General features: G+C 46.1%; 1 protein-coding gene across 3 annotated transcripts; it reads right to left on the bottom strand.

Annotated features, from left to right (window-relative positions):
• Positions 1-32808: 32808 nt before the first annotated feature.
• Positions 32809-114797, bottom strand: LOC103641538 (uncharacterized). Of its 3 annotated transcripts, none has more exons than XM_008664877.3 (27): positions 114563-114797; positions 114359-114474; positions 114111-114249; positions 110695-110793; positions 110558-110626; positions 110312-110446; positions 110145-110213; positions 99913-99968; positions 94189-94348; positions 93131-93295; positions 85714-85798; positions 85316-85519; positions 85103-85194; positions 84975-85017; positions 75380-75537; positions 55213-55323; positions 42911-42979; positions 42668-42811; positions 42465-42539; positions 40210-40386; positions 40028-40113; positions 35806-35860; positions 34919-35044; positions 34708-34821; positions 33576-33695; positions 33331-33396; positions 32809-33147 (listed from the first exon to the last, which is right to left on the bottom strand). In XM_008664877.3, exons 1-26 carry the CDS (start codon positions 114701-114703, stop codon positions 33331-33333), a joined length of 2874 nt encoding a protein of 957 aa, XP_008663099.1. In that variant the 5' UTR covers positions 114704-114797; the 3' UTR covers positions 32809-33147. The 3 variants fall into 3 exon arrangements, with proteins under 3 accessions (XP_008663099.1, XP_008663100.1, XP_008663101.1); XM_008664878.4 differs by having other exon boundaries at positions 32809-33135; XM_008664879.4 differs by lacking the exon at positions 55213-55323.
• Positions 114798-144179: the final 29382 nt, after the last annotated feature.

Genomic DNA, 144179 nt, shown 5'->3' with positions numbered 1-144179 from the left:
AGCCTGGCCCCGAGATTGGTCTCGCTCATCGGCGACCTGGTCGAACTCCGACTACCGTCGTTGCACCTCGGCGCGTGCCGCTGCCGCCTCTGGCAGGGAAAGCGAGCGACGCTTCGCCTTCGCCATAATGACCGCGTCAAAAAAGGTACGCCTCAGAGCGCGTGGGCTCCACACCCACTACTGGTCAGAGGTTCGAAGGCCGGCCCCTCGGAAGGGTTAAACGGCTGCCTCAGGCCACTCGGGCTCCGCGCCCACTACTGATCAGGGGTTCGTAGGCTGGCCCTCGAAGGGTTCACAGCCGCCTCAGACACAGAGCGAGGGATGACCATGGGTACGTTCGATACATAACCAAGGCTCGGGCTACGCTCCCGAGGTACCCTAGGACATTTCCGAGTCCAGCGGGAACGATCCTGTAACGGAATCCCATTAGAGGGAGGCATCGAGCCCTCGGACCCCGTCGATAGGGGACCGGGTCCGGCAGATCACCCGCAGGTACTTTTGAGCGCGCCTCCGGGCCTCTAGCCGACCCCTAACAAATGGGGCAAGGGCGTCCACTCGGATTACCCACCAGCAGCTCACCGGAGACACCATGTTCGGCGCCCTCCGAGGGCAACATGGTGCTTTCCCCCCTCCTCCTTGCGGAAAGGCGACGCAAGGGCGTATGTAAAAAAGTCGAGTGTGTCCCTGACCGTCCTCTCGCCCTGTGCAGAGGCTCGGGGGCTGCTCTCGCAAACCCGGCTCCGGCCAAACCGTTGACAGCGTCAACATACCAGCCCGAGAACTTGGGACCCGACCGTGCACCCGGGCTACGGCCAGCTCGCATGAGGGAACAACCAGACCAGCCGAAGCATTGCGTGAGGCATTAAGACCTCGGAGGAGTCAAACCACTCCTCCGAGGCCTCGGGGGCTACACCCGGCGGGTGCGCTCGCGCGCACCCACCAGAACAAAACGCAACCGAGAAAGGCTGGTCCCCTTGCAAAAAAGTGCGACAAAAGCCTCCAAGCGAGTGTTAACACTCCCTTCGAGGCTCGGGGGCTACTGTCGGGGACCATAATTAGGGGTACCCTCAAGGCTCCTAATTCTCAGCTGGTAACCCCCATCAGCACAAAGCTGCAAAGGCCTGATGGGTGCGACTAAGCCAGGGATTGGTCCATTCGAGGGACTCGATCACGCCTCGCCCGAGCCCAGCCTCGGGCAAGGGCAGCCGACCCCGGAGGATCTCCGTCTCGCCCGAGGCCCCCCTCCAGCGACGAACAAACTCCCGGCTCGCCCGAGGCCCAGTCTTCACCAAGAAGCAACCCTGGCCAAATCGCCACGCCAACCGACCAAATCGCAGAGGCATTTAATGCAAAGGCGGCCTGACACCTTTAACCTGACGCACGTCCTCCAGTCGACAGAGCCGAAGTGACCGCAGTCACTTCGTCGCTCCACTGATCGGCCTGACAGAAGGACAGCGCCGCCTGTGCCGCTCCGACTGCTGTGCCACTCAACAGAGTGAGGCTGACAGGCAGTCAGGCCCGACCTCAGGCACCATAGGAAACTCCGCTCCGCCCGACCCAGGGCTCGGACTTGGGCTCAGCCCCGGAAGACAGCGAACTCCGCTCCGCCCGACCCAGGGCTCGGACTTGGGCTCAGCCCCGGAAGACGGCGAACTCCGCTCCGCCCAACCCAGGGCTCGGACTTGGGCTCAGCCCCGGAAGACGGCGAACTCCGCTCCGCCCGACCCAGGGCTCAGACTTGGGCTCAGCCCCGGAAGATGGCGAACTCCGATCCGCCCGACCCCAGGGCTCGGACTCAGCCCTGGCTTCAGCCGACGGTCTCCGCCTCGCCCGACCCTAGGGCTCGGACTCAGCCCTAGCTTCAGCCGACGGTCTCCGCCTCGCCCGACCCAGGGGCTCGGACTCGACCTCGGCCACGGAAGACAGACTCGACCTCAACCTCGGAGGAGCCTCCACATCGCCCAACCTAGGGCGCGGACCGACCACGTCAACAGGAGGCGCCATCATTACCCTACCCCAAGCTGACTCAGGCTACGGGGAACAAGACCGGCGTCCCATCTGGCTCGCTCCGCCAGACAAGTAAAGATGGCACCCTGCATGCTCTATGACGACGGCGGCTCTCAGCCCCCTTACGGAAGCAAGAGGACGTCAGCAAGGACACAACAGCCCCGACAGCTGTCCTTCCGCCAGGCTCCAGCGCTCCTCCGACGGCCACGACACCACATGAACTGGGTGCCAAAACCTCTCCGGCTGCCACGATGGCATGTACTTAGGGCGCTAGCTCTCCTCCGCTAGACATGTTAGCACTCTGCTACACCCCCATTGTACACCTGGATCCTCTCCTTGCGCCTATAAAAGGAAGGACCAGGGCCCTCTTACAGAGGGTTGGCCGCGGGGGGAAGGGGACTGGACAGGCGCTCGCGTGAGGTCGCTCGCTCCCCCTCCCGCGTGGACGCTTGTAACCCCCTACTGCAAGCGCACCCGACCTGGGCGCGGGACAAACACGAAGGCCGCGGGATTTCCACCTCTCTCTCTCTCGCTCCGGCTGCCTTCTTTCCCCCCTTCGCGCTCCGTCTCGCGCCGACCCATCTGGGCTGGGGCACGCGGCGACATTTCACTCGTCGGCACAGGGACCCCGGTCTCGAAACGCCGACAGTACTGTTCATGCAGTCTTGTAATCGCTTGCACGCGACACCTGGATTATTGCCTTCTGTTAAGACGAAGGTATAAATGTGATTGAATGTTATGTTTTGATATTTGAATTTATATAATGAAATATATGAATAAGTTTATGTGTTTTGATATATTATTCCTTCATGTCTTATATTTTATATTTCATCTTTCATTATTTCACAATTCTAGTTACGAAGGTATGACCTTCGTGATTTTTCCTCATGACCTTCGCCCAAAGTTCATTATATCCTTGGGGAGATAATGTTTCAATGGACGAAGGTCATTAACATTTAACATTTTATGTTTCCTTGTTCTCAAGACGACGCATTTGAGAACAAGTCCCCAATAGATCATATGGTGGTGGTTATCTATCATTCTGAAAGCGCCAAGCCTATCACGCGGGAGAGACCATTAACCTACCACCAACTTACTTTCCAACCAAGTCCTTCGGTCTCGCACTGCTGCTGGACGTCTTGGTTTTTTTGTAGATTAACGTTGAACCAGAGATATGGTCGACGAAGCGAAAACATGGAGACGAAGCTCTCGCCAAGCCGGTCACGACGACGTTTTAGGTTGCCTGGGAGGATGAACGAAAAGAGATAAATTCCCTGCCGGATGTGTCGACAAAGTCAGGGAGAAAGTCGAACTTCGATGAGATGGTCATGGCAGCTTATGGCTGTGAGCCTAGCTGGCGGTGGGCTGTTGTGGTTTGTATGGCGGCGGCGCTACTGTAGAGGAGATGAGTCTATGGTTGATGGCTTGAGGTGTTAGGATGACACGTATTTATATAGACAGAGAGGTGGGCTGTTACATGATAGATCTAATATGATACTTATCTATTAGAATAATATCCTATCTATTTAGAACTCTAACTTGTCTCTCTTTTTCCAATAATATTGTTGTTAATTTGTTAATCATATTAGACCATCGATTTAAATAAATTTTAGATTATATGTTTATTTAAATTTTAAATTAATTTATTGGGTGTTACACGCGAGTCGAAAAAAGTATTTACTTAAATATCTTATTGTGATATCCTAATTTATATCGACTTTATCTAAATGACGTCGTGTACAAATAAAGCAACCAAACATACATCAATACATTATATTAACTTATATTTTACTTCTAATTTCTGCTTTCTATTATAAATTTAAAATTCAAGTCTAATTTATAACTAAGTTAAATTTTCTATTTCAAACATAAATTGCAACAAACAAAAATTCAACACGAATGCAAAGCGTTTTTTATTAATTAATTTAGCCATTTAAGCAAATGTTTCAAACAATACATATAACTCAGTAGGAATAATTGATGTAAGATGTTTTACCATAATAATTATTTAAGAAAATAATTTAAACACATAGCCAAATTTTTATATTTAACATTTATTTATTTATTAGGAAAATTGTTTTAACTTATAACTTTCTTATAAAGACTCTAAATTTTAAATCTTTAGAGATTTTTTCTAAATCCTAAAAATAGAATTTTGGTGTGTTACAACATCAACTTAGACTCAGACTTAACTTCGACCTCAAGTCAGACTTGAACTCTGACTCCAACCCCTACTCGAACTCAGACTTGTACGATCTACTTGAAGATTGCTTCGTGTTCATGGCTGACTCAACAGATGGACATCAAGAAGATCACCGTTCTAACTTAGAACATAACAATGCAGCAAGGAATAGAAGGATCCTTAAATAACTAAGAGAGTGATGCAGATCCGTTCACAACCAAATAAAAATGGTGGACTTCCATGGACAACTAGTTTACACTACACCAACCCAGAACATCATGTCAATAATGCTACTGTTTGATCGGATCACACCATTGCTACCCAAGGACAATGTGCAATCCCACAAGGACTTGAATCAAATCAACAATATGCTAGTCTAGATGGTCATGTGCACCAAGGCTCTAGCAGCACCAACGTCAAGTCATACCAAACCCAAGCTCTCGGCTGAACCAACTTGGAATGAGCCAGAGCACTCATAGGAAAGCTGCATTCATTCTCAAACTAATTCTCCAATTCCTCCCACACGTAATCATCATGATGCGACTCGACAAGGGGCTCAACCTCCCTAGGACCAAACTTATAATCCAACACGATATGAAAAACATCATGCCAACTGACATCATTGATAGCAAGGTGAGTCCATGCCAGACTTTAGGACTAGGAAGACGATAGATATGAAGGTGAGAGCACCTAGAGGGAGGGTAAATAGGTGATCCTGCAAATTTGACACTAAAAACACAAACTTGGTCTAAAAGAGAGAGTTAGTGCAAAACTAAACCAAGTTTAAGCAGAGAGAAGAGAGAAAGGTTCTCTTCACTTGATTGCTATTTCAAGATGTAAATTAAACCAAGAGCAATATCGCAAGTGAAAAGAGACAACTTATAAAGAGAGAAAATCACAAGAAAGTAAATGAACACAAGACACATGTGATTTTTCTGCTTCGATCAACCCTAAAATGCTTGCCTACTCCATGTTGTGGTGTCCCAATGGACAAGGGTTGCTTTCGACCCCTCTCAAGTGACCACTTAGATCGAACTTGAGTGCCACGGTCTTCCTTATCAATATGAATCCCTTTCGCAAGGAATCTCCAAAGTTTGGAGTGTCTTGCAGCCTTAGACAAAATCGAAGTTACAACTCAAATAGCATAAGGGAGATGTAGAACACACACAAGAGCAGCAACACAACACTAGAAAGAAGATCACAAAAGCACAACAACAAGAATCACAAGAACAGTTTCGAAACGACGCTTAGATCTTGTTAGAATCACTGAATGGCGTTGTGGCAGAGTTCTGGAGAGTTGAGTAGCTCTTGAAGTGCTTGGGTACTGAAGGAAGTTTCCATGAGTGTCCTTTTATAGCCCCAAAAGGCACCATAGTCGTTGCTCCTACCTTACGAAAACATGTCAAAAATTGGCTGACTGCAGACGCACTGGACCAGTCCAGTGCACCACCGAACCGGGTCCATGTTCATGCTACATCAACTTAAGCAAATCATTAGTCTCAAAGGGTCAAATTGTAGCATAGCCTCCCCCTAAACATATGCATCAATGCACTCTGGGATTGACATTCTACAACTTGAGCAACAAAATAAATAATAAAGCATAAATACCATGATCAAAGGCATATGAAAGAATGTATGCTATAAATCAATCCAATTTCTACGAATCTAAGACATTTAGCTCACTACACAACTCACAAAAACTCCTCTCATCTAAAGGCTTGGTAAACATATCAGCTAGCTGGTGATCGGTGCTAACATATTTAATATTGATATCTCCCATTTGTTGGCGATCTCTCAGGAAGTGATACTGGATGTCTATGTGCTTAGTGTGGCTGTGTTCAATAGAATTATCTGCTAAGCGGATTGCACTCTCATTATAACACAGGAGGGAAACTTTGCTTAGATTGTATCCATAGTCTCTTAGAGTTTTGCCTCGTCCAAAGCAATTGCGCACAACAATGGCCTGCGATAATGTACTTTGCCTCGGCGGTGGCTAGGTGTGACGGGATTGCCCAATCTATAAAAGCACAAGTACCAAAAACGTATGCTTCAATAGTTGTTTTAGCATACTTGAACATATATAGATCTGGTAGACCGCCGAGTATCCTGAAGGACCTTGGTAAATCAACTCACAACCAAGATCGCAGATTAAGTAAATACATATTAACATACTGGAGTTTTTGTAGCGAAAATAATATTACACCAAGTTTACAAATAAGAAAATAGGAGCAAGTACAAAATATGATTTGAAACAAATACAATTTTGAACAATATAGATATAACCATAGTTTTGAAATACATTGCTAGCTCAGTGACAGTCCTCCAAAAAAGCAGAGATGAGATAAATATATAGAAGGTTGAGCCCACCGACACTTATCCGCAGCAGTCCTACATCTTCACCTGCAACATGGTGGGATAAACCCTGAGTACTCGAATGTACTCAACTAGACTTAACCGTCCAAAACCAGAAAATAAGAAAGTAAAAGACACCAATGATCATGCAAGGCTTTTGGTTCTTTATTTTGGAAGAGTACAAGAATAAATGTAGTTATTATAAACTTAAGGGGCATCATGATAATTAATCATCCTTTAGCAGTTTAGTATTATTGCCTATTCTGCGACAAAGCTAGCTTAGCACCTAATTAGCTAGATGATGTTTGCCAATTCACTATAAGTCTAGTTATAACTTTAGTGATGAATCTAGTTGATCAATTTTCTTAATTGCTAGACAAGAAAGAGTAAACCAAACCCTTGATTAAAATTAATCATGTCATCATCTTTAATCAATATCATCATCCTCAGGATTATCATTGTTCTTACTACGATGAGATAGCTAGAATCAAGTGCTCACTATCCAGGAGCGACGATAATTCAAATCGATTAATAACCAGTTGGTGGGGTAACCTTCTCTACCGGAGCTTCGTCTAAAGAGAAGGATTTTTTAGATGGTGACTTGGTGGGCTTAATACGGTGGGTGCTTAGTGAAACTCGTGCCTATAAAAGCATTCTCTCAGCACGAGAGGACTATTGTCAGGTACCCAAGAACGGGGTACCTAAGGCAAGGCCCACAAACCCTCTCTGACCCATTTACGAAGTCCCTGCCGAGCAAGTCTTCGGGGCAAACGACCAAGTATCCACTGAGTGTCTGTACCATAATTTAGGGTACCTAGATCACAACCCTAAAGTGTATAGCCACTTGGGTAAGAAGGGTTCATAAGCAAACACGCTCCCAACCTTACCAAGGCACGAGGGGCCTAAGTCACGACTCTCCCGAAGCCAACTCTAGGCAGGAGACGTAGTAACGACTCGCCCAAGGCCAACCTCGGGTGGGAGACGCAGTCACCACTCACCTGAGGCCAACCTCGGACGGGAGATGCAGTCACACCTCGCTCAAGGCCAACCTCGTGCAGGAGACACAGTCACGGCTCACCCGAAACCAACCCCGGGCGGGAGATGCAGTCACGACTCGCCCGAGGCCACCCACGGGCAGGAGACACAGTCACGGCTCGCCCGAGGCCAACCCCGAATGAGCAGCACATTTCTGACTTGCCCAAGGGCATCTCGGTTGATGCTCCAGAAGGTACTCAACTCCACCGACCAACTCTGCGAGGCAGATCGGCCGACCAACTCTTTGATGACCAAATTCATCGACCAATTCAACGAGGAGGACCAGCCGACCAACTCACTATCGAGCAACCCGATGAGGCAAAGATCTGAATCTAGTGCTACTGATCCACATCAGCTACGACATGATGCATCACCATCAAGCCACATCTGGACATACACACATCACGATGAATGGGCACCAGGGTCTCTACAATGACCCATACATCGGAAGGACAGGACAACGTGCCATACCGAGTGTACGCCTACGCACACTGACATGTGACGAAGGGATCATGATGACAATAGAAGCCACATCACGTACGACTGCACCATAAAACTGATCCGTGGGACCCACCGCACACCACTACAAAGGCGTCAGCAATGGACTCGCTACAGGAGCTAGAGTAACAGATGACGCAATACCGGGAGTATGGCTACACACGACCCTACGAAGGACCCACCATGCCAAATCGGGGAGCAGATCTCTCTCTCCCTTTCTCTCTCTTTCTCTATCAAGTAGAATACAAGTCCCACTGTAAGGTCCTACCCTTGAGATATAAAAGGCCAGGGCCCCCTCCTCCTTCAAGGGAGGCACATGACCACACAAGCACACTAGCTGTAACGTGCTCTACTACAATACTACAATCAACACTACACTAGACTAGGGCTCCAGCCTGAACGAGTATAACCCACTGTCTCAAATCCAGTGCTTGAGTCCCAGTGTCTCAGTTCTTTGCTCGGATCTCCGTGATCCACCATTCAGAGTGAGTCCACGCTTGCATCCCCACCAAACACAAATATATTGTCCCCTTGTTTCCGAAACCACAAAAGTTGGCGCACTAGGTAGGGGCCCGCAAGTGTGCCGAGCAACATTTTTCACTCTGATGGCCAGTTCATCCGCTTTTGCTGAGGGCGAAACCTTAGCCCCTAGGAGCAGCATCAAGTTTGGCTCTCTCGAGTTCCTCGCCACGGTCACCGACAAACCTCGCATCGTCCACTCCAACAGCATCTGTGGCGGCTCACCGACATCGAGCGCGCCAGGGGTTGTAAGGGCAGCGCCACGATCTGCATGGTCCACCATGATGATCATCAACTGAACCTCATGGCATACGAGGTTGCCATCGTCGGCCACTAGCCAAACTCCGCCCTCGACACTAACGAGGACAGCCCAAGTCGCCGCCTAACTGAAGAAGTCTGACGCCCATCGTCGCTTGGGGCAGTTGGTGGGGCACCTACACCATTCGTCCAAAAAGTATCATGACAATGAACTCTTCCTTTGTAATAGGATAGCATTTACATGTGACCCAACTTATGAGGTCCACCCTCATAAACCCGATCTCTGGAATCCATCACACAGTTCTTTTGCACCCGTGAGGTCCGCCCTCATAAACCCAGTCTCGGGCATCCGTCGCCTAGCTCTTATGTATCTAGTTATAAAGGAAGAATTTGCTCTTAGTTCAATCCTTTTCCTGCTTTAATTTACATATATTGTTTTCTCTAACCCCCACGTGGTTTCAAACTTCTGTTGTGATCATGTAACTAGCTTGTCGCTTAGTTTGGGGCCCCCTTTGGCGCTGAACAAGGATGAACTGCTAGGGACCTCCAGCCAAGAGAAAGGACCACATTCTTGGGGGTGGTATGGAGCTAGGTAGCCACTTAGCTTGGTTTCGTACCGTAAGCCTACACCATCCACCACCCTAGCACAACTGTCCTAGTATCTTGGGCTTGGTCCCTAAAGGTCCGAACCTCGACCAAACTTAAGGGTTGGTTCCCAAAACTTTGCTTGGCAAGCTCCAGTTACATGATTCGAAAGATTGAGCACAACAAAGTAGGAGCCTCGAGGGTATAGTACTAAGCATTGATCATGAGTTGTGTTCACGATCGATTTCTGGTATTATCACGGCTTCAGAAGTGCATCACTGCAGGGGGTACACCACTAACAAGCAAGGCAGCTAACCACCCATCATGCCACCTGCACATGATACAGTGAATAAGTTGTTTCATGTCCCATCAAGCCACCCGCGCCGAACAACGTCATGATGGACACCTCATTTACCACGCGCCACAATAACTACCTCATATCGACCAGATCAAAAACCGAAACTCACCCCAACTTCTCACGTAGAGCGAGGGGTGGACCGAGTAAGCTCCCAGTGAGCCGCAAGCTAGGTCACCAGCCCATCGGTCATTTGCTTGTGCCCACGTCCAAGGTCGTACCTCACATTCTCCTATGGTAACCCGTCGGACGGGGTGGCCATGGGGCCCCTCTTTGGTCGGCCATACCGAACAAAGGGCCGATACAGGATCGAATAAGGAAGGACTCAATGAGATTCCTCCAATGGGTCGAGCCCCCAGTGGGACCACTCACCGAGACCTAACCCTACCGAAGGGTGGTCGGATCTCACTTGGATAATGTAACACCCTAAAAATTCTAACTTCGGATATTGGAGAATTCTTCAAAGTTTTTGATTTAAAATATGACTTGTAATTAAAAAAGTAAATAAAAATATTTATATATGAATTAAGCTAATCCTGGCTGACTTTTACATCTGTAAGTATTCTATGAGTATTTAAGATAAGTCATCTCTTAATCAAGGATTATACACTAGGAATTATTATTATTGTTAATTCAGATGACTATACTTCTAACCTTTTCTTAAAAAGGGTAATTAAAACATTTCGAGTAAAGTAATTAATATAAAAATATATTGCATACATGATGGGTCTTTTCTTGTGCATTTAGTGAAAATCTTGAGATTCAAAACTTAGTTTTAAATTTTGATTTGAAAACTACCAAAATTGAAATAGGAAATTCAGAAAAGAAAATGAAAAAGGAGGAAATAGAAAAAAGAAAAGAGCCACCATACCCCCAAGTCCCTCTCGCTCTAGTAAGGAAACCCATGGCTCGGCCCAACTTTTCCTGGCACGGACAGGTGGGCCCCCCCTTATTTGTGGCCGCCACGCACTCAGCCACGCGCGTCCACGTGCCAGCCGCCCCTCTCTCCGATGTGTGGGCCCCCACCGGATCCTGGGAGCCCGATCACTATCGCGTGGGTCCTCTGTGTCAGCCGCTCCCCTCTATTTTTCAGCACGAAGAGCCACTCACTGACGCGCGGGCCCCAGTCGTCGGACTCGTCCCCTTTCTCAACTAAACGCGTGCATGGCGCCGCGTTGCGTGGGACCCGATCAACCTCCTCCGGGTTCTCTGCCCCTTAGACCCAACCCTTGTGTATATAAGTGTCCCTTCCTGAAGTCGTGTTGAGAACCGAGGGCGCCTTATCAGAGCCAACATGAGAGAGGAGAGGGTGAGGTCCGCCATGGTGGTAGCTTAGGTTCGATCACCGCCGGGACCTCCAAGCTTGACTAGGGTGTTTGCCGTACCCCGGGGGTTGTGCTCAAGGGTGTGATTGAGCGTGGAAGGCCTCAACAGCGCCTTAATTGCTCATCATCGTTCGTCGCTGCCGCCAAGCTGCCCTTCACCATGGTTTGTGAGCTCTACTGCTCGAACTGAGGTAAGGATCTGCCTATTATCTTCTCCATCCGTTCTCGTCGTGATAGCTCCGTCCAATTTGGCTTTGGTGTTCTAGGGTGGCCGATCGGTGTCTCGTCGGCATGCTCCACCGTCTGGGCAGGGCGGCGCTGCCGCCGGGTTCGGTCGTCGAGTTAGGGGGTGGTGTAGATAAGCGGTCTGGATTGTATGGGCAGCGGATTGATCTGGGCGGTTAGATCCTTATTAGACGGGAGAGACTAGCCTAGGTCATTTTAAAATCTAGAGCGTTAACCCTGATCCTAGGGGCGACGATGAGCGTATGATTCATTGAGTCGCGATCTGATATCTTCCGTTGTAACCTGATCGAGCAGCCCAAAATCAAGGGTACCCCTTCAGCCATGCTCAAATTGCTAGAGTCCCAGTACTATGTAGTAATCAACCCGCCATCCACCCCCGGATAAGATCATTACCTCCTGGTCTAGTTTTATTTGGATTAGTCTCTGGACTCTTTAGAATTAGTAACCACAGTCCATAGCCCTAGTTTTAAGTAAATAAAAATCTAGAAATAATTTATAATATAGAAATAAATCAAATAATCTTAGAAAATCCATAACTTGCATGTTTTAACTCCAAATTGGCCCATTCAAGTTGTATTAGCTTCATAATAAAAATGCTTACGCAATAAACAACATTGTTTTATCATATCACATGTTCTAAAAAAAGTAGATAAATACATGTTTAACTTATGATTAAACTTGCTAATTGAAGTTAAAATATTATTTCAAATTATCTACAAGTATGCTTTGAATAAAATATGATCTCCAATTAACTTATAACTTAGATTAAAATAGAATTAGTTACTTCTCTAATATTTTTCTCATGTGATTTACAAAGAGTTATTTTACTATTTAATCACCTAAAACTTTAGAAAAGCATAACTTTTAATGGTAACTTCGAATTTAGTAATTCTCGAACCCACGATCTCATGGTAACATGTAGAATATTCTTACGCTGTTTGTTCTCATGTTTGGTGTACTGTTATTTTTTAGTACTTCTTGTCTATTTATATGTATTGCTACGAGTAGCAGCGAGGTTACGAGTCACCCGAAGACCAATTTGGTGGAGTACCTAGGATCTCAAGTCACAGGCAAGTTGTGCCCTTGATCACTCTTCTTTACCTAATAATGTTCTTGTTAATCACTATGATATGCTCAGGTTAATTTGATGGGATCCAATAGGTTTGCCTAGTTTTGTTTACCCCACACCTTGCAGACAAGTGAACTATTGGGTAGACTTGCTATTGCTCTATCTAGTTTTGGAAAATTAATGTTATATATGATCATGTTCCAATTTTGTTGTTGATTTAATTATTGTTCATGACAAGATTATTATATTAATTTGAACATGAAGAACCACCTGGTAAAACAGTGCTACCACAAGGGTGGTATGGGACACCCTTGGCTGACTAATTAGGAAAGCTAGTGGAGGACTACCTTACCCGAAAGGGGCAAGGGCAGTGAGGAGCTATCGGTATAGGGAGGTTCCCGGATCGATCATGCTGCGATGGCTTTTCGGATGAGGGATTCCTATATCGCCCTTCTCAAAAACCGTAGCGGGTTTTCTGAAGCTAGTGAAACTTTGTAAAGGCCTCGTAGTGCTACCTTGCCTCGTCTCCTCGGTAGAGATGTATGTGATTCATGACCCCGTGGCAAATGGGTAACACGACTTGTGGGTAAAGATGCGCAACCTTTGGAGAGTGTAAAACAGGTATATCAGCCATGCTCACTGTCATGAGCGGCTCGGACACTCACATGAGTAATTTAGGAAGTAAACTTAATTTATCATTTGCATCGCATTGTGGGTTTTATTATTAATTGAGATCTCTTATTTGATTGGGTTGGTATCTACTTATACCTAGTAACTGAAAGGAAAATAGGGTTTAACCTTTTCCTATAAATAATTTTGGTGGTTGAATGCCCAACACAAATATTGGACTAACTAGTTTGCTCTAGATTATATATTCTACAGGTGCATAAAGGTTCAACACAAACCAATAAAAGATTGAAGTTAGGGTTCAAAAAGAAAGGAGCAAAGAAACCGAGTGTGCCCTGGTCTGGCGCACCGGACTGTCCGGTGTGCCAGGACCATACAGTCTCAAACTTGCCACTCTCGGGTTTCTCAGGGCGCGCTCCGCTATAATTCACCGAATTGTCTGGTGCACCAACGGAGTAACGGCTATCCAGCGCAACGGTCGGCTACAAAAGCGTGGACGTAGAGCTACAGTGCGCGTAGAAGTCAGAGCAGTCGTCAAAGGCGCACCGGACAGTGAACAGTGCCTGTCTGGTGCGGCATCGGACTGTTTGGTGCGGCACCGGACTGTCCGGTGCCACTAGAGGACAAAGCCTCCAACGGTCAGAAGCTCCCGAACCCTAACAGTTGGGTGACGTGGCTAGCGCACCAGACTGTCCAGTGCGCCCATCGACAGCAGCCTGCCCCAACGGTAAATTGGTGGTTGAGGGCTATAAATACCCCCCAACCACCACCACTCCAAGCATCCAAGTTTCCAGCACTTCACATTCAATACAAGAGCTAGTGCATTCACTCCTAGACACAACTCAATAGAATCACAGTCTCTCCAAGTCCCAAATCCACTCCAAACATCTAGTGACTTGAGAGAGTGTTTTGTTTGTGTTCTTTGCGCTCTTGTTGCTTGGATCGCTTTCTTCCTTCCTCATTCTTGTTTCAAAGTGACTTGTAATCAAAGCAAGAGACACCAAGTGTGTGGTGGTCGTTGTGGGGTCTAAGTGACCCGTTTGATTAAGGAGAAAGCTCACTCGGTCTAAGTGGCCGTTTGAGAGAGGGAAAGAGTTGAAAGAGACCCGATCTTTGTGACCACCTCAACGGGGACTAGGTTCTTTAGAACCGAACCTCGGTAAAACAAATCACCGTGTTCATTCGCTTTATTTCTTGGTTGATTTGTTTTCCCCTCTCTCCCGGACTTGATATTTGTTCTAACGCTAACCCCGGCTTGTAGTGTGTATTTAAAGTTGTAAATTTCAGATTCCGCCTATTCACCCCCCTCTAAGTGACTTTCAATTGGTATCGGAGCCTGATGCTTCATTTTGAGTCTAACCACTCGAAGTGATGTCGGGAGGATCCGCCAAGAGGGAAATGGAAACCGACTAGAAGGCCACAAGCCACGGGAAGGCTCCATCAAGGGAGTCCGGCGCCAAAGGCAAGGAGGAACCCCCTCGTCACATCAAGTCGCATTGGAGTGGCGACAAGAAGAAACAGATGAAGAAAAATGTCTACTACGAGACCGATTCTTCGTCGCCCTCCACATCCGGCTCCGACGTCGCGTCCGTCACTTCTAAGCGCCATGAGCGTAAGAAGTATAGTAAGATGTCCCTACGCTATCCCCGCATTTCTAAGCGCGCTCCTTTACTTTCCGTTCCATTAGGCAAACCACCATATTTTGATGGTGAGGATTATTGTATGTGGAGTGATAAAATGAGGCATCACTTAACCTCACTCCACACAAGCATATGGGACATTGTTGAATTTGGAGCACAGGTACCTACCGTGGGGGACGAGGGCTACGACTCAGACGAGGTCGCCCAAATACGGTACTTTAACTCCCAAGCCACTACTATACTCCTCGCCTCTCTATATCGAGAGGAGTATAATAAGGTGCAAGGGTTAAAGAGCGCCAAGGAGATTTGGGACGTCCTAAAGACCGCACACGAAGGAGATGAGGTGACCAAGATCACCAAGCAGGAGACGATCGCGGGGGAGCTCGGTTGATTCGTCCTCCACCAAGGAGAGGAGCCACAAGCAATGTACAACCAGCTCAAAACCTTGGTGAATCATGTGCGCAACCTCGGGAGCACAAAATGGGATGACCATGAGATGGTTAAGGTTATTCTAAGATCCCTTGTTTTTCGCAATCCTACTCAAGTACAATTAATTTGTGGGGATCCTAGATACAAATTAATGTCTCCCGAGGAAGTAATAGGAAAGTTTGTGAGCTTTGAACTAATGATCAAAGGCTCCAAACACATCGTCGACTTGGAGCAAGACGGCACCTCCACACCCGAGGTGCAACCCCTCGCATTCAAAGCGACGGAAGAAAAGAAAGAAGAGTCTACATCAAGTAGGCTCCCCATCGACGCCTTCAAGCTCGACAATGAGGAGATGGCGCTCATCATCAAGAGCTTCCAACAAATCCTCAAGCAAAGGAGGGGGAATGACTACAAACCCCGCTCCAAGAGGGTGTGCTACAAGTGTGGTAAGTCCGGTCATTTTATCGCTAAATGCCCAATGTCTAGTGATAGTGATAGGGACAACGACAAGAGGGGAAAGAAGGAGAAGAAAAGATACTACAAGAAGAAGGGTGGCGATGCCCACATGTGTCGGGATGGGACTCCGATGAGAGCTCCACCGACTCCTCCTCTGACGAGGATGCCGCCAACATCGACGTTAATAAAGGCCTTCTCTTCCCCAACATCGGCCACAAGTGCTTCATGGCAAAGGACGGCAAAAAGAAGAAGGTACAATCTAGAACCAACCCCAAGTATACAACATCTAGTGATGAGGGTAGTTCTAGTGAAGATGAAGATGATTTGCTCACTCTTTTTGCTAACCTTAACATGCAACAAAAAGAAAAATTGAATGAATTGATAGGAGCCATTCATGAGAAGGATGAACTCTTGGATAGCCAAGAGGAATTCCTTATTAAAGAAAACAAGAAGCATGTTAAAGTAAAAAATGCTTATGCTCAGGAAGTAGAGAAAAATGAAAACTTGACTAAGGAACTTAGCATTTGCCATGACACTATTTCAAACCTTAGAACTGAGAATGCTAGTTTAATTGCTAAGGTTGAAAAATTAAATGCTTGTAATGATTCAATTGCTAGTCTTAGAACTGAAAATGACAATTTAGTTTCTAAGATTAAAGAGCTAAATGTTTGCAATGATTCTATTTCCTGTCTTAGAAATGAGAATGTTATTTTACATGCTAAGATAGATGAATTAAGTGTTTGCAAACCCTCTACATCTACTGTTGATCATGTTACTATTTGTACTAGATGTAGAGATGTTAATATTGATGCTATAGATGATCACCTTGCTTTAATTAAACAACAACATGATCATATAGCTCAATTAACTGCCAAAATTAATGAGCATGAAATTGAAAATGAAAAGTTTAAATTTGCTAGAAGCATGCTCTATAATGGGAGATGCCCTGGCATTAAGGATGTGATTGGTTTCCAACAAGGAAGCAATGTCAAGCTTAATGCCCCTAAAAAATTGTCTAACTTTGTTAAGGGCAAAGCTCCCATGGTTCAGGATAATGAGGGCTATATTTTATATCCTGCTAATTATCCTGAGCACAAAATTAGGAGAATTCATGCTAAGAAATCTCGTTCTGTTTCTCATCATGCTTTTATGTATAAGAATGAGGCTTCTAGCTCTAGGCAATCAACCCATGTTAAATTGCCTAAAAAGAAAACTCCTACTACATCAAATGAGCCTAATATTTCATTTAAGACTTTTGATGCATCATATGTTTTAACTAACAAATCAGGCAAAGCAGTTGCCAAATATGTTGGGGGCAAACACAAGGGATCAAAGACCTGTGTTTGGGTACCCAAGGTGCTTGTTTCTAATGTGAAAGGACCCAAGACTGTTTGGGTACCTAAGAACAAAGCCTAAATTGTTTTGTAGGTTTATGCATCCGGGGGCTCAAGCTGGATAATTGATAGCGGAAGCACAAACCCATATGACAGGGGAGAAAAGAATGTTCTCCTCCTACGAGAAAACGAAGATCCCCAAAGAGCTATCACATTCGGGGATGGAAATCAAGGTTTGGTCAAAGAACTTGGTAAAATTGCTATATCACCTGACCATTCTATTTCCAATGTTTTTCTTGTAGATGCTTTAGATTACAATTTGCTTTCTGTTTCTCAATTATGTAAAATGGGCTACAACTGTCTTTTTATGGATTTAGGTGTTACTGTCTTTAGAAGAAGTGATGATTCAATAGCATTTAAGGGAGTGTTAGAGGGTCAGCTATATTTAGTTGATTTTAATGAAAACACAACTGAACTCAACACTTGTTTAATTGCTAAGACTAATATGGTTTGGCTCTGGCATCGTCGACTAGCCCATGTTGGAATGAAGAATCTCCACAAACTTCTAAACGGAGAACACAATTTGGGAATAACAAATGTTCATTTTGAGAAAGACAGGGTTTCTAGTGCATGTCAAGCAGGAAAGCAAGTTGGCGCCCACCATCCACACAAGAACGTAATGACAATGGATAGGCCATTAGAGCTACTCCACATGGATCTATTTGGCCCGATAGCTTACATAAGGATCGGTGGGAGTAAGTACTGTCTAGTAATTATGGATGATTATTCTCACTTCACTTGGGTATTCTTTTTGCAGGAAAAATCTCAAACCCAAGATACACTCAAAGGATTCTTGAGACGGGCTCAAAATGAGTTCGGATTGAGAATCAAAAAGATAAGAAACGACAATGGAATGTAGTTCAAGAACTCACAAATCAAAGGCTTTCTTGAGGATGAGGGCATCAAGCATGAGTTCTCTTCTCCCTACACACCTCAACAAAATGGTGTAGTGGAGAGGAAGAATAGAACTCTACTAGACATGGCGAGTACCATGCTTTATGAGTACAAGACTCTGGACCAGTTTTGGGCGGAAGCAATCAACACTGCTTGCTACTCCATCAACCGGTTATATCTTCATCGAATCCTCAAGAAAACATCATACGAACTCCTCATTGGTAAAAAGCCCAATGTTTCATATTTTAGAGTCTTTGGTAGCAAATGCTTTATTCTTATTAAAATAGGTAGAAAATCTAAATTTGCTCCTAAGGCTGTAGAAGGCTTTTTACTTGGTTATGACTCAAACACAAGGGCATAAAGAGTCTTCAACAAATTCACTGGATTAGTTGAAGTTTCTTGTGACATTGTGTTTGATGAGACTAATGGCTCCCAAGTGGAGCAAGTTGATCTTGATGAGCTAGATGATGAAGAGGCTTCATGCATCGCGCTAAGGAACATGTCCATTGGGGATGTGTCTCCTAAGGAATCCAAAGAGCCCACACAAGCACAAGATCACCGTCATCTTCCATGCATGTATCTCCACCAACTCAAGATGAGAATCAGGCTCAAGATGATGAAGATCAAGAGGATGAGCCACCTCTAGAGGAGGACAATGATCAAGGGGGAGATCAAGTCAATAAGGACAAGGAAGATGATCAGAAATACAGGGTAAAAAACCGCCACACCCAAGAGTCCATCAAGCGATTCAAAGAGATCACCCCGTCAACTCCATTCTTGGTGATATTCATAAGGGGGTAACTACTCAATCTCGAGTTGCTCATTTTTGTGAACATTACCCTTCTGTGTCCTCTATTGAGCCATACAGGGTAGAGGATGCACTAAGAGATTCGGATTGGGTGCTGGCAATGCAAGAGGAGCTCAACAACTTCACGAGGAATGAGGTATGGCATTTAGTTCCACGTCCTAACCAAAATGTTGTAGGTACCAAGTGGGTATTTCGCAACAAGCAAGACGAGCATGGTGTGGTGACAAGGAACAAAGCCCGACTTGTGGCCAAGGGTTATTCACAAGTCGAAGGTTTGGATTTTGATGAAACTTATGCACCCGTAGCTAGGCTTGAGTCAATTCGTATATTACTTGCCTATGCTACTTACCATGGCTTTAAGCTTTATCAAATGGACGTGAAAAGTGCCTTCCTCAATAGACCAATCAAGAAAGAGGTCTATGTTGAGCAACCTCCCAGCTTTGAAGATAGTGAGTATCCTAACCATGTTTACAAACTCTCAAAGGCGCTTTATGGGCTCAAGCAAGCCCCAAGAGCATGGTATGAATGCCTGCGAGATTTTCTTATCACTAATGGCTTCAAAGTCGGTAAAGCCGATCCTACACTCTTTACTAAAACTATTGCAAAAGACTTGTTTGTATGCCAAATTTATGTTGATGATATCATATTTGGGTCTACTAACAAATCTACTTGTGAAGAGTTTAGTAGGATCATGATTCAAAAATTCGAGATGTCTATGATGGGGGAGTTGAAGTATTTCCTAGGATTTCAAGTCAAGCAACTCTAAGACGACACCTTCATCAGCCAAACAAAGTACATTCAAGACATACTTAACAAGTTTGGAATGAAGGATGCCAAGCCCATCAAGACACCCATGGGAACAAATGGGCATCTCGACCTTGACACAGGAGGTAAATCCGTATATCAAAAGGTATACCGGTCGATGATAGGATATTTACTCTATTTATGTGCATCTTGACCGGATATTATGCTTTCCGTATGCATGTATGCAAGGTTCCAAGCCGATCCTAAGGAAGTTCACCTTAGGGCCGTGAAAAGAATCATGAGATATTTAGTTTACACTCCTAAGTTTGGTCTTTAGTACCCCAAGGGATCCACTTTTGATTTAATAGGTTATTCCGATGCCGATTGGGCAGGGTGTAAAATTGATAGGAAGAGCACATCAGGGACTTGTCAGTTTCTGGGGAGATCCCTGGTGTCTTGGGCTTCAAAGAAACAAAACTCAATTGCTCTTTCTACCGCCGAAGCCGAGTATATTGTCGCAGGTCATTATTGTGCGCAATTATTTTGGATGAGGCAAACCCTCAGGGACTATGGCTCCAAATTGAGCAAAGTCCCTCTCCTATGTGACAATGAGAGTGCAATCCGCATGGCGGATAATCCCGTTGAACACAGCCGCACTAAGCACATAGACATTCAGTATCACTTTTTGAGGGATCATCAACAACGGGGGGATATCGAGATAGCTTATGTTAGCACCAAAGAACAATTAGCCGATATCTTTACCAAGCCATTAGATGAGAAAACTTTTAGCAAACTTAGGAATGAGCTAAATATTCTTGATTCTCGGAATTTTGATTGAAACAGTGCACACATAGCTCATTTATATACCTTTGATCATATCTCTTTCATAACTATGACTAATGTGTTTTCAAGTGTATTTCTATGATAAGTCATAGATTGAAAGGGAAATGGAGTCTTCGGCGAAGACAAGGCTTCCACTCTAACGATATCATTTACCATTCGCCGTCACTCCACATCACTCTCAAATTGGTATAATCTTTCTTTCATATTTACTTGTACCAATGGGGGAGAAAATAAACAGGGCTCTCCAAGTCTCCATTTTTGGCAATTAATGCCAAAGGGGGAGAAACTATTAGCCCAAAGCAAAAGGACCGCACCACCAACTTCAAACCAACTTCAAAAATTTGATTTATTTACACAAGTTTGTTTTCCAATTGGTATCTTGTGATAAGCAATTTCTTCAATTGGTATGATGTTTTCAACAAGTATATTTAAAGATAGATAGATTTTCAAAATTGGCATCTAAATTACATACTTCCAATTGGTATATATTAAAACCCTCTTAAAAACTAAGAGGAGAATTTTATTCAGGGGGAGTTTTGTTTAGTCAAAGGAAAAGCATTTGAAACAGGGGGAGAAATTTCAAATCTTGAAAATGCTTCTTGCAATCTTATTCATATACCTTTGACTATTTACAAAAGACCTTGAAAAGAATTTCCAAAAAAATTTGCAAAAACAAAACAAGTGGTGCAAATGTGGTCCGAAATGTTAAATAAAAGAAAGCAATCCATGCATATCTAGTGAAACTATAAAATTGGTTTAATTCCAAGTAACCTATACACTTACATTAAGCAAACTAGTTCAATTCTGCACTTATATATTTGCTTTGGTTTGTGTTGGCATCAATCACCAAAAAGGGAGATTGAAAGGGAAATAGGGTTTAACCTTTTCCTATAAATAATTTTGGTGGTTGAATGCCCAACACAAATATTGGACTAACTAGTTTGCTCTAGATTATATATTCTACAGGTGCATAAAGGTTCAACACAAACCAATAAAAGATTGAAGTTAGGGTTCAAAAAGAAAGGAGCAACGAAACCGAGTGTGCCCTGGTCCGGCGCACCGAACAGTGTCCGGTGCACCAGGACCATACAGTCTCAAACTCGCCACTCTCAGGTTTCTTAGGGCGCGCTCCGCTATAATTCACCGGACTGTCCGGTGTGCCACCGGACTGTCCGGTGCACCAGCGGAGTAACGGCTATCTAGCGCAATGGTCGACTGCAAAAGCATGGATGCAGAGCTACAGTGCGCGACACAGTGCGCGCAGAAGTCAGAGCAGTCGTTAGTGGCGCACCAGACAGTGAACAGTGCCTGTTCGGTGCGGCATCGGACTGTCCGGTGCCACTAGAGGACAAAGCCTCCAACGGTCAGAAGCTCCCAAACCCTAACGGTTGTGTGACGTGGCTGGCGCACCGGACTGTCCGGTGCGCCCATCAACAGCAGCCTGCCCCAACGGTCAATTGGTGGTTGAGGGCTATAAATACCCCCCAACTACCACCACTCCAAGCATCCAAGTTTCCAGCACTTCGCATTCAATACAAGAGCTAGTGCATTCACTCCTAGACACAATTCAATAGAATCAAAGTCTCTCCAAGTCCCAAATCCACTCCAAACACCTAGTGACTTGAGAGAGTGTTTTGTTGGTGTTCTTTGCGCTCTTGTTGCTTGGATCCCTTTCTTCCTTCCTCATTCTTGTTTCAAAGTGACTTGTAATCAAAGCAAGAGACACCAAGTGTGTGGTGGTCCTTGTGGGGTCTAAGTGACCCGTTTGATTAAGGAGAAAGCTCACTCGGTCTAAGTGACCGTTTGAGAGAGGGAAAGGGTTGAAAGAGGCCCGATCTTTGTGACCACCTCAACGGGGACTAGGTTCTTTAGAACCGAACCTCGGTAAAACAAATCACCGTGTTCATCCGCTTTATTTCTTGGTTGATTTGTTTTCCCCTCTCTCCTGGACTTGATATTTGTTCTAACGCTAACCCCGACTTGTAGCGTGTATTTAAAGTTATAAATTTTAGATTCCGCCTATTCACCCCCCTCTAGGCGACTTTCAGTAACTGCTAATAAAGCTTTGAGCAACTTTAAAAGCAATGCTCAACTTTAACCATCTGCTTTGGTAAGCCTTACACTTCACATGAGCCCCATTATACGTGAGCTCATACACATTATTCCCCCCAACTTGTTGAGCGATGAACGTATGTGAGATCACCCTTGTTGTACTCACATCGCCCAGGTCAAGGACAGGTACCACAAGATAAGGAGCATGATGGATGTCGCGATGAGTTTGTGAGAGATCTAGACCGTCTAACCCAGTCAACTATGGTTGCTAGATCGTTGTCTTCGTATGATGTAATTATTTAGTTATTTTGTACATAACTCCTATTATATAGTAAAGATGTGACATTGTTTATGTACCATGAGTCATCATATGTGTGAGACTTGATCCTAGCACACATTTGATTCACGCCTAGATTTTCCCTTAAATCCGGGTGTGACAGATAATCCGTTCATAGCTCAACGACCCCTTCCCTCGCCGACTAGGTCAGGGAAGATGGCCCTCTCCTCAAAAGGGACCAAAAGTCGTCCTGGGAGAGATTCGTGCAAAGAAAAGGATCGATAGGCGCCAACGACCAACTCGGAAGGCCGGATTAGGAAAGATTAACAGGAGGAAAGTCTGAATCATCACCTAGGAAAAATTAACCCCCAAGCGACCCATGCAGATTACTCAGGGGCTCGGGGGCTACATCATACTGATGCGCTTGCGCACATTCAGGCCACGCTCTGGCAGGCATCACCTCCGGGCAACTCCATACGAGTCCGAACCTAGAGGCTACCCCCGTTCTAGCAACCAACCCAAAAGGCTGGGTCAAGAGCCACGACATCAAATAGTACATCCGACACATCCAGGAGGTCGAAAGAGGTTGGCAAAAAGCGGGCCTATGGTTTCACCAGAAACCAAATAAATGCCAAGAAATCCTCAACGAATTACTCAGGGGCTACATCATACTGATGTGCTTGCGCGCACTCGAGGCTTCTGGCCCCTGCCAAGGAAGTCTCCGACTAACTCTAAGGAGTCACATACTCACATGAAGGCTTGGGGCTACTGTCAGGTACCGAGGAATGAGGTACCTAAGGTAAGGCCCATAAACCTCTCTCTAGCCCATTTACCAAGTCCCGCCTGAGCAAGTCTGTGATGCGGGGCAAACGACTATGTCCCCGCCGAGTGTCGGGTACCATAATTAGGGGTTACCTAGATCACAACCCTAAAGTGCCTAGACGCTTGGGTAAGAAGTGGTCATACACAAACATGCTCCCAAGCTTACCAAGTCACGAGGGTCCTAAGTCACGACTCACCTGAGGCCAACCCCAAGCGTGAGACACAATCATGACTCGCCCGAGGCCAACCTCGAGCGGGGGACGTTGTCACGGCTCACCCGGGGCCAACCTTGGGCGAGAGACGCAGTAACGGCTCGCCTGAGGCCAACCCCTAGCGAGAGATGCAGTCACAACTCGCCCGAGGCCAACCTCAGGCGGGATACGCAGTCACGGCTCACCTGAGGCCAACCCCGGGTAGGAGACACAGTCACGACTCGCCCGAGGCTAGCCTCTAGCGGGCGACGTAGTCATGGCTCGCCCAAGGCCAACCCCGGACGAGCAGCGCATTTCCATCTCACCTGAGGGCGTCTCGAGCGATGCTCCAGAAGGTGCCCAACTCCACCGACCAACTCTGCAAGGTGGACCGGGCGACCAACTCTTAGATGACCAACTCCACCGACCAACCTGCGAGGCGGATCGACCAACCAACTCTATTGACAAACTCTCCGCCAATCAACTCCAACCGACCAACTCACTGTCGAGCAACCCAGCGAAGCAAATATCTGAGTCCAGCGCTACTGATCCACGTCAGCTACTACGGGACGTGTCACCATCAAGACACATCCGGACATACGCACAACATGCTGAATGGGCACCAGGGTGTCTATAGTAACCCATACATCGGAAGGATGGGATAGCGTGCCATACCGAGTGTACTCCTAAGCATGCTGACAGGTGACAAAGGGCTCATGACGACAGGAGAAGCCACGTCATGTACGACCGCACCATGAGACTAATCCGTGGGACCCGCCGCGCACCACTACAAAGACGTCATTAATGGACTCGCTATAGGAGCTAGAGTAACAAACGACGCCATATCGGGAGTAGGGCTACACACGACCCTACGAAGGACTCACCACGCCAACCTTGGGAGTAGATCTCTCTCTCTCTCTCTCTTTCTCTATCTAGTAGAATACAAGTCCCACTATAAGGGCCTATCCTTGAGATATAAAAGGGTAGGCCCCCTCCTCCTTCAAGGGAGGCACATGACAACACAAGCACACTAGCTGTAACATGCTCTACTACAATACTAGGATCAATACTACACTAGACTAGGGTTGTGGCCTGAACCAGTACAACCCATTGTCTCAAATCCATCGCTTGAGTCCCAGTGTATTAGTTCTTTGCTCAGATCTCCGTGATCCATCATTCGGAGTGAGTTCGCACTTGCATCCCCACCGAACACAAATCTATCGTCCTCTAGTTTTCGAAACCACGATAACTATTACGCATGAATAGGTGCCCAAAGCACTGCCTCGATTTTGCTGAAGGTTAGGTGTAATCATCTAAAGATTTGCACTGACCCTAACTTTAGAGTTTCTGCTTACCACATCTGAAGATCAACTATCGAAGCTTGAAAGTGTCTAAGAAATTCTTATCTCATATATGGAAGAAGGACGGGAAGGAAATTAGTATCGAAGAATATATATATAAAGAACAGGGAGAATGTTTGTACTTTGTTACCTTCATCTTACCTATGTGGGGCTTACACACACTGTGACTTTCAAACTTTTTTGCAGGTTTGACAGGCTGCTGAAAAAGCTCTAGATATTAGACGAAAACTGCAAGGCAAAAAAAGCCAAAGGTACTTACCCTTTTTCTCGCTTCTGCTAAATTTTCATTGCATTCATGTTTTGAAAATAGTTTTCTAACTTTTGTTAAGAAGTCTCTACTTTGCAGATGATCTTTGAAGTAAAGCATATCAAAGTCGTAGCAGTAGCTGTCAGGGCTGCAAAGAAAGCTGCAGATGATGTTGTTCTCAATCTATGAACAAATCTATGACGAAGTGATGCAAAGCAACAAAGGGAATTGATGAAATGATGTGAAAAATAATGATCTTTTTGTTCTAATATTTTTGTTGGTCTGAAATGTTTGAATACTTCAAAACTTTTCAAGTGACTTGTAATATATTCGTAATTCCTGCTTCATTTTTGCTTCTCTACTTCCTTTTGTGATGTGTGAAATTTTATTTAACACACGTTTTTGAGCCGATGGCGAAAAACACCTTCCCTTCTTTTCACACATTACAAAGGAATGCTTCTTTATAAAGATAGTTTCGACATAAACTAAATTTATGTTGGTGTTTGATTAGGTGATTGAATCGTAGCTCTGCATTCCTCTTGGGAACGACTTCGGAGCTTTTCCACCGTTACTTAGGTGAATGAATTGTAGCTCTACATTCCCTTCGGAATGACTTCGGAGCTTTTTCCACTGTTACTTAGGTGAACAAAATATAGCTCTGCATTCCCTTAGAAACGACTTCGGAGCTTTTTCACTGTTACTTTGGTGAACAAAACGTAGCTCTACATCCCCTTAGGAACGACTTCAGAGCTTTTTTCAATGTTACTTCTGTTGAACAAAACGTAGCTCTGCATTCCCTTTGGAACGACTTCGGAGCTTTTTTCACCATTACTTTGGTGGACAAAACGTAGCTCCGCATTCCCTTAGGAACGACTTTGGAGCTTTTTTCATTGTTACTTTGGCGAACAAAATGTAGCTCTGTATTCCCTTATGAACAACTTTGGAGCTTTTTTCATCATTACTTTGGTGAACAAGACGTAGCTCTGCATTCCCTCAGGAATGACTTCAAAGCTTTTTTCACGCTTTCTTACCCGAAGCTTAGGATGCAACATTTTTGTCGTTGCACTCAAAGGTGCCAGGTCATTATTACATTAATTTGCATGATACAGAAAATTAAAAGTTTGTGAAAGTAAACATAGACAGATAGTAATGTCTCCTCGATAGTTTTGGGCTTACCTACCTAGCCCCTTGGGGTGTTTAGTATATATGCTTCGTCTCCAGGGCCATATTGCTGTTTGTACAGGTTTTGAATCCCTCACTTCTGTCCCTTTTCTACAAATCTTGTATTGGGAACTTGGGATGACCAGCAGGCGCTTGGTCATAGGGAGGTGGTCCTAGGACAAAGGAAGCAGATGGTAACCATGCACTCATTACTAGATTGCTTGAGGCATTTGAGGCCGAGAGTAAACTTATCCTTGGCTCCTGTAACTGAGGCTGGACATACTGTGGGATATAAGGTGAAGAGTACGATGATGTGCTTAACACCTCTTTTGACTGGGAGGATTAAGTGGCTGACGAAGCAAGTTCCTTCTGCTTGTTGATAGCATGATGGCTTGTTCTTGTGGTGTGGCATTTGTCCTCAACAAAAAAAGCATAATGGTTTCCTCGGAGGTGCATTGAACCTACCACCAAAACTTTGGCCTCCCCTTCTATCTCTCGGAGTAGGTGGACGAAATGTATTGTACGAAGGTTGCTGTTGAGGTGCATTGTACCTAGCATTCTAGCTCAGCTCTTTATGGCTCGTTAATGTAACGAGCCAGCTCGGCTCGGCTCGTTATACTAACGAGCTAAACATCTGGCTCGATTCGTTAGGGAGCTCGAGTCAGCTCGTTAGGCTCACAAGCCACAAAACTAAACACAAAGATCTATGTACATAAATATATATAACCGAAAAAAGAATCATATTTTAAGTGTTTGACACTACAAACCCAAAACCTTTATAATATTATTATCATATTATCGTCCTAGCTTCTAACTTTCAATATTAAATTGAATAATCAGATATATATTAACTTATAGATTTACAAACCCTTATTATAATATGATAGCAACAAGCATCATTATAAAGCAATTCATCATCCATTCCACAAATTTGTAACATTTCGTTGCTCAACACTAACATCATATGCTGCTAGAAAACAAAGTTCACAAAACCATAACTAATAATCAAATATTAAATATGCAATGTAGGTATGTAGCCATGCAATAATGCAAATATTTAAGCACAAGGCACATCCACACATGTCCATATCAGAGATCATAACTATGAGAAGACAAGACTATGAGAGATGAGACGACACCAACGACTAGACAAACTTGTGTTGTGGCTTGGCTCGTTTGGCTCGCGAGCTAGCTCACGAGCTAACCCAAGCTGGCTCATTAGAGAACCGAGCTAGAATGCTAGCTTGGCTCGCTACAAAATTAAAATGAGCCGAGTCGAGCCAAGCTACTAACGAGATGAGTCGAGCGAGTTAGCGAGCCACGAGTATTTGATCCAGCCCTACCTAGGGGTGGAACCTTCCCTCAAAGCCCCTAGATGCTTCAGTGTATCTGTGTAGATCCTCCCTTCTCTGGCAGAAATCAATGTTAGCCCTTATGTATTCGTCCATCTTCTACAACATTTCTCAAGAGAGTGTGGAGGTTTTCTTACAAAATATTGGGTTGTTGGCCCTGGTTTAAGACCTTTGACCATGGCCTCGATGACAACGTCGTCCTGGACTGCTAGTGTCTAGGCTCAAAGGCGAAGAAATCTTCGGATGAACGACTAGAGGTACTCATCTAGGTCCTGGGTACATTGAAACAAAACTTGTGCAGTAACTGGCTTTGACTGGAAGCCTTGGAAGCTGGTGAGGAGCATCTTCTTCAACTTTTGTCATGAAGTTATTGTTCTTGGTCGAAGCGACGAATACCAGGTTTGGGCCACATTCCTAACTGCCATGACTAAGGACTTCGCCATGACTGCAGAATTACCACCATACAAAGATATGGTAGCTTCGTAACTCATAAGGATTGTTTTGAATCAGTTAGATCGTCATACATTGGCAATGTGGGTGGCCTGTATAGTGGTGGCCAAGGTGTCGCCTGCAGCTCTGGTGTCAGTGGGGAAGCTTCATCATAGACGAAGATTGTCTTTGTTGAAGCCCTCATAATTTTGGTCCCTATAGTTGTTTGGGTCTTGCGCTTCAATGTTACGCATTTCTTCAGTTACTTCGTCAATCTTTTTATGAAGTTCAGAAAGACAAAGCACCTTCTCCCTGCGCTTCTCCAATTGTTGGTGAATTGCTACGAGATTGTTATTCTCTTGATCAAGCTCTTGATCTTGTGGTTCTAGGCTGATAGCCTTCCTCTTTTGGTTTCTTGCCTCCCTAAGGAGAGCTTCATCCCCTTGGTTGGTGTCCAAGGTCCTGAGGACGGAGTCGGTTGTTGTTGCCTGTTGCATGGTGCGAGTTGTGGTCATGAGATCACCGAAGGTGGGTGCCAATGTTGGTACTTGATTTCAATTCCTCTGAAGGTATCGAAGATCAAGGGAACACAAGTTAGATGTAAAGGCCTTCGTCCTTTGATGTAACACTTCCTCGAAGTGTTAGAACAAAGGACAGAGGTTTTTAAGCAGAAACATAGTGAGGTAATATGAAAAAGACAATGTCAAAATCTATATAAAACTCATCTCTTATGCCTTAGCATTTTATTCCATCTCTTCTGATATCATACAAATTTACCAACATACCTTCGGCTCCTAGACATAGGATGACGCAAACTAGACAAACCTTAGGCCCTCTTCCAAATCCATGCAGATACTACAATCCTTAGGCTTTAGAAAACTGAACTAGACAAACCTTAGGCTCTTTTCCAAATCCATGCAGATACTACAATCCTAAATATTCTCTTAGCCATGGCCACTGAGTTAGGCGATGGTAATTCAACGTTTTTTTTGGAAAGATAGGTGGTTGCTGGGAAAATGATTACAAGTTTTGGCACCTCATCTTCTTAGCTTGATTCTCAAGAGATTTGCCAAAACAAGAATTGTGGTCGAGGCCTTGGTAGATTGTAGATGGATGAGGGACATCTATGGAAACCTCACTTGGTACCTTTAGGAGTTCTTGCTTATCTAGGAGGCTTTAGATGGGATCATCCTGTAACAAGAGGTTCCTGATAGGCGTTTGTGGAGGCTTTCTAGTTTAGGGCAATACACAGCCAAATCGACTTATGATGATCTTGTTTCAAGGCTCAACCATCTTTGAGGTTGCTGAACTAGTTTGGAAAGTCTATACTCCCCCTAAATGTTCCTTCTTCACATGGTTTGTAGCCCATAACCGTTGCTGGACAATAGATCGACTGGCTAAAAGGAACATTTCCCACCTTTCGCTTTGTGTTCTATGTGATCTGGAAAAGGAGACTATTAAGCACTTTCTTGATGGTTGTGTATTTGCTAGACAGTTCTAGTTCTACCTTCTTCGGAGGTTGGGTCTCTTTTCACTCACCCCTCTGCCTACAGTTTCGTCCTTCATGAATTATTGGCTACAGGCTATGACTGATGTCGATAATGCTATGAAAAAGGATTTAAACTCTATCATAATTTTGGGTGCCTAAACCTTATGGAAACATATGAATGACATCGTCTTCAATAGAGCGACCCATCATCTTTCAACTGCTTTATCGAATGTAGGAGAGGAGGCCCAGTGATATAAGGAAAATGGATATCGACTCATTTGTTTATTAGTTTTTGGTGTTTGATGATCAACGTAACCATTTGGATTAATATGTTTGCTAGGACTTATGTTTATAGTTCAAAGGATGCAACGCAGACTTGGACTAAGGCAACGAGGAGAGCAACACTTCAAAGAAGACATTAGAAGACTTATCAACATCATGAAGAGTCCAAGACACAAAACAAGAAAAGCCCAAGAAAAGGAACTCTAAGAAACAAAGAAATTTAGGCTGTAAAGACTGCATCGGACGTGTGTGCTTGCTAAAAACAAGACATGGTAAAAGACCTGTGTGCATCAGATCTACCCATTGGTGCACCAGACGTGTTGCCAGACATGGCATGCAGAGAGGGTGCAAAATACACTCAGGGGCATGTGTCACACTAGACCTGTCCGACGGGACAACATATGCACAATGCTCTAATGGCTAGCTAATGTGGATTGCATCGAACATATCCGATGTATTTAGGGAATCTGCCAGACTCCAACGACTAGTTTGATGTGGCATTGATATGGAAGGCACCATACATGTTTGATGCAACGCGGAAAAGGCTGCTTCCTTCTAATGACTCTTATAGGTTTGGGACTATATATACCCACCCACCCGAGCATTTGCATGTGTGGAAAGCTGAGAAACATAGTGTGTGGTTGAGACACCAATCTGATAGCTCAATACATCTAAGTGCAAATAGATTCAGTCGATGATTAGCATAGGTGCATAGGTTAGTTAGAACGAGCAATAGATGAATAATTGCAAATTTTTGTGTGTACGAGATTAGAATAACTTAAAAATAACTGACACAATTTTTTTATTTTTCCTGATCAAAAAATACATGAAAAAGAAAGGAGGTAGAAAATTTTATTGATTTATGATTAAAGAAGAAAAACAAGAAAACATGGGTTCTATTGAATTTCAAGTATTCAGTTTCACCAATAAGATACTGAGACTTGCTTCACATTTAGAATTACACAAAAAAGATTTTTCATCGGAAAGAGGTCTACAAAGACTTTTGGGAAAACATCAACGTTTGCTAGCTTATTTGGCATAGAAAAATAGAGTACGTTATAAGAAATTAATAAGTCAGTTGTTTCCAATTGGACATAAACAAAAGCAACCAATAATATATATATATATAAATATAAATATATATATATATATATATATATATATATATATATACACTTCCACAATATTTTATCTATGGTGAAGTAATTTCATCGATAACTACTTCATTACACTTGCTCTATGTTATGCCCAAGTGATTAGAGGGTAGACAACTAGACACCCTCAACCCCTCGAAGCTTGTGCACATCGTTGTAATTGTAAAGTGAACCAAGTTTGTGGTGTGGCCACCACTGAGTACTGGAGGAAACAAGGCTCACAGTTTTTAGCCAAAAACTCGACAACGAAGAAAGCGTGGAGCATCCTAGAGAGGTCGAAAGCGAGCACCACTTGCGCATGGAGAAGGCTCGCGACTATCTATAGAGTTACTTGTGCGAGTGTTTGGCCCTTGTGTGTGCTTCACTCTGCGTATGGGCACCATAGAGAATTAGTAAGGACCTTGCACAGTTCTAATACAATAAAAATACCAATGCATCAAACGAGAGTTTACATCTCTATCTCATTTAATCTTCCGCATTTATATTGCTTTCTTTGGTTGTACTTTACCTTTCCTAGCTTAGATTATAATCTACATGGTAGCACTGAAACGTAGGTTGCATAACTCACTTTTGCTATAGAGATAGCAAGACTTAGATAAAACTATACTTGCATTAGCTTGTTTGGTTATGTGCAGATGTTTTATTTAAGAGATAAAATTAGAGACCTGATTTAGAAGAGAAAATAGAAGTCATAATTTAACCACCCCTCTCACATCCACATTCCTTTCAGTTGCTAAAGGCCTTTAGCACCATTAGCATAAAAGATGAGGAAGATCATTAGCCACGACGCTTATAGGTCGTTTGTAGGTAGTCCTTAACCGACGCTTATGTAAATCCAACCTTGTGTGTGTGGGTGTGAGTGCCTAAACATTTGGCTAAGCGGCTGTATCATTAACCTCCTTTTAATGAAATGATAATTTTAGCTGACAGGAGCAAACAAGTTATGCAACTATTCCAATAACTAAATCCATCCTAATCCATACTATAACAAAAACAAAAGTAAATTCAAAAGTATACATATATCAAGTATATGCAAACTATCCAAATAAAATATTACATGAGCCTTAATATCACTATTAAAAATGTGTTCGCTACACCCAACCAAGATAGCATGTGAGAAAAGAATCATGAATTGTTATCACTACACTGAAAAACAAAAAAAAAACAAGTCAATATAATTGAATAAGTCGAATATCCTTCCATACCAGCAACATCTTTACACACCTCCTTAAGTTCATTGTTGACCAACCGCGGCAACAAGAACATCTCCACACTATCCACACCGTGGGCAACAAGAAAAACAATGACACCATCTTAAATGCCGACAACCCTAGGATTTCAGATGGCGGCGATGACTTGGTTGAGTTTTCAAGCATATCAACCCCCTCATATGTATAAACTCTCGAATAGCCTTTAACCCTAAATGCCTATTAATGTTCTTATGGATCATGATTATCTCTTGACCTTATAAAGACGAGAAGATTATCACTCTATTAAGGCTTTGTTTGGATATTTAGTGCTTTGTTTGGATACTTAGTATTCATCTCAATCCACGTGGCTAAAGTGAATTAGAGTATAAATTAAACAATCCACGTGAAGAATACTTGGACACCTCAATCCACGTGTATTGTCATGGATTGAGATGTAATTTAATTTAAGTTACATTCCAATCCACCTCAATACACATGGATCGAGACAAATACGAGTGTCTAACAAGGCCTAATGGAGATGAGAATACTTAAGTGGTGATGACAATACATAAACGCCCATGGACCATATGAGAAGATTATCAACGTTAGTGCTTCATACACATTAACTGCACAAATTTTTTTGATGGATCTCATACGAGAAGATTATTACAGACATTGAGTGATCAAACAAATAAGACTGCCATCAGGGATGGCATGAGCGCAGGCCATCTCTCACGTCTTAGATCTTGTATCTACATGCTGCTTTTCATTTTCTCTAGCACTTACAACTTTGTGCCTGAAGCGTGCAAGTCAGTTCTGCAGACGCCATGAATGAGGTATGCGTCCTACCCTATCAGTAAAACTGCCAGAGAACCTGTATCATCAGCACTTTAACATCACCACAGCATTTCGAAGAAAAATACTTAACATTTGTAGAAAGTATCCAATTATTCTACTTCCTGAAAGAGCAATTGCGGACCTAGTGTCCTTTTTCAAACTTTTGGATCACTGCTCAAAGAAAAATCAGTTATTCTTTACTCAAGGATCAACAAATCACCTAGTGACGTTTTTTCTGGTATAGGGAATATCCAACAAGAGCAGACAATAATATAGTCCACAAAACCTGCATATGAAACCAAGTGGGTCAACAGTTGAGCAATGACTTTGCATAATGTTAAATTTATTTAGGATATAATATATATAATTACACCAACAAAGTTATATTTATATGTACCAAAACATTCAAATCCGCATCAGCTAAATTTTAATAAACAAAACATAACACAGAATTTAAAAGATGACCATGTTTATCGTATTCCATCTCTCAAGCTTCCTTATCCTGGACTGCATATCATCAATCACACTATCTGTAGAGGAAGTTTCTCGTATTGGTGACGATAAATCTGAATTAAAGCTCCCTCCCTGCAATTCCAGTATATGAGAATAACTTGGAAAGAACAGTAACCATAAAATATTAGCAGAAAGATAGTTGTTGAAGAACTAAGTAGCCTTGTACATTTTAGAAGCCTAGCTGTTGGATAGACTGAAACCCTAACGCTAATCCAGAGTTGGGAATATATTATATAGAGGAGTTAAGTGGGCCAAGCCCATTACAACAGGGCTAATTAGGTAAATACAGAAAAACTCTAATCTAACCCTAAACAGGAGTCAAACACCCCTCGCAGTATCAACTCTATCCTGTACAGATGTTGAGACTGGATCGGAACTCAGTGAATACACTCGACGCCTCAGCACCGGAGTGGGAGACAACGGGTTGCCGCTTCGAGTCCCAGGAGACGAGGTTGGCGTCCTGGAACACGGCATAGCTGGATGTAAACTGGAGCGTGTCGGGGCAGCTAGCCGAGTCAATGTCGGTGTAGACTGTGGGAAACCCTAACTCAGGGTTTAGGGTCACGGTGAAGGTGGAGCCGCTATGGAGGACGAGCGGCGGGGTGAGGCCGAGGGGGGGGGGGGGGGGGGGGCGAAAGAGAGGAAGGCAGCAGGAAAGGCGGCGACTAGCCCTAGAGAGCGGAAGTGAGATAATCTCGTGATACCATGTAGGAAAGTATATGCCGCCAATAGTAGGTTGATTATAGAGGTAGAAGGGGTGTACAATATATAGACAAGGATCGTCTAAGGTTGATAGAAAGCACTCAATCAGTGGAGATCCTTGCCTAGCCTCTGATCAACTACCATAAACACCAAGGCACATATGCGGGCAGGGCTGATCAACACATATGGCAAGCCTGATCATCCTAATTACATAGTCGAACATGTTAATTGAAACAATGGTTAACAATATGGTACCTGAATTCAGACAAGCATTCTAAGTTGTAGTAAACGTTGCATTGATACTTCCCTCACAAATAGCTTATCAAGGCAGCTTCCTAGTATGGTGTACAAATATTTTACATACGAATCTACAGCAATATACCTGTGACTGGATGAACTCAACCAGTTCCTGCAGCCTTGCAGCTTGTTGATTGTGAATACCAATAGATACATTACCATCAGCTGGTAAGCTCTCCAAAATAATTTGAAGATAACTCTGGATAGCACAAAGGAACCATGAAACTGGAAATTAGAAATAAGCTATATATATGACTATGCTTCACAGTGATTGATTTCAGGACTCCTGACCGAACCTTTGTTGTGTATGAACCATCCAAGCAGAGTGCAGAACCAGCAGAGGTAACAATTTCTTTATTTGTCCCTTTAATTTGAAGATATGGAGTCGACACTCCTTGTAGATGGTCAACTTCTATTAAAATCTTCAATGGATTTCAAAAGGCATCAGAACATACTTGTAATTAACAGCTACACTACTGATTCCATCATAACATTACAAAATAATGCTATATAAAATAACAGATGAGAACATCTTGCTTTAGGTATGCAAAGTTACTAATGGAGCAGTTTTCGACCACAAAATGAGAGACAAATGTGTTAAATTCGTATGTACAGCCATACTGATAGTGAGTAATAGGCAGTAGGACTGTGCCCCGTTACAAGATTGTTCATCAGTATGCATGCATTCAGTTCATTTTCATCACTATAGTATTTATTCTGTACAGCTAGATAAATATTACACGTCCATCCAAAAACCACTAATAAAATTACTAACAACCAATTTTTATGCCTGGCAAGAGATTGTAGTTTTCATTTTCAAAATAATCAATGTCTCCAGAACTTAAAATTTCTAAATCTACAGGATAAAAACGTAATGATGCTTTGATAAAACATTAAAACCTTCCTCTTAATAAAGGATTAAAGGCATTCAAATAATAAACCAAACCTGGAAATGTGCCAGCAAAATTCACAATTCCTAAGTTATTTAAGCCTTAATCATGCATACTCAGCAATAATACTAAAGGATAAATCTTTGTACAAGCAAGCAATAATGGCATAATAGCACAGGAGTAGGGAGACTTTTACAAAAATAAAAAAGACTTTGTCCATTTAGTGGTAGGCAAGTATGCATCCTTTTCTCTAAATAAAAAAAAGAGCTACACTGGTTAAGGAACATAATAACCTTTCCATCTTGGTAAATCACCGCAGAAGCTTCAATATATGCAACAGCTTGGTAACTAGAAAACAGGAATGGAAAATAAATTAATATATCATAGTCGTCAAGAGAACTTTAGGCTCATATAGTTTAAGAAATATCTGGATGGATTTTAGCATATCAATCAAAACAATACCAAAATGAAATCCCAACATTTTGTGCTAGATAGCTCTTCTTATTAAGAGTTGCATACACCGACCAAAATTCGAACTCGTAACCTCTGGCTCTGATACCATATTAAGTTGCATTTACCAACCAGTTAGACCCAAAAGCTTAAACTGATAGAAAGAGGTGGTCAATTCACTTATATTATAATCCAACACTTCTTAGGGCTAGTTTGGAAACTCTATTTCCCAAGGAATTCCCATTTCCAAAGGAAAATGAACTAATTTCCCAGAGGACATAAGTTCCACTGCACCATTAATTGAACCTTTATAATATTATCTCTTATATTTCAAGGAGCATATAGAAGTTGTTGACTTAGTTGTGGTAAGCTGATGCCTAGTGATGGCCAAAACAGGTAGCCACTTGGCAATGGCATTTTTAGAGTATTTTGGCCCTAAACCATGTATTCCCATATAATCTGCCCAAGAGGCTCAGCAATACAACCAACAATTCCACCAATTCAATTCTGGCCATGGGAGAGGATATGGAAGAGCTGGACACTAGGGAAATGTAAATTTTTCATGTGGTTGGTCGCACATAATAGGTACCGGACTGCAGACTGCAGACTGCTTGCAAAAAGAGTGCCCCACACTCCGCAACCAAACTATAGTTTCATGTGTTTTTCCCACCAATTGTGGTTCAGGATGCTACAGAGGTTGGCCTGCAAAACCTCTCCCCACCAGACTGAGGACCTCATTGGGCAGGTTAAAAAGGGGCAGAATTCTATTATCATTTTGGGAGCATGGTCCATTTGGAACCACCGCAATCAGTTCGTTTTTGATAAAATTCAGCCTAATCTTGATAAAGTCTTTGTAGCAGTATGGGATGAACTGCACATTGGAGTTTGGCCGAAGTTAAGAGTACGTTCGCTCGTTCTAACGCCAACCACTGAGTGTCACCCCTCCATAGTTGTGTATGTTGGAGACAGAAAATGGAAACCATAACCCTAACTAGGGTTGCGATGTTTTTTTTTTGGAAAACGCAGGAGAACTGCGCCTTAATATATTAAGAAGAAGAGATAAGTCCAGATCAAAGAGACCTGGACAGATTACAAGGCCTCCTCAGGGAGGCCAGAAACACAGGAAACTGAAAAAATCCATCAAACTCAACCTACAACTCCCTAGTCTCCAGGAATTAGGGCAGCAAGGTATGAAAGACCCTTAGCCCCGGCCATCTCCCAAGATTGCCTCTCCTCCCTAGCTAACTTAACTGACAAATCTAAACTAGGAGTACAACCATCAAAAACACAACTATTACGAAGCTTCCACGTTATCCATGCTCCTAAGGCCACAAGAGAATTAAGACCTTTACCAGGAAGACCAGTAGCCAACCCGGGTTGCGATGTTGTATTAGTAGATAGAAACGTATATGTGGTGGGCTTAAGCCCATTAAAATGGTAACACACACATGTCTAAAACCCCTAGGTATTACAGATGTTGAGACTAGAACGAAACTCTAAGAACACCGTGCATGGAAGTCCGTTGCTGAAGATGTCGGCGAATTGCAAAGTGGTCGGTGGTATGCGGAAAACGCGAACATCGCCGACGGTGCACGCTCACGGACGAAGTGAAGGTTGATCTCTACGTGCTTCGTGTGTTGATGCTGTACAGAGTTGGTGGACAGATAGACCGCGCTGACATCGTCTAATAGACGTGTGTGGCGCAAGCGAGGGGGCTATCGAGCTCCTGGAGCAACTAACGGAGCCAGGATGCCTCGGCCATGCCGTTCGCCACAACGTGATACTCAGCCTCATCGTTGGAGCGGGAGACAACAACGCTAGACCGGCACATGTCGGGGCAACCGGCACAATCAGCGTCGGTGTAAACGACCAACTCTAAAGTTAGATATACGAAGAAGGTTGTAGTCGAGTGCACACCGGAGGTAGCAAAGAATCCATTTGCCAGCGGTGAGGTGGGGCTCCCGCAGGGTGTGCATGTGAAGGCACACATGCTGGACGCATAGGCGATGTCGGGCCGAGTGAAGTTGAGGTACTGTAGAGCCTCGACGAGGCTCCGGTAGGCCATCACGTCGCTAACCAGGGCACCATCATCGTCGGAGACGTTCTCCTGATTGTCAATAGGCATAGAGCAGGGCTTGCAGCCGGACATGCCAGCCGCTCTAAAATATCGATGGCATACTGGCGCTACAAGGAAGAGGCCCTGGAGGCGACGGTCACCTCGTGGAAGTGGTGGAGAGGGCCTAGGTCCTTCATCACAAACTCGCGCTACAGGGCAACACTCATACGATGGAGAAGGGTGGCACTAGACGCCCTGAGCACGATGTCGATGTATAGAAGGAGGTAGACAATATCGTCGCCGCTCTAAAGGATGAACATGGACGTGTCCGACTTGGCCTCAACAAAGGATGAACATGGACGTGTCGTGAAGGAGGGCGTTCTTGATGTCCAGTGGTGGACCACCTGGTCTCGAGAGAGGATAGTCCAAACGGCGGCGGGCTTGACGACAGGGCGTAAGGTCTCGTGTAGTCCACTCTGGATCGCTGAGTGAAGTCCTGAAGGATCCAATAGGCCTTGTACCAATCGAGAGTACAATTGGCCTTGAGCTTGTGACAGAAAATCCACTTTTCTGTATCTAGCATGCATATGGAAATTTTAGTGTTTGCATCACCTTCCTTTATCCATGTGATTCTTGAACGTAATCTTGCCATTGTTCTTTTGAAGGAGGCCAAAAGTAAGGACTGTTTCTTGAGTTTGTTTTTTAGCTAGTTCTCAGCAGGACTAAGAGGTCTGTGATCCTGGGCTATTTCAAATATGTGAAGCGGCTCCTTTGCCAAGGAAAGCTGAGGGACTATATGCCCCACCTGTTTTCACTCCATATTCGCAATCTTCTGGTTGTCTCCTTAAGTTTCTTATCCAGATTTAGGAAGGGACAGCTGGTAAGGCACTATAGAGTTCCAAGCATCCAACACCACCTCCTGAAAACCTTCCATTCTTGTCTAGAATGATTCAAAATGGAACTTTTTCTTGCCAATGGGCATACTACTAACCTCTATGGATCAAAGTGATAAAGGTATGTTTCAAGTACTTAGTCAATTGATTTAAGTGCTAATCAGGTTTGTCTAAGTGCTAGGGGGCATATGAAGTCGAGCCAAAATGAGCAAAAGAAAATTGGCACGAAAAGGAAGAGGCTAGGCTGGCAGCACCGGACAGTCCGATACCACCCACCGGACAGTCTGGTGTCTGTCCGACCGTACTGGCCATGCCAGGGCGGCGACGCGACCAGGGGAGGCGTGGAACGACGGAGGAGCACCGACAGCTGGAGATCTGGCGACGGGAGGGTCACCAGAGGAGGGAAGAAGCCGACGGTGGCTAGGGACGACGGACGGAGGGGGAAATCCGGCGACAGTAGATGGTAGACGCCGGCGACTGGGTGTGGGGTGGTGGGGAAGAGAGAGAGAAACTGGCTCCGGTACCAAGTTGGAATGGGAAATCCTAACCCTAACACAAGGTTGGGTGATGTATTAATAGACCAATGGTTGGGTCTGGCCCATTACACAGGGGTGAGACTGTAATTACAAGGGGCCAACACCAAAACCCTAAACGGGTACTCTAACAGTAACACTAGGACGTCACTTATCAAACACACACTTATTCCTATGCTTCCAAATGATCCAAGCACAAAGGGCTATTGCCTTGCATGAGCTGCTCGTGCTCGATTTTCTTCTAGTGTTAGAAAATATAATGGCTAGGATATAGTTATTTGGGATTATGATCATGTGTCCTAATTTCACACCAAGTCATGTAAATTCTATACATACCACACGAGAGGCTCAATGTAAATCATCTTATTCCACAAATTATATTCCTCTTACACATCCCATCACTGAGCCCTCGCAAGCATATTGTACTAAAATGGAAATTAAATCCAACAAGCGACACATTAACCAACAACTCAAGATTATGAAGTTTACACTTAGTGTGCCAATACTAAGATAAAGGATGCCCAGTGCGTTTTTCCCAGTAATATGTAAAGACATGGATAAAATCAAACAATGCACCACTTACCCAAGCTTAAGAAGCCCTGCAACAGTACTGGCACTAATATCAAAATCAACCTTTGGCTGGATAATAAAATTTCCTTCCCTTATAGGCTAGCAAAATATTGAAGGGAAGAGAAAGGGCAATGTGTTATAGATTCATGTCAAAGAATGAAAGAAGCATAATGAAAACAAAATAAGCGTGCATACCTCTCGTATCAACAATGCAAATCTTCCTTCACAAATTCTGACCCGGATACACTCACCTTCGGTCAGCTGGGCATTTGATGGTATGCCAGGAAGCCGTAAGTACACATCAGTAAAGTTCTGGACAGAACTGCAGACTTTACTAGCATCTAGTACCTTCAGTATATCTTGGCAGGATACCTAACAATAGAGCAAAAAACTCATCACCACCCAAAATGTGATGTGCATTGTTTCCCTAGACCAGCTTACTGGATGCTCAAAGAAAAAACCCCAGAAGTAGGTTTATGTAGCCTAGGCAACTATCTAAGCTCCAGTGACACCTAGGGTGGTAATGGATGGTGATTTAAATGTTTCTTCACAATAAGTTAGGACCCTTAATTTATTTTAGTTCAAAGATGAATAGGAATAGACTCTGTTTTCAAGTCATCCGACTAATTGCGATTAGTCGGGCTGGTTTGTTTAGGGTGCTTGATTAGCACATCCGAACCGATTAGAGCACCTGATCACCTTGGTCGTCCAACTAGTCGACGACTAGGGGCGATTAGTCGCTCGATCAGGCGAGTCTGCGCGACTAGGGTTTAGGATCCTGAAATTTTGATTTCGTGGGCTTTTTTTGGAGGGCGGCCTGGCTACAGGGAGATGAAACGCTAGCGCCGTCTCTATAAACCATTACTCAACGGTTCCACATCTCCTAATTTCCTGGCATCACGATTTCTTTCCTTGTGCCTCTCTTCTCTATTTTCCTAGCGGCTCGTTCTCGACTTCTCGTTCCAGACTTCACCGATGACGCGCAGCCCCAGATCTTCGATGCGCGGCGACCCCAGTTCACAGACGCGTGCAGCCCTAGATCATCGGCGCACGGTTCCAGGAATCCAGATCATCGCCGGCATGAGTTCATCTTCCTTCTAATTGGTTATGTCTGTTAATGTGCTTTCTACTGATCTAAGTATCTAACAATCTAAATTTATATGACAGTCTTATGGTGGGGTGCCTATGGAGGATTGGCATATGAACTCCAAAGCCTTGCAAAAAGAATTATAAGCTTATGTTGCTCAGCATCTGGTTGTGAAAGAAAATGGAGTGATTTTGCATTAGTAAGTACTCTTTTTTTTGTTCATACTTCATACTTCAGAGTTCAGATTGAGTAATAATGTATGTCACTATGTCCATGTGCAGATCCATACAAAAAAAAAGGAACAGACTGGAGACCAGAGACTAAATAAATTGGCCTATGTAAGCTACAACAGGAAGATGGATAATAGGTTCACAAATATAAGATAGCTATGTTCCAAGGGAAAGAGAAGCAATCCACTGTTGCTTGAATAGTTTATGTGGCGAAATGAATGGGTTGAAGAAGAATCTGATGGTGATAACTAATAACATTTGGGGTGCTGTGGATGAAGCTCTAGGTGCAACTCAAGGTCTCCGGGCCGAAATTTGCCTAGGACTGCTGCTGCTGCAGGTGCTGGTTCCTCCTCTGACTCAGACACAAACCTATGTTAGAACCAGAAAACGTTCCAGAAATGCAGCAGCTACAGCTCAGGACATACATGAAGAACATGACAATTCTCCTGCTGAAGATGAACAAGAACAACAAGAACAAGAGACAGTAAGACAAATGAATGATGATGAAGATGAAGGCGAACAAGAATCAGGTGGAAGGGGAGCTGCAGGTGATGAATTTCAGTTGGATGAAGATCTTTAGGTAACTGGATGGTAATGTGTGTTGTGTGGTATCTGGGACTGGTAGTAACTAGTAAGTGTTTCTTTGCTGTTTTCAGTTGGATACTTGGATTGGATGAACAAATATCTTCTCTCAATTTCTTAAATCAGTAATCAGTATTGCAGAATTCATGGCATGTTTACCCTATCCTTCATATATAGTTATATAATTATATACTATAAAGTATATACATAGGTCCTGGATGAACAGGACGACTAGTAAACGACCAGGTCGACCAGAGGTCGACCTAGTCGGTGACTAATCGAGATTCGTCGCCTCGTCGTTCCCCCAGTTCGACTAGCTGGTCGAGCGACCAGAAACATAGGGAATAGAACCCGATCCTAATCCGATTTGATCCTTAAATTTTATAGTGTAAAATCTAGGGCTCATTACCACCCCTGACACCATCCCCCTAGGGCAGTCAGCTAAGCATACCAATCACCTATTAAGTACAAAGCAATGATCTGCCTCCCAACTATCACCTAGTGCCAAGTGTGAACATAAAAAATGTGGGAATTGAAAGTTGTGTGTTTACCTGTTTTTTACTTTTTAACACAAAAAGTGAGCTTTCAGGAGAGAGCACAGGATCAAAATCGTTTTGAATCTTAAGCTGCCAAGCAAGTGAAAAATAGCAATGCATAAGTACACAAACTTAATGGATGTGTAATAACAGCAGAATGTTGAACAGTTTATGTAAGGTGAAAAAAATAGGTCAACAATTATGTTTCTTGTACCAACATGAGCATGGACAAGATGTGGTTCAATGTATTGCTGAAACAGTGGAAACACAGTGGTCATGATTTCAGTCTGAGAAATAGAAAAGCCAGCACGATTCTTGTCTCTCTGTATTCTTGCAATAAGGTGTGAATGAACTCCACCAACCTAATGCCAGGGAATATATTAATATCAAAAAAAAAATTACAATAATATAACAAGATGGAGCCAGACTAGAATTTTTTGAAGGTTTGAGAAGGGTCTTACAACTGCAATCCACAAATCCAGAAATTTCCTTATAGCAGGATGTAAAGTGTACACACCTTCAAAGATGACCTGGTATCCAAATGTAAATTATTAAAGGATCACTCATCCATCAGATCAGATCTAAGCATTGCAGATTGTAATACACCATACATTCCAAATCATAGCTCACTTTGGTTTTTTTTTGAACAAACGCAGGAGAGCTGTGTGTCATTATATTAAGAAGAAAAAAAACATAGGAGAGACAAGACTTGTCAACCCTTAATACAAAGGCCCCTAGGCCGAGACCCCCCTGAAATTAACACAACGCGCCACGCACACAGAGCAATAACCCGACCAAAACGACCACCAGCAGGCAAACTGCTAGGGTCCCCTAAGGAGCTCACTTTGGTTTTGTCCTAAAATCAAACTTCTCTAAGTTTCACTGAGCTTTTCAAAAAAAAGGACACAAGTGAGCTGCGTGTCATAAAAAAAATAATACATACAAGCTTAAATAGATGTACTATTGAAACACATTTCATGGAAAATCCATGGGTCTTGTTCAGACCGCCTGGGATTCTGTTAATGGGGAGATGTTTCCTTTCTAATCCTTTTTTCTGAAGTTAAAGAAGACAGCTAAAAGTCTTATTTCCTGGAGTAATAATCAGGTGGGACACATCAGGTTCCAATTAGCCATGGCTAAGGAAATCCTTCATAGGTTGGAGATTGCTCAGGATGACAGGATCCTTTCCATGAATGAACTATGGCTAAAGAATAAGTTAAAAAAGCATACCCTGCTGCTTTCTTCCTTGAGAAGGACCATGGCCAGACTGCGATCAAGAATTTCGTGGCTCAAGGATGGATAGGGCTGGGCATTCGGTAGAAACCGATGATTTGGTTCGGTGTTTCAGTATATAGAAACTTCGGTGTTCAGATAAATCAAAATTGATCGGTGAAGAAAAAAAAATTCAAAAACCAATAACTTTGGTATCATCTTAATCGATTTGGTGTTCGGTTTTCACTGAGGTTCATGCTTGGAAGCTCCAGGCACTCGTCGCGCTGCCGCTCTAGGCGCTCGCCGCTTTGCCACGCCGCTGCTCCAGGCACTCGCCGCGCCGCCATGCCGGACACTCACCACACCTCCGCCCCCATGCATGGCCATCAGGCCATGCCCTCGCCCAGTGCTCCAGATGCTCGCCGCTTCGCTCGCTCGCCGCGCGCTGGGATAGTGGATGCTTGGGAATCAACGAATCGTGAATGGCGGTTGGCGTGGGATGGTGGGAGTAGGGAGGAGACTGACCGATTAGTTAGGTTAAGGGGTGGGCTGCCGGCTGTGTGCGCTACTGCGGTAGGATGGCCCATGGGTCGTGGCGGCTGACTTGTGGCGCAGGCTTGGATGGATGGATTTGCTGGTTTGGCTGCATTTTGCAGATTCGGTTAGATTCGATTTGGTTGTTGGACAGAACCAACACCGAAACCGTAAACCGTTATTCCCAAAAAACAAAAACCAATACTGAAACCAAAAAAAACCGATGGTTCGGTTTCAGTGCGGTTCGGTTTTCGGTTCAGTTCGGTTCTCGGTATGATTGTGCCCAGTCCTAAGGATGGAGATGCAAACTCTAAGCTATTCCATTTGTATGCCAGACACCGTAAAAGGAAGAACATTGTAACCTCTCAGAGGGAAGGGGATGTCACCTTAACTAGGCATGATGAGAAGGCTGCAGCAGTGGATCATTTCTTCTTCAACCTGATTGGTACAAATGTGGGCAGAGATAGAATCATTGATTTAGATGCTCTTGATATTCCCAGTCATGATCTCTCTGAGTTGGATGCACCTTTTTCTGAAAAAGAGGTATGGGACACTATTGTAAGTCTGCCCCCTGAAAAGGCACCTGGACCTGATGGTTTTACTGGACGATTCTACAGAGTCTGTTGGCACATAATCAAACATGATTTCATGAAAGTGGTGTCAGCAGTTTGGGGCAGAAAATTCAACAACTTTGGCAAACTCAATTCAGCATACATCACTCTGATCCCTAAAAAGGAGGGTGCTGCCCAGGTTAAGGATTTTAGGCCTATAAGTTTGGTTCATAGTGTTGCTAAGCTCATCACTAAAATCCTTGCCAATCGATTGGCTGCAAGGCTTCATGAGATGGTCTGTGCCAATCAAAGTGCTTTCATAAAGGGGTGATTTATTCAGGATAACTTCATGTTGGTACATCAGACCTCGCGACTACTTCATCATCAGAAAAAGGTCAGTCTTCTTAAGTTGGATATCACTAAAGCTTTCGATTCGGTCTCTTGGCCTTATTGATGTCATGAAATACCTCGGTTTTGGTCAAATTTGGAGGGATATTATCTGTGGGCTGCTCTCCTCTTCTTCCACTCAAGTGCTTCTTAACGGTTTTCTCGGAAAGTGCATTATCCATCGGAGGGGTCTTAGGCAAGGAGATCCACTTTCTCCCATGCTTTTGATTCTTGCCATGGACATTTTGGGTTTGTTATTTGCTAGAGCAGAAGATGCAGGAATTTTACAACCTTTGTCACCATCACAAAGATTGCACCGGGTCTCTATGTATGCTGACGATGTGGCATTATTCCTGCACCCGGTAGCGGATGATATACTAGCCGCTTTGGAGATTTTGCATTTGTTTGGTGCCTCCTCGGGCCTTCAGAATAATGAAAGCAAGTCTAATGTCTATCCTATCCAATGCTATGTGGAGGATATTACGGTTACTCAAAACCTGTTGCCTTGTGCGCTGTCAGTGTTTCCTTGTCGGTGTCTTGGTCTTCCTTTCTCTCTAGTCAAGCTTACTAAAGACCAAGTACAACCTTTTGTGGATAAAATTGCAAGGCAGCTCCCTAACTGGAAGGCTAGTCTATTGACAAGAGCGGGTAGAAGGATTCAGGCTCCGCATGTTTTGACTGGAATTATTGGAGTGAATATTCAATCCATTAGGGCTAACCCAACAGGTTAGCTATATAGTGTTTACATGGGCCACATGGGCCAAGCTTTAACAGGCCTAACACTCTAACACCCCCCCGCAGTCTGGACGTCCGACGCAGCGGAGTACACAGACTGGACTCAAAAAGAAGTACATCACACAATAGGATCCCCCCACAGACTCAACTAGCCACTACCGATGTTGAGGCTGGAGCGAAACTCGGCGAAGGTCGAGGACGGAAGACCCTTGGTGAAGATGTCGGCAAACTGGGAGGTGGTCGGGACGTGGAGGACCCGAACAGTACCGACGGCGACATAATCACGGACGAAGTGTAGATCGATCTCGACATGCTTGGTCCGCTGGTGCTGCACTGGGTTGGTGGAGAGGTAGACCGCGCTGACGTTGTCGCAGTAGACCACCGAGCTCCTGGAGAGGGGACTGTGAAGCTCGGTAAGGAGCTGCCGGAGCCAGGCAGCCTCCGCCACGCCGTTGGCCACGGCACGGTACTCCGCCTCTGCACTTGAGCGGGAAACGACCGGCTGGCGCTTCGACGACCAGGACACAAGGTTGCCGCCTAAGAAGACAGCGTAGCCGGAGGTGGAGCGCCGAGTGTCTGGGCACCCGGCCCAGTCAGCATCAGTGTAGACGACCAGCTCGGAGGAGGTAGACCGGTGAAGAAGCAGTCCGTAGTCGACGGTGCCCCGGAGGTAACGGAGGAGGCGCTTGAGCGCCGCAAGGTGGGGCTCCCGAGGGTCGTGCATATGGAGGCAGACCTGCTGCACGGCGTAGGAGATGTCCGGCCTGGTGAAGGTGAGGTACTGAAGGGCACCGGCAAGACTCCTGTAGCCGGTGGGGTCCGCGACTGGGTCACCCGTGGCCTCAGAGAGCTTGGCCTGTGTGTCGACAGGGGTGGAGCAGGGCTTGCAGTCACTCATCTGGGCCCGCTCCAGAATGTCAAGTGTATACTGTCGCTGGTGAAGGAGGAGTCCTGAGGGGCGAGGCTCAGTAGTGACCCCCAGGAAATGGTGAAGCACGCCCAGATCTTTGACCGGAAACTCCCGCTGAAGCGCGTCGACGAAGTGGCGAAGAAGAGACGGACTGGAGGCGGTGAGGACAATGTCATCCACGTAGAGTAGCAAGTAGGCAGTCTATGCGCCATGATGGTGGACGAACAAAGACGTGTCGGACTTGGCCTCCACGAAGCCCAGTGTCACCAGGAAGGTAGCCAGTCTGGAATGCCACGCCCGGGGGGCCTGCTTGAGGCCATAGAGGGACCTGTTGAGCCGGCAGACCATGTCAGGGCGAGAGGAGTCCACGAACCCCGCAGGCTGACAGCAGTAGATGGTCTCGGTGAGGGCGCCGTGCAGGAAGGCGTTCTTGACGTCGAGCTGGTGAACTGGCCAGGAGCGAGCGAGGGCGAGCGAGGGCCAGCGAGAGCACCGTGCGGACGGTGGCCGGCTTCACAACCGGGCTGAAGGTCTCATCGTAGTCGACTCCGGGGCGCTGAGTGAAGCCCCGAAGAACCCAGCGAGCCTTGTACCGGTCCAGGGTACCATCGGCCCGTCGCTTGTGTGTCCAGATCCACTTGCCGGTGACGACGTTGGTGCCGGGCGGACGGGGCACCAGATCCCACGTCTGGTTGGCGACGAGCGCCGCGTACTCCTCCTCCATCGCCTGACGCCAGTGGGGGTCCAGCAGGGCGGTGCGGACGGAGGAGGGTACCGGAGAAACCTGCGAGTCTGCGGTCGTGGCCGCCAAGACACGGGGCGGCAGGGTACCGGCCGCGTGCCGCGTCACCATCGGGTGGACATGCCGCGGGTCGCGATGAAGGAGCGGTGGATGGTACACCGGCGTCTCGACACGGGCCGCGGGTGGCCGCGGCGGAGGTGTAGGTGTCCCTGGCGGGGACTGGGCCACCGGCGGTGACAGCGGCAGGGGCGGCGACGGTGGAGGTGCGAACCCCGGCGGCGGCAGCCGGCGCTGGTAGACCCGCACCGGCTGGGCGAAGCGGGCCGGAGGGGTCATAACCGACGGCCCCGGAGGCGGTGCAGTCCCACCACCCTCGCTCGGCCCGGGGGCGATCGGAGACGAGGCTCCGCGAAGACGCGACACCACCGAACCCGAGCAAGGTACCGGGCCGGGAGTAGGACCGACAGGTGGTGAGCGAGTACCTGCAGAGAGAGGAAGGAGAGGTGGCTCGACCACCGCGTCAGTCTGAAAGAGAGTGAAGAGGTCAAGGTCAGGGTCGGAGGAGGGTGGTGTGGTGGTGGAGGAGTAGGGAAATACGGACTCATCAAACACCACATGGCGAGAGATGAGGACCCGGCGAGAGCAGAGGTCAAAGCAACGGTAGCCTTTGTGGTCCGGGGAGTACCCGAGAAACACACAGAGGGTGGAACGGGGTGCTAGTTTGTGAGGAGCAGTGGCAGCGGTGTTCGGGTAGCAAGCACACCCGAAGACACGGAGGTGGTCATAGCGCGGAGGGGTACCGAAGAGTGCCTGGTGAGGAGTGGGGGCCGGGCACGCAGTGGAAGGGAGACGGTTGAGGAGGTAGGTAGAGGTGTGGAGGGCCTCGACCCAGAAACAAGCCGGAAGGTGCGCCTGGAGAAGAAGAGTGCGGATGGTGTCGTTGGTCGTGCGAATCATGCGCTCAGCCTTGCCGTTCTGGGAGGAGGTATACGGGCAAGACATCCGCAATTGCATCCCGTGGGAGAGAAAGAAGTCGTGGGAGGTGGAGTTATCGAACTCCCGACCATTGTCACACTGAACGGCCTTAATGGTGAGACCGAACTGAGTGGACACCCAGGCGAAGAAGTGGCGGAGGGCGGGGAAAGTCTCAGACTTGGCACGCAAAGGAAAAGTCCACACATAATGAGAAAAATCATCAAGCACCACAAGATAGTATTTGTAGCCTGACATACTGGTAATAGGTGAAGTCCACAAATCGCAGTGTACAAGATCAAATGCATGAGTAGCATGTGAGGAAGAAGAAGAAAAAGGAAGACGAACATGACGGCCTAACTGGCACGCATGACAAAGATGCTCATCATGGGATCTAGTACATGGGATAGTGGCACTACGAGTAAGCTGCATCAAGGCGTCGCGTCCGGGGTGACCAAGGCGACGATGCCAGGTGGTAGAAGACGTGGCGGCAGCAAAAACAGCAGCTGTGTCAGGTGACGAAGACGAAGAAGATGTGGCGTACGGAAGCCGAAGGGTGTAGAGGGGGCCGGTGCTGTCACATCTGAGGAGGGGGCGTCGAGTTGCCGAGTCCTTCACAGTAAGACCAAAAGAGTCAAACTCGACAGAACAAGAATTATCAGCAGTAAACCGACGAATAGAAAGAAGATTGTGGACCAAAGAAGGAGCGACAAGAACATCGGGAACGCGAAAAGAGCCGGGAGGGCCGGCGGCACCCACAGATGTGACAGGAAGACACGAGCCATTCGCCACCATGATGGACGAGGGGAGAGAGGAAGAAGGAGGGCGAACAGAGGTGAGTATACCAGGCTCGGGGTGGTGTGGTAGGTAGCACCGGTGTCCGAGATCCACTCGAGACCCATCGGCGGAGTCAGAGTAGGAGTCTGGAAGGCAGCCAGGGCGGCCGCGTCCCAACCAACCAACCCGGACGGTGGAGAAACCGGAGGCGTGGGCCACGACGAAACGGCAGGTGTCGAGGTCCAGGGCGACGGAGAGGCGAAAGCGAACCCTGGCTGCGCACCAGCGAACATGGCCGCCGGAGGCCGAGCCTCAGAGCCAGGCCCCTGGAACGGCCACATGGAGATGCGCCCTGACCACGGGTGGTGGAAAGTGGGCCAAGGTGCACTCTGCTGGGGTCCCGGCGTCGATGCGTGGCCACGGACACCACCACCGGAACCACCACCACCACCACCACCACGGCGGCGACGTCCACCACCGCCCCCGCCTCCGCCACCTCGACCCCCGCCGCCCATGCTCGGTCCGGGAGGGCGAGGGCCAAGGGCAGACTGTGACGGAGTGGGCGGACGGGTCGGGGTGAAAGCCGCTAGTGCTGTCGAAGAGGACGAGGACCCCGGGCCGGAGATCGATGCAGCCTGAGCCCCCAGAGTGATCTCCTCCAGGACGAGGTCGTCGCGAACCTGGAGGAAGGTAGGAAAGGGGCGCTGGCGCATGAGCAATGACCGGAGGTGGGTGTAGCGATCGCCGAGGCCGCGGAGGACGTTGAGTACTAGGATGCGGTCCTCCACGGGGCAGCCCAGATCGCCAAGTGAATCCGCCATGGTCTTCATCTGGCGGCAGTAGGCACTGACACTGAGGTCCCCCTGGACGAAGGTGCGAAAAGCGGCGTCGAGGCGGAGAGCCCGGGCCTCGGCGTTGCCCATGAACTGGCTCTCGATGGCAAGCCAAACAGCACGAGCATGAGGAAGGTTCCGGAGGAGGCTGTGGAGGTCGACGGAGATCGTCCCCACGATCCAGGTGAGCACGATGCTGTCGAGGCGCACCCACGCAGCAGTCGGCGCCACACCGATGGGGTCGCAGAGGACGTGGTCATCCAGGGCGTAGCGACGAAGAGTGAGAAGAAGCAAGTCCCGCCAACGCGTGTAGGATGGCGACTCTGACTCCAGGACGACCGGAACCATCAGGCGAATGTTCTGGACACTCCCAGCCTGTAGGTGGAGCTGAGCCACGAGCGGGTCAGCCGGGTCATGCCAGAGCACCTCGGGGATGGTCCGGGGCCCGGTCCCAACTGTCGGTACGGTCGGGACGCCGTACACGCCGCCCATGGTGTTAGCGGAGGTGGCCCCGCCGTCGTGGGCCGCAGGCGAAGCGAGGTGCTGTTCCGCCGCGGCAATTTGAGCAGCGATAGCATCGGCGGCCGCGCGCGCGATCCCACGCGAGGGCCGCTTCCCGCAAGCGGGCCTGTCGAGCAGCGTGCTCCGCACGAGCAGCGGTGAGGGCGGCGACAGTGTCTTCCTGGTGGGTGAGCGGTGGAGGAGGCGGCGGATCGACAACCATCGACGGGGGGATTGGCGGTGGCGGGTTGGAGTCCTCCAGATCGGCAGTTCCCGCCGGAACCACAGCCGCCACGGCCGCAAGAGCAGAGGCGGCGCCGGCAGCAGTGGGGTCCCCACTGGTGGCGCTAGGCGCAGCCCCCCACGCGGGCCCAAGTGCGGGGGAGACGGGAACCGACCCCCACGCTCCTGCTACCAGGGCGGGCGCGCCAGCAGGGGAGGTAGGGTCGGCGGCGGCTGGCAGGGGGTGGGGCACGGCGGCGCGTCGGCCAGGGGATGCAGCGCGCACCCAGGAGGAGAGGGGAGGGAAGGAGGAGTTGGAGAGAGAGGGGCGCTGCTGACCAGCCATGGGCGCGCCGGGAAAGATGAGGCGGCGGCGGAGGCGCCCTGGGCGGCGCGGCCGGTCCTTGCGCGGCTGAGGGCGCGCGCGGTGGCGGCGGGGCCGCGGCTGGACGCGGCCAGACGCTGCGCAGCAGGGACGCGGCCAGGCGCGGTGAAGCAGGGGCGCGGTGCCAGGCAGACGGCGGCGGAAGCCCTGGGCGGGAGTCTGGCGGCGGCGGCTGAAACCCTAGGATAGGGTGGCGGCGCCAGAAACCCTAGGGCAAGGGTGGCGGCGGCTCTAGGGAGGGTGGCGGCGCCAGAAACCCTAGGGCTAGGGCAGCGGCGGCTGTAGGGATGGAAACCAGTCTGATACCATATTGGAGTGAATATTCAATCCATTAGGGCTAACCCAACAGGTTAGCTATATAGTGTTTACATGGGCCACATGGGCCAAGCCTTAACAGGCCTAACACTCTAACAGGAATGATGCTTTATTTAGCAATGGCATTCGATTTCCCTTCCTGGGCCTAGGAAGCCATTGACAAAATCAGAAAAGGCTTTCTTTGGAGAGGCCGCAAAGAGGCCAAGGGTGGTCATTGTCTTGTGTCCTGGGGGAGAGTTTGTCGTCCTCTCAGGCTTGGTGGCCTGGGCATCTCCAGCCTGCCCGAGATGTGTTGGGCCCTTCATATGAGATGGCTGTGGTTGCACAAAACTGATCCATCTCGTCCCTAGGCGCATCTCCCTTTTCATGTGCCGAATAAGATTCGGGCTTTCTTCTCCACTGTTCTAGTTTCAGAAGTTGGCAATGGTGCCAACACCCTTTTCTGGACTGATAAATGGATCTCAGGGTAGAGAATTTGTGATATCGCTCCAAGGATTTTTCAGTGTATTCCCAAGAGGAACACAAAAAGAACTGTGCAAGAGGCTCTCCTAAATAGAAGATGGATCTCAGATATTAAGGGGGCCCTCTCGGTGGGAGTTTTGGTGGATTACCTTCAGATTTGGAACCTTATGTCTGAGATAGTGCTGCAGCCTACTATTGAAGACAAACATGTTTTCAGTATTGCCCCAGACGGTATCTATTCAGCAAAAGTGGCTTACGAAGGATTCTTCATGGGATCTACCTTTTCCGCCATTATTCCAGGGTGTGGAGGACTTGGGCCCCGCCTAAATGTAGATTTTTTCTTTGGCTTGTTGCGCACAACAGGTGCTGGACCGCTGACAGATTAGCTAGAAGAGGGCTGGATCACCCTCCGATATGCCCTCTGTGTGATCAAGAGGAGGACTTGGGCCCCGCCTAAAGGGCTTTCCTATCTGTCTCCCCCCTTCTTGAGGTTTAGCCTCGAAGGACGTTTTTTCTTCAGTAGTTTGTTGCTGTCCCAGATGGACTATTTTGGTTTTTTAGTTTTTCGACCTCCGTAAGGAAGTCGGTCGTATTGTATCCGGTCTGCTTAGACCTTGTTTTTTCTTCTTAATATAATGAGGCGCAGTTCTCCTGCGTTTTTCAAAAAAAAGTGTAACGTAGGGGAATCAAAGGAGGCAACACACACCTCGTCCAGAGATTGCGTGCGGAAGCAGAGGCAAACGACCGTGCGTGAATCAAAACAAGAGCTCTAGGGCAATGGAGTTCCACGCATGAAGACGACCGGTGTCGCACGGAAGTAGAGGTAGACGCCCGCGCGCGAATCGAAACATAAGTGTTGGGCCGATGGAGTTCCCACGCAAAGGCTGACGGCAGGTGTCGTGCGAAGGGAGACAGTCACGAGGCCCATTGAGGTCAGGAGGCCTTAGCAATAGGATGGTCCTAATGGGCCTTAACAATGTCTACACTATGCAGTGCTCGAGGAGGAATTATCGGTGATCAAAAATCTTCTGCCATGTGAGGTGTCAACCTTCCAGCCAATTGTGGACAGAATTGCAAACCACCTCCCAAGCTAGAAAGTTGACTTAATGACAAGGGCAGGCAGAAGAATTCAAGTGTAGCACATCCTTACAGGCATGATTATCTACTTGGCAATGACTATTCACATCCCTCCATAGGCCCTACAAGCTATTGATAAGATATGAAAGGGATTTCTTTGGTATGGTTGTAAAGAAGTCTGGGGAAGGCATTGCATTGTAGTATGGGGCAGGGTGTGTCAGCCTCTTCAGTTAGGAGGGCTAGGTATTTCTAGCCTACCGGAGCTCTATTGAGCACTTCGCATGAGATGGCTTCGGCTGCACAAGACTGATTTAGGGCATCCTTGGGCAAACCTCCCCATCCAAGTTCCAAGCAAGGCTTCAACATTCTTTTCTACAGTTCTAGTTTCAGAGGTAGGGTATGGGTCTCTTACCTTGTTTTCGACAGATAAGTGGCTCCTTGGACAAAGGATTATTAAGATTGCTCCTAGATTATTTGAAATCATCCTGAAACGGATTGCAAACAAAAGGATTGTTCAGGAGGCAAATAGAAGATGGATCTCAAACATTAAGGGAGCTCTCTCGGTTGGAGTTCTAGTGCATTATCTTCAGTTATGGGATTTACTCCCAAACTTTGAGCTACGCCCTAACATAGAGGACAGAAACATTTTCAGCATAGCGGCAAGGAAACTATTCGACAAAATCTGCCAGAGGAGCTTTTCTCATGTTCGACTTTTTTGGTCATTATACTAGGGTGTGGAAAACTTGGGCTCCACCAAACTGTCGTTTAGGGTTCGACTTTTCTACATTTGAAGGAGCTTCTCTAGATGTTCAATGGTTTTACAAACCAAAGGGGATGAGTGCTCTTTGGTGCATGGCAGGTTCTTCCAAGCTCATTGACCCACTAGCTAGGTCACTGACCCCAGGGGCTAGGGGGTAGCCATTGGTGTGGTACGATACTACGATCGTCATGTTTTCTTTTTTGTCACAACCAATGATTTCAAGTCGTCCGACTAATCGCGATTAGTCGAGCTAGTCGGTTTTAGTGGAGTGACCAGGGTATCCGACCGGATTAGATCGACTAATCGGACGTTCAATTAGTCGTCCAGTTAATGTGTGGACGATTAGTTAGGTTTTGTTGGCTGGCGGTTGGCATGTTTTTGCTTTGGGCTGGACGTCTAGTAAGTCTGCAACTCTACATCATATGTTATGTGGTGAGTAGTGAGTGATGTTCAGTTCATGTTCTGAAATCTGAATTCTTAATTCTGAAATGTGATCTGAGTGTCTGACAATTCTAGTATTCATAATTTCTATGATATTCTGAAATCTGAATGTTCAATGGTGTTTCGAAATCTGAATTGTCCACTCTCCACTGTCCAGTTCTAGTATTCATATTTGTTTTGTTTGGTAATTTCGTTATTTTGATATTGCCTCCTACATGCTATATTGCTATATGCTATCCAAATATATACCAATATTACATTATTACACACATATATAATTATATATATAGGTCCTGTACCTGTAAATATGCAGGAGGACCAGTAGGGACGACTAGGTCGACTAGAACCCGATTAGTCGACCTAATCGTCGACTAATCGCGATTAATCGCCTAGTCGCCCAGGTGTCTCGATTAGCTAGTCGAGCGACTTGAAACCATTGGTCACAACCATAGTCTATCGTGTGTGTGTGTGTGTTGGGAACCTCGAGTCCAAGTTCTTTCTAAACTCGGCTCGTAGTATTTTTTCTTCTATCTTAATGAAATGACATGCAGCTCTCCTTTGTAGTTCGAGAAAAAAAAAGTAAACTACAATTTGGAATGGAGAGTAAGTACCTAAAGAGAAGTATAAACATTTGGAAGACAATTTGTCATTCACAACCTAATTAGATCCAGTGTCTCCATTTGTTTAAATACAAAAATTCAATTATCTCAAATTAACATTTCATTAATCTATCTACTAAGTATACCATTTAATGAAACTGACAACCATTCTAATAGAGTTATGGAATTACATATTTAGAAATTATTACAAATCACCGAAGGATTACCCTATACTTCCAATACAATAATTGACAAATTTCATAAAAAATTGCATACATTAATTAAAAAATAGCCATGTTGAAACAAAGTAAAATGTACTAAAGAGGTTGGGATGGATATATACTTTACCACTCCACTTTCCTCGGATACTTGAAGCTCCTTGAACCCCTTTCGGCTAAAATTTTCAAAGTCGAAGCAAGGAACTTCCGCTTTATGCCTCTTTTTTATGTCCATAATGTTCTGTGTTATAATAATTCGTGTACACATTTTAGACACGGTAATGAATAAATAATATACTTGCTCAAATCATGAATTAAAATCTTAAACTATACCAAACTACTTTTCTTCATAATATAAGTGCAAAAGCGATCAGCACAGAGGCCTAAAATTATTCCATGACTTGTACTTTCATAATCATTAACCAACTCCAAAATGCTCATGCATTGTGATGGTATTTCAAAGGCGCTCATTTTTTTCTCGAACACACAGGAGAACTGTGTATCATTATATTAAGAAGAAAAGGTCTAAAATAGACCAAATACAAGACGCGTAGCCTAAAGGAATAGAACAAAATAAAACTAAAGAAAAAGAAAACATGGAAGAGAGGGGCACGGCTAGGGCCCATCACCAGCAACCACCGTCAATATTGCAGCCATAACATACTAGATTCCATAGCACAGTAGCCAAAAACTGGAGTACGCTCGACCTTACTAGATTTATGTTAATACACAGATCTTGATACTATGTTTGGAATTTAGAGCTTCAAGATTGTAGACTGTGTGGGCCTGTATAGAATGTGGCCCATGGCCCATTATGGGTGCTGCACACCTTCGTATAAGTGTATCCACTCATTCTATCAATGTATGGCATCCTATTGGGTTTCACCCTCTTTCATTGTAAGCAAAAGAAAAAAGGTTTTAACTCTATTGTGAGTTTAGTAGCATGGCAGATTTGGAGGCATAGCAATGCGTGTGTGTTTGACAATGCTTCCCCAAACATCCACGCAATTTTGTTGTCCGTCCATGATGAGGCCTTAGTATGGGGCTTTGCTGGGGCTACTGCTCTTAGGAATGTTTGGCAGTAGTTGGGTGTGTATTCTCGTTTTCCTTTTCCTTAGTATGGGGCCTTTTCCATGACCAGCGAGCCTCCCTTCCCCATGGCATGCTTCCCTCCCCTGCTCCTTTCTTCATCATCACCGCGGGCGCAGGTGCCACTGTCGTGAACAAGAGTGCTGCAGGCGAAGGAGCCGCGTGCTCGGGCAGGCGCTACTGGTGATGACACCACTATCGTCCCCCCCCCTCTGGTCAGCTCTACGACTAGTGCCTCCCTGTCCGGCCCACCATTGGCCCATGCCCAGTGCTGATGGTGTTCTTCCCGCCCGTGCCCCTTGACGAGCTGATTGTTGCACACTCTGCACTGGATACTGCTCTCGCCACCGCCAAGTCCACCACCGCTGTTGCTCGAGAGCACGAACGGGCTGCTGATCTTGTTTGGGAGCAAGAATGTGCTGCTGCCATGGTTATTAAAGCGTCGCTTAAGCATCGCTAAAGCGGTAAGGCAAGCCTCGCCATGTAAGGCGTCCTATCGCCTTGCCGCTGTTAAGGCCCATTAGGCCCAGGTTTACTGGCTATATATATTACCTACAGTCCTTAGGGACCTATTATCTATTATTAATCCCAAGGTTAGTAACATGGTATCAGAGCAGGTTACGAAACCCTAATTTTTTTAGCCGCCTTCGCGGCTGTTTCTCGCCCAGCCGCCGTCGCGGCTGTCCTCCCACCCAGCCTCCATCGCGGCTCTTCATCTTCCTCATCTAGCCGCCGCCGTCGCGGATCTGGCCACCCCTGCGCTCCTGTCCGCCGCCGAGGCCGCTCTGCTCCGTCGCGGATCCCGCCGCCCCTCAGCTCCTGTGCGCGAGGCGCCGCGGATCTGGCCGCCCTGTCCCGCGCTCGCCGTTCTGCTCCATCGCGGATCCGGCCGCCCCTCAGCTCCTGCGCAAGGGAGGATGCGGTGGCGGGGCGCAAGGGACGGCGCACGGCCCCAGCTGGCCAGTCAGAGAAGGAAGGAGAGCTACGACTACGGGGAGGGAAAGAGATGTTGGCAGCTGAAAACTGTCAAGTTTTAACCTAAAATTGGTGTTGGGCTAGGTGGTTGGGCCATTGGGCTAACTGGTTGTGGGTTTTTTATTTTTCTTTTTTCTTATCTCTCTTCTACTAGGCTAAAATGGGCCTACTAGGCTTTATAGTTATGCTAGCTTGCTTATTAATTTTGAGATAGTGTTATATAGATAATAATTGGTATAATCTTTTATGTTACTATATAATTAAGGCGTCGCCTCGCCTTACGCTTTACCGTCTAAAAGGTAAAAAGGCGGTCGGTCGCCTTACCACCTTAATAACTATGGCTGCCACATATGCCCTTACTACTCAGCTCGCGGAGGCAAAGCGGCAGCTTGTGGCTGCTCCCCTCACCACCTACGACCACGACGATGTAGCTCCCTCGTCGTACGAAGCCTCTGTCGTCACTATCCTCCACGCCCAAGCGACCGATGTTCAAAACATGAGGTCGTTGGTTCCAATCGTCCTCGACCCAGCCTTCTCCGCTTACGCTCGCTAGCGCGACCTTATCCTTCTCACCCTTGCAACGATATGCCCACAACGACCACGTCCTCATCAACGTCGGTTGTTCACAGGTGCCTTCTTGGTACCGGATAGACAGTGTGGTCCTTTCTTGGATCCTCAACACCCTCATCGTTCATCAGGCGTGACTTGCCATTGAGGAGCAATTCCTTGGCAGCCGCAAGATCCAAGCCCTCCACCTTGACACTGCCTTCCGGGTCTTCGTCTAGGGTGATCTCTCCATCACTAAGTACTATCGCCAGACGAAGGGCATGGCGAACTCCATGACCTCAACGAGCCGGTCCTGGATCGTACTCTCGTCCTCAACCTCCTTCGTGGACTCAACCCTTGCCACGACCACCTAAAGACTTGGATTACGTGGACTATCCCCTTTCAATCTTTTGACAAGGTCCATAGTGATCTCATCCTCGAGATCACAATGGGGGCAAAGGGCCATTCTGACACTGCTACTGCCATGTATACTCCAAGTGGGTAGAGGCCGCATCAACCACATGCTCCCTATGCAGCTTCGCCTTCGCATCCTCCTACTCTGGCGCTGCCAGGGCTCCTCGTACTCCCGCCGGTTTCGGCAGTGGCCACCACAGACGTTGGGGCAGCCATGGTGGAGGCACTAGCAGGGGTGGTGTACCCTGACTGCATCTATACAATCCATCAAATGGTCACATCGCCATGTGGCCTGGGCCGCACACTAGTGGTGCGCTGACGCGTCCCCTGCAGCAGGCTCCGCAAGCCGCTCCTTCCTTCAGTGGTTTCGGGTGCCCTGGGTAGCCTACTCTGGTGGCACCGACTCTACACCATCAATAGCCTGTTCAGCCCTACCCGGTGCAGTCTTGGACACCACGACCTGGGGCATGCGATCAGCGGTCTCTTACTAACTCGTTTAGCAATATGACTCTGACCCATCCAACGGTCACTGACTAGGTTGCCGACTTCAGAGCCTCCTACCACACCACTCCTAACGTTGGTATACTCCTCTACTCATCACATCCATCCCTCTCATCCTTCTATCATTGTTTACAATGGTTTTCTTCATAACACATGGGTGTTATAGGGCTCCTAACGGTCAGCGAATGAGGAGAAGCGCGATGTCCTTTCCGCTCCCGCCCCTTCCGCTTCCGTCCCTTCCGCTCCCGTCCCCTGCCCTCCCACCTCCGGCCGACGCCCCAGCCCCTCCAACCCACAGCCTCACGCCGGTCATCCTCCCATGGTCGGCGGCCACCCAACCTGCTACCCCGGCGTCGGTTTCCTCTCCTCTCTCCGCCCAGTCTGTGGCTGATATTCCTGGTGGCCGTTCAAAGGCGCAGCGATGGTGTGAACAGGAGTTTCCTTCGGCTGCTTCCCGGAGTGATTTACGTCGCTCGTATAAGGAGGCGCTAGTGGATGGAAGGTTCACTGCCAGCGGCGCTGATGATGGTGACGGTGGATGGGTGAAGGTTGTGGGACGTCGCCGTCGAAGTCCCTGCTCCCCTCTTCCCCTGCGCCCCCCCAGACCCGTTCCTGCTGATTTACGTGGGAGATGCTTCAACTGTTTCTCGCCGTCCCACCATGCGGCTGAGTGTGGCAGTTTGGTACGGTGTTTTCATTGCCGCCTGCCTGGGCATCGGGTGCGCGCGTGCCCACGCCGGAAGAGGACTCTGCATCACCCAGCGAAGGTGTTGGTGTGGCGTCTAGTTCCCAGGAAGGTCGAGCGTGTGGCGTCCAGTTCCCAGGAAGGTCGAGCGAAGGTGTTGGTGTGGCGTCCAATTCCCAGGAAGGTCGTCCCGGAGGAAGTTTCTCTCTGCGATATGGAAGGTGTTTCGCGGGTCGGCGATGATGGTGATGGTATGAAAAAGACGAAGCGCACTCGACGTGGACAGAGGCGCCGTAGAATGGACCGGGAGGATTTAGGTGCACCTGCTCGGGGCTCATCGTTGGCTTCCTCCTTGCCTTCGGTGGTCCCCCCCCCTCGTTCGTATATTCTTAAGCGTTCAAGGTTGATTGACCAGGCGGAGGAGGATTTTCATCGTGCTCTGTTCGTCAATGTTCTTGGCCAGGAGGGTTCTGACTGCGCCGTTGTGATTTTGGAGGCGCTCGCCTCGAAGTATGGCCTTGAGGCTGATGCGCTCCAAATCCGACGTGCTGCGTCCAACTCGTACCTGGTTTTCTTCCCCTCCGTGGATCATGTTGTTCGTGCCTTGGCTGGTGGAAATTCCATTTCCATACCCCCCCTCCGGCTGCATCTTAGGAGGTGGTCACGTCAGGCGTCGGCCTCTGGTGGAGGTGCCCTCCCTGTACTTATGGATGTTGAACTTGGCGGAATTCCGGCACACCTCTGGGGGATTGATACGGCAGAGCATCTGCTCGGTGGACACTGCATTGTTCAGGGATTACATCCGGATGCTGTTGATGGGACGGATTTGTCAGTTCTGAAACTGAAGGCTTGGGGTTTCTCTATGGATTGCTTGCCTTCTCGCTGCGATCTCCACGTTGAAGAGCCGACGTCTATTGGAGAAGATGGATCCTGCTTCCCTCGCACATTGATTTACTCCATTTCGGTGAAAGTGACTACTCCGGTTGTTTTGCCGGTTGAGGAGCAGCCTCTGTTCTCCTCCCCAGATGATGATGATGATCGGGATAGCAAGCATCAGCGGCAGAGGCAGCATGTTACGGATCATCAGTTCTCTTCGGTCCGGATCTCTGTTCATGCACGGTTGGGACCACGTATTACTCCTGGTGGGGGAGGTGGAACAGTTGATGCCGCTCCTCTCCCGAATTCCTCGGTTGATGAGTTGCAGGCGCCTGTTCCCTCCTTCCCTGGCTGTCCCCCGTCTCCTGTGTTAGGGGCGCCATTTATTGATAATACCGGACTCCTTCCTGCTTCAGTTGGGGTTTCTGATGTTTCCACCGGTGGAAAGGCTGCTGACATAACATTGGAGCCTTTTTCTGGGAATGCCCTTGTTCCTTTGGTTTCATCGTTTAATTTGGAGGAGCAATCTGCGTCAAGAATTCTGGTTTCTTCTTGGGACTATAAGATCAGGGCCAAACCTCCTTGCTTCAAGGTTTATGTCCGTAAAAAAATCCCGGTTCAGATAGCACTGTCTGAGGAGATTGGAACTTCTACTCCTTTGCAAAAATTTAAAGATGGAATTACAAAACAGATCAATGGAATCCTACCGGCACCTATTCAACCAGTCAAACGGAAGAGAAAGCTGATTCCTAGCAATTTCAACCTAAGGCGTAGCAGGAGGGTGGCCAAGATACCACCTGAGTTAGGCTCTCCCTCTGCTGCTAAGGTGTGCAAGCTTCTGGGTTTCTGTGATGAGAGAGAGAATATTTCCTTCACGGATGCAAGAAGATATGCTAAATTGTTTGATTCACCTCTTTCTAGAGAGCATATTACCGCGCTGGCAGCCCTGTTCGGCTGGGAGGTGCCCCCACCTGGGCAGTCTTGAGCTGTGCAGTTTGGTGGGGCTGGCTGTTTTTTATATTTTTTCATGGATTCAAATGGTATTTTAATATGGAATGTGAGGGGTCTCAATGATCGTGCTAAGAGAGATTCTATTAAATCTTTGGTTCTTGACTCTATGCCTTCTATTGTATGCCTGCAAGAGACCAAGCTGTCATCCATCTCCGATTTTGATATTATTACAATTCTTGGGTCGGCATATAGTAATTTTATTTTTAGCCCATCCATTGGAACCAGAGGGGGTATTCTTGTAGCGTGGCGAGACAGAAACCTTTCCACTGGGGTTTCTGTCATCAAGGAGTTTTCGGTGTCAGTTCAGTTTCAGTTGCTGTCAGGTCAACTCTGGTGGTTCACAGGTGTTTATGGGCCTCATCAAGATAACCTCAAACTTGCCTTTCTTCAGGAGCTCGGTGTGGTCAAGAATGAATGTGAAGGGCCATGGATCATTGCTGGGGATTTTAACATGATTTATAGAGCAGAAGATAAGAATAATTCCAATATCAATCGAGCTTTGTTGGGAGATTTCAGAAGCTGGATCAATTCTCTGGAGTTAAAGGAATTACCGCTTTGTGGGAGGAGATTCACCTGGTCAAATCAGAGAGAAGATCCTACCCTTGTCAAGCTGGATCATGTCTTCTGCACTAACAGCTGGGAAGAATTTTTTCCGGATTGTATGCTCTTTAGTAATGCCTCTGTGGCCTCTGATCACTGTCCCTTGACTCTTAAACTCAAGATCGATATTAGGGGGAAGCGCAGATTTCATTTTGAAAGTTTTTGGCTTAAGCTCCCTGGGTTCCTTGAGGAGGTTGCTGCCTCCTGGAATCAGCCAACTCACTGTTTCTGTCCTCTTGAGAAAGTGTCCATGAAGCTGAGGAGATTGTCCAAGAGACTGCAGTCTTGGGGGCACAAAACGGTGGGAAATGTTGGGACTCAATTGGGTTTGGCTCGCGAGGTGTTGCACAGACTGGAGATTGCCCAGGATGTTAGGACCCTGGCTGTGGAAGAGGTTTGGCTGCTGCGAAAACTGAAACAACATTGTCTCGTCCTAACCTCTTTACAGAGGACAATTGCCCGATTAAGGTCTCGGATACAATATTTAAAGGAAGGAGATGCAAATACAAGTTTTTTCCATATGCAGGCTTCCTTTAGAAAAAAGAGAAACTTTATTTCTCATTTGGAGGATGAGGGCAGGACTGTGACTAATCATGACCAGATGCAGGAGTTGTTGGATAATTTCTTTTCAGATCTTTTGGGGACTGAAATCCAGAGACCTTTCACTCTTAATTTGTTAAATTGCCACAGGGATCCAGTTGACCTAAGCGATTTAGAATCTCCTTTCTCCGAAAGGGAGGTTCAGGATACGATTGCAAGCCTTCCCAATGATAAAGCACCTGGTCCTGATGGTTTCACTGGGAGGTTTTACAAATCTGCTTGGCACATCATTAAGACAGATATTATGGCTGCGCTGGACTATCTTCGTTTTGGAAATGCTCACAGTTTGGGGCTGCTGAATTCTGCATATATTGTGCTTATCCCCAAAAAAACGGAGGCCTTGTCAGCCAGGGATTTTCGGCCTATTAGCCTAATTCACAGCTTCGCTAAATTGGTTACCAAGTTGCTTGCTAATAGGCTCGGCCCCCACCTTCAGAAGTTAGTGGCTGCTAACCAAAGTGCTTTTGTGAAAGGAAGATCGATTCATGATAATTACATGATGGTGCAACACGCTATTAAATCTCTTCACAAAAAAAGAGTCTCAAGTTTATTTGTAAAATTGGACATCTCCAAGGCTTTTGATTCTGTTTCTTGGGCTTTTCTCATTGAGGTGCTTTCTCACCTTGGATTTGGAAATATTTGGCGAAATTTGATTTCGAATCTGTTGGCTTCATCTTCCACTCAGGTGCTGCTGAATGGGTCTCCTGGTATTCCTATTAGGCATCGGAGAGGGCTTCGCCAAGGTGATCCCCTTTCCCCAATGCTATTTGTGCTGATAATGGACGTCCTTAGTAGTATGTTTCTGCTAGCTGAAGATAGGGGGCTGCTCCATAACCTTCTGGAAGGGAATGTCTGAAACAGAATTTCTATTTATGCTGACGATGTGGTTCTGTTTGTTAAACCTATAGTGGAAGATCTGAATTGTGTTAAGGTAATATTGGACTGCTTTGGTTCAGCGTCTGGACTAGTGTGTAATATGAACAAGAGCTGCGCCATCCCAATTAAATGTAGCGACCAGGCTGTGCAGCAGGGTTGCAACCTTCTTCGTTGCAGCTCGACGTCCTTCCCCTGTAATTATTTGGGTCTTCCAATATCAGATAGAAAGCTCAGAAAGGCAGATCTTATGGACTGGGTTGAGAAGATAGCAGATAGACTCCCCAATTGGAAGGCTCGGCTACTTAATCTCGCTGGCAGGACGACGTTGGTGCGTTTTGTTCTGTCTGCCATCCCTATTTATCTCCTCATTGCCATGAGTATTCGCAAGTGGGTGATCAAATCGATTGATAAGATTCGCAGAGGGTTCTTATGGAGAGGCAGAAGGGACGTGAATGGAGGTAATTGTTTAGTCTCTTGGGATGTCGTTACAAGGCCGCTTCTATTTGGTGGACTTGGGGTCCCAAATTTGTATTATCAGAGCTGGGCTCTGCAAGCTAAATGGCTGTGGCTGGAGAAAACAGATTCAAACAGGCCCTGGCATGGGCTTATGCTGCCTGTGCCGTTGCAGGTCAGGAAGTTCTTTCATGCTTCGGTTATTACTGCGGTGGGCAACGGAAACAACACTTTATTTTGGACTGATAGATGGATAAATGGCGGCTGCATCAATGATTTTGCTCCTGATGTCGTTTCCAAGGTTGATAAAATTATTGTCTCCAATAGAACAGTGGCCCAGGCTCTTGGAGGACAGCAATGGATCAGTGACATCTTGACACCTCTTTCCTGGATGGGGATCCAACAATTTTTGCTGATTTGGGATGCTGTTAGCACTATTGTGTTAACTCAGGAGGCGGATATTCACACCTGGCTGCATACTTCCTCTGGTCAGTTTTCTTCTAGGTCTTGTTACAGGGCTTTATTTATGGGAGCTATTACGTTTGAACCTTGGAAGAGACTTTGGAAATCTTGGGCTCCCCCTAAGTGCAAGTTTTTCTTATGGCTGGCCATTCGGAACAAATGTTGGACTTCAGATAGATTGGAGAAGAGAGGTCTGGATCACCCAGTGTGTTGCCTACTCTGTGATCAAGAGCAGGAAACCATACAACATATTTTGTGTACATGTGTCTTTGCAAGACAGTTCTGGCATTCCATTCTGTTTGGATTGAATGTTGGTAATCTCTCTCCATCTGGAGATGAGATCTCCTTTGCTGATTGGTGGCGAAAAACAAGTAAGAAGATTCATAAAAGCAAGAGAAAGGGCATGAACAGCATCATTATCTTAGGGGCCTGGTGTTTATGGATCCACCGCAACAAAGCTGTCTTTGATGGGGAGACCCCTTCGCTAAGCTCTATCAGATGCGTCTTCCTTGATGAGATTGGGTGTTGGATTACGGCTGGTGCCAAGCATCTTCAGAGCTTTGGCTTAGAGCTTGCGCGTAACCTTCACAGGGTCTAGGGAGTGGTGTGTGTTTTGTGTTTTTTTGTTTTTCTGTTTTTGAGTAAGCCTGCTTAGGGCTTTGTACCTTGGTCCATTTTGGACCTTTTTTCTTCTCTAATTAAAATGATGCGCAGTTCTCCTGCGCTTTCGAAAAAAAAACAATGGTTTTCTTCTGGTCATCTCAGTGTGTGACTAGATTGTTCTTAGTTCTTTTAGCCTTAAGAATGTTCTTATTGCTCCTGACATCATTCAGCATTTGTTATCTGTTCGTTAGTTCACTACTTACGATCATTGTTCTATGGAGTTTGACCCTTTTGGTTTGACCATGAAGGATCTTGTCACTAGGAGCGTCCTCCTCAGATGTGATAGCTCTAGACCCCTGTACACCTTGCAACTTCATGCTTCCTCTCCTTCACCATCTTCATCCACTCCACAGGCATTGACTACAACAGCTTCGTCCACCACTTGGCATCGTTGCCTTGGCCATCTAGGTCCAGATGTATCGTCTAAGTTGTCTAGTAGTTCGATCATCTCTTGTACTAGGGGCACCATTGAGCTCCTTTATCATGCATGTCTACTCTGTCAACATGTTAGGTTACCCTTCCCTAGCTGCTCCTCTAAGACTAAGCAGTCTTTTGATCTTGTGCACTGTGATTTGTGGACCTCACCTATCATGAGGGTTACAAGATACAAGTATTACTTGGTAATTCTTGATGACTGCTCTCACTATTTGTGAATTTTCCCTTTGCCCTTGAAGTCTGACACATTTCCCACTCTCTCGCTTCTTCACTTGGGTGTCCACTCAGTTTGGGTGCATCATCAATAGTGTCCAGTGACAACACGTGACAGTTCGATAACTCTCCTCGAGCCTTCTTCCTCTCTCTTAAAATGTAGTTGCCCTTACACCTTCCCTCATAATGGCAAGGCTGAGCACACGATTCACACCACCAACAATATCATTTGTTCTCTGTTGTTCCAGGCTTCCCTTCCTGCTTGTCATTAGGCTAAGGGCCTCCACACTACCACCTACCTGCTGAACCGCCTTCCAACTGTTAAGAGAATAATCATTGGATTAACAGGGCCAACCCTAGAGGGTGGCTATATAGAGTTTATACATGGGCCACATGGGCTTAGCCTCATGGGCCTAATCCATATACTCTAACACCCCCCGCAGTCTGAACTTCCGTCGCAGCGGAGTTTATAGACTGAACTCGAAAAGAAGAAGTACATCACACAATAGGATCCCTCCACAAACTCAACTAGCCACTACTGATGTTGAGGCTGGAGCGAAACTCGGCGAAGGTCGAGGACGGAAGACCCTTGGTGAAGATGTCGGCAAACTGGGAGGTGGTCGGGACGTGGAGGACCCGAACATCACCGACGGCGACCAGATCTCGGACGAAGTGTAGATCGATCTCCACATGCTTGGTCCGCTGGTGCCGCACCAGGTTGGTGGAGAGGTAGACGGCGATGACGTTGTCGCAGTAGAGCAACGTGCTCCTGGAGAGGGGACTGTGGAGCTCAGCGAGGAGCTGCCGGAGCTACGCAGCCTCCGCCACGTCGTTGGCCACGGCACGGTATTCCGCCTCGGCGCTCGAGCGGGAGACGACCGGCTGACGCTTCGACGACCAGGACACCAGGTTACCGCCTAAGAAGACGGCGTAGCCGGAGGTGGAGCGCCGAGTGTCCGGGCACCCGGCTCAGTCAGCGTCGGTGTAAACGACCAGCTCGGAGGAGGTAGACCGGTGAAGAAGCAGCTCGTAGTCGACGGTGCCCTGGAGGTAGCGGAAGAGGCACTTGAGAGCCACGAGGTGGGGCTCTCGGGGGTCGTGCATATGGAGACAGACCTGCTGCACGGCGTAGGAGATGTCTGGCCTAGTGTAGGTGAGGTACTGAAGGGCACCGGCAAGACTCCTGTACCCGGTGGGGTCCTCGACTGGGTCACCCTTGGCCTCAGAGAGCTTCGCCTGCGTGTCGAACGGGGTAGAGCAGGGCTTGCAGTCAATCATCTTGGCCCGCTCCAGAATGTCAAGAGTGTACTGTCGCTGGTGAAGTAGGAGTCCTGAGGGGCGAGGCTCAGCAGTGACCCCCAGGAAATGGTGAAGCACGCCCAGATCCTTGACCAGAAACTCCCGCTGAAGCGCGTCGACGAGGCGGCGAAGAAGTGACTGACTGGAAGCGGTGACGACAATGTCATCCACGTAGAGAAGCAAGTAGGCAGTCTCTACTCCATGATGGTGGACGAACAGAGACGTGTCTGACTTGGCCTCCACGAAGCCCAGTGTCACCAGGAACGTAGCCAGTCTGGAGTGCCATGCCTGGGGGGCCTGCTTGAGGCCGTAGAGGGAGCTGTTGAGCCGACAGACCAAGTCAGGGCGAGAGGAGTCCACGAACCCCGCCGACTGACAGCAGTAGACGATCTCGGTGAGGGCGCCGTGCAGGAAGGCGTTCTTGACGTCGAGCTGGTGAACTGGCCAGGAGCGAGCAAGGGCCAGCGAGAGCACCGTGCGGACGGTGGCTGACTTCACAACCGGGCTGAAGGTCTCATCGTAGTCGACTCCGGGGCGCTGAGTGAAGCCCTAAAGAACCCAGCGAGCCTTGTACCGCTCCAGTGTACCATCGGCCCGCCTCTTGTGCGTCCAGATCCACTTGTCGGTGACGACGTTGGTCCCGGGTGGACGGGGCACCAGATCCCACGTCTGGTTGGCGACGAGCGCCGCGTACTCCTCCTCCATCGCCCGACGCCAGTGGGGGTCCAGCAGGGCGGTGCAGACGGAGGAGGGTACCGGAGAAACCGGCGAGTCTCCGGTCGTGGCCGCCAGGACTCGGGGCAGCAGGGTACCAGCCGCGTGCCGTGTCACCATCGGGTGGACGTGCCGCGGGTCGCGGCGAAGGAGCGGTGGGTGGTACACCGGCGTCTCGACACGTGTCGCGGGTGGCCGCGGCGGAGGTGTAGGTGTCCCTAGCGGGGACTGGGCCACCAGCGGTGCCGCCGGAGGAGAGGTCGCCGGTGGGGACGGCGGCGGTGGTGGCGATGGAGGTGCGAACCCCGGCGGCGGCAGCCGGCCCTGGTAGACGCGCACCGGCTGGGCGAAGCGTGCCGGAGGGACCGGCGGTGGCGATCCCGTGACCGGCGACGTGTGCATCGGGGGCTGGCGCTGGTAGACCCGCACCGGCTGGGCGAAGCAGGCCGGAGGGGTCGGTACCGACGGCCCCGCAGGCGGTGCAGTCCCACTACCCCCGCTCAGCCCGGGGGCGATCGGAGACGGGGCCCGCGGAGAGGCGACACCACCGGACCCGGGCAAGGCACCGGACCGGGAGTAGGACCGACAGGCGGTGAGCGAGTACCTGCAGAGAGAGGAAGGATAGGTGGCTCGACCACCGCGTCAGTCGGAAAGAGAGTGAAAAGGTCAAGGTCAGGGTCGGAGGAGGGTGGTGTGGTGGTGGAGTAGGGAAATACGGACTCATCAAACACCACATGGCGAGAGATGAGGACCCGGCGAGAGGAGAGGTCAAAGCAGCGGTAGCCCTTGTGGTCCGGGGAGTACCCGAGAAACACACAGAGGGTGGAACGGGATGCTAGCTTGTGAGTAGCAGTGGCAGCGGTGTTCGGGTAGCAAGCACACCCGAAGACAGGAGGTGGTCATAGCGCGGAGGGGTACCGAAGAGTGCCTGGTGAGGAGTGGGGGTCGAGCACACAGTGGAAGGGAGACGATTGAGGAGGTAGGTAGAGGTGTGGAGGCCCTCGGCCCAGAAGCGTGCCAGTAGGTGCGCCTGGAGAAGAAGAGTGTGGATGGTGTCGTTGGTCGTGCGGATCATGCGCTCAACCTTGCCGTTCTGGGAGGAGGTATACGGGCAAGACATCCGCAACTGCATCCCGTGGGAGAGAAAGAAGTCGCGGGAAGTGGAGTTATCGAACTCCCGACCATTGTCACACTGAACGGCCTTAATGGTGAGGCCAAACTGAGTGGACACCCAGGCGAAGAAGTAGCGGAGGGCGGGGAAAGACTCAGACTTGGCACGCAAAGGAAAAGTCCACACATAATGAGAAAAATCATCAAGCACCACAAGATAGTATTTGTAGCCTGACATACTGGTAATAGGTGAAGTCCACAAATCGCAGTGTACAAGATCAAATGCATGAGTAGCATGCGAGGAAGAAGAAGAAAAAGGAAGACGAACATGGCGGCCTAACTGGCACGCATGACAAAGATGCTCATCATGTGATCTAGTACATGGGATAGTGGCACTACGAGTAAGCTGCATCAAGGCATCGCGTCCGGGGTGACCAAGGCGACGATGCCAGGTGGTAGAAGACGTGGTGGCAGCAAAAACAGCAGTTGTGGCAGGTGACGAAGACGAAGAAGAGGTGGCGTGCGGAAGCCAAAGGGTGTAGAGGGGGCTGGTGCTGTCACATCTGAGGAGGGGGCGCCGAGTTGCCGAGTCCTTCACAGTAAGACCAGAAGAGTCAAACTCGACAGAACAAGAATTATCAGCGGTAAAACGGCGAATAGAAAGAAGATTGTGGACCAAAGAAGGAGCGACAAGAACATCAGGAATGCGAAAAGAGCCAGGAGAGCCGGCGGCACCCACAGATGTGACAGGAAGACACGAGCCATTCGCCACCATGATGGACGAAGGGAGAGAGGAAGGAGGGCGAACAGAGGTGAGTATACTAGGGTCGGGAGTGGTGTGGTAGGTAGCACTGGTGTCCGCAATCCACTCGGGACCCATCGGTGGAGTCAGAGTGGGAGTCTGGAAGGCAGCCAGGGCGGCCGCGTCCCAACCAACCAGCCCGGACGGTGGAGCACCCGGTGGCGTGGGCCACGACGAAGAGGCTGGCGTCGAAGCCCAGGGCGACGGAGAGGCAAAGGCGGACCCCGGCGGCGAGGTGAACCCCGGCTGCACACCAGCGAACATGGTCGCCGGGGGACGAGCCTCAGAACCTGGCCCCTGGAACGGCCACATGGAGATGCGCCCTGACCACGGGTGGTGGAAAGTGGGCCAAGACGCACCCTGCTGGGGTCCCGGCGTCGGTGTGTTGCCACGGGCACCACCGCCTCCGCCACCTCGACCCCCCCCCTGCCCCTGCTCGGCCCAGGTGGACGAGGGCCAAGGGCAGACTGTGACGGAGTAGGTGGACGGGTCGGGGTGATAGCCGCCAGTGCTGTCGAGGAGGACGAGGACCCCGGGCCAGAGATCGATGCAGCCTGAGCACCCAGAGTGATCTCCTCTAGGGCAAGGTCGTCGCGGACCTGGAGGAAGGTAGGGAAGGGGCGCTGGCGCATGATCAACGATCGGAGGTGGGTGTAGCGATCGCTGAGGCTACGAAGGACGTTGAGGATGAGGATGTGGTCCTCCACGGGGCAACCCAGATCGCCAAGTGAGTCCGCCATGGTCTTCATCTTGCGGCAGTACTCACTGACGCTGAGGCCCCCCTGGACGAAGGTCCGAAAGGTCGCATCGAGGCGAGAGCCCGGGCCTCGGCGTTGCCCATGAACTAGCCCTCGATGGCCAGCCAAGCAGCCCGAGCGTGAGGAATGTTCCGAAGGAGGCGCACCCACGCGGCAGTCGACGCCACGCCAATGGGGTCGTAGAGGACGTGGTCATTGTGGGCGTAGCGGCGAAGGGTGAGGAGGAGTAGGTCCCGCCAGCGTGCGTAGGACAGCGACTCTGGCTCCAGGACGACGAGGACCATGAGGAGAATGTTTTGGACACTCCCAGCCTGAAGGTGGAGCTGAGCCACGAGCGGGTCAGCCGGGTCATGCCAGAGCACCGTGGTGGTGGTGCGGTGCCCGGTTCCGACGGTCGGGACGTCGTACACGACGCCCACGGTGTCAAAGGAGGTGGCCCCGCCGTCGTGTGCCGCAGGCGAGGCGAGGAGCTGTTCCGTCGCGGCAATCTGAGATGCGATAGCGTCGGTGGCCTCGCGCTCCCACATGAGGGCCGCTTCCCGCAGACGTGCCTGTCGCGCCGCGTGCTCCACGCGGGCAGCGGTGAGGGCAGCAACGGTGTATCCATGGTGGGAGACCGGTGCAGGAGGTGACTGATCGACGACAGGAGGCGGATCGACGACCAGCGGAGGGGGGACCGGAGGGGGAGGGTCCTCCGGACCTGCAACCCCCGCGGGAACCGCATTCGCCACAGCAGTAAGGGCAGAGGCAGTGCTCGTGGCGGTGTGGGCCCCACCGACGGCGCTAGGTCCTGACCCCCACTCCGGCCCGAGCGCAGGGGAGACCGGGGGGCGCACGTGACGTAGGGGGCGGTCCTCCCACCGGCGGCGGCGGCTCCAGTGCCCGCGGGTCCGGAAGAACCGGCGCGGGGTGGAGCAGCGGCGGCGCGGGCCCAAGAGGAGAGGGGAGGGAAGACGTGGAAGTAGGAGGGGGAAGGAGGCGGCTGCTCAGCCATGGGGGGACGGGTGGCGACGCGGCAGCGCGGCGGGCAGAAGCAGGAGGCGCTGGCGGCGCGGCGGCGCGGCTCGGCTGGCACGGGGTCGCGGGCAAGCGCGGGGAGGATTGCGGCACGTGCCCAGGCACGGAATAGTAGCAGTCGGGGCGGGTGGCAGTCGGCGCCGTCGAGCAGAAGAGGTTGGGGCGCGGCCGACGCTATCCACCAGAGAGGGGCGGAGCTGAAGGGGCGGCCGGCGCTGAGGAAGACGGTGGCGACCGGTGGTGGGCGCGGTCCGCCAGAAAGGGCCGGGGCCGACGTCGGTGGACGCGGCCGGAGCAGAGAGGTGGGCCGACGGCGGTGGGCGCGGCCGGAAGCAACCGGGCAGCGCAGGGCGCTGGGCGCGGGCCGTGCGGGTGCTGGGGCGGCGGCGGCCAGGGCAGGGCGCCTGGAGGGAGCAGAGAGGCGGCGACCGGCTGGGGAAGGGCGCAGGGCGCGGGCCGTGCGGGTGCTGGGGCGACGGCGGCCAGGGCAGGGCGCCTGGCGGCGCCTGGAGGGAGCAGTTAGGCGGCGGCCGGCGGGGAAGAAAACCCTAGCCGCCGTCGGCTGAGGGGTGAGGGAGGAGCGAAACCCTAATCTGATACCATGTTAAGAGAATAATCATTGGATTAACAGGGCCAACCCTAGAGGGTGGCTATACAGAGTTTATACGTGGGCCACATGGGCTTAGCCTCATGGGCCTAATCCATATACTCTAACACCAACCAAGGCCATTTGGGCACCCCTCACTTCGCCCTTTTCAGCACCAATCCCACCTACAAGCATCTTCGTGTCTTTGGGTGCGCTTGCTATTCCAATCTATCCACGACATGTTTGCACAAGCTTGTGCCTCAATTGACATAGGAGTGTTTTTCTTGGGTACTGTCTAATCATAAGAGATATCATTGTCTCAATCTCTCCACTAACCGTCTATTGATCTCTCGACACGTCATCTTCGACGAGTCGCACTTCCCCTTCACCTCTTAGCCCATCTCTATCAATGAGTTGGATTCCCTTCTTGTTCTTGGCCATGTGGTTCCTTCGATAGCGCCACCTTCTCACTTTCCTCCTGTAGGTTTGCCACTTAATGTGCCACATGTGGCCCCAGAGCCTCCTACCGTGACACCCGCGACCCTGATCTCCTGTGCCACGCGAGGCCACAGAGGCCCCCACCGCGCCATGCGCGGCCACACCGCGCTTCGCCGATCCTATTCGTCTATCAGCGACGTGTACCCGATGGTACCATAACTCGCTCTGTTGCTGAGTCGTCAGTGTATCACCCCCTTGTTCTCCACCATGACCCTCGTCATGTTCACCCAATGGTTACTCGGCATGAAGTCAGTGCCCTACAGCTAGTGATTGTCTTATTCTCTCTACGACTTCTTTTTTGTCTATTTCGTCTGTTCTGTCTTCCGTCCATAACGCTATTGTCGATCCCAATTGGTGTCGCGCTATAGAAGAGTACATGGCACTCTTGTCCAACCGCACTTGGGCCCAAACCCTAGCCACTAAGAGCTTATGCACCGTGCCCCCTCGGAAGAGATAGATCTCAACTGGGGCCAGCGCCACCCCATTAGGCAACGAATCCTATTGATCCAGTTGTCATCCTCGCCATCGTCAAGTAACATATAGGGACTTCTTGTGGCACCAGACCACCTCGTCACCCTATCCGCGCTCGTCGTGAAGTACACTAGTCGTCGCCTCATCATGTGTCTCCATGGCGGTGCCTTGGGCCAGGTTAACCCAACACCGAGCCACCATGGTGATAGCTGGCCAATCTACGCCCTACTCACACGACCCTACCTAATCTCTTGCCTACTGCTATACACATGCCACCATTGATCTGATTGCCTGCATGTGATCCTAGCCAAACAATTGCTGCTTTGATCACTTGTGCCTCTCCTCTACGCTTCCCTACCCTTGTCACTGACTGATTTGCCAAGTCGCATTCACAGAGCCCTCTCGTGCCTAGAGGTTTCTTGAGGGCAAGTTCATCAACCACAGTGAATCTCATATGCTGCTACAATATCCTTTTTTAGTTTGTCCGATCACTAATCTGGATTGAGTTGCCCACCGCCCGTCGACCTCGCGCACTACTCCAGCATTGGGATCGACATTGACTACACCGCAATATACTTCTTCAACCATGTGGCTGGTAGAGCATGCAATGTCGAGGGGGCGCCTTCCCACATTGCTTCTCGATCATCCTGTCCACACGTCTACAACGTCGGTTTGTCATTGCCAGCACATATCGGACGGCTCAGCCAACTTCTCCCATCATTGCTCCACCTCGTTCGCACTCGATCCGTACAACTGATTATGTCTGATCCACTCAACTCCTGTGACGTCCATTATCGAGTACTACTTGCATCTTCTCTGAGCAACAGGGCTTCTGTTGTGTTGCCTCATCAAGTCGCAACATTGTTGCCCGCTTCATCGATACACCTACATCGTCGTTCCCCGTGCATCGATGACTCAGATGTGCAATCTTTGTTGCACCATCTATCTGCACAAGGTCTTCGTCCTACTCATCGAGTCTTTGTTGTCAACTCAGAGCGCTACCTGTGAGCATGAGAACGTCGCCGCCCTCCGCGAGGCCACCGCTACACCACTACGACCATGCCCTACGTCCGGACTACTCGACCATGCCCACACAAATTGCTCACCTTCGGGTTTGACGCGTCCGGTCGTCCGCTCCCACACTATATCCAGCACAACCACGTTGTTAGTGTCGTCGCCTCGTCCATACCAACATCATCTACTTCGACAGTTGCATGCTACATCAGCACCTTCTACCTGTTATTCTGCACACCGCAATCGTCATTGAGACCTTCTCTGTTGGTCCCTCGGATGCTGATATATGATTGAGGCCCTCTACCTCGTTCATCTGGTATTGGCTACATTGGCACACGTTTTCGTTCCGAACACATTGCTGGGTCTGGCAAACCCAACCCATGCCTCGATTCAAGCGATTTGACTGCATCGATGTCAACATCAACCCTCCTGTTCCATCCCTGATTCCCTGTCAGCCTCAATTGCATTATCGCCTTTCATCTACATCGACCCTAACTGCATCGACCTCAGCATCCCCCCCACACGTAATTGCCTCGACATGTCTCCTTCATCACTCTGTTGCCTCTCATGTGCTTGAAGCTCCACCAACACAAACCGACCACAACTACGTCGACCTCGGCTATCTTCAGCATAGCTTTGCCTTTAAGCCCAGCTATCTCGACATCGGTACAAAGGGCTACCACCCTTACATGAGGACTCATCGGCTTCTCCAGCTACAACATATGTGACGCATCACCCGTTATGACTTTGGGCATATTAGCTTGTCAGCTTCTTTAGTCTCATCGTCTGCAGTTGTTGTGATGGAGGGGGATGATCCATTCTATTACCACCAATTCTATTCTCCTACAAAATGATATTGCAAATACATTTTGGTTTTTGAATGAAGTACTTTTAGTGCACATGTAAAAGCTGCAAAATGGAAGATTCTATGGATTTGACGGTAAAAATGGATCACAACATTTAACGTTTATCAGGTTCAATCAAAAAGGTACAACAAGGCAACATAAATAAAACAGGATGGAGTAACAACATGATTCACTTTAAATTGTCCTATTTTAGCAAAGAATGAAGTTGGTTCAAGGTTGTCAAGTACTAAAGTAGAGAGGTTAGATGTTCTCTTCCTTCTATCCTGAGTAAAATCTCCACTACAATTTCAACTTATGTTGATCAGTTTGAGCATGTTCACCAAGTTCACCAGTTAGCTATCCCACCAGCCTTTCAACTAAAGTACATAGCAAGCCAGTTACGAGAATAAGCTCTTCATCTTTGTTACCATCATACTGATATGTACAGCCATGATTCTGGCATGTAAAATGGAGATCAGTCATTTCTAATGGTTTTTTTGGTCAGCTGATTCATCATTTACTTCATTTAAGTTTCTATATTTACTCTAAATATGGAAAAAAATGCTAATATCAGCATCTGCGCATGCTTACTGTCAGAGTAATTAATTGTCACACCTTTAAAATACAATAGTATCAGACTGAAATTTGCACCAGCTGCATTGATACTAAGAGATGGAAATTCAATAGCTGCCTAACCACCAGTATTTACTAAGCTTGCATGTTCAGAAATTTTGAAGCGTTTGAAGTGTATATTAGCATAGAAACCAAAAAGGGAATACATCACCTCAGTGAGCAAAGCAATATCCAATGAGCTATAATCATCATACTTATAATCTCTCACTTGTTCAGGCTTGTAATAACTTTCCAAGCTTACAACTTCACAGCCAATTATATTTGCCATCTTCTGAGCTAAACTTGTCTTTCCCGATCCACTAGGACCACCTAAAAAGAGCAAGAGGTCAAATAGTACTAATATATATATATATATATATATATATATATATATATATATATATATATATATATATATATATATATATATATATATATATATATATATATAGACACACGCACACATATGCTTATATGTCACCCTAGGTGAAGCATCACCCGGACAAAGCGACCGAGGCTGTGCCAGCGCGCATTGCCCGCATGTCGGGGACGGTCCCCACGGCCATTTCTTTTTTTTTTCCTTTTTTTTGCCACATTGTCCACATGTGTGCATGCGCGGTTAGCTCTTTTTTGCGAAACATTATTTTGGGGATGTAAAATATGGCAGCACATTTTTCCTCTTTTTTGTGCATTCATGTCGTATCCGTCCTTTTTGTGTACATACACTCAGTGATTTTATAGTAATCGCTCATTAACATACGCAGTTAGTAATATTGCAGCCATCAATCAGTAATTTTACAGCATTCACTCAGTAATAATTCCAGCAGTGAATAAATGTTCTGTAATTGCTGACGAAACGCTCAGCAATTACTGAAGAAACGTTCGATAATTACTGGTGAAATGTTCGGTTATTACTGACGAAACGCTCGGTAATTACTGACGGAACGTTCGGTAATTACTGACGAAACGTTCGGTTATTTACTGATGAAACGTTCGGTTATTACCAACGAAGCGTTCGGTTATTATCGACGAAACGTTCGGTTATTACTGATAAATCTGAACAATCGACGAATAGCACCTACGAAGTGAATGCAAACACAAAAAAGGAAAAATGTGCACGGAGTTATTTGATCCTGCAAAAAAGGAAAAGAATTAATGCGCATGCGGGCTGTGCGGCACAAAAAGAGAAAAAAAGTGCGCGAGAGGGAGGGGCGGTTTGCATGGGGCATGCACGGGGGCGACTTGATCGACTGCACGGGATAGGGGCGGGACTGGTCCGGGTGAAGCTTAACCCTATGTGACAAATAGCGCTAGCCTATATATCAAATCTACTTTTAAATCGACACCAAGACAGCATGATATGTAATCATGACAGGAACACAAAAGTAATCAGCCCAGCAATGATACTAATACTTGGATAACCCAATTCACAAAAGTACAGGAAATTTACTTGGTCAAATCAGCATGCTAATCCTGTGTTGGTAAAGTTGGACAGAGTTTTTTGCTCTTCTGATTGGGAGGCTATTTTTCCAAATGTGCTGCTTCAAAGTTCTGTTTCTCATGCTTCTGACCACTGCCCCTTACTCTTGGGACTCCATGATAATGCCTTTGGGAAAAAAAAGATTCCACTTTGAAGCATTCTGGCCAAAAATTGATGGGTTTCTTGATACTGTTCAGTCTGCATGGGACTCTATGGGTAGTTTGCATTGCCCCCTTGTGACCCTGGATAGAAAGCTTAAAGAGACTTCTAAAAGGCTGCAAAGCTGGAGTACTAAGAAAGTGGGTCATGTTGCCTCACAGTTGGCACTTGCAAAGGAGCTCCTTTATAAATTTGAAATTGCCCAAGACCACAGACTGCTTTCACCGGCTGAGAATTGGCTAAAAAACAAGCTCAAGATGCAATCCTTGCTGCTGGCCTCCTTTAAAAAAACTATGGCCAGGCTGAGATCAAGAATAAGCTGGCTGAAGGAAGGAGATGCTAATACCAAATACTTCCATATGCATGCAAGGCACAGAAAGAGGAAAAATCTGGTGACTAAACTTAAGGATGGGGATATAACATCCTGACCAGCCATCATGAGAAAGCTGAAGTAATTGACCTTTTTTATTCAAAACTTATTGGCCATACGGCTGAAAGAGCTAGATCCATCGACCTCGAAGCTCTTGGACTACCGATGTATGACCTTGCTGATCTTGAGTTGCCTGTTTCTGAACTGGAAATATGGGAAACTGTCAAGACCATACCTTCTAACAAGGCTCCAGGTCCCGATGGTTTCACTGGGAGACTCTATAAAGTTTGTTGGAATATCATTAAAAAAGAGGTGATGAATGTTGTGGCAGCTTTATGGAACAGAAACTTCTTGAATTTGTACTAACTTAATAGTGCTTATATCACTATGGTTCCTAAAGTGGAGGGGGCTGATCAGGTCAAGGATTTCAGACCAATTAGTCTGGTTCACAGCTTTGCCAAATTAGACACCAAAATTCTTGCCAACAGATTGGGAAAAAAGTTAAATAATATGGTGTCTCCTATTCAAAGTGCTTTCATCAAAGGCAGATTCATACAGGATAATTTTATGCTTGTGCAACAAACTGCAAGACTTTTTCATTCCCAAAGCAAGGCACGACTCCTTTTTAAGCTGGATATTTCTAAAGCCTTTGATTCTATTTCCTGGGCTTTCTTGATTGAAGTTATGAAGCATATGGGTTTCGGAGATCTTTGGAGAGACATCATTTGTGGGCTGCTTGGTTCCTCCTCTACTCAGGTTATTCTAAATGGCTGCCCCGGGAAAAGAATTCAGCATAGAAGGGGACTAAGACAGGGAGATCCCCTATCCCCAATGCTTTTCATTCTTGTCATGGATGTTCTGGGTGTCTTTTTCTCTAGGGCTGAGGAGGCTTGTTTACTTCAACAGCTTTACTTGGGGAAAAATCTTCACAAAATTTCAATTTATGCAGATGATGTAGTCTTGTTCCTGCACCCCACTCAGTCAGATATCTCCATTACTCTAGATATTCTTGAACTCTTTGGAGATGCCTCTGGGCTTCATAACAATCTCTGTTCTTAAGGCGTCGCCTAGGCGACGCCTAGGCGTCCGGGCGGTGGTCTAACGCCTAGGCGCCTTGCCCGCCTACCTCGCCTAGGCGCCGCCTAGGCGTCCAGGCGGTGCTCCAACGCCTTGGACCGCCTTACCGCTTTAAAAACCATGATAACAATACTCATAAATCCAATATTTACCCTATAAGGTGCTCTGAGGAGACTATCTTGGACGTCCAGCATATGTTACCTTGTGATATTGCCTCCTTCCCCTGCAAATATCTGGGCCTCCCTCTATCCCTTCATAGATTATCCAACCAACAACTCTAGCCCCTGGTGGATAAGATTGCTGACAGATTACGTAACTGGAAGGCTGACTTATTAAATAGGGCAGGGAGAAGAATTCTAGTGCAACATGCTCTCACTGGGATGTGTGTTTATACTGCTATGGCTATTGATTTCCCTATGTGGGTCATTAAGGAAATTGACAAGATAAGGAAAGGTTTCTTATGGAGAGGCAGAAGAGAGGTTAAAGGAGGGCATTGTATGGTGGCTTGGGGGAAAGTGTGTAGACCCTTGAACTTTGGAGGTTTGGGAATTTCCAGCCTCCCTGAACTCTGTTGGCACTTAGGATGAGATGGCTATGGCTGCAAAGGACCGACCCTACCCGTCCCTGGAATAATCTTCCTGTTCATGTCCCCAGCAATGCTAAAGCCCTCTTCTCTTCTGTGCTTGTCACAGAAATTGGTGATGGTGCTAACACCTTCTTTTGGAGTGACACGTGGATTAATGCCAGAAGTGTTTCTGATATTGCTCCAAGGCTCCTCTTGACTGTTCCAAAAAGAATTGTTTCTAAAAGAGCTGTTCGCGAGGCCCTAACTAATAGAAGATGGGTCTCTGATATTAAAGATGCCTTGACCTGGGGAGCTCTGGTAGATTACCTACATCTCTGGAATGCAATATCTGATGTTGTATTGCAACCTAACTCTGAGGATAAGCATATCTTTTCAATTGCTTCTAATGGGCAGTATTCTGCAAGCTCGGCTTATAAGGGTTTCTCCACTGGCTCTGTTGGTTTTGAGCATTACAAAATGGTCTGGAAATCTTGGGCACCTCCTAAGTGTCGGTTCTTCCTTTGGCTGGTGGCTCATAATAGGTGCTGGACTGCAAACAGACTGGAAAAAAGAGGACTAAATCATCCTCCTAGATGCCCTCTTTGTGACCAAGAGCCTGAAACCATCAACCATATTTTGGTTTCTTGTAGCTTTTCCAGATTATATTGGTACATCACTCTTCGGAAATTCAGGCTCCACATTCTTGCCCCTATCCAAGATGACACAAACTTCCTGCAGTGGTGGAAACGTATTGCTGATATTGTGTCAGGCATGACCAAGAAGGGGGTAAATTCACTTTTGATTCTGGGAGCCTGGATGATCTGGAAGTTCAGAAACAGAGTGGTGTTTAACGGATCCCCCCCCAATATCACTACAATCTTAGAGGCCACTGCTGAGGAAAGGGAGAAATGGATGGTTGCAGGAGCTAAGGGTCTTTCCTTTTTAGCTGCTCCCAGTACCAATGCCTGTGATAAGTTGTATCTTTTAGTTGTGTATGGATTGTTTCCTTTATGCTTGTTTTTGGCCTCCATAAGGAGGTCCTGTATTCGGGTCCTTTTCCGACCCTATTTTCTTCTTACTTAATAAAATGAGGCGCAGTTCTCCTGCGTTTTTCGAGAAAAAAAATAAAAACACAGTTTTGGCTGCATCTAATAGTCTATCCAAGCATGCACCACTCACACTCAGAACAAGAACATTTATGTCCTCAAAACTGTATGACTATCTAGAGTTTTTGGCATTTGCCAGTAAAAGATAGGCTTGGCAATGGGGCGGGTTCGGGTCGGGTTCCCGCGGTTTTAGACCTGACGGTGTTCGGGGCGGGTTTAAATTTTGCCCCGCGGGGGCACGGGTTCGGGGCCCCGAATTAATTCGATTTCGGGGCAGTTCTCCATTTTCACCTGTGGGTTTTTTGCGGGGACCCGAAACCCGAATCAAACCGAGTCAGCCCACCCAACGCAGGCAACCCAACTCATTGAAACCGGCCAAGCCCAGCCCAACTCGGACGCAAAGTGGCAAAACCCTAGGCTAAGCCACCGCCCAGGCGCCCACCGACCCTCGCAGGCTCGCCGCTCGCACAGACGCACTCGGCAGTCGTCACTCCGCTCGCCCCTCTCCCTCGCCCACGTCCACTGCGCCGCCCGTGGCTCGTCGTCCGAGATCCAATCCGACCATCCGCCGGTCCACCACCCTCCTCCTCGCACGGCTGCTCGGGCCACCGGCGCAGGTGGCCGCGCAGGCGCGACCGGTATCTGGGACCGGATACGTCCAGGCGCGGGGCGCCACCGGCGACATCCAGGCGACCGCGCATCCGTGGTTGTGTCTAGGCCACCGGCGACCGGACGTCCGTGTCTTGCTCCTATGCGCCCGTCCGCTGCGCGGTACTACTCCCTCAGTCCCTCTGCAAGTCTGCTACTCTGCTGCCTTTGACATTTAGATGTTGTTGTCTTTAACGAACATATAGTTGGGTTTAGTATATATTTAGGTAAGGAAACGAACATATAGATGTTGTTGTCTTTAACATTTTGCATTTTTTCAGAGTATTAGGGTGAAGTGAAATGTCGACTGCAGGTACTAGTGCTTCTCATGCTCCTACAACCAGATCCAGATCAGCTACTATATCTCAAGCGGAAACACAAGCAGCAGCAGCTCCTCGATCTGATTCAGCAGCTGCAGCAGGTACAGATGATGTGTTAGAAATAGAGGATGATGTTGCTGTTAGTAGTAAGAGGAAACGAGGACCAAAATTAAAATCTAAAGTTTGGTTAGAGTTTGATAGAATTGAATTAAATGGGGTTTGGAAAGCAAAATGCAAATGGTGTAAGAAGCATTTAGGAGGGGACACAAGAAATGGTACAAGTCACTTGAGTGGTCATCTTGAGATTTGTCCAGATAGGGCTGTTAGGAAGGGTATAAAACAGTCATCTCTTAAATTGACTGCAAATCCACAAGATGGGACTGTGACTGTGGAGAAATACGTTTTTGATCAAGAAGTAGCTAGAAAAGAGCTTGCATTAATGACTATTATCCATGAGTACCCTTTGTCTATGGTGGACCATGTTGGATTTCGCAAGTTTTGTGCAGCATTGCAACCATTATTCAAAGTAGTGTCTAGGAATACACTTAGGAAGGACATCCTTGATATGTATGAACTGCAAAAACAATCCATGTTGAAGTATTTTCGGAAGTTGAGTTCTCGAGTTGCTATTACACCGATTTATGGACAGCAAACCACCAAAAGAAAGGCTACATGGTTGTGACAGCACACTTTATAGATGATGATTGGAAGCTAAAGAGTTTTCTTATTAGGTAATAGATAATTATCCATACTGTTCTTTATATCCTAACTTCCTCAATTAATCTCCTCATATAGTGTTGAACTCATTTTGTGCAGATTCCTTTATGTTCCAGCCCCACATACAGCTGAGGTTATTGCTGATATTCTTCATGATGTTCTCCTTGATTGGCATATTGAGAGGAATTTGTCTACTATAACTCTTGATAACTGCAGCACAAATGATAGTGTTATGAGGAATATGGTTGGGACCTCCAATGACAGCCTCAAGCAAAGAGTGGACCCTGTGAAAGGCAAGTTGCCCCTCCCCTCTTGTATGTTACAAGGTAAATTAATCCATATGAGATGTGCTTGCCATATTTTAAACCTGGTTGTGAAAGATGGAATGAGTGTAATAGAATATGGAATTGATAGTATTAGAGAGATGTGGGATTTTGGTCTGCCACACCTAAAAGACATGAGAAATTTGAGAAAATGGCATTGCAAATGAAGGGTTAATATGACAAAAGGATAGCTCTTGACTGCAAAACTAGATGGAACTCTACTTATCTAATGCTTATCACTGCTTTGTTGTACAAAGATGTGTTTGAACGCCTTGCTGCTCATGCCCCTTGTATTCCAACTGAAGATGATTGGCAGTTTGCTAAGGACCTTTGTGATAGATTAAAGATATTCTATGATGTCACAGAGTTGTTATCTGGCACTAACTATGTCACAGCCAACATTTTCTTTCCAAAATCACCAATATCTATTTGGCAATTAGGAAGTGGCAAGTAAGTGCTAACCCAAAGGTTGAAGAAATGTCTAGTAAAATGAAAGAGAAGTTCAATAAATATTGGATTGATGTGCATGGTTTGATGGCTGTTGCTGCTGTCCTAGATCCTAGGTATAAACTTCATCTTTTGAATGCACTTTTTCTAAAAATACATGGATCTGAAAGTACAACTATGGAGGCTGTTAACAAAGTTAAGGACATTCTTTATAACTTGGTCTTGGAGTATCAAGATTCTCTAGAAGTTGTAGCCACAACAGATGGTGCTTGACCTAGGGCAAGTAGTGGTCCTAGTGACATGTTAGAGGAGGATTGAATGGACACTTTTGATGATTACATGTCCAAGCAACCAGATGTGACCTCCACTTATGTGCGCACAGAGCTGGATTTGTACTTAGAGGAACCACTGCTTCCTAGGACACAGGGTTTGGATATCATCCTGTGGTGGCAGCATGCTGGGCTCAAATATCCTACTTTGAGAAAGATTGCACGTGATGTGCTTGCAATACCTGTTTCAACAGTGGCATCTGAGTCCGTGTTTAGCACAGGAGGCCGAATAATTAGTCCACACCGTAGTAGGCTTGCACCATCAATGGTGGAAGCACTCATGTGTATGCAGGCTTGGTCCCGTGTTGACATGTTAGGTATGTGATCTAATTTTTATATGTCCTTTGATTTCTTGCATAGTACATGAAACAACCAATTTCTGAGTTTTTTTGCAATGCAGGGTCTCCTCCAACTATTGTGGGTGCTTTGATGACTTGTCTTGATGACCAAGATGAAGACGCAGTACTGTTTATTTGTTGCTTTGTGAATTTGTGACTTATTCAATAATCCTTAATCAAGATAGCATTGAAGAACATGACTCGATCATTGTTTTATTATTTTGTAGGACGAACATGAATCGACCGTTGTTGATTGAGCATTTGAGCTGGAGCCTGGTGCCTGGAGCTGCTTAGTTTCTTGTTGGATGTGGACGGCTACAAACTGCTTGCTGCTGCTTACTGTTTTACTTAGCTGCAAAAACTTTTAATAATATTATACATTGCTGCTTGTTGCAGTTGCTTGCTAAATGTTGCTGCCTTGCAAGAGCATGAAACAGTGGAACTTGGAAGTTCAAAATGCTATTTTGCTATGTTTCTCAGTATGTGCTTGCTGACTTAGTGACTTGCTGAGTTAGTTCAAACTGCTATTTTGTTAAATACTGAGTTGCTGATTGCTGTGCACTACAGCACTAGTGCTTGCTGTCATGCTGTGCGCCAGTTTGTGTTGTGCAGACTGCACAGTACATGCTGCCTGTTGCTGTGAATTGTGTATTGCGTTTGCTGCTCTGTCTTTCGGGTCCACGGGTCCCCCATCGGGTTACGGGTCCCCGCGGGTTCGGGTGTGGGTCTCTGTTTTCACCCGTATCATATTTCGGGTTCGGGTCGGGTTTTTAATTCGGGTTTCGGGGGCGGGTCCGCGGACGATCCACCCGACCCGAACCCGCCCCGTTGCCAACCCTCAAAGAGCTACCATCCTGGCTCCCTGCATATCCATTCAATTAGGATACTGACAAACTCAGTAGGACTTCATTCCAAGTGAATATGAGAATATGAAATTGCTATTAGGATGTTTGGATTTTTAAGACTAACTGAACGGTTTCCAAGACAGAAAATAAGGTATAATTTTTACTAGAAAGTTTTGTTTTGAGCTCCTTCGGCTGTTCAGTTTCCATGCCCTTGCTCCAGAGCATGGTGATGCCCTACATGAGTGGTGGAGGATTCAAAGTTCAAAGCTAGTTGTTCCTTCTCAAAAGGGTTTTATTTCTTTGGTGAGTCATGGTGCTTGGGTCCTTTGGAAGCATAGGAATATGTGTGTGTTCCAAGAAAGGTCTCCAATTCTAAATGTTGCTGTGTAATGCTAGAGATGAGGTTTTGGTGTAGAGTTTAGCTGGAGCGAAGGGAATGTCCTTCCTTCAGAGGTTTGGCCCAGGATAGTTGGCATTTTTATGGAAGTGTTCATGTACGCTATTCTGGCCACCGTAAGGAGGCTATCTTGTACTTGGTCCTCTTTTTTTCTCGAACGAAGCAGGAGAGAGCTGCGTGTCATTTTATTAGAAGAAAAATACAACACCCGAGGAGTGTCATGAAGCCCCCCTCTATGGGCCTTTTTCGTCTTCTTAGGCCCTGTTTGGAACAGCCCCAGCTCCAGGAAATTTGGTGGAGTTGGTGGAGCAGGTAGTGCTCCAAAAAATCTTGGAGCTGGAGTTATAAGCCTTTAGAAGACATTTTGATAATTCATTTTATTTATTATTTAGATTAAAAACATTTTTAAAACTATTTAGATTGATATTATAAACTACAGCTCCACACTAGAGCTGGAACCTGGAGCCATTCCAAACACCTCCTTAATATATTAATACGCAGCTCTCCTGTGTATTCAAAAAAAATAAGGTATAGTTTTTTTACCTATCAAGTACTGCGAGTGCAAGGTAGATATTTGATCTACAACTTCAGTTTAAATACTAAACATGTTCCAATATGTTAGGGGAAAAAAGGGTGGAAGCATTACCAATCCCAACAATGATAGGGTATCCTCTGTTCTCCAACAATGCCTGACAGATAACATAATAGACATTTAATCGGATATCTATTAAATATGTATACGCGCTAATGCATAGGACTCATGGCAACATTTACCTGAATTGCTTGAACTGATAGGAGAAGGCCCCTATCCAGGTCATAAGAATCTGGCAGAGGAGCCAGCTGGATGTTACTTCTTGAAGAAGAATCTGAAAAATGTGTAGTAGATAATCATCATAATATACATTGAACTCTGTCGTCCTTGGGTATTCTATTTTTCTTTCCAAGGAAACAGGTCCACGAAACAAATACAAAGTTAAAGTTAACAACCTGAGATAAACTGCCATTTTGCCAATACGTGTTCTTGTTCCAACTTCTTGGGCGGGGATCTCGTCCACGGTTGCATCAAGTCATCAAGATTTGTAATGTTTTCAGCAGAAACACGAATAGGTTTAGGTGCAGCAATTTTCTTTTCTTGACTTTCAGTTAGCAGTTTGCTTGATACCGGTGGTGGTGTATTAAGTCGTGGAACCCCTAAGAACAATGAGAAACTTATTAGCTAGAAGGTCCGGTTGCAAACTAAGACTACATCCAGCAGCTTACCCATCATCATACCCATATTCAAACTCCACTCTGCGAACAATACAGTCTACAGTGCAAAATAGTGTTTTGTGTAACTATATAGGTGAACTACTAGACATGGACTAAGGAAATATAAGAAATTATACCTTTGCTCTCCAAGATCATTTCTAAGTATGATTTTGTGATCCATGGTCCCTTTATACCAAGCTTTGAAGCCTCTGCTGCAACAATCTAAATTATGTAAGTCAGTTAATTATCAAACTTTAACCAAAGCTCAATCACAAGTTCGCATCAAACATACAAAGAAATCAGTTAAATTATACCAAACTTCGAAGCCTCAGCTGCAACAATCTAGATTATTTAAGTCAGTTAAATTGTCAAATTTTAACCAAGGTTCAATCACAAGTTCAAAACAAACATAAAAAATCAGGACATCGTTCAGAATTCATAACTAACTAACCAACCAACAGCCGGTCCGTGCGTCAACCGAACTTGCTACCCGCCACACCCAATCAACCCTCCCCCCCCCCAACAGCCCGCTGCGTGTTGATCCCCACGCGTCCCGTGCTCCACCGGACGACTAAAAACTATAACGGAACAGAATGACTAAAACTTTAATGGAATGACAAAAACTATAACAGAATGGCTGAAACTGTAACAGAATGGCTGAAACTATATCGGAATGGCTGAATTACTAAATGGATGAGACTATAATGGAATTACTGAAACTGTAACAAAGTGACTGAAAATGTAACGAAAATTGTAATGGAATGAATGAAACTGTAACGGAATAACTAAAACTGTAATGAATGAGACTATAATGAAATGACTGAAACTGTAACGGAATAACTAAAATTGTAATGGAATGACTGAAATGGTGTTGGATGAGTGGATGGATGAGACTCCAATGGAATGACTGAAAGTCTGAAACTGCTAACAAAATAACAGGCACTATCGCCCCAACAAAGTCAATGCGTACGGACCTGATAAACTGATTAATCGGATCTGTTCCGCGGTCTGGTGGGTTGGTTCCACCGGCATAGTCAATGACTAGCTGGTTAATTAGTTCGGCTGGCTGGTTCCATCTTAGGTCCAGATAATGCACCGGCATAGTCAATGACTAGCTGGTTAATTAGTTCGGCTGGCTGGTTCCATCTTAGGTCCAGATAATGCACTGATTGATTCATCACCTTAGGGGTGTGTGTGCGCGCGCGCGCGTGTGCGTGCGCCGTGTGCGCGTGCGCCTGCGCGTGCTGATTTCATATTTGTGTTCCTGAGATTTTTGTGAACAAAATTAGACCACACATGCTATATACATTTTTCATTTTTTTTATTTAATCACAATGACTGACCCTAATAATACAATGAGTCAATGACTAACACTGATAAGTGCAATGACTGAACTTGATAATATACAATGACCGACCCTATAACTACAATGACTGGCCCTAATAAAATACAATGACTAACAGACTAAAAATGACTTCTCTCATTCTCATGAATGACTGACGTTAAAAGATGGAATGACTGAGTTTATTCACGTCTTTTATTGTTTTTCTCGAATACAGAGGAGAGTTGTGCACCATTTCATTAATAGGAGAAAGAAACAAAATTTACAAGAACAGAACACACTCCACATACACTTCCACCGGCAAGGGTAGCGGATCAAACCGACCAACAACCACCCTCTCAATGGAAACCTTCTTGATCTACGGCTGAGAGAGCAGAAAAACCTTTGGCACGAGCAAGATCCCATTTCCAAAGCTCCTCACTAGCCATCACAAGAGTTTTGGTTAGACTAGGAGAGGCATTTTGAATACACAGTCGTTTCTGTGGCGCCACAAGGTCCAAGCCCCAAGGATGATCAGAGAGTTAAGCCTTCTTCTAACAAGACTGCTGACCGAGTCTGAAATTTTGCTCCACCATGTATCAAAGAGTTGGTCCGTAGGTTGCGGTGCCATGACCGCTAAACCAACTCTTTGCAATATGACAGACCAAAATTGCCTAGCAAAAACACAACCCACCAGCAGGTGGTTTATAGTTTCCTTCTCATGGTCGCAAAGAGGAGCATGAGGGAGATTTCTCTTCTCAAGACGGTTAGCAGTCCAGCATCTGTCATGAGCTGCCAACCAAAGGAAAAATGCACACTTGGTGGTCACTATGATTTCCAACACGCTCCCAAGCACCAAAGTGGACAGCCCCCCTGAACAGAGAGCTTCATAAGCTGACTTTGCGGAGTGCTGTCCATTGCTAGATAACCTCCAAATGTGACGATCTGCAGTCCTTGGCTGAAGGTTGAGTACTGCCAACATATCCCATAGCCGAAGGAATTCATGAATAACTTGCCATGTCACCATTCCACGCAGATCATTGATCCAGCGTGAATCTGCAAGGGCCTCCCTTACTGTCCTCTTGTTCTTAATCCTTGCTGGAACACTACCAAAAAGGCTAGGTGCAAGCTCCTCCAAGTTCCGGCCGTGCAGCCAACTATCTCTCCAGAATAATGTTGACGCTCCATCGCCTACCACTGAAGCCACTGCAATGGAGAAAAGCTTATCAACAACCTTGCTGACCTGCAAGGAGAAAGCAGCCCATGGTTTATCCGGATCAACCTTTCTAAGCCATAGCCATCTAACCCGAAACGCCCAGTTCAGATTTTGCAAGTCAAATATACCCAAGCCTCCTATTATTTTGGCCTTGTAACCTTCGGCCAAGCAATAAGGCAATGCCCACCCTTAGCTTCTTTTTGACCCCTCCACAAGAAGCCACGACGAATTTTGTCCATGGCCTTGATTGCCCATTGACAAATATCCAGCGCCGTAGCATGATAAATAATAGAAGAGGTCATCACAAACTGAAATTGGACCGATCTCCCCACTTTTGTCATAAGATCTGCCTTCCATCCAGGTAGCTGATCCGCAAACTTGTCAATAAGAGGTTGCAACTGAGTTCTTGTAACTTTTCATGAAGACAGAGGCAAACCAAGATATTTAATAGGAAAGGCTTCAATGCGACAAGGCAGCTGGGCCTGAATAGTCTCAATGTCGGTTGCAGAACATTGGATGAGGGCAATGCTGCTTTTATGGATATTAGTTCTCAGTCCAGTGGTTTCTCCAAAGAGAGATTGACTGAACAACTTAGCGTATTCTTCATGAGATTGATCAGATAATGCCTCCCTGCTGCTAACCACCCCTAAGGCTCTCATAACCTGCTTTCTCTGCCTGTTGGCTGTAGGCTGGACAGGTTCAGCTCCTAACCTAGCGATTCTCCTGCTTCTACGGGTTTTTAACTGTGGTGACAACATTCTTTTGACTCTTATCTTGTCAGTCTTCGGTGTTGACAGCAAAGTACCAATCTTCTTGCTCACCCAAATCATAAATTCTGTTGCGTCTCGGATAGATCATGCATGATCCCCTGCCAGGCTCTGCCGCGGGGAACCAGGAGCTTCAGCAGGTGGTGATTGACAGCAGGTGGTGATTGACGCGAAGTCGAGACTTTCTTGCGTCGGGAGGCGAGGAGTAGGCCTGGTCGTCGATCCTGGTCGCACTGGTCGCACTGCCACCCCAGATTGTGCTGTCTCCACTGTTGGAACCTCAGAGAGCAAGGCGACAAGTGTCTCAGGGAGGGGGGATGCAGTGGTCTCCTGGGAAGCACTCTCGACCAGAGATGTTGTGACATCAGGACACCGAAGCTCCATAAGCCGGGGCGCCACATCCATACCAACACCAAGCGGAGCTGGATCCACACGGCCCAGGTGGGGGACATCAACTCGGACGGTGAAGCCAGGTCTTGCGCCCCTAGGATGCTGACAAAAACATTATCTAACTAGGCCACTATCTGAGCCACGATCGGATCATGAATGACATGTCCCTCTTCATACTGGGCCACCGGGGAGAGAGGTCCATGGGATTGAACCGCTTCACCAGCGCCTGTCACCACAAAACTGCCTTGTAGCAAAACTGCCTTGTAGCAAAAATCTCTCTTCTACTAGGCTCAAATCGGCCTACTAGGCTTGTGCTACCTTGTTTATTAATTTTGAATTAGTGTTATATAAATGATATTTGGTCTAATCTTTTATATTATTGTATAATTAAGGGTTTTTGCTAATACCAAACTCTTTCATATGCACTCTCGACATCGAAAAAGGAGGAATTTTGTTGCACAACTGGTGAATGGAGACCAGATTCTCACTAGTCATGATGATAAAGCAGTTTTGGTGGACAATTTCTACGCCAGACTTATTGGTGAATGTGGGGATAGGGAGCAGACTATTAATCTGGAGGCGTTGCACATGCCAACTTTCAATCTTGCACACCTTGATGAGCCTGTTACAGAGCTTGAACTTTGGAATACAATTAAGAGTTTACCTAATGACAAGGCCCCAGGTCCCGATGGTTTCACTGGGCGCTTCTATAAATCTTGTTGGAACATTATCAAGATGGATCTTATGGCTGTAGTTGCTGCGGCTTGGAACAGGAAGTTTGACAATTTTTGCTTGCTGAACTCGGCCTACATTACTTTAATCCCAAAGCATGATGGGGCTGTGCATGTCAAAGACTTTAGGCCAATCAGTTTGGTGCATAGTGCTGCAAAGTTGATCACAAAATTATTGGCCAATCGGTTAAGTCAAAAGCTGAATGATATGGTGTCTCCAATCCAGAGTGCCTTCATTAAGGGACGTTTCATTCAGGATAATTTTATGTTGGTCCAACAAACGGCTAGACTTTTCCATCAACAGAAAAGGCCACGTCTTCTCCTCAAGCTTGATATTACTAAAGCTTTTGATTCGGTTTCTTGGCCTTTCCTCATCGAAGTTATGAAGTATCTTGGCTTTGGACAAATTTGGAGGGACATCATTTGTGGGCTTCTTTCCTCCTCTAGCACTCAGGTGCTTTTGAATGGCATTCCAGGAGGACATATTGAATATAGAAGAGGTCTCCGACAAGGGGATCCTCTCTCCCCCATGCTCTTTATTCTAGTTATGGATGTTCTTGGTCTATTGTTTTCTAAAGCTGAACACGCTGGTCTGCTCTTGGATCTTTCCCCCAGAAGACCTCTGCATCGGGTTTCTATGTATGCAGATGATGTGGCACTCTTCTTACACCCTTCGGCAGCGGATATTGCTATAACTCTAGATATTTTACATCTATTTGGGGAAGCTTCAGGTCTCCGCAACAACGAACAAAAGTCTAATGTTTATCCCATTCAGTGTGGGGGGGTGGAGCTGGAAATGGTTCAGGATCTTCTCCCTTGTGGCATCTCGACCTTTCCGTGTAAATACCTGGGGCTGCCTCTGTCCCTGAAAAATCTCACCAAGGATCAGGTGCAGCCTATTGTGGATAGAATTGTTGATCAGCTGCCAGGCTGGAAAGCAGATTTGATGACAAGAGCAGGCCGTAAAGTGCAAGTTCAGCATGTGCTTACCGGAATGCTTATTTATCTTCCTATGGCAGTAAATATTCCCTCTTGGGCTATTAAGGCCATTGATAAAATTAGAAGAAGTTTCCTTTGAAGAGGGCGCAAGGAGGCCAGAGGTGGTCACTGCCTGGTGGCCTGGGGCAGAGTCTGTAGACCCCTACAGCTGGGCGGTCTTGGCATTTCTAGTCTTAAAGAACTTATCTGGGCCCTGCGCATGAGATGGCTTTGGCTCCAAAAGACTGAACCTAACCGACCTTGGTGCAGCCTTCCTATCCAGGTTCCGGATAAAGCAAGGGCTTTCTTCTCGATGGTGTTGACTTGAAAGGTTGGTAATGGGGCTAATACTTTGTTCAGGACTGATAAATGGATTCATGGGCAGAAAATTGCAGATTTGGTTCCTAGATTATTTGATATCATTCCGAAAAAAATCACTAACAGAAGGACGGTTCAGGAAGCATTGATAGATAGAAGATGGATTGCTGATATCACAGGATCACTCTCGGTGGGAGTATTATTGGATTATCTTCATCTTTGGAATTTAATTTCAGATTTTGAGCTGCTGCCAGATATAGAAGATAAACATACTTTTAGTATTGCTGCAAATGGGACTTATTCTGCTAAGGCTGCATATGATGGGTTGTTCATCGGGGCTGTGCATTTCGGTCACTATGAAAGAGTTTGGAAAACTTGGGCCCCCTCTAAATGCCACTTCTTCCTCTGGTTATCGGTGCTAAATAAATGCTGGACAGCAGATAGGTTGGCAAAGAGAGGACTTGATCATCCGGAGAAGTGTCCGCTTTGTGACCAAGAGTCTGAATCTTTGGATCATATTTTGGTTTCTTGTGTTTTTGCGAGAGAATTCTGGTTCCGGCTGATGTGCATTTTCAGACTACAAAATCTGGCTCCTACACCTAGTACGGTGTCTTTTACGGGTTGGTGGGAGATGATAGACAATGGCTCTGGAGATATGATTATGAAGGGTGTCAACTCCCTTATTGCCTTGGGAGCCTGGATTATTTGGAATCATCGGAACCGAATTGTCTTTGATGGAATCTCCCCTAGTGTTTCTGCAGCTCTTTGTCAGGCAAGGGAGGAACAACAGTTGTGGGAAATGGCAGGAGCTAAGGGTCTCTCCTTTCTTGCCGCAACCATCAGGGGCACCTAGCTGCCTGGTTTATCGCTGATGGGCTGGTTTTGTTTTCAGGATCTGTTTGCTCTTGTTTTTGTTTTTTTCTCTTCTTTTTTCTTTGGTTTTTTTATCCCCTCCGGGGAGGTCTTTTGTACTATGGTCTATTTTGGACCCTCTTTCCCTTCTACTTAATATAATGATGCGCAGTTCTCCTGCGCTTTCGAGAAAAAAAAAGAAGAGAGATAGGAAAAATGAAAAAGAAAAAAGGCCTACAACCAGTCAGCCAAGAGGCCCAACCAACCTAGCCCAATACTAGTGTTAGGTTAAAACCTAAGCCTACAACCACTCCCGTGCAACAGCACTGCAGCAGCCACTCCCTTAGTCGTCGCTCTCCCTCCACTTCCGTGCAGCCGCCGCCTCTCTCCTCCACTCCCGTGCAGCCACCGCCGCTCTCCCTCAGTCATCGCTCTCCCTCCCTCGCAGCTCCTCTTTCCCTTCCTGCGGCTACTCTCCTCTGTCTGGCCGGCTAGAGCCACGCGCCGCCACCGCCGCACCCATGCGCGCCGCCGCAGCCCTATCCACCCTCAAGCCGTCGCCCGCCGACACCCTACGCCGTGGCGGGACGCCTTACGCTCGAGGGCAAGGCGAGTTAGACGCCACGGTTTCCCGGCGCGCCTTAGCGCCTAAGCGACGCTAAGGCGACACTTCAAGGATGCCTTGATAACCATGGATAAAAGTTAGCATTAATCAGATTCAACGATGACCATGATATGCTAGATGTGGCAAAACCCAAGAATCGACATCATGTTTGATTTAAAAATTCCTGAGAATCCATAAAAAATCAAGAACGCCAAAAAGCACAATTGAGTCACAACCATGTTTTTTAAAGCGTTAAGGCGAGACAAGGCGTTGGACTACCGCCTGGACGCCTAGGCGTTGGACCTCCGCCTGGACGCCTAGGCGACGCCTTAAGAACAGTGGTCACAACTCATCAACCAGCATATAAGAATGTATACCTTTCTGCTTGGACCTTTTAATACCAAAAAGGTCTCATTTAGAGTGTCAATGGTCTCTGCAGCTATCAGTAATTGATCTATATTGACAGATGTGCATGTACGCTTAAAGCTAACAACAACATTGTACCCCAAGGCCAACAATCCTCCAAGAGTTGTTCGTCCAACCTGAAATAATTCAGAAACATACAGCACATTTAGAACATCTCATTATGTTGCTGCAATTTTTAAGTGATACAAAGTGCTACTATGAAACAATTTAACTCTTCATTAAAGGAGGGCTTCACCTATTTGAAGTTTTGAACTATGAAAAACAATTGCTAGTTGCGAGAGATTTAAATCTAACATAAACATTTCATCTTAAAGAATGTAATACTGTAGAAAATACATAATAATATTTGGGTTTTAGTTTTCATCATTTGCTACCAATATTTTGCAGGTTTGCAGCACAAACAAACTTCTATGATAATATGTACCCATGTCTCTACAGCCCCCCCCCCCCCCCCCCCAATCAATCTTCTGTCCTCCCGTGTATTAACATTTGCTTTCAAATCTACTTCCCTGAATCTCCTCCACCAAGCTCAGAGCAGTCAGGGCTTGACTCTGTCCCTTAGTCGCCCCGTGTTACAATTCAAAGCACTGCTCTTTCCAATAACTCGGGCAGCTTGGTTGATGTGAAAAAAAGGCAACAATTGCATTTTCCACGAAGCATCACCAAGTATCCAAAGGACAAGTACAGCATGCTGTGAAGTTCATCAATGCCTACTAGATGAGATAATTCATTTTATTTCCAGGAAACTAATGTAATCATAGTTTTGGGTATCTGTTGTTGCGCATGTAACAGCTCTCCTTCATATATGAGGAAAATAGCCTAACATCTATTACATGCCTGAGTGAAGCATGCCGTCAGTTTGCAGTGTGCTCTAAACACTGCAGTATATAATGCTTCACCATAGTAAGCCACACCTATTGGTTTACCAGAATGACAAACCAAAGCAAGTTTTCAGTAACTTGGCAACTTAAGGAAACACAAAACAGATCCTTTGAAGATCAGTGTATACCTCAAACTCAGCTTTTGGACGGATTATGAAGTACTTGTCAACAATCCTTTGGTCTCCGAGAGATAGATAGTATCTTATTCCACATTGCCTAACCTTAATCCAATCATCAATCTTCATTTCTTCAGAAGCAAAAGGCGGCCTAAGGTACATCTCAATAAAGCTGGAATAATTGAGAAACCAGTTGTCACAAACCAAAAACCTTGATGAAGGTACAAGGGAATTTTAAAAAGGCTATCACGATCCTGATCTAGGTAGTATCTTTACCATCTCACTGTAATCAATCATAAAATTATGATCCTGCAAGATAACATCATATATATTTTAAATGAAAATTGAAAACATAGATTTTGTGCACATGCATTCTTCGGTTACAGTCTACACACTACACATTAATTATGAATGTGAACATGTGCTACCCCATACAAGTCTTTGAGCTGAAGATAAAAACAATGGCAACCTAAACAGAGCCATGATGGGAAGATTTAGACGTCTGTTAAACAAGCTGAATCTGAAGGAGCTGCCTTTGCTTGGAAGGAAATACACATGGTCCAATGAGAGATCTTCCCCCACCCTGGTCCGTTTAGACAGGGTGTTCCATACTGCAGATTTGGAAACCTTATATCCCAACTCTGTCCTTCAAAGCTCAGCTTCCTTGATTTCTGATCACTGTCCCCTTTTGCTTGGTTTGCATGAACTCGTACAAGGAAAAAGAAGGTTTCATTTTGAGAGTTTTTGGACAAGAATGGAGGGTTTTATGGATGAAGTGCAGCAGTCTTGGCTGCAACCTTTGGAGGGCTGCTGCCCTCTACAGCGTTTTGCTGGGAAACTAAAGAGGCTGTCCAAACATCTGCATTCTTGGAGTCAGAAAAAGGTGGGCAACATAAAAAGACAGGTGTTGATGGCTAAAGAAATTCTTCATAAGCTGGAAATTGCAAGAGATTCTAGATCTCTATCCCCACAAGAAGAGTGGCTTAGACAATGTTTAAAACATCATTCTTTGGCTTTGGTTTCCCTTGAGAGAACCATAGCCCGTTTGAGGAGTAGGCTGTTGTGGATGAAAGAAGGTGATGCCAACACTGAATACTTTCACCAGCACGCCAGATATAGAAAAAGAAGAATTTTATTGGAAAAATCCAGGTTCAAAACAGATTAATCGTTGATCAAAAGGAGAAGAAGGAGGCTGTTTGGGATTTTTATAATTCGCTGCTTGGAATGGTCCCTCCCAGAGCTTCAGCCCTGAATCTGGAAGCCTTTCATAGATGTCCTTTGAACCTCCAAGAACTTGAGCAGATGGTCACCGAGGAGGAGGTTTGGCACACCATCAGGTCGCTTCCTTCTGACAAGGCCCCGGGGCCAGATGGGTACACAGGTAGATTTTACAAAAAGGTTTGGCCTATCATCAAAATGGATTTTATGTCAGCCTTGAAGAAAGTTTGGCAGGGGGATGCTTCTAGATTATATCTGCTCAACTCAGCCTATGTTACTTTGTTGCCAAAGAAGAGTGAGGCCATTGAGGTGAAGGATTTTAGGCCAATAAGCCTAATTCACAGTTTTGCAAAAATTGTTACCAAGATTTTGGCTAATAGACTTGCTCCTAAGCTCCATGACTTGATCTCTGTGAACCAAAGTGCGTTTGTGAAAGGTAGAAGTATACATGATAATTTTGTCATGGTGCAGCAAACAGCCAAGGCTATTTATGGGCAAAAAATGTCTAGAATCTTATTGAAGTTGGACATTGGAAAGGCTTTTGACTCTGTCTCTTGGACCTTCCTTTTTGAGGTTCTTAGACATTTGGGTTTTGGTCCTCTGTGGTGTGGAATAGTCTCAAGGGTCCTGAGTTCTTCCACTACTAGGGTCTTGGTTAATGGAGAGCCTGGGGATATTATTCATCACAGAAGAGGTCTTAGGCAGGGGGACCCCCTGTCCCCTATGCTCTTTATCATTGTTATGGATGTCCTCAACTCGCTGATACTAAAGGCGCAAGATCTGGGTTTGTTGCAACCTCTTCTAAGGCGCGGTAGGGGCCAACGCATTTCCTTATATGCAGACGATGTGGTGCTGTTTTTAAAGCTTGAAATAGATGAGCTCAATTTGCTGAAGGAAATATTAAGGATTTTTGGGGAAGCTACAGGTCTTGTCACAAATATCAACAAGTGTAGCATCACACCCATACATTGTAATGAGCAGCAAGTTGACATGTCCCAGGAGATTTTCCCTTGTAATGTGCAGCAGTTCCCCTGTAGATATTTGGGACTGCCTCTATCGGTAAAGAAGCTTCCAAAGATTGCTTTTCAAGAACTTATTGACAAGGTGGCTGACAAATTGCCAGGGTGGAAATCTGCCCTGATCACCAATGCTGGAAGACTGACATTGGTTAAGGCTGTCCTCACTGCCATTCCTATATACCATCTTCTTGTCCGGTTATGCCCTAAATGGGTTATCAAAGCCATTGACAAGATTCGCAGGGGTTTCCTCTGGAAGGGCAGAAAAGATATCAAGGGAGGCCATTGTGTTGTTGGATGGACAAGGGTGTGTCGACCACTTAAGTTTGGCGGCTTGGGTATTCACAACCTGGAAATCCTTGGTTGGGCTCTTAATGTGAGATGGCTCTGGCTCAGAAAAACACAAGTAGAGAGACCATGGACTGAGTTCGACATAAAAGTTCATCCAAATGCTGAAGCTCTCTTTCGGGCCTCGGTTCACTCTTCTGTGGGGGATGGTGCCACAACCCTCTTTTGGATGGATAGATGGATTCAAGGACAATCTATTGCATTTTTTGCCCCTTACCTATTCAGTCGTATTCCGAGTAGGGTAAAGACAGGTCGTACGGTGCAGGAGGCTCTTGCTGATAATAGTTGGATTCAGGATATCTCTGGGGGTCTGACTGCTGTTGTCATCAGGGAGTTCCTTCTGGTTTGGGATCTAATTCAGGATGTTCATTTACAGACAGGAGTTCCTGATGTCCGCATTTGGGTGCCTTGCGCTTCTGGCCTTTATTCCTCTAAGACGGCTTATAACAGCTTTTGGAACGGTACAACATCTTTTGAGCCGGCTAAAAGAATTTGGAAGAGTTGGGCTCCTCCAAAATGTAAATTCTTCATTTGGCTAGCCTCTCTCAACCGGTGTTGGACGGCTGACAGATTGGTCGGGCGAGGTATGGATCATCATGACAAATGCCTCTTTTGCGATCAACATGAAGAAACAGTCCAGCATATTTTGCTCTCTTGTGTGTTCTCTAGAAACATTTGGTGGCAGGTGTGGTGTAAAGTGGGGCTGCATTACCTGGCACCTGGGCCTGAGGACATGATTTTCCAAGATTGGTGGAGCAATGCTGAAGGCCAGGTTTCTAAAGAGAAGAGAAAAGGTTTTAACACGTTGGTAATCCTCGTGGCTTGGTGGCTGTGGAAACATCGAAACACCTGTGTCTTCGAGGGAGCTTCCCCGAGCACTAGAGATATACTGCAGCACATCCAGGAGGATGCTACGCTGTGGGGTATGGCCGGGGCTAGAGGGCTTAGGGGCTTATGGCCTTAAGACTAGGAGGGCCTACTGTTGTGTCATAGATAAGGGATGAGTGTGTTTCTGTATTTGTGTTTTCGACCTCCGTAAGGAGTCGTTTGTACCCCGGTCTGTTCTCAGACCTATCTCCTTCTTAATACAAATTATGCGCAGCTCTCCTGTGTGTTTCGAGAAAAAAATAGTTTAATTTTGTTGCACACCGCATGTCTGTTTTTTCTTTTAGGACTAGTTTGGGAACCCCATTTTCCCAAGGAATTTCTATTTTCACAAGGGTAGTCCCTTGGAAAAATAGAAAACCCTTGGAAAAATGGGGTTCCCAAACTAGCCCTAAAAGAAATTACCCTTGGGAAAATAGAAATCCATGGGCGGGGTCAGCTCCTCGTCCCCAGGGGTGAGCCACTCGGGGTGCGCCCCGAACTCCTGAAGGAGCAGGGGCGAAGCAGCCCCCAATCGACCAAGCCCTGCAGGTCTTCGTCGGTCACGGAGGAGAAGGGCCATGGGTCGCGGGGAGCAAGGATGTTGAACTTCTTAGCCATGGCAAAGAAGGGAAGCGGCGGAGAAAAGGTGCATGGGCTCTTTTTTGCTCCTCTCGTCTCGGTGCGCGACTCTTGGTTGCGGACGAAAAAAGCAGAGGTGGCTAGGGCTGGGAAGGCAAAAGTAAGGTAAGAACCGAGAGGGACCCCTGCCGGACATATATATAGGGACCGACGGACCCACCGAGGTCAGAGCCGAGCCCTCCCACATCAAAAGGTCAAATCCGGAAACGGATTTTATCTCTTCGGATTCCGCACGCATGCGCGCCGCAACGGATAGCCCACGGGCTGTTGCGTCCCGTCGCATTAACTCCCACCTAGGGGCCACACGTCCCGTCCGACTGACACAACCCACGGGCGCCGCCCCGCCTCCTCAAGGTAAGCGCATAAAAAGGTGTGTCTCTCTCTCCACTTATGCTTCTCCGCAGGTGACAGGGAAGAGACACCGCTTCGGATTGCCTTCCCAGCAAAGGAAGTGAGACACCGCTTCAGATGTGTGCTCAATGGCAATTATCATAAATTTCAGCAGTTCAACTTGATACTCTATACACAAAAAGGGACCTTGACACTTTTGTTTATTCTTTGGATACTTAGACCTTGGGACCCGGGTATTCAGAATCTGAAGTTTTTTTTCATGACAGTCTACTTGTCCATCTTCAGAATAGCAGCTTCAGGATGAGCAAATGCATTACATGTCATGCTGTTGCTTGGGGACGAGCAACGTTTCAACGGGGCGGTAATGTGACATCCGGCCTTTGTGCCACCGCAAAGGCAGGCACACGATCAGGGAGGAGTCGATGCAGGCAGCAGCGAGAAGTAAGCAGGGACCGTGGCTGTGGGTGTGTGTTTGAATTGAGTCTATTGTGTGTGTAGATGGGCTAAACAAGGGTGTGTGTGTGTGGGCCATGTGTCTGGGCTGGCCTGCTAGAGTGAGTATAACGGTGCTCAGTGGTAACGAACAGAGGACAGAAAAGAAATAGAGATTTCTGTTGCACATTTACTCTGAGTTGAGCGTGTCATCTTCGGCGGCAGGCCTGACCTCACGCCGTGGTTGCTCACCGACGGCCAAGGGGAACGGCGATCGTGACAGGACTGCGGAAATCGGATGGTGTGGAAGGAAAAGATCACAGGATCTCAGAAGTCTCTTGATACCATATTAGAGCACAAACCTACTCGTGTACTTCTCAATAGACAAAGGGTCTGTTACAAGTATTAATAGAAGAAGCTAAAGTAGAGAATTAGGAGAATCCCTGGCTACTGGAAGAGCCCCTAGGCAGTACACTGGACAGAAAGGCAGAAACTCACGAGGCAGACGTCAGCTATTAATAGCAGATATTAACCATGCTAACAATCCTGAGCACAAATAGTTAATGATCCCAGGCTACTGGAAGAGCCCCTAGGCAGCACACTGGGCAGAAACTCACGAGGCAGCCATCAGCTATTAATAGCAGATATTAACCATGCTAACAATCCTGAGCACAAATAGTTAATGATTCTATTAAGGTCATATCCATGGACCTATCTAGATTAAGTCCAAGGCTCCAAACTGTACAGTTGCAGGAATGTGCACTCCTACAACCTATATCACGATCTTGACAACCTTAAGCTCTCTGAAAAACTCCAGCCGAGTGAACAAATAAAATAAGAGGGTGAAGAGGATACATGGACTCACTTCTCAGTTTCCACTTTATTTTGTTCAAAAGAATATAACTTCTTGCCATCTGATGACTACAACAAAAGACAAAAAGTTAAAAAAAACAAAGAATATAAAAAGATAGAATGAGTTACCAACTAACCATAGCTACAAATTGTGTACCACATCAAGAATCACACAAGCTCAATACTGCAATATGAAGACAAATGAATAAATAAATGATATGCAGCTCTCATTCGTATTCGAGAAAAAAAAACTATGCTCTCCAAGATCAACGCTTTGCACATTTAGCATTTGCAATTTACAGTTCAATTTGGTATGCATAGACAAAGCACCACAATACTAAATGCATCTGTCTGCAGAAGTAGCACTCCCAAATTAACATTTCAATATAAAGAAGACATCATGTCGGTTTTCCACTGAATAGTTAAACAGCAGTATTTTATCATGAAATGTCACAAATGATCAGGCAAAACTAGTGAAAAGGAAGCAAACAGAAAAAACAATACATAATCAGAACTCCACTGCCAACGTGATACATAACCTGTTGCTGCTGAACTGGACATGGTAACTAGGATTTTGGACTTATTTGGAGACGCTACAGGGCTGAAAACTAATGTGCATAAAAGTTCGGTGGCCCCTATTCGGTGCTCTCAACTGGTTGTGCAAGAAGTCATGGATGTTTTCCCCTGTAAGATTGATGAGTTTCCTATCAAATATCTGGGTTTACCACTCTCCCTTAAGAAGTTGTCCAAGGCTCAACTTCAGCCTCTCACTGATCGGCTGGCCGACCTCTTACCTGGTTGGAAGGCCGACCTAATGACGAGGGCTGGGCGAGCCACTATTGTTCAGTTTGTGCTCACGGCAACGGTTATCTATCACGCCATGGCTGTCGACTTGCCTAAATGGGCTCTCAAAGCCATTGATAAGGTTAGGCAGGGATTCCTTTGGAGAGGAAGAAAGAAAGCTAATGGAGGACATTGCTTGGTGGCTTGGCGCAAAGTTACTAGGCCAAAGGAGCTTGGGGGCCTCGGTATCTCTGATATCCATTGTCTCAACTGGGCATTGAGGGTTAGGTGGCTTTGGCTTGCTAAAACTGATCCAAGCAAGCCTTGGGCTGATTTGCCCTTGAAAACCAATGGGATGGTTCAGTCCTTGTTTATTCATGGCATGGATTCAGTTCTCGGTGATGGCCGCAATATTTTATTTTGGAAGGACAGGTGGCTTTTGGGGCAACGCATTCCTGATTTAGTTCCACATGTTTTCACTGCTGTTCCTGCTATCTTGGTTAACAAGAGAACGGTGGCGGAAGCCATGGACAAAATGTGTTGGGTCAGTGACTTGAGAGGCTTGGTTACCCCGGAGCTTATTGTTGAGGTCCTACAGCTATGTGATGCCACTTCCAGTGTGCTACTGTGGCCTGGTTTTTCTGATAAACATTTTTGGCGTTTCTCCAGTCCAAAGGAATATTCCGCTAAGTCAGCTTATGAGGTTACCTTTTTTGGGTCCACTATGTTTAGGCCCTTTGAGAGGGTATGTAAGTCTTGGCCGCCTGCCAAGTGCAAATTCTTCATTTGGTTGGTTTTGCAAGATAGTTGTTGGACTGCAGATCGCCTGGAGAGGAGGGGACTCCCCCACCTGGCTGCTTGTCCACTTTGTCACCAAGAGGCCAAAAACATAAACCATCTTTTGACCAAGTGTCTTCTCGAGGCAGTTTTGGTTTCATCTCTTGCACCGGTTTGGCTTGGCTGCCCTTTTTCCAGGCCCTTCAGATGACAAACTGGATGATTGGTGGAGCAGTTTGGTGACTTCGGTTGATCTTGTGGATGGCCCTCACAGAAAGGGATTCAACTCGCTGGTGATCCTTGGAGCTTGGGCTATTTGGCGCCACCGCAACGACTGTGTTTTCAAGAGGGTCGCTCCTAATTTGTCTAGCGTGTTAGGCTTGGCTGAGGGTGACTTCAGTTTGTGGTGTGTGGCTGGGGCCAAACCGCCAAAGACCTTTCCATGTTGACGGCCTTAGCCCTAGCAAGTCTTTGTGTGTGGTGTGTAGCCTTTGTGTGTTGTGGGGGTGTTGTGTGTGGGTGTCTTGTTGCTTGCGTGTGGGTGTGTGCATTTGTGTCATGTCCTCTTATTTCTCTTTTATGAAATGATACGCAGCTCTCCTGCGTGTTCGAGAAAAAAAAAAGGTGAACAAAATTGCCATAGATTTCATATTCATGTACCCACAATAGAGTAAGGTACTAAGGTATCATTCTTGAAAAGACTGAAGGGTTTTCAATAAGAACTTCTGATACAAGGAATCTTAGGTGGGATGGGATACTTCAAAGTGCAACCTAGTTTCTTATTGGCCAATTCTCATAGGCTGACATGGGACTGGAGCAGGAAATACAAATGGGAGGCACAAGGTTGTGGCCCTGGAGATGTCCAGCAGCAGAGCATACCGAGGCATGAGTACACCAGGGTTCCAGTGTAAAGTATAATTACATATACTCTATATGATATTCCTCCTTAATTGCAATTGATATGCATCCTCTCAAATCGTGGTAAGCCCCAACAGGTAGCTACTTACATCAATCTGTCTAAAGAATAGTATACACAAATCTCAACACCTGGAATAATCTTAACAAACTGAGATGGCAAGAAAATTATTAACTATTTGTTGATTGTTGTGATTATGTGAAGATGTGTGAAAGGGGAAAAGAATTAAATGAATTGCACTAGACTGCAGTCTAGGGTTACATAGCCTAGGGTTACTGTTAGAGTGTGTTCCTATATGTATGTGTAGGTGGGCTGGCACCATTGTTGGGCTGCCGGCCCATTAAGGTTAGGGTTTCCCCTAGGTCTATATATATGTAATCATCCCCCATGCAATACAAGCAATCCCATTCTCTCGCATGATATCAGACTGCTTCCTCCTTCCTGCCTTCTCCCAGCCGCCACCTGCTCTAGAGGCAGGGGCCTCCACCTGCTTCCGCGCCGCCATCCCCGAGAGGATCGTCCTTCACTCCCGGGGGCAGCCCCCACCCCTCTGCCTCCAACCCCGCCTTCCCCTACCCTGGATAGAAGCTGAAGCCGCAACCGCCGCTGCGAGCCATGAATGTCGTGCGAGCGTGCGTGCAGGGCGAGCCAGTAGCCCTGGCCACCGGGGCGGCAGGTGACGGGCCGCCACGACTCCACGCAAGCAAGTCGGTACCTCCCCCGCAACAAGTGCGCAAGCCATGGAGGTCACGCCAACTCCGCCTCCGTGTGGCATCATCGACCTCGAGATGGTCGTCGCCTTCTTCCTCGTGCAGGGTCGTGGCTCGATCTGCTCCGAGCATGCGAGAGCAGGCGCGTAGCGCCGCCGCGCCGCCATGGACGAAGCACGGCCTTTCTTTCCCACTATGACCGTCGGTGGTGGCAGCTCCGCAAGCTCGTGCGCCTGCGCACTGGTGGCTGCTCTACAAGCCTCTCCCTCCAGGCATGCGCGTGTTAGCCGCCATGGCAGACCCCTCTCCCTGCTCATCGTGGTTGCCTCCCCCTCCCCAACGTTGACGCCTCCTTTCCCGGCGCAGGCTTCCTCGACTTAGTGGGAGTCGGCTGTTGCGCCGCCGCTTCCGCGTGGGCGCGCGTTCAGGCAGCGTCGTCGGGAACTCCCGCGGTCGCGTCTTTGTCTTCTCCGTCGCGGGCGACGCGCTGCTCGAGCTCGAGGCCTCCGCCTCCAGCGGTGAGTCTCACATATCTGTGCTCCTCGCCTGAGCCACCCCTACAGCGCCTCTCTCTCTCTTCTTCAAACTTCTTCCGTCGTAGGTGATGTCACCCTGCCTGGTTGGATCTGGCGCAGCCCCCTGCCTGGCTGGACCCGCCCTGCCGCCCTCCCCCTTCTTTGTCCCGCCATCGTTGGATCTGTCGCCGTCGTGGCCTTTCCGGCGGTTCCGTCGTTGTTGTGGCCTTCCCGACTAGATCCGCCATCTTCATGGCTGGATCCGTCGCTGTCGTGGCCTTCCCAGCCAGGTCCGCCGCTGCCTCTTCTGTTCTGCCACCGCTGACTCCCCTGGCCGGAGACCGGCGCGGCCACCCTGACCAGCACAGACATGTGCGCTGCCCCCGGCCCCCTGGTGGGGCTCCTCGTCGACCGGACGAGGGAAGAAGCAAGAAGATACATGAGGCTGCTGATGTCCTTTTTGTTGCGTCGCCCCGCCGACCGTTGACGCTCGAACGTCGACCCCCCTCCCCTGAAAAACGAGGTTGCTGCTACGTGTCTTTTGTTAAGGCCCATAAAGCCCATATATTCTTGTCTGCCTATATATATGCTACAGTACCCGAGGGGTCATCATCTCGCCTAATCGAGGTTAGTGACATGGTAACAGAGCAGGTTAGGGTTAGGGTTTACACCTAAACCCGGCCCTGATCCATTTTTTTGGCGCTGTCGCGCCGTTGCTGCGCCGTCTGCCCATCATGGCCAGCCATCCGGCCATCCGCACATCGCGGCCAGCTCACCGGCCTGCTGTCGCGCATCCTCAGCCGCCGTCGCGGCCGGCCTTTTCCCTTCCCTCCTCTGTCGCCGTCGCGGCTTCTGCCATCCTCAGTCGTTGTCGCAGCCGGCTTCTCCCCTTCCCTCCTTTGTCGTCCGGTTCCTGTGTCGTCCGCGGGCCGCGGATCTAGGCTTCTGTGCCTGCGTCGTCCGCCCCTTTTGCACCGTCCACCTGTTGCGCCCTGCCGTCGTCCGCCATCCTCACCCGTCATCCGCCTGCTGCACGCCGCAAGGGCTGCAGATCCGGATCTGCGCCGCCACCTATTGTGCCCTGCCTGGTCGCTTTATGTGTCGTCCGCCGCCTGGGACAAGGGCTGCGGATCTGGCCTTCTGTGCCGTCCGTCGCCTCCGCAAATCTGGATCTGCGTTGTCCCTGCTTCTGCGCCAGTGGCTGCCATTGCGGGCAGAGTCACGGTGACCTTGGTTAACTGCATCAGGGCAGCAGCTGCTGTCCAACTCGGCTTCCGCGCCCAGGACCTCCGTCAACTCGTCCAACTCGGGCTACTGTCAGTTGCGGCTCTTCTGGTTTGTTTGGTTTCAGGTCTCCTGTTCTCCCTGATTTTCATTGAATTCAATATGGCGACAAATGCTATTGTGGTTAATATCACTCTTGATGATCAAAATTATTCGAAGTGGGCTTTCTGTGTTGAGACTGCACTCAGGGGACATGGATTACTCTTTCATTTGACTGATGTGGCACCCGTTCTTGCGGATGATCGTCGCAATGCTGCTGATATCAAAACATGGCAGCTTAATGATGGTAAAGTGATGGCTGCTATGGTGAACAGCGTCAAACCGTCTATGATTATGAGTTTGTCTAAATTTAAAACTGTTAAAGCCATCTGGTCTCATTTGAAGGAGCGTTTTGTTGAGGACAGTGGTGCTCTATTACACACTCTCATGCAGCAGACACATGTTATTGAGCAAAATGATATGAGTATTGATGAGTACTACTCAGCCTTTGATCGCCTGATGAGTGCTTTGACATCTATGGTGCTTGCTTGTACTGCTGATCCGTGTCCGGCTCATAAGTTTATTGAGAAGTTCTTCACTTACAGATTTGTTATGGTCGTTCGGGCCGAGTTTGATTCTCTTCGTGCTCGTTTACTTCAGGGTTCTGACACTCACAATGGCTAAGGCGTTGTCTGATTTACTGGCTTAAAGGACTCGTCTTAATTCTCTATCTTCTACTGGTGGTAATACTCACAGTGTGTTAGCTGCTGCCCAGAAACCTAAGAGTGTTTTTAAGCCTTGTGATCATTGTGGCAAGACCAATCATCGATCTGAGCTTTGCTTTGTCAAGTTCCCTGAGAAGTTGACTGATTTCCGTGCACGACGTGTTGCTCGTGGTCGTGGTCCAGGACCATCTACTAGAGGCTCAGTTGTTGTTGTTTCCACTTCGTCCGCTTGTACTTCAGAGTCGGCCTGGGTACTTGATTCAGGAGCCTCCTTTCATGTCGCATCTGATCAGTCAAAGTTGGCTTCTACTACACCTGTCACAGATGGTGCTTCGGTGCAGACAGCTGATGGTACTGTATGCCACATTACTCATAAGGGTTCTCTTTGTGATCCACACTTTACAGTACCTAATATTTTCTTTGTTCCTGAGCTATCTATGGACCTTCTTTCAGTAGGTCAAATTACGGATCATAATTGCTTTGTCGGATTTGATGACTCATCTTGTTTTGTACAGGACCTTCGCACAGGGGAAGTGATTGGGACTGGTCGTCGCCGTAGAGCTGCTCCTTGCCTCTACATCTTGGACTCTTTGCGGCTTCCTTCCTTGGCTACATCTCCAGCGCATGTGCTTTCAGCTACCCTTGCTTTTGTTGCGTCTTTTGCCCAGTGGCATCATCATCTAGGTCATTTGGGTGGATCTAGATTGTCTACTCTAATAAAGTCATGTTGCTTAGGTCATACTTCGGTTGAGTCTGATTTTCATTGTAAGGGTTGTCATCTTGGAAAACAAATACAACTTCCATATTTTACTAGTGATTCTCATTCTGTTGAACCCTTTGATTTGGTTCACTCTAATATTTGGGGTCCTGCACCTTTTGTGTCAAAAGGTGGATATAAATACTATGTCATTTTTATTGATGATCATTCTCGCTATACTTGGATTTATTTCATGAAACGCCGCTCTGAGCTTATTTCTATTTATAAATCCTTTGCTCGCATGATTCACACTCAATTTTCCACTCATATTAAAACCTTTCGTTCTGATTCTGGTGGTGAATATTTATCTGATAATTTCCGCCAGTTTTTTACTTCAGAGGGTACTCTTGCTCAGCTTTCTTGCCCTGGTGCTCATGCACAGAACGGTGTGGCTGAACGCAAACACCGTCACATTATAGAAACTGCTCGCACTTTGTTGATATATTCTTTTGTCCCTTCACATTTTTGGGGTGCAGTTTCTATTGCGGTTTATCTCATCAATAGACAACCGTCATCCAAACTCTCTGGCAAAACACCTGGTGAAGTTCTTTTTGGCACTCCTCCACGATATGACCACCTTCGAGTTTTTGGATGTACGTGTTATGTACTATTATCACCTCGTGAACGTACTAAATTGACTGCTCAATCTGTTGAGTGTGTTTTTCTTGGATACAGCCCTGAACATAAAGGTTATCGATGTTATGATTCATCTTCTTGTCGCATGCGTATTTCTCGAGATGTGAGCTTTAATGAAAACTGACCCTTCTTTTACAACTCTTCCACCCATTCTTCTTTTTATTCCACAGAGTCTACCTCCTTCATGAGCCTTCCTCCCATTTCTCAAACTTCATCAGTACCACCATCTACTGTTTCTACCCCAGATGTTCTTATTCCCATCACACCACCTTCCACTTCCACACCATCTCAGTCTTACTCTTCCAAACCACTTGTCACTCAGACTTACATTCGTCGTCCTCGCTCTACTCCCACGGCCAGTCTTGATGATGATCCTGTTGCTGATACTTGTACTAACAATGATGACTCTCATGTTGTTTTTAATCAGGGGTATCATCTTCGTGACCGTGGCACTATTGCAGCTCCAGAACGTTATGGGTTTCCCCGTGCTGGTGCAGTCATTGTTGAACCATCATCTTATAAAGAGGCTTCTGGTATACCTGAGTGGCAGCTTGATATGACTGATGGATTGAATGCCCTTCATCGCACATGTACATGGGATGTTGTTCCGTTACCTGCTGGTGCTGTACCTATCACGTGCAAATGGGTCTTCAAGGTTAAAACCAAATCTGATGGGTCTATTGAGCGATATAAAGCTCGTCTTGTGGCCAGAGGTTTTCAATAGACTCAGGGTATTGACTATGATGAGACTTTTGCACCTGTGGCCCATCTAACTATTGTCCGAGCTTTACTTGTTGTTGCAGCCTCATCCTCTTGGACTATCTCTCAGATGGATGTCAAAAATGCTTTTCTTCATGGTGATCTACATGAGGAAGTCTATATGCATCCACCTCCTGGGATAGAGGTTCCATCAGGGCATGTATGTCGTCTCCGTCGAGCCTTGTATGGTCTTAAACAAGCTCCTCGTGCTTGGTTTGAGAGATTTATTTTTGTCATCAAGGCTTGTGGTTTCTATTCTAGTGATCATGATCCTGCATTGTTCATTCATGTTTCTTCACGAGAACGCACGTTGCTATTACTATATGTTGATGACATGTTGATTACAGGCGATGATCCAGACCATATTGCTCATGTGAAGGCGTATCTGAGTAAGGAATTTCAAATGTCTGACTTGGGGGCACTCAGTTATTTCTTGGGCATTGAGGTTTTGCAGACTCAAAATGGTATTTATCTCTCTCAGGCCAAGTACATACATACAAGACCTTCTTGATCGTTCTGGTCTTAGTGATACTCGCACTATTGCCACACCTATGGATCTTCACTTATCTCTTCGTCCGACTGATGGGACACCTTTGGAGGATCCATCTCGATATAGACATCCTGTTGGCAGCTTAGTTTACCTTACTGTTACCAGGCCAGATATTGTCATGTGGTTCACATCTTGAGTCAGTTTGTCTCTGCTCCTACATCAGTTCATTATGGGCACTTACTTCGTGTGCTTAGATATTTATGGGGGACAAAAACACAATGTTTATTTTATGACTCAAATTCCTCACTTCAGCTTCATGCTTACTCTGATGCTACATGGGCCAGTGATCCTACAGATCGTCGCTCCATCACTGGTTACTGTATTCTTCTTGGATCATCCCCCGTTGCTTGGAAATCCAAGAAGCAAGCTGTTGTATCTAGATCTAGTACTGAAGCGGAACTTCGAGCCCTGGCTACGACTACTGCTGAGATTATCTGGATTCGTTGGCTCTTGGCTGATCTAGACGTTTCTTGTGACTCGCCTACGCTTCTTCACTGCGACAACGCTAGAGCTATACAAATTTGTCATGATCCAGTGAAGCGTGAACTCACAAAACACATTGGTGTTTGATGTATCATTCACTAGATCTCATTGTCATCAGAAGACCATTGATCTTCAATATGTGCCCTCACAATTACAGCTTGCAGATTTCTTCACAAAAGCACAAACTAGGGCACAACATCAGTTTCATCTAATCAAACTCAATGCTTCAAATCCTCCACTTCCGCCTTGAGTTTGACATGGGGTGTTAAGGCCCATAAAGCCCATATATTCTTGTCTGCCTATATAAATGCTACAGTACCCGAGGGGGGTCATCATCTCGCCTAATCGAGGTTAGTGACATCTCTAAGCCACATCAGCGCTCCACCTTGACTTCGGCTCCCTCGGCATCTAGGGGCTATCATCTACACGGAGTGCACACCGGTCTCTACTCCAGCCGCAACCTTCACACCCTCGTGACGCTGCGACTGCGAAGGGATTTCAGCCTATCAGCTCCTACCTTCGACTTCTACCCCAGTCTCATCATTTGTGGTGCTCCTGTTGTGGCTGCAGGGCGATGTTAGACTGTGTGTTCCTAAATGTATGTGTAGGTGGGTTGGCACCACTGTTGGGCTGCCAGCCCATTAGGGTTAGGGTTTCTTCGGGGTCTATATATGTAACCATCCCCTATGCAATACAAGCAATCCCATTACCTTACAGTTACAACCCTAATGGGCCTCTTGGGCCAAGCTATCGGCCGATAACAATCTAACATCCCCCACAGTTGAAACTCTGGCCACGACAGATTATGCTACACTAACTATTAACTAAAGTAGGTTGCATAACATTAGCACTACTAACCAAATAGCAGGAAGTGTTATCAGATTACTCGTGCAACGGTTAACAAGAGAGGAAACAAACACAATAGTATTGATTTCAAAAGGAAGGACAATATGATTATTCAACATCAAAAGACAAATACCGCCACAAATGAAAAGTAAACTTTCGTCTAGTCAAATCTACTAGACTAATAGAAATCATCAAACTGAAATAATTGACTATTTCATGAAAAAAACAGGAATGTTGATATTAACAATAGTACTCCATCTGTCCACAAAAGGATGTGATTCTCACTTGTTGAGGAGCAAAATGCTTTGAAGTCTGACCAAAGTTACATAAAAAAATGCTAACATTTACGATACAAAATCAGTACCATTAAATTTACTAGGAAATATTATTTCGTAGTCAACCTAGTTGGAGACACAAATGTTAAACCTATTCACTAAAAATTTGGTCAAAGTTAAGCTGGTTTCTCTTGCACAAATTCAATAGTTGCATCCTTTTGTGGAGAGGGAGTATTAATCTTTTTCTGACCTCATTTTTGCACTTCAGCTTGTAGTACGGTTCTCGAAATGAGCAGACAAAGCTGTTATCAATCCTAATCTGCACCAGCAAATAGCTAGGGAACATCATTGCCAAAGAACGAAATGATACTCAGAAATCTAAAGAAGATAACAGTTATGCATAGACAAAGGCAGTACTTGGGCATGATGCAGGTCTGGCTCAATATGCTTTCTAAACAATGGAAATATACTGTCGATTAGATAGTCCAATGAGCAAGAATCTCCAATATCATGCTGAACTTTAGAAAGCAGGCTAAAATGAACGCCGCCAACCTGAAACTCATATGCACCTTGTATGGTTACATAACAGGTAATACTATTGTTCTGTGAGAATGCAAGTCTAAACAAAATAACTTATAGAAAGTAAGCAACTATCATGTTTACCACAGCAACTCGGATATCAAGCAATGATCGTAGTGTTGAATGCAGAGCATACGCACCATCGACAATCACCTAGAAGAACTTGTATTAGAAGACATGTTAAAGAATTTGTAGAAGCATGTGTTGCTGATATATTGCACCACTCCAGATGAAGAAATTCTCAGTTCCCTCCATCCGGTGCGTTTCTTCTCTTGAAAATCAACTAGTGGCACCATTGTATCTTTACCCTTCACAAGATCCTGCTCAATAGACATGACTGTAAGGGCACTAATCAACACCAAAATATGCAGAAAGTTATTAATGAAATTTGTGCAATTAACACCTGAACTAAACAAATGCCATACAATTAAATTGCACAATTACCATCTAATATATTGAGCCAATCAATTGAGCAAGCATTACTTTTACAAACTTTTCATGGCCATGTTTGGCAGAGCTTGAGATGGATTTCTTAGAGCTGGTCACCCGTAGCTCTAGAAAATCCTAGATCTAGAGCTGCAGGCATGTTAAGTGCATTTGCATGACCCATTTCATTAATATTTTAGATCAAATAAAAATAGTTAAATCACTTTAACTTAATCTACAAACTATAGATGCAGCATAGATCTCAGACCTAAAGTTGTGCCAAACGGCCCCTAAAGGTCCAATGGAACACCATCACTGTAAAATACCAAAACCATGGGTAGCCAGTCTACCAACATTTTGTAAAGCCAAAACATTTTTAACAAAGATGCATCTATTGCGGTGATTCCAGTGTATCCAAGCTCCAAGCTTGCCAGCTGTGTTGGCTCTAGCTGGAGAAGAAAGGAAGTTTTGGGAGGCAGCTAGGGCTAAAGGTCTTAGTTTTTTGTCAGCCTCCCACCAAGAAGATTAGCCTTGTGTACATGGTGGTAGTGTTTGTTGTAGGTGTGGTAGCAGATGGATTTTTTCTGTATTTTCGTTTTTTACCCCCATGAAGGGGTAATTCTCATCGTTTTCTGGCCCCTTTTTTGGCCTCTATTTTCTTCTTAATATAAAGATGCACGAAAGGACCCCTAGCTGAGTTAGTTAGGTGGTCTGAGTAGCACTCATTAGGTTCTGAGTTCGAATCCCAATGGAAGCAATTTAAGGTTGAGGTTAAAAAAAGGTCACTCACTGGTTCCCCTGGTTTTGTGCACATGAGATGGACTGACCTATGAAGGTTGGATCCTCGTGTAGGGGGTTGGGAGAGTTGAAAGCACGAGTAAAGATCTAACTTATAAGGGGCGGACCCTCATGATGCATTGGGAGGCCAGCTTTCGTGGCCTTTCTCGGTCGGGGCTCCGATTGAGCTGCTTCTTAATATAATACGGTCGGGGCGGTCTTTCCCCTACTGGTAGCAAAAGGGCTTTTAGCTGAGTTGGTTAGGTGACCTGAGTAGCACTCCTCATGCCATAGGTTCGACCCCCGTGGGAGCGAATTTCAGACTATGGTTAAAAAATCCCCTCGTCTGTCCCACGCCAAAGCACAGGTCTAAGGCTCGGCCCCGGTCGTTCTCACATGGTCTTCGATGTCGCTGTGTATGGGTGGGGCAGGGATTCGGGGGTTTTCTCGACCTATGTGAGAAGGTTTTCTTCTTAGATACAATACTCGGGGGCTGTGTTTTTTTCGTCGAGATTTAAAGGTGCATCTTCACCTAGGGTACATCACCTGAACCACCCTGCGCGCCCACCCACCCGCTCGGTGCAGCTAGCCCGCACCCCCGCGACCGCCTAGCCGGCCGACCGAGCCGCCCCACCGCACGCTCGCCTATCCGGGAGACCGAGCACCCCCTCCAGGAGAGTCGAGCCGGGCCACCGTGAGCCGAGCCACCTCGAGCCGTCCACCCCGCCTGAAATGACTTAATGTAAATGTAGCCTAGAATGACTTAATATTTTATGGAATGACTGAACCAATGACATAAGAAAATGTCTGAGAAAACCCCCAAAAATGGCTGAAAACAATAATAACTTAATGTTTTCTGCAAATGACATAATATTTACTAGAATGACTTAATGTTAATTAGAATGACTTAACATTGACTGAATGTATGAATGACTTAATGTTGTCTAGACGCTAGAATGACTTAATACTGCCTAGAATGATTGAACCAATGACAAGGAATGTCTGAGTATACATAAAAAGATGATAGAGTAACTTAATATACGCTAGAATGTCTGAAACGGAAGGGGAAATGACTTAGGCCCTGTTTGGGACAGCTCCTGCTCCAGTAAATTTGGTGGAGTTAGTGGAGCAGGTCATTAGGTGCTACAAAAAATCATGGAGTTGAAGCTTTAAGCCTTTAGAAGACATTTAGATAAGTCATTTTGTTTATTATTTAGATTAAAAATATTTTTAAAACTATTTAAATTGATATTATAAACTACAGCTCCACATTGGAGCCATCCCAAACACTCCCTTAATGTTTACGTCTATAGAGTCGACGTGTGGCGCAGAGGGAGCTGTGTGTGGGGAGGAGCCACGTGGGGGCATGGGCGGGCAACGGACACGCGTGCCATGGTGGTCCGGGTGATGTTTGTTCTAAGAGCAGCTAAGCCTTATTTGGCCACTATAGGTGATGGACCGTTGGGTCATCACCCTAGCTGATGAATAGAACATATATATATATATATATATATATATATATATATATATATATATATATATATATATATATATATATATATATATATATATCAAGCCAAAACATTACAAAGTCATGGTATGGATGGGAATGTCAAATCTTGCAAAAGCTGGACATTTCCACGTTCCAATATACTAATTATGAGATTTGAAGCATTATAAATTCACAGGCTACTAGGGTAGTAGACCAGAACCAAGGGGGCTGGATTTTACACATACTGGCACCACTATTTATTTGGTCGATGATGTACATGAGTTCCAAGCGAAGATAACACTTTTAGCACTTTATTTATCTCTATCAGACAATTTCAGTTTTTATCACACCTAACAATAAGAAACCCTAAAATGCTTCAAAAGAAGATATTCAAGCCTAAATGTCTTCCTTGTGATCATGTGTAATCAGCCTTGATTGAGGAAACTGCAAAGATCTAATACAAGAATAAGACATGCCCTTCTATTTCAGTTGCATGTGATCACTATTTATCAGCTGGATAACATTTGAAAAGGGAAGGTTCAATTTGTTTTTCCCTTTGCAGTCAATGACTAGACAACCATAACCAATGTTCAAAAGGTTGTTAAATTGCCAAGTAATAGTCAACAAGTCATATAGTAAAACCTTGTACCCAAAATTCAACAAATGTGAGCCTATGCCGACACGGTTTTATCATTCAAATCATAAAGAACTGGACGAAATTGACAACCAAAAGGAAAACATTGGACACTTCTGTTTCAGGAAACAAGTACACTCCCCACATCCAAAATTAATTAGCCCTACCAATGGAACAATCGACAAGAATGTTAAACCCCGCCATTTCTCAACAGACCCTGGCCCGTCAGTAAAGCAATTAGCTCGTGAGCATTGAACCAATCCCACCCAAATCCCAACGGGTCGTGAGGAAAAAGACCCAGACCCAACCTGGAGGTTGCGAGCAAGTGCGTCGAAATCGACGGCATTGACGTCGCTGATGCCGTCGTCGACACCAGGTGCCGTGCGGTAGTCCTCCATGGAGACGATCACGACGCACCCTAGCACCGACGCCACCTTCTCAGCCAAGCTGCGCAGCACAAAGCCACCAAATAACAAGTTAGCAACAACAAACCAACAACCGCCCCCAACAAATGGCGCGATTAGTCGAGGGGAACGGATGACGCCGCCGCCGAAACCTGGTCTTGCCCGAGCCAGTGGGTCCGCCGATGCCGACGGTAACGACGTGGCCGTCCTTGCGCGCACGCAGCTCCTGGATCGCCTTGACGAGGAGGTAATACCCGCGGTCGAAGGACTGGGGGAAGGGGTAGAGGAAGGGATTAGGACATTAGATCGAGAAATGGATGATGCGAGGAAGAGGAGACGAGAGGGAGAGGGTTTACCACGTGGAGGGGGAGAGATTGGAGGATGGAGGAGGATGCAGCGGCAGAGGCGGAGGTCGGAGAGGGAGGGGAAGAGGTATGGTGGAAGAGGAAGTCGCGGCCGCCGGCCTCGAGGCAGCGCTGCACGACGTTGGCGTCCATGGCGACGCCGGCGAAAGTGGAGTGCGCACGAAGAAAGGAACCCGAGAAGTGTTTGTTGTTTTTTTTTTTATAATGAAGTGTTTGTTGCTTGTAAGTTTTGGGTTTTTTTTGTTGGATCGTGTCTAGAAAATCGTGGAGTGTTTGTCACTCCTAAGGTTAAGTAAGTTTTACCAAATTTGACCAGTGTTTAGTTTATAACTACAGTTATGACAAGATTTTTTTTCTACTGTATAGGTTTTGCTCGTCAATAATTTATAAAAGTGTGGCAAAATTATCTTAGGTATGCCAAATTATGGTGTTCTTTTACATAATTATTATAGATGCTCTAAGACTACTTTTAATGGTCTTCTTATCACATCATCAATCTCACTCCATATTTTAAACTTGACTTTATAAAAATACACTCTAAAAACAATCTCTTCTTTATCTCTACTATATTAAAACATCAGTTTCAACGGTTGTCCCGCATCAATATTTTTCAAAAAAACTATATTTCTTTCGAATCAACCTGCATTCCTATAATTTCTTCTCTATTACTATAATAGGAGAGTTTATATAAAGAATAAGGTAAAATTATGTATAAGTGAGTGTTTGAATCTTGGTTGTTAGCTCCACATTCACACCCACCTAATCAATAAAAAACATATATTTTGTGCTTTATTAAAACAAAATTTATCCTATGTCATATATATATAAACTGTAGCAATGCACGGGCATATGACTAGTACACTCTAAAAACAGTGTTTTGTCAAATTTTGTCACACATTTTATGCCAAGCTTACTTAAGGCAATCTTGCCACACTTTTATAAATCATTGACGAGTGGATCTACATAGCAGAAGAAAATTTTCGCCACAACCATGCCTTCAAACCAAACACATGCCTAACTTAGTGAAACTTGCCTAGCCTTGGACGTGGCAAACTGTAGCAATTGAGGTAGTAAAACCAAACAACCCCTAAACTTAATCAAGTGTGGCATAAAATGTGTAGCAATTTTTAGCACCTTAGGTATATACAAGCATGTAAAACATCATTTTTTAGAGTGTATTGTTTATAAAGTGAAGTCTAAAATATAGAGTGAGATAGAAGATGGGATAGGGAGGTTGTTGAACATACGGATGAAAACGGGTACCTAAACTATTAAAACAAATTTAATATTTTAAAATAGATATGTATGAAATTTGATGCTAATCTTTTATTGTGTTATCAAACACATTATTACGTATAATAATAAAAAAATTTCATAAATTGTTTTATACATTATTTGCTCCCTACAACAAAAAAAATGAAAAGGTATATGTATCTATATCTGAATGGTACCCGAATTTTTATATCTATCATTTGAGAAAATATATGATAAATTTGAAGTTTACATTTTATAAATCCTTGCAAGCTCAATGCTAAAAACAAGAATATCAATTTGTATAGCAGATTTTATATCATAATTATTCACTATCAAAGAAAAAGGACTAAAAATCTGGTATCCGAATAGGTACTCGTTTTCATCCCTAGTTGAAGATAGCCTCATCTCCAATAGTTATGTAAATTTAGCACCCTAAATTATAGATTTAGTAAGTTGCTAAAACACTTTAAGGAGTAAAAAATATTTGGTCTCCAACAGTTCTCTATTTATTGCTTGCTAATTTTTAAAGTTGTTCGTCAACAAAAAAAATTAGATTACTTGTTTTCTATTTTTAATTGAACTAGCGACAGAAATCAGTATCAACAACCTTCTTTAACGTCTTTGGTGGTCGAAGCTATCAAAAAACTAGTCGCTATGACACCGTGAAGACAGCACATGAAGTGCTCCAACAACGACAACGCCTCGACACAAGATGTTGTCTAGCGGTGACGGCGTAAAGACATTTGAGCGTTGGAGATAAATTTATGGTCAACGGTACGATGGGATTGTGTGAAACATTGACTGAAGTATGGTTTTCACGATGGACTTAGCATCAACGTTAATTTAGGGAGTCCCAACGAGGTTGATAAATATAAGAATGAAACTGGGTTTTGTAGGGAGTTTGTAAATTTAGGAATCTGCTTTACATAACTGTTGGAAAAGATTTGTTCTCAAAAACTTCTTTAATTCATATTTAGGGAGTTATTTACATAACTATTGGAGCTAACAAGGTGACTCAAAATTAGGACGGGACAAAAAACTGGTGGCTCGACTCGGCTCGTTGAAAATGGGTCATGAGTTGAGCCAACAATTTAGCTCAGTTCTTAACGAGCCAAACTTGATTTTCACGAGCCAAACGAGCTACACAGTGGGAAGTGGCCAGTGGGCCAGCGAGGCACCGAGGCCCAGCCGCCCAGACATGGCCCCGCGAGGCCCAGTGTCCACCTCGAATCTCTGGCACCTCTGCCCTGCCCCCATCTTCCGTGTCCAATATACCAAGGTCCAAACCCCACCTGCCCATCGTCGCCATGGAGGCCCATGACCTAGATTTGTTGATGACTTGTAGTTGTAGAGACACTCAGATTTATAAGTGTTGCTGATTTTTTTGAGTAATAGGAACACGCAACAACTAAATACTTCATATCTCACGATGTGTTTCATGTGGTTCCAAGAAAAGACGCTTAAAATAATATATTTCTTAAGTAATAGGAATAGTCGTACAATTAAGAAGGATCTGTAAAGGTAACAGTGTTTGCAAAATCTCAAGTTTCTCTTATTCAAAAGCTTATTTAAAAACCAAGTCTTTGGGATATTTTGTGCTCATTCAACTGAACCGAGTTTTTGGTGTTGAAGAACCTCTCTGGTTTAGGGCAGTTGAACATGCCCTTAGGGGTTGTTCAACCTATCCTGGCAAGTGGAGCTCTCTACTCAAAACCGGTTGAACTGGCCTCCCAGGGCGGTTCCACCGGGTTTTGTGCCTAGATCTCTCTAGTAGAAACCGATTGAACTGACCCCTATGGTCGGTTTGTAAGACCCTGTCCACTCCTAAACTGGTGGTACTTACTCCTGGCAGCCCTCTAAGATCATAGACCATCCCCACATACCAACACAAGTCTTTTGTGCGCACTTTGTCCTTACTCAAGCACACCCGTGAAAACTTCCCAATCGATCACCCATCCCAAGATTGCTCTAGGTCAAGCACGCTTAACCTAGAGCTTCTTTCCAGACAGGCTTTTGAAAAAGAAGATGCACCTGTTTGGTATGAGTGATCTATTAATTCTATTAAGCCTTGGGCTATGATATCACCATCCACCGAGGTTAGGATATCACAATCCATCCCCCTTAGAAGACCAACATCCTCGTCAATCACCACCACATCTGTGTGTTTAGTGTCGTCATATGCCATGCCATATGACCACTCGGGGCCCACAAGCATCATGCGCCATATACCCGAACCCCTAGCCCACACACGCCCGTGAAACCGTGAGGGTCGGCTCTGATACCATTTGTAACACCCCATCCACTCCCAGACCGCGCGGTACTAACTCTTGGCGTCCCTATAAGATCATATATCATCCCCACATACCCACATGAGTCTTTTGTGCACACTTTGTCCTCACTTAGACGCACATGAGAAGACATCCCGGTCGGTCACCCATCCCAAGATTGTTCTAGGCCAAGTACGCTTAACCCAGAGGTTCTTTTGAGATAGGCTTCCAAAAAAGAAGAATGCACCTTGTTGGTATGAGTACTCTATTAATTCTATTAATCCTTGGTGTTGGGGGCCTTCGTCTTCCGAAGGTCCTCAAAAACACGACTAACATGCTTTCTAGTATAATATACTATCATAGGAAGCTTCGGCTTTGGGATGAAGGTGTACATGGTTTGAAAGGCGCAACCTAGAAGAAGGATGAACCAGTTCCGAAGCTGTGGACGAAGGAGCTTCGGCGTAGCGTAAAGACGACGATGGAGAATGAAACCGACTTAAAAGGAAAAAGACAACTTAGCCCTCGACAGCTTACTTTTTAGCTAATAGTAAATGTCAGGGACATAAATGTAATTTTACCCAGTCTGCGTCATGTGCCTATAAATAGATGAACAGTAACAGCGTACTGTTCACGCTAACTTGTACTCACTCGCACATCACTCTTGGATTCTTACCTTCTGTCAAGCCGAAGGTACGAATGTAATTTACTATCATTAATGTTTGTTCATGATCATATAATAAGAACATAGATAATCTAATGATTTGATATGGTTATTCATATTCTTTATATGTCTCATATGTCCCTGCTTTTCATTACATATTGAGATGATGAAGGTATGTCCTTCATAACCTTCGTTTGAGGATCATTATATCCTAAGGGAGATAATGCTTCGAAGGACGAAGGTCTTTAACCATTAACATTTGTGTTGTCCTGTTCTTGACTCATAGCATTTGAGAACAAGCGGCCAACATTGGCGCCCACCTCCGGTGAACTCATTTGACCACTTTCGGCAACCTGTGACCTTCGTCATGCCGCTGAAGAAGTCTTCAGGGCTAGGGGCTGCACTGCAGCCACTGGACGTCAATCAGGAAACATTACGTGAAGCTAGGAGCCAAAAAAGGAAGGCTACTAGTCCGGCACCTCAGGAGGAGTTGGACCAAGAAATCAGGGACCTCGAAGCCATTTATCAATAGGTTCAGAGGAAAAAAGGAAAAGATGCTTCGTCTCACCGATCTTTAGAAGAAGATTGATGAGGCCGCTGAGGAAATGCGTCATATTGAAAGGGAAATAGGGTTTAACCTTTTCCTATAAATAATTTTGGTGGTTGAATGCCCAACACAAATAATTGGACTAACTAGTTTGCTCTAGATTATATTCCGCAGGTGCATAAAGGTTCAACACAAACCAATAAAAAGATTAAAGAAAGGGTTCAAAAAGAAAGGAGCAAAGAAACCCAAGTGTGCCCTAGTCTGGCGCATCGGACTGTCCGGTGTGCCACCGGACAGTGTCCGGTGCACCAGGACCGTACAACTCTAAACTTGTCACCTTCGGGTTTCTCCAGCGCCACTCCGCTATAATTCACCGGACTGTCCGGTGTGCCACGGGAGCAACGGCTAACAGCGCAACGGTCAACTGCAACGGACACCTGTAAACGCTATAGTGCGCGGACAGTGCGCGCAGAAGTCAGAGAAGCCGCCAGAGGCGCACTGGACAGTGGACAGTGCCTGTTCGGTGCGGCACCGGACTGTCCGGTGCCACTAGAAGACAAAGCTCTAACAGTCAAACCCTAACGGTTGGGTGACGTGGCTGGCGCATCGGACTGTCCGGTGCGCCCATCGACACCAGCCACCCCCAACGGTTGTTTTGGTGGTTGAGGGTTATAAATACCCCTCAACCACCTCCACTCCAACCATCCAAGCATTCAACACATTGCATTCAATACAAGAGCAATAGACTCCATTCCAAAGACACAATTCAAGAGATCGATCCACTCAAAGTTCTCGATTCAACTCTAGCGCATTAGAACTTGTGAAAGGATCATTTGTGTTTCTTTGTTGCTCTTGTTTGCTTGGCTTGGCTTTCTTTTCTTTCTCACTTCTTACTCTCAAGTGCTTTGTAAGCGAGGCAAGAGACACCAATTGTGTGGTGATCCTTGCAGGGTCTAAGTGACACGTGAGATTAAGGAAGAAGCCTCACTCGGTCTAAGTGGCCGTTTGAGAGAGAGAAAGGGTTGAAAGAGAGCCGGTCTTTGTGACCACCTCAACGGGGACTAGGTTCTTTAGAACCGAACCTTGGTAAAACAAATCACCGTGTTCATCCGCATTATTTCTTGGTTGATTTGTTTCCCCCCTCTCCCGGACTTAATATTCATTCTAACGCTAACCCCGGCTTGTTGTGTGTTTAAAGTTGTAAATTTCAGTTTTCGCCTATCCACCCCCCCTCTAGGCGACTTTCAATTGGTATCAGAGTCCGGTACTTCATTTAGAGTCTAACCACTCGAAGTGATGTCGGGAGGATCTGCCAAGAGGGAGATGGAAACCGGCGATAAGGCCACAAGCCACGGGAAGGCCCCATCAAGAGAGTCCGGCATCAAAGGAAGGGAGGAATCACCACCCCGCGTCAAGTCGCACCGGAGTGGCGACAAGAAGAAGAAAATGAAGAAAGTGGTCTACTACGAGACCGATTCTTCATCACCCTCCACATCCGGCTCCGACGACGCGTCCGTCACTTCTAAGTGCCATAAGCGCAAGAAGTATAGCAAGATGTCACTTCGTTATCCCCGTATTTCAAAGTGCGCTCCTTTACTTTCCGTCCCATTAGGCAAACCACCATTTTTTGATGGTGAGGACTATTGTATGTGGAGTGATAAATGAGGCATCACCTAACCTCACTCCACGCAAGTATATGGGATATTGTTGAGTTTGGAGCGTAGGTACCATCCGTGGGAGACGAAGGCTACGACTCGGACGAGGTCGCCCAAATCTGGCACTTTAACTCCCAAGCCACTACTATACTCCTCGCCTCTCTATGTTGAGAGGAGTATAATAAAGTGCAAGGGTTGAAGAGCACCAAGGAGATTTGGGACGTACTCAAGACCGCGCACGAGGGAGATGAGGTGACCAAGATCACCAAACGGGAGACGATCGAGGGGGAACTCGGTCGTTTCGTCCTCAACCAAGGAGAGGAGCCACAAGCTATGTACAACCAGCTCAAGACCTTGGTGAATCAAGTGCACAACCTCGGGAGCCCCAAATGGGATGACCATGAAATAGTCAAGGTTATTCTAAGATCACTCGTTTTTCGCAATCCTACGCAAGTTCAATTAATACGTGGTGATCCTAGATATAAGCTAATGTCTCCTGAGGAGGTTATAGGAAAGTTTGTGAGCTTTGAATTGATGATCAAAGGCTCCAAACAAATCGTCAACTTGGAGCAAGGCGACACCTCCACACCCGAGGTGCAACCCGTCGCATTCAAAGCGACGGAAGAAAAGAAAGAAGAGTCTACATCAAGTAGGCTCCCCATCGACGCCTCCAAGCTCGACAATTAGGAGATGGCGCTCATCATCAAGAGCTTCCGTCAAATCTTCAAGCAAAGGAGGGGGAAGGACTACAAACCCCGCTCCAAAAGGGTGTGCTACAAATGTGGTAAGCCCGGTCATTTTAGCGCTAAATGCCCTATGTCTAGTGACAGTGACAAGGATAACAACAAGAAGGGGAGAAAGAAGGAGAAGAAGTACTACAAGAAGAAGGGCGGCGATGCCCACGCGTGTCGGGAATGGGACTCCGACGAGAGCTCCACTGACTCCTCCTCCGACGAGGACGCCGCCAACATCGCCGTCAACAAGGGTCTTCTCTTCCCAAATGTCGGCCACAAGTGCCTCATGGCAAAGGACGACAAAAGGAAGAAGGTAAAATCTAGAGCCTCGACCAAATATACAACATCTAGTGATGAGGGTAGCTCTAGTGAAGATGAGGATAATTTGCTTACCCTTTTTGCCAACCTTAACATGCAATAGAAAGAAAAATTGAATGAATTGATAGGTGCTATTCATGAGAAGCATGAACTCTTGGATAGCCAAGAGGAATTCCTTATTAAGGAAAACAAAAGGCATGTTAAAGTTAAAAATGCTTATGCTTAGGAGATAGAAAAATGTGAAAACTTTACTAAAGAGCTTAGCATTTGCCATGACACTATTTCCAACCTTAGAGCTGAGAACGCTAGTTTAATTACTAAGGTTGAAAAGTTAAATGCTTGTGATGATTCAATTACCAATCTTAGAAACGAGAATGCTAGTTTAATTGCTAAGATTGATAAATTGAATAAATCAATTTCTATCTTTAGAACTGAAAATGATAGTTTAATTTCCAAGGCTAGGGATGGCAATGGGTTGGATTCAGATATTGGAAATATCCGCCCGCAGTCATATCCACGGTCATAGATAATATCCGCCCACGACTATATCCGCGGATAGAAATTCACATCCATATCCATGCCCATCGGGTTTCGGATATCCATTGGATATCCATCAGATATGACAAAGAACCATTTTCAGCAATTGAATAACATAAATAATCAAATTTCTTCCCAATTCAACATCATACATAACTTAAAATTTAATAAAAATTTAAACAAATATACATGTCCTTCAACAAGCAACATTCTCGACATGACAAAAATACATGTCTACATGTCTCAACATGAAAACAAATACATGACAACAAATACATGTCTACTTTTAACCTTAAGCCTTTTGCCTTGTGATTCTGATCCGATCTGAGTGTAGTGTTGAGCACTTGAGCTAACGTTATAGTAGCTGTGTTTGAATTTTTCTAGTCAATGATACATGTCTTCATCCTCCAAACAAGTCATTAGTGCATTTATAAAACAGGATTGGTTGCCTAACATGTCAGCTCGGGCCCAAGCTTGCATACACATCAACCCCACTACTGTTTTTGGAGCAAGTCTACTACGATGTGGGCTAATTACTCTCCCCTAGTACTAAAGACGGACTTAGATGCCACTGTTGTAACAAGAATTGCCATTACATCTAGAGCAATTTTTCTCAAAGTTGGATACTTGATCCCTACATACTGCCACCAATTGACCAGATGAGGGATTGAGGATTAAGGGGATGGAGATGAGGGTTTGCCCTTTGCTGGTTTGGACATTTGGCATTTGGCTGAACCGCTGAATGGTGCTTTGGTGGGCTGGCGCCTGGCGGCTGGGCTCAATGGACAAAGGTGGGTTGGCGATTTGTTCATTGGTGTCCATGTGTGGGCCGACAATAATGGACTAATGGTTAATTTTGGATATCCAACGGATTATCCGCGGATGAGATTTAATATTCAAATCCATGTCCACTTTATCTCGGATCGGATACGGGTCTAACCCGCGGGTCAAAAAACATATCCATATCCTGATCCGTCGGGTCGGATATCCGACGGATATCCAAATCCACGGATTAAATTGCCATCCCTATCCAAGGCTAAAGATTTAAATGTTTGCAATGATTCAATTTACTGTCTTAGAGATGAAAAATGTCATATTACATGTTAAGATAGATGAATTAAATGCTTGCAAACCCTCTACATCTACTGTTGAGCATGTTGTCTTTTGTACTAGATGTAGAGATGTTAATGTTGATGCTATTCATGATCACCTTGCTTTAATTAAACAACAAAATGATCAGATAGCTTAATTAACTGCTAAAATAAATGAGCATGAAATTGAAAATGAAAAATTTAAATTTGCTAGAAGCATGCTCAATAGTCGCCCTGGCATTAAGGATGGCATTGGTTTCTAACAGGGAAGCAATATCAAGCTTAATGCCCCTAAAAAATTGTCTAACTTTGTTAAGGGCAAAGCTCACATGGTTCAGGATAACGAGGGCTATATTTTATATCCTGTTGGTTATCCCGAACACAAAATTAGGAGAGTTCATGCTAAGAAATCTCATTATGTTTCTCACCATGCTTTTATGTATAAGAATAAGGTTTCTAGCTCTAGGCAATCAACCCATGTTAAATTGGCTAAGAAGAAAACTCCTACTGCATCAAATGAGCCTAACATTTCATTTAAGACTTTTGATGCTTCTTATGTGCTCACTAACAAATCAGGCAAAATAGTTGCCAAATATGTTGGGGGCAAACACAAGGGGTCAAAGACTTGTGTTTGGGTACCGAAGGTGCTTGTTTCTAACGTGAAAGGACCCAAGACTGTTTGGGTACCTAAGAACAAGGCCTAAATTGTTTTGCAGGTTTATGCATCTGGGGGCTCAAGTTGGATAATTGATAGCGGATGCACAAACCACATGATAGGGGAGAAAAGGATGTTCTCTTCCTATGAGAAAAACAAAGATCCCCAACGAGCTATCACATTCGGGGATGGAAATCAAGGTTTGGTCAAAGGACTTGGTAAAATTGCTATATCACCTGACCACTCCATTTCCAATGTTTTTCTTGTAGATTCTTTAGATTACAATTTGCTTTCTGTATCTCAATTATGCAAAATGGGTTACAATTGTCTTTTTATGGATATAAGTGTTACTGTCTTTAGAAGAAGTGATGATTCAGTAGCATTTAAGGGAGTATTAGAGGGTCAACTATATTTAGTTGATTTTAATAGAGTTGAACTCGATACTTGCTTAATTGCTAAGACTAATATGGGTTGGCTCTGGCATCGCCAACTAGCCCATGTTGGGATGAAGAATCTTCACAAGCTTCTAAAGGGAGAGCACATTTTGGGACTAACAAATGTTCATTTTGAGAAAGACAGGGTTTGTAGCGCATGTCAAGCAGGAAAGCAAGTTGGCTCCCACCATCCACACAAGAACATCATGACGACCGACAGGTCGCTTGAGCTACTCCACATGGATTTATTCGGCCCGATCGCTTACATAAGCATCGGCGAGAGTAAGTATTGTCTTGTAATTATGGATGATTACTCTCGCTTCACTTGGGTATTCTTTTTGCAGGAAAAATCTCAGACCCAAGAGACCTTAAAGGGATTCTTGAGACAAGCTCAAAATGCGTTCGGATTGAGAATAAAAAAGATAAGAAGCGACAATGGGACGGAGTTCAAGAACTCTCAAATTGAAGGCTTTCTTGAGGAGGAGGGCATCAAGCATGAGTTCTCTTCTCCCTACACACCTCAACAAAATGGTGTAGTGGAGAGGAAGAATAGAACTCTACTGGACATGGCAAGGACCATGCTTGATGAGTACAAGACTCCGGACCAGTTTTGGGCTGAGGCGATTAACACCGCCTGTTACTCCATCAACCGGCTCTATCTTCACCGAATCCTCAAGAAGACATCGTATGATCTCCTCACCGGTAAAAAGCCCAATGTTTCATATTTTAGAGTCTTTGGTAGCAATGCTTTATTCTTGTTAAAAGAAGTAGAAAATCTAAATTTGCTCCTAAGGCTGTAGAAGGCTTTTTACTTGGTTATGACTCAAACACAAGGGCATATAGAGTCTTCAATAAATCCAGTGGATTAGTTGATGTTTCTTGTGACATTGTGTTTGATGAAGAAGCTCCGTGCGTCGCGCTAAGGAACATGTCCATTGGGGATGTGTGTCCTAAGGAATCCGAAGAGCCTCCACAAGCACAAGATCAACCATCATCTTCCATACAAGCATCTCCACCAACTCAAAATGATGCTCAAGATGATGAAAATGAAGATCAAGAGGATGAGCCACCTCAAGAGGAGGACAATAATCAAGGGGGAGATGACCATGACAAAAACAAGGAAGATGATCAAGAAGTACAGGGTCAAAGACCGCCACACCCAAGAGTCCACCAAGCGATTCAAAGAGATCACCTCGTCAACTCCATTCTTACTGATATTCATAAGGGGGTAACAACTCGATCTCGAGTCGCTCATTTTTGTGAACATTACTCTTTTGTGTCCTCTATTGAGCCATACAGGGTGGAGGATGCACTAAGAGATTCGGATTGGGTGTTGGCAATGCAAGAGGAGCTCAACAACTTCATGAGGAATGAGGTATGGCATTTAGTTCCATGTCCTAACCAAAATGTTGTAGGAACCAAGTGGGTATTCTGCAACAAGCAAGATGAGCATGGTGTGGTGACAAGGAACAAAGCCTGACTTGTGGCCAAGGGATATTCACAAGTCGAAGGTTTGGATTTTGGTGAAACCTATGCACCCGTAGCTAGGCTTGAGTCAGTTCATATATTACTTGCCTATGCTACTTACCATGGCTTTAAGCTTTATCAAATGGACATGAAAAGTGCTTTCCTTCATGGACCAATCAAGGAAGAGGTCTATGTTGAGCAACCTCCCGACTTTGAAGATAGTGAGTACCCTAACCATGTTTATAAACTCTCAAAGGCGCTTTATGGGCTCAAGCAAGCCCCAAGAGCATGATATGAATGCCTAAGAGAATTTCTTATCACTAATGGCTTCAAAGTCGGCAAAGCTGATCCTACACTCTTTACTAAAACTATTGCAAAAGATTTGTTTGTATGCCAAATTTATGTTGACGATATCATATTTGGGTCTACTAACAAATCTACTTGTGAAGAGTTTAATAGGATCATGATACAAAAATTCGAGATGTCTATGATGGGGGAGTTGAAGTATTTCCTAGGATTTCAAGTCAAGCAACTCCAAGAAGGCACCTTCATCAGCCAAACAAAGTACATTCAAGAAATACTTAACAAATTTGGAATGAAGGATGCCAAGCCCATCAAGCCACCTGTTGGGGACTTGTTCTCAAATGCTATGAGTTAAGAACAAGGCAACACAAATGTTAATGGTTAAAGACCTTCGTCTCTCGAAGCATTATCTCCCTTTGGATATAATAATCTTCAGACGAAGGTTATGAAGGACATACCTTCATCATTTCAGTATGTAATAATGAAAGCAGAAACATATGACACATAGAAAAGAACATGAATAATCACATTAAATCATCAGATTATTTGTGCTCTCATTATATAATCGTGAACAAGCATTAATGATATTAATTACATTTGTACCTTCGGCTTGACAGAAGGTGAGAATCCAAGAGCGATGTGCCAGTGATTACAAGTCAGCGTGAACAGTACGTGGTTACTGTTCACTTATTTATAGGCACGGGACGCAGCCCGGTCGAAATTACATTCATGTCCTCGATAACTAATTATATACGTGACACAAATTATCATGTACTGATCGGTCTTTTCCTCTTTAAGTCGGTGTCGCCCTTCGTCTCAAGGCGTTTCATTATGCTGAAGCTCCCTGAATTGTAGCTTTGGTGTATGCCTTTGTGTTGTGTCTGCTTGCATGTCGTCTTGCCGAAGGTGTTTTTGCTTAGAGGACCTTCGACGAAGAAGAAGGCCCCCAACAGTAGCCCCTTCACGGTGCTAGATCGTTTTTGTAACGAGCTCGATACGTGAAAAATCTCGAAGGCTTCGGAATACCGAAGGTCCAAAAAACACCTTCTCTGAGCTCGTTGCCGAGAACGATTAAAATACTCCATGCGTCAGGTGGTCCACCGTTCAGCGAATACAGGTGATCTGCGGTTCACCTTCCAAGCGCCGAGTGGTCCACCGTTCAGCGGGTGCAGTTATAGGTGTACATTCGGGCCGCCCGGCCCGGCCCGACCTAAGCCCAAAAAAGCCCGACACGTTTAATTTCGGGCCGGCCTGGCCCAATATTAATTTTGGGCCGTGCCGGGCCAAATAACATATAAGGCCCGAAATACATAATACAACCCGAAAATAATAAACAGGCCCGAAATACATTAGAGCCCAGAATACCCCAAAAATACAGAGTAGAGCCCAAAATTACACATTACAGTCCAGGATTATAGATAGGCCCGAAATTGATAACAAATGATATGAATTACACATTACACTCCACAATTAGAGATACACCCAAAATTGACCAAAAAGAAACTTAACATTACTAGAGCTGTGCAATGGCTGCCTCGTTAAAAAACCCTTTGGTCAGAAGGGAAAAAGAGTACAACCAGCTCTAGATGGAGTTGATAAGTTCATACAGTTCATTGTCCAATTACATAACAAAAGTAAAATTACATCACATCTACCAATTTAAAGATACAAAAGAAACATCCAAGTAGGACTAACACCAGATTCACGTTCTTCATCCAAGTACATATTCTTGTAGTGTTCTTCCATGTCGTTATTTGCAATATTGTGCTGCTCCCTACTCTCTCCTAGCTGCCAATCCTTTAAACAAGTCAGAATCTCCACCATTTCACTTGTTAGAGACCGCCTTCTCTCCTCAATCAACCTGCCAGCAAGACTAAAAACAGACTCTGAACTAATAGTTGAAAAAGGAATAGTTAAAACATCCTTAGCCAAAAGAGAGAGGATAGGGTAATTAGATTTATGCTCGTGCCACCAACTTAGAATATCAAATCCATCATCAAAGACAGTTAATGGGTCACTATCTAAGCACATTGTCAACTCAGAAACTTGGGAGCCAAACGATGAACTTGAAATAGAGGCAGCACTTACCTCACTTACCTCAGTTGATGCATAAATTTTGCGCCAAGTTGTTTTATTTCTACTGGTACTTGTGGTGTGGGTTGGTCTTTGCAATTTTGCTGCGCTAAACTTTATCTCATACTTCGAAAACATGTTAGTCAATTCTGATCTAATAACATTAAAGTACTCAGAGTAATCAGTAGTAACAAATCTAGACAGAACTTGAAGAGCATTATTGAAACCCCTTATCTTGGCTCTAGGATCCAACACAAATGCAAAGGAATACAAAATAGAAAATTTTCCCAATATTTGAGAAATTTAGATTTCATTGGAATTACAGTATCTCTTAGCATGATGTCATTCTCAAAATTATTCAAATGTTCAATAATCTCAATGATATGGTGTAGCATCATAGGAGATGTTGGATAGTAAACACCAGATAGAGCAACAGTGCAGTCATAAAACAATTCAAGGAATGTGAGAATTTTCTCACCAACTTCCCAATGTGCCTCTGTGAGCAAAGGTTGGGCCAGGAACTGCTGATAGTGTGTTTGGATAAAAACAGAGAATGTGCTCTTGTATGGAATTAAGTGTTTCAACATTAGATAAGTCGAGTTCCATCTCACATCCATATCCAAACCAAACTTTCGAGGCCTAACACCCATTGCAATACAATAACTTTTATATGAAGCAATGCGTTGATTGGAAGAATTCAAAAATGACACAACAGTCCTAAAATCCTCGAGATAAGGTTTTAAACGTTTGAGTCTAGATTTAACAATAAGATTAATAATATGACATGCACATCTTTGATGTAAGAAAAGAGAGCCCACATATCCAGAAAATTGAGGTGTTAGTATGTTCATGGCATTTGTATTAGCTGATGCATTGTCCAAAGTGATGGAAAATACCTTATCAATCAATCCAAATTCAACAATAACAGTTTTAACACGATCCGCGATATTAGCCCCACTATGTGAAATATCAATCAACCTCATACCAATTACCCTCTTTTCTAAAACCCAATCAGCACTAACATAGTGAGCAACCACACTGATATAATCTTCCTTTGCATTTCCAGACCAAATATCAGAAGTAAGAGCAACACATGAAACATTAGATTTCAACAAATTTATTAGCGAAGTACGACTTTGATTATAAAACTTGATAAAATCTCTAGTAGTCGTTTGTCTACAAACATCAGTAAACCTAGGATTATGAGCATGTTTTATGTATCGTTCAAATGCAGCAGTGGAACCAATATGCCTAGGGGAAGATCTAAAGTACATATCAATTGACACAATTCAGTACGAGCAATATCAGGATTATAGTCCCATGAACGAACAGAGCCATCAACATTAAACTGAATTAAGGATTGAGTCTTAGCAGCACATTGAGCTTTAGATGCACAAGTAATATGATGTCGTTTTAAATGACCAGTACCAGCAGTTGACGAAGCAGTAAGTTGCGACTTGCAGTAAAGGCATTTGGCAGCATACCTAACCTTCTTACCATTTATGTCCTTGAACAATTGCTCGAAGTCATTCCATACATCAGAGGTGCTCTTGCGGCCACGCTTGTGGCATGTTGTCTCCGTGCTTGTGGTACTTGTTGTGGCTGTCGACAGCGTCACATCTGTTCCTCCTGTCGTTGCATCCAAAGCATTATCACGATCAGTGGAACTCAAAGTCAGAGGATCGACAAATGATTGACAAGTATTGTCATCGATTAGATTTGAGTTTTGGTTCCCATCCATGGAAATGGACGACCCGTCGGTAGCAGCAATGATAGACAAACATAAAGGAGGTCGGGGAGGAAGAGAGACTCCCTGTCCTGGAGGTCGGGAAGGAGCAGGAGCTGCTCCGGCCATCCTCGCGGCGGTCGATGAGACGGGTTGCCGTGGAGGTGGCGCCACGGCTGCTGGAGTTGGGGAATCCGAGCGTCGCGGCCTGAGGAAGACGGAAGACGACGGTCGCAGTCGCAGCTCACAGGCTCACAGTCGACCACGGCCAGTCGAACAGCCGTCGGCCATTCGGCCAGCCGTGTAGGCAGTCAGGCACCACCGTCGCACCAGGCGAGTCACGGATCTGACTACGGCCACTCGGCCAGCCATGCAGGCACCACCGCACCAGGCGGGTCATGGATGATGGATCTGGCTATCTGAGCAGTGCAGGCACCACCGCACCACTCGGCTAGCCGTGCAGGCACCAGAGGCCAGACGGACAGACGGTGCAGGCACCACCGCACGTCCGCACCAGGCAGCAGACGCAGCAGTCGCACAGCCGCCGGCCCGCACAATAGCAGCCAGCAGGTGCAGACGGGCATTGCCGCATTGGGGACTTGGGGTTGGGGTGCGGTGTGGGGAGCTGGCCGCCGGGAGCCCGGGATGATTCACCAAGATGGTGGAAGACGGCGGACAGGATCACAGGAGGACGCGACGCGACTAGGGTTTTTGTGGGACTTGGGACTGGGAGTTGGGACGACCGGACGGGTCAGTGCCTCAGTTGATCTAGGATTTTTGTGCGTTGTGGCCCATGGTCGTGAGTCTGTGACTCCGTGAGATTGGGCTGGCAGTGGCAAATGGCAAGGTGGGCAGTGGGCTGGGCTTGTTGTAACTTGTGGTCTGTGGACGATTAGTTTTGGCTGGTGGCCTGGTGGGCGGTGGCTGCATGCAACAGTGTGTAACGGGCCTATTCGTGCCTTGTAACGGGCCTTTTTGTGCCTTGTTAAATGGGCCGGACTCGTGCCCGCCCTTGGGTCTCGGCTTCGGCCCAAACCCGGCCCGAAATAATTTCGTGTCGTGCTGTGCTTGGGCCGTGCTTTTTTTTTTGCGTGCTTCGTGCTAGCCCACCAAGCCCAGCCCAAATGTATAGCTCTAGGTGCAGGCGATCTGGTGGTTCACCTTCCCTCCTGAAGCACTATATAAACAGACGGGTTGGTATAGAGTTACCACATCATTCATTGCCATTGCACTATTGTGCTGTTAAAAAATTTAACCATAGCCGAAGCTTTTTTCACTGCGCTCTCAAGCGAACACTTCATCATTTAGAGATAACTTCGTCAGAAGAGTGAGCTTCGTCAAAACTGCAAAAAGAAACATCAACTTCGTTAAAACCGCAAAAAATCCATCAAATGGCCAGAGTGCGTTTGACTGCAAGGGTGACTCGTGAAGGAGAAGAGACCGAAGTCACCGAGACAACACCAGTTTCTGAAGTCATGAAACAATCAGGTCTAGTTGTGACAGAGGGAACTACTGACGAAGGTACCCCTATTGCCGAAGCTGAACAGACCGTTGCTGAAGAAGAAAATATTGAAGAGGATGAGGAAGATTATAGTATTTTGATCCCAACAAAACCCAGCCATCTAGATTTTGAGAAATCTACTATGTCTGAAGCTGACATGCCCATGATAATCAGGATACTTTGGGGAAGTTGAAAGGAAACTTGTCCGATTTGCTGGAGAAGAGACCACCCCAACACCGAAGAATGATGAAGTAGTGGTTTTAAAGAGCTTTTTCAGAGCAGGACTGCGACTTCCTCTGAACGAGATGATAGGGGAAGTCTTGAAAAATTTCGAAATATATCTTCATCAGCTGACCCCTAACGCCATTGTTAGGCTTAGTGTCTTCATCTGGGCCCTCCGAAGCCAAGGGATGAGCCCAGATGCCGAAGCATTCTGCTGAGTGCACGAGTTGCACTACCAAACGAAGGCCAAGACAGACGGTCTTCATGAAAATTTTGGTTGCTACAATTTTGCGTATTACAAGGATACGAAGGCTCCAGTTCTCAGTTACCACACCAAATGGCCAACCGGCTAGAAAGGTGAATGATTTTATATTAAGGCTGATGAGAAGAAGAGGGGGAAACTGATGACGATGGTCATGTGCCTGGTATCCTTAAACTTCGGAATGACTAGGCCCCTGTGGAACATGCAACTAGGGTCAGCATGCCAGCTGGCCGAGGTAGAATTCAGGGTGGTGGCTGAGCAAATCAGCACCAGGGACTTGGTGCAAGAATACCTGGCCAACCGGACGTATCCAACGTCAAGTGGCTGGGGGATGTCGAAGATGAAGGGAACGAAGAAGAAACATGAACTTGTTCGATTACCTTATCGCTTCAAATTTGAAAAACAGTTCAAGGAGCCTTGCCAAGAATGGCTAGAAATGATTGAAACTATGTGTAATGAAATACTGGGAAACTATACCAAGAAAGAAGACCAATTGATGACAGCAGCCTTCGGCACCCAGCCAAAACGAAGGTTAAACCGGGTGATGGATGCTCTGAAATTTGAATACCCTGATTATGAGCGGCTTAACAAGGGTGCCAAAGGGGTGAAAAGGAAAAGAATTGTCAGCGTTCTAAATAGACAAGCTACCAGGATGGTGAAGGAGGATGAGAAGGTTTTAAAGAAGAGAAAATCCAGTCCTGAGCCGAAGGTGGCAGCTTCGAAGAAAAGAAAGGCTGAAATTTCAGAACCGAAGGTAACTGATGTAGAAGAGGAGACTCCTTCGACACCTACTGCCAAAGTTGCAGAAATTTTAAAGGTAATGACTGAATCTCTACCTATCAAGCTGCTAAGTCCTCTGGGACCGGAACTGATGAAGCTTTTACAGAAGAAGGACGAGAGCCTTCGGCTGCAAAGAAGGCGGATGGGCAGAAAAAGCGAAAATAGTTACCGTAATACAAGCTATTGAACGGACGCCACCATCGGCCTCAGCATCTAAAATAACACCTCTTGCAAGCGCCGAGGCCACTACCGAAGTAAATGCCTCTGCCGAAGCTGCAGCTGTTGCCGAAGCCACCAACCTTGAGAGTACGCTTTCTGGAATTGATAAACTGCTCTTGGATATGGCTGTGGAAGAGACAGCTGTGGCTGCAGACGAGGTCATGACCATATTGCCTGACAAAGGAAAGAAGATTGCCGATGCTGCTTCAGAGGAACAAGACTTCGACCTTCGGAACCTGGTCGGGCAAGAATTATCCGAGACCGAAAAGAAGGAGCTACAGGAGTATGGTATATCATGTGGCTACCAGCCAGGATCCATGCTCTTTGGTGGGATCGATGAAGGGGCCTTAGGATGCATTCGCGACTGCACCGGGGCAAAGATAATCGGCACTCTATTGAAGAGTGTCGGTTTCCCGAAGCTCGAAGATGATATTAGTGGCTACCAGCGACAACATATCGTCGGTAGTTTGTTTTGTTCCAACTTCAAGGTAAAATTCCTTTTAAGATGAAGCAAAAATTTATTTTTATTTTTGTGATGAAGCAAAGTTTTCTAATGAAGGTTTAATTCTACAGAGTATGCTGCTAAGCAAGGCGTTGAGAATGCAGCAAGACCTCGAAGATAAAAAGAACGAAATTATAATCGAGGGTTTAGAAGACAAAATTAAAGGCTATGAAGCTTCTCTTGAGAAGAAAGATTTCCTGCTTTAGGCAATAGAGGGTTCACTTGCAGAAGCGCAAGCCAAAAACGCTAGATTAAACGAGGAACTTCTCCAAAAATCAGAGAGCTTCGAACAAGAGAGAAAAGATTTGCAGACAAAATACGAAGCTGAAGCTGACAAAAATACAAAGCTGCAACAAACTTTGAAAGGGCTTCAGAACATATGTTTGAACTTCGGCAACCGCTGCGCACAACGACTGAAAAGGGTCTTTAACTCAGTTGGAGCTAGCTCCGAAGAGTTTACCCCTTCAGCTGAAAATATTCCAAGTACCTTCGAGCACATTGAAGGCGAAGTTGAGGCGGTTGATGAAGTGATAGCCGAGCACTGTGACTTCTGTGCCCTGCTGGCTTCTCGCGGCACGGCTGTAGCATTCATGAAGGCTAGTTGCACACACGGAAAAACGGTAAACAAACCAACCTTCAGTCTGTCTCCATCAGACTTGGTTGATATCCCCAGCGAAGCCCAGAGTATTGGAAATAGATTTATAACTCAAATTTGGGCGAAGGGTGGGCGAGATTTGGCTGGTGACGAGGCCCGAAGCTTGCTTAAGCCGGTATGAAACTTATACTCGTTGCCTGCCATCTCTTGTGATTACTTTTTACCTTGTACTGCTTGTTTGTGTGTAGGATGGTGGTGCCGAAGATTGATAGTCTGAAGCACATTCTGAAGGCTGCTAAAGCTATTTTTAGGCATGCCTGCATAGAACTTAGAAGCATTTGTGTTATCTTTGTAAAATACATTGTAATCGAGAATTGAACATTACTTTGTATACTTGTCCATACCTTGTAATATATTTTTACCTTTCCATCCATGTATGAATTGCTTTGCTGTGGACGAAATCTGTATCTTTTGAGCCGAAGGTGAAAAACACCTTCCCTTCTTTTCGTACACAACGAAGCATGTCCTTGCTTCTTCGTGCTCATCGAAGCATTGTTGTCAAAGCTGAAGCATTTCTGTTTGTGCTTCATGTTATGATGATGATGATCCTATAAATGTCTACATGAATGCGTATGAATGCAATGAATGATGTATTGAAATGTGCAAATGAATGTCCCTAACACACACACGAAACCGCACCGAGACTCTACATCCCCTTAGGAACGACTTTTGAGTCTTTTAAGCTCTGCATCCCCTTATGAACGACTTTTGAGCTTCTTCACCTTCTATTTCGGTGGCATTTAAGTTCTGCATCCCCTTAGGAATGACTTTTGAACTTCTTCACCTTATATTTCGGTGGTATTTGGCTCTGCATTCCCTTTGGAACGACTTTTGAGCAGAAAACTTACTCTGCGCTCCCTTAGGAACGACTTTTGCATCTTCGTCAAATTTTTGGCTCTGTATTCCTTTAGGAACGACTTTTGAGCAGAAAACTTACGCTGCGCTCCCTTAGGAACGACTTTTTGCAGCTTCGTCATGCTCTGCATCCCCTTGGGGACGTCTTTTGAGCTTATCCCTGTTTTTCTTTTTGCACTCGATGGTGCAGGCTCATATTTTTACATATTACATCTTTGGGGGATTTGGCCCTCGTAGGGCTAAATAAGAATGAAAAATAACAAGCTATGGCCCCATTAAAAACCTTTCTCCCCTCTTGAAAGGAAAAGGGTACCGTAGAAAAAATGAAAAAAATTACATCAAATTACACATAGTATCGCCGAAGCTCATCCGCATTCCAAGATCTGGGTATGTCGTTGCCGTCCATATCCTTCAATCTATAAGAACCAAGTCTTGACAAAGATATTACCAAAAAAAGACCTTCCCATTTCAGTTGCAACTTCCCACTATATCTGGGTTGGCCACTCTCCGAAGCACCAGATGTCCTGGCTTGATGTTTTTCAATCGAACTTTTCTATCACGCCACCTTATTGTTTCGGCCTGATATTTATTGATGTGCTCTATAGCCTAAAGTCTTTTGTTATTTGATAATCAGCTTCGTCTTCTGCCGAAGCTGTTGTTCTTATTGACCCTATCTTTGCTTCTTCTGGAATTATTGCTTCGTCACCAAATAGGAGCTTGAAGGGTGTAAATCCTGTTGACCTTGACGCAGTTGTGTTGTGGCTCCACACCAGTTTAATCAACTCATCTGGCCACTTTCCTCTGGGCTGGTTGAAGATTAGCTTCATTATTCCTGTCATTATAATGCCATTTGCTCTTTCTACTATCCCATTTGATTCTGGATGCCTGTCTGATGCAAAATGAATCTTCGTACCAATTCGGTCACAAAAATCTTTGAATATTTCGGCATCAAATTGTGTTTCATTGTCCATAGTTATTGCCTTCGGCACACCGAAGCGACAAAAAATATTCTGCCAGAAGAATTTTTGGACCGTGACCGAAGTTATTGTAGCCAAGGGCTTCGCCTCAATCCACTTAGAAAAATATTCTACTGCCACTACAACATACTTCAAGTTTCCTTGTGCTGGTGGGAGTGGACCTAACAAATCTAGGCCTCATCTTTGCAATGGCCAGGTTGGCTATATTAACTGGGTTAGCGACGAAGGTTGTTTCTGGTCTCTTGCACATTTTTGACAATTTTCGCACTTTTGAACCAGATCTGCTGCATCCGAAGCTGCCTTCGGCCAATAAAATCCTTGTCTGAAAACCTTCCCCATCAAAGGCCTAGACCCAATTTGAGACCCACACAAACCTGCATGTATTTCCTTCATCAGCTCTATACCTTCGGCTCTGGATAAACACTTGAGAAGCGGAGAGCAGACTCCATGTTTGTATAACTCCCCTTCTATTATGACATATGGTCTTGTCCTTGCTTCCATTCTTTTATTATAAACTTCGTCATTCGAAAGACAGTTACCTTGGAGGAAAGATATGATTTCAGTCCTCCAATCTTCACTATATACAGGTGATATTGCAAGCACTGCTCTCTCCAGGAGTTCAACCGAAGGTGCTTTTATTGTCTCAAAAAATACTTCCGAAGGCAGAGGGAGCCCCTGTGTCGCTGACTTAGCTTGCAGATCTGCATGCTCATTTCCCCTCTTGGAATATTTTTTACAGAGAATCCTTTGAAGGAAGCCTCAAATCTTCGGACTGTATCCAAATATTTTTCAAGATTCAGATCTCTTGCCTTGCTACTTTTGTCTATATGGCCAGAAATGACTTGGGAGTCAGTTTTAAGAATCGCCCTTCTTATTCCCATTGCCTTTAGCTTCCGAAGCCCCAACAGAAGAGCTTCGTATTCAGCAATATTATTTGTACAACTGAAGTCCAACCTTGCCGCGTAACATGTTCTAACTTTAGAGGGCACTACTAGAACAGCAGCCACTCCTGCGCCGAAGGTTCTCCAAGTGTAGGATCTAGGACACCGGCTAGAGGGGGGGGGGGGTGAATAGACGGTTTTGACTAAAATAAAAAACACTAGAGAAATTTAATCAATATGACAAGAGGTATAAATTCTATAGTGATAACAAGTAAACAATCTATGAGAATCAACTAAGGTGATTGTATACTTGAAGAACAATATGCAAAATACTAATCACTTGCACGACAATAAGTAATGCAAGAAAATAAAGACACCGGATTTTATCCCGTGGTATCGGTGATTTACCGATCACCCCTAATCCACGTTGAGGTGGACTTCAAGCTCTCACTTGCTCCTCTATCAAGACATGACTTGATCTTTGAGCCAAGTGGACAAGAAATCACTCAATACCTTGTTTCCACTAATGTCACCTTTGCCGCTCCGGCGAGGTAGGCACGAACCCCTCACAATCAACACCGCGACTCCTCCACAATCTTCTTGGAGAGCTCGACGGAGACAACACCCGAGCCGTCTAGGAGGTGGCAACCTCCAAGAGTAACAAATCGATGATGCTTGCTCGGTGTACCACCTAGTGCCTCAAGAATCACCAATGGATGCAAATGCACTAGGAACTCTCAATCTCACACTAGAATGCAATCTCAAGCAAGGAGTGTGAGAGAATGAGTGAGAGGATCACAAATGAGCTCAATGTGTGCAAGGAATCGCCAAGGGAACCCTCACACACGAGTTCCCCTTCTATTTATAGCACACCACTCAAATCCAACCGTTATGTGCAAATAGCACACATTCTGCGCACACGCGGACGGTCCGCGCCCTAAGGCCGGACGGTCCGCCGTACACATAACGACTATTTTTCCCGTTTGAAATCTGTCAGAGCTGTCAGAAAAGTGAGGTCCGGATAGTCAGCCAACCTTGGCTGGATTGTCCGCGACCTGGCAACTTTGAGCACCAGAGCTCTGACCAAGAGGAGTTAACACATGCGGACCATCCGCCCTACAATGCCGGATGGTCCGTGACCTGGGAGTGAGTACTATCCAGGCTTATCCTCCGGACAGTCCGTAGTACAAATCCCAAAAACCACACAGTCCCTACCCAAACCAATTTGGCACCTACGAATAGTCTGCCCTACAAGGCCGGACGGTCCGCACAATAATACAGGGACTGTGTCGAGAGCAGCCTTCTCTGGTCAGGACTGCGGACAGTCCGACCCCAAGGCCCGGACGGTCCGCAGTACAAATGAACAGGACCAGTCCGAAGTAAACATACTTTGGACCCGCACTAGAGGATCGCGGACGGTCCGCCCACATGGCCCGGACGGTCCGCCTATCCCAAGACTTAGCAATTTTCAAACACACTTTTGAAAAGATTTTTAACTCTTCAAATTGGAAGCGCTGTTAGTCCTCATGCAAATGCAACCACTAGATGCTCTATGAGGCACTAAGTTTTACACAGATCAAAGACATTGACCCCTCTTAATAGTACGACTATCTAGCCTACTAATCCGGTCAAATATCTTCTCTAAACTCCTGGAGACCGGCAAAAACAAAACCTATGTTATACCTTTGCCTTCACTTGATCCACAACCAATGCTTATAAATCTCCAAGATTTTCTGTTCTATGTGTTCCAACCCTGCATTCTTATTTCTCCAGGAACCGTTAGTCCATAAACAGTTGTCATTAATTACCAAAACATCACTAAGGGGCCTAGATGATTCACAATCTCCCCCTTTTTGGTAATCGATGACAACACTACACATTATATCCAAGAGAAGTTTTGTTTTTCAAATCTCCCTCATACCTTAGGTATAAGAAGGATTTTAGAGATGAGTTTCAAAAGACTTATGTTGATTTGAAGTTCTGTCCGAGAGATAGATAAATCCCAATAAAACTCAGAATGTAGGAATAGTTCCCCCTATGTGTGTGCATGATATTTCTAGTTGAAGATACTACACACATAATCAATTGGAGTTTTGATGGAGATCTTCCTACAGTCATGGTTATCGAGGCATACAAGAGGTAATATGTAAAGTAAACGCAACAAATTTAATCACTCCTCGATCAACCATTCATAGAATAATTCGAACTAATTTAAACATAAGATTTAACACACATAGTTCAACCCACATAATATTACAAATAGTTGTCCACATGCATAAGACATAGTTCACCAAATGCATAAGACTCAAAGTTCAAATAGTAACCAATACCAAGTGCATAAGACATAAAATGGTAAACATGCACATGCATAGTCTCAATGTCGACATGAGCGAGCTCCCCCTGAATATGATATTTCCAACTTCTCTTCTCTTCTCTCCCCCTTTGGCATCAAGTGCCACAAAGGAGGGGCCTCACTGACCACCAGGTGGAGGATACATGCTATAATAGTGAGTGCTGAAGGTGTCAAAGAGAGAGGAGAACTGTCCAAAGTCCTACTGGAGCTGCTGCTGCCTCTGACTTATATCTTGAATGCTTTCATTGGTAGATAGATTGTCAAATTAACTAGACAGAGCCCCCATATTGTCCTGAAAACTCTGTTGCATGTTGTTTAGTCTGGTCATAATGGGATCAGTGACATGGTCTTGGATGTGACTGCGAAATTCAGAAAGCTCAGAGTTTATCGCATCCAAGTTATCATTAAAGCGAGATTGCATGGCATCCATGCGCTGGTCCATATGGTTCATCATTCCCTGGAAGCGGCCATCCATGTGGGTCTGGAGCCCTTGTTGCATGTTCTGAAAGTAAGGGTCAAAATAGCCTGGACCAGGCTGCCAGTACTGCTGAGGCTGAGGAGGAGGTGGAGGAGGAGGCATCTGCTCCGCATCAGCTTAAGGAGCTTCTCCTGCATCATCACCAGCTTCTTCCTCATCATCTGGGAAGGGAGTAAGAGGCCTGGTGAGGAACCCAATCTCATTCTTGAAGGGCCTAAAAGGTGTGTGAACTATCTCATAGTGCCCCTCAAATCTGGTCTTGGCTTTAATGAGAGCCATAATGTATGGAGCATAGGCTAAGTTCTGGTTCTTGTCCATTTTGAGGTCATTTAATTGTCTCATCATGAATAGCACAACATTCATTACCTCACCATTCATGACATGATGAATAATGTTCCAGAACTTGTCTCTAATTTTGCTCTTGTCTCCACTCTTGGGAAGAATTATGACTCTGACAATTTTGTTAATCACAGCAGGATGATGCTTCAGTCCTGCTGTCTCACCAAACCTCCTAGGAATTCCCAGCCTTGCTGGCTCATAGAATTGCACAAATTCTTCAAAGTTATCTTCAGTGTACAAATCAATTCCAGCTAAAGTTGTATCATAATCCAAACTGTTTGCCATAGCAAATTCAGCAATTGTTGCAAAATACCTCTTGAAACCAGTCATCCATGTGATGGATTGCTCATCGATATCAATCTCAGCAGTGGCTAGGAATTGCTTTACAACCATCTCACTGAAATCAGTCCTCTGACCCATAAAGTGATAGAGACCACATGCCTCAAATTTTGGAATCAGGTCCTCCATAACTGATTGACGCAGCATAAAAGTCCAATCTATCACTTGATGCTTGTGAAAGTTGGTATCCATCAGTGTGCCCCAAAAGACATCAAATTGGAGCTGAGTGTGAAAGAATTGAATATTGGTGTCTGAGGGCAGAGCATATTGATTGACAGTCCTCCTGGAGCAATATTCTGCCATAGAGAACCTCCTCTTTGGATAAGTCCATCCTATGATGTCAATCGGATAGTCAGGATGAGCATGCAGAACATCTTCTGTGTCCATAGAGACACTACCCCCAGCTGAAGTTTGGGCCTCTGAGTCTGTGGTTGGATTATAGTCTGCATCGTCTGCACGAGGGCGCTTTGATTTGAAATGACCGACAAGCTTCTTCCGAAGACCACCTAGACCACTGCAATATATGTGAGAAATAACCATAGGTGAATTGTTGATAACGCCACAACATAGAGAAAGCAAGTGGAACTTTCTATCAAGGTCCGGACTGTCCGCGCTAGAGGGCCGGACTGTCCGCGCCAGGGGTCCGGACTGTCCGCGCCAACCCGGCGGACGGTCCACGACTGTCTAGGGGCGATTTTCTAGAACCCTAGTCGCCCCGATCATTCAATCAACGATTCGGCAGAAAGTAACCATCCAAACTCGTTCAAATTTTTGCACAACATTCACAATGAGTAGCACTAGCAATTCCACCAATCAGATTTATGAATCCACTGCTCAATTTTAGATCAGAGAGAAAATACGAAGAATCCCCAAATTTGAAAAAATCAGATGAAATCCATGAGATTATGAAATACCGGGATGAAGACATGATTGTTGAACCTCCAACAAGCTTCCAGAGAGTCTGTGCGCAAGTTCGCTTCACGATCCGCTCACAATCGACGAGAGTGTCCTTTAGACGTGTGGAGAGTGTGAGAGGAGAAGGCAACGAATGAAAGTGACCATTTGTCTGCCCCTGCCCGACTTAATTGCCTGTCGCGGACGGTCTGCGCAGGGACGGTGGACCGTCCGCGTCCTGTTAACTCAGACTGTCTGCTCTGCTGACTCGGACTGTCCAGATCCTGATACGGCGGACGGTCCGCAATCCTTACCCGGACGGTCTGCAGCCTGATAATCAAATCTTTAAACTTTGTCCACTTTCTGATTCTGAATTTCAAATCTGATTTTGACGCTCATATATAGACATTTCGACCAATCCAAGGGTTAGTATGCATGCATATACACATTATGTATTTGAGGAATACACATTTTCATATAAAACTACTTAGATCAAACGAGAATGAAAAATTCATCAAAAATACCCAATTAATAGCCTAGGGAGCATATTAAGAAGCGAAATGCAATACTACACATGTGTGTTCAACCTCAAGCCACATTTGAGAGATCTATCACATTCATTTCACTTCTTAATGTGCAAAATCTCGTTTCATCCAATGGCTTTGTAAATATATCGGCCAATTGATCATCCGTGCAATTGAATATATAGAGATGTCTCCCTTTTCAACGTGATCCCTCAAGAAGTGATGCCTTATATCAATATGCTTAGTTCTTGAATGTTGGACCGGATTTGTAGCCAATTTTACCACACTCTCATTATCACACATGAGATGCACATTCTTAAAAATGATCCCATAATCCAATAGAGTTTGTTTCATTCATAATAATTGAGCACAACAATTACCGGCCAATATATATTCCACCTCGGGTAGAGAGAGCAACGAAATTTTGCTTTTTAGAAGACTATGAAACAAGAGATCTTCCAAGAAATTGACAACAACCAGAGGTGCTCTTCCTATCAACTTTGCAACCCGCGTAATCCGAATCTGAATATCCAATTAATTCAAATTGAGCACCTTTGAGATACCATAGACCAATTTTGGGAGTATACTTCAAATATCTTAGAATTCTTTTTGCGGCCTTCAAGTGAATCTCTCTAGGTGAAGCTTGAAATCAAGCACACATACAAACACTAAACATAACATCGGGCCTAGATGCAGTAATATAAAGCAAACTACTAATTATTGAGTGAAAAAGTTTTTGATCAACCATAGTACCTCCCTCATCAAAGTCTAGATGACCATTTGTTGCCATAGGAGTCTTGATAGGCTTCGCATTCTCTAAGCCAAACTTCTTGAGCATATCCTTCAAATATTTTGATTGACTTATAAAGATTCCATCTTTCAATTGTTTGATTTGAAGACCAAGGAAGAAGCTCAATTCTCCTATCATAGACATTTCAAATTCTTTTGACATCATTTTTCCAAATTTCTCACAAAACAATTCATTAGTAGATCCAAAAATAATATCATCAACATAAATTTGACAAACAAACAAATCTTTGCCAATTCTTTTAGTGAATAGGGTGGTGTCAACCTTCCCAATTTTAAAGTCTTTGGAAAGCAAGAAATCCCTAAGCCTTTCGTACCAAGCGCGTGGAGCTTGCTTAAGCCCATAGAGAGCTTTAGAAAGCTTGAACACGTGGTTAGGTCTTTTGGGGTCCTCAAAACTGGGGGGTTGTTCAACATACACTACTTCACTAATCTTACCATTTAGAAAGGCACTCTTTACATCCATTTGGTAGAGCTTGATATTGTGAGCACAAGCATAAGCAAGAAGGATCCGGATTGCTTCCAATCTTGCCACGGGAGCAAATGTCTCACCAAAATCCAATCCCTCCATTTGAGTATACCCTTGTGCAACTAATCTTGCCTTGTTCCTTACTACTAATCCATCTTCATTGTGCTTGTTGCGAAACACCCATTTTATACCAATAACATTGTGGTTCTTTGGTCTCTCAACAAGCTCCCAAACTTCATTTCGAGTGAAGTTGTTTAATTCTTCATGCATTGCATTTACCCAATCAACATCAAGTAGAGCTTCATCTACACGGTTAGGTTCCATACAAGATACAAAAGAGAAATGTTCACAAAATGAAGCTATGCGAGGGCGAGTTTGAACACCCTTACTAATATCACCCACAATTTGATCAACCGGGTGATCCTTCACAATAGAATGATGAATTCTTGATACCGTTTGATAATTGCTAGTTGAAGCATGAGGAGGAACCGAATGACTTGAAGTATCTTGATCATGAGTATCCATAATTTCATCATTTTGTTGGCTTTGGTGATTTTCTTCATTTAGGGTTGAAGAGGATGGAATGACAACCACACTATTCTCATCATCATCTTCCTTTGGCTTTATTTCACCAATGGCCATTGTTTTCATAGCATTTTTCAATTGAGTTCCACCAACATCATCAAGATTATCACTTTCATCTTGAGACCCATTAGTTTCATCAAACTCAACATCATATGCTTCTTCAGTAATACCATGAGTTTTGTTGAAAACTCTATAAACCTTACTATTTGATGAATATCCAAGTAGAAAACCCTCATCACATTTT

The sequence above is a fragment of the Zea mays genome, chromosome 10 (genome assembly GCF_902167145.1).
Source record: "Zea mays cultivar B73 chromosome 10, Zm-B73-REFERENCE-NAM-5.0, whole genome shotgun sequence".
NCBI classification, from domain to species: Eukaryota; Viridiplantae; Streptophyta; class Magnoliopsida; order Poales; family Poaceae; genus Zea; species Zea mays.
This window is presented reverse-complemented; position numbering and strand designations above follow the sequence as displayed.

Bases quoted from the DNA above. Each gene is read 5' to 3' on its own strand.
- LOC103641538 (XM_008664877.3), bottom strand. From the start codon at position 114,703: ATGGACGCCAACGTCGTGCAGCGCTGCCTCGAGGCCGGCGGCCGCGAC. The intron at 85,799-93,130 runs GTATACATTCTT...TACATAATTTAG, and splicing joins TAAAAGGTCCAAGCAGAAAG to ATTGTTGCAGCAGAGGCTTC. The intron at 42,540-42,667 runs GTTGGTACAAGA...CTTGCTTGGCAG, and splicing joins CACATCTTGTCCATGCTCAT to CTTAAGATTCAAAACGATTT.